The sequence below is a fragment of the Dermacentor variabilis genome, chromosome 10 (assembly GCF_050947875.1).
Source record: "Dermacentor variabilis isolate Ectoservices chromosome 10, ASM5094787v1, whole genome shotgun sequence".
In the NCBI taxonomy this organism is placed as follows: domain Eukaryota; kingdom Metazoa; phylum Arthropoda; class Arachnida; order Ixodida; family Ixodidae; genus Dermacentor; species Dermacentor variabilis.
This window is the reverse complement of record NC_134577.1, coordinates 61355874-61486263: the sequence shown is the minus strand read 5'-3', so window position 1 is coordinate 61486263 and position 130390 is coordinate 61355874. Positions and strand designations below refer to the sequence as shown.

Sequence of the window (130390 nt, the reverse complement as noted above, 5' to 3'; positions counted from 1 at the left end):
CAGTGCACACAACGCGTTGCCAAAAAACACCGACTACCGCTTAAGGAACCCCGGGTGGTCCAAATTTCAGGACTCCCCCACTACGGCGTGCCTCATAATCAGATAGCGGTTTTCGCACGTAAAACCCCATAATGTAATTGATTGATTTAAAGAAAACACTACACTTGGCGACAACTTTCTTTGGCACTGCTGTGAAAGCTACGAAACCAAATCGCAGCGCCTCCCTACGCGCTACGAGAGTTCCCGTAACTTATTAATATCGTTAACTACGCTAATAATGATATGCGATGTGGCATATAAAATTACTGGGCACACTGGAATATAACTTGTTCATTGTTTTCATTTACTGGACCCTACCCCGTTTTCTGCCTGCTTGTCCTGCACATTAAATATATCAGTACTCTACTGTACTGTACTACTGTAGGCGCCCTACCTCTGTACAGTACGGAGGTGGGACGCGATTGTCGACGAACGACTACAGTAAATATACCAGATGAAAAAGAGTCTTTCTCACAAATATATAAGACCTAGATACGGCACTTCCAGAAGTAAAATAAATATTTCGTCAAACCTTATAAAACCACCAGAGTACTCCGGAGGTCGTGAAGATGGGCAGTGGGAGTACACAGCGAGTAATGAAAACCGAAAGTTAGAACTGCAATCAGCCGCCAGCTGCCGTACTGCGCAAAAGCTCCCCCCCCCCCAACTCCACTCACCTCGCTTTGCTTCACGGATGGATGGATGGAAGGTAGGAGCGTCCCCTTTGAAACGGGGTGATGGCAGTTGCCATCAGCTTTTTATTTTGCCTTTTCTTTTTATTTACCTGTGCTGTGTGTTATTAAAATTCTCCATTTTCTTTAAATACGTCTTCCTACCCTTTTCACCTTATGTCACACCTCTCTGCTTTTGAGCCACCAATCCTCCAATCGCCTTTTGCTAATTTCCACCGCATATTTATTTACATGACTATTACTATCTCTGAACCACAGGGCCTCAGGAAGCGTGACTGTGGCCGCATCGACATCGGGATTGATACCATCATATTTTAGTATGAGGTGTTCTATTGTTTCTACAGATTTACCACACACAGTACATGTGTCTTCTTCTTCGTTAGATTTCTTTTTATAGCTCCGCGTTCTAAGACATCCTGACCTAGCTTCAAATAGAAGGGCCCCGCCTCTTGAGTTATCATAAAACGCTTCCTTCCTGATTTGCTGTTTCCAGTATCGATATAGTTCAACACTATGCTTCTTTTCCATTTAATTTATTCAATTTTTACCTTCCGCGTTTTTAACCTGTCGGTTAATGCTGTCTTTCTTCGTCCTCGTGTCTGGCATACTTACTGGTTAGCGTCCTAGTTCTTTTCCGCCATTGTGAGTCAACGCTCTTTCTGTATAGGTATTTAAATACCTTAGCTGCCCACCTGTTATCGTCCAATTTCCTCAGGCGTTTTTCGTATAGGATTTTACTCTGAGCTTCCCGTGCTTCGAACGATGCCCAGCCCATATCCCCCTGTACTGCTTCGTTTGTGGTTTTCCCGTGGGCACCTAGTGCTAATCTTCTCACAGCTCTCTGATTTACTTCTAGTCTCACTGTGCACACCGCCAGCGCCATCTCTCTATTTTTGCTGTTTAGCACCCGCCAAGGAGTGAGTGAGTGAGTGAGTGAGTGAGTGAGTGAGTGAGTGAGTGAGTGAGTGAAAACATTTATTGAGTCTTTCAAGAGTTCCGCGGTTACGAGGTCTCCGTCGTCTTCATTTTCTTGGCGCTGGCGACTTGAGACTTCACTTCAGCAAGGGTGGGCCCCTATTCCAAAGCTCCACTGAGTCGTGCTGCATCGCTCGCGTGCTGCACTAGGACCCTTTGGGCCGTGAGCTCGCTGCTGGTGAGCCGACTCTCCCATTGCTCCGCACTCGGGTGTTCGTGTTTGTGGAATGCTTTGTTGCGTTCGCACTCCCAGGTGATGTGGTAGAGTGTAGGTGTGGCACCGCACCAAGGGCAGGTGGCCCTGTATTGTGTCGGAAACATCTTATTGAGCACGTGTAAGTTGGGGAAGGAGTTTGTTTGTAGTCTGCGCCAGCTGGTCGCTTCCTCCTTCGTGAGGGCTTTGTGTGGTGGCGGATATCTAATTCTAGCTCCTCTATGTAAGTTCAGGGTCTCCGGGGCATTCGACCGCCCTGCTCGGAACGCTTCGCCTCGAGCTAGGCTGTCTGCCCTTTCGTTCCCCCCTATGCTTACGTGACCCGGGATCCAGATCAGGTTGTGCCTGGGCATTTCCTTCTCGGCAGAGGTGGCTCCGCTAAGTATTCTGAGGGCAATTTTGCTGATTCTGCCCCTCGTGTAGTTCCTGCACACCTCTTTTGAGTCCGTCAGTATGTTGAGAGATCGGCCTGTTCTATAACCTACCGCTGCCGCCAGCGCTACGGCAATCTCCTCGGCCTCCGCTGTGCCAGCGACCTTTGCCGTGGCATACGTGATCGGGTTTCCTTCCGTGTTAACCACTACGGTCGCGGCCACGCGTTCTCTTCCGTGTGGATATACGGCGGCGTCCGTGTATACTGTATTGTCTAGCTGGGCTAGCGTTCTCTCAACGTATTCGACCCTAGCTTTTCGCCTGCTTTCGTGTAGGTTGGGATCCATATTTTTTGGCAGTGGTCCCACATTAATGGTTTTCCTGAGGTGGTCCGGTACGTCCGCGTATCTGTCTGTCAGTCCGCTCGTATCCCGACCCAACCTCCTCAGGAGCGCTCGTCCCGTAGGGGTGCCTCTGAGTCTCGCGGTTTGCGTACCCAGCAGAGCCTCGGCGAGCTCGCTGAAGATGTTGCTGATGCCCAGCTGGAGCAACTTCTCGTTCGGCGTGTTTCTGGGTAGACGAAGAGCCGTCTTGTACGCCTTCCTGAGGATGGTGTCTGCTTGCTCTTTTTCTGCCTTGGTCGTCACGTGGTACGGCAGGGAGTACGTGACTCGGCTGACAATTAGGCTGTTGACTAGCTTGAGAGTGTCTTGTTCTTTCATCCCGTATCTCTTTTGGGAGACCCTATTGATCATGCGGCCCACCTGTTCCGCCGCCTTGCTCAGCAGGCTAATGGTGTGGCTGCACTTCCGGTTGCCTTGTAGCCACATGCTCAGGATCCTAATCATGTTCTTCTCCGGGATGTTGTCTCCCTCGAGGGTCACCTCCAGTGTCGCTTGCGTTGGGTGCTTGCCGACCCTGAGGAGCTCCGACTTCTCCGTGGAGCATCGCAGTCCCCCTTTCTCTGGTGTAGTTTTCCACGCAGGTCGCCGCTTCCTGCAGTTTTTCTTGCTTCTCTCCGAGCGATCCTTGGGTGACCCAGATCGTGACGTCGTCGGCGTATATCGCGTGCTGGATGCCTCGGATCTCCTTAAGTTTTCTTGCCAGGCCAATCATTGCCACGTTGAAGAGGACGGGCGATATGACGGATCCTTGGGGTGTGCCCTTGCACGGCGTGGGGAAGACGTTGCTTCTCAGCTCGCCCAGCCCCACCGTCGCCGTTCTGTTGCTCGGGAAGTCCCTGACGTAATCGTGCACTCTCTTCCCGCAGTTGGTGTTGTTGATGCCCTCCATGATGGCCGCGTGGCTCACGTTGTCGAAGGCCCCCTTTATGTCGAGGGCCATGACGACGTTTTCGCCCGTTTTCGGCATCGTCTCGAGCACTTCCTCCTTTAGTTGGAGCAGCACGTCTTGCGTTGAGAGGTTGGCTCTGAACCCGTATATGCTGTCCGGGTACCATTGCTCGTTTTCCAAGTGCGACTGGATTCTCTTCGTGATCACTTTCTCGTACAACTTGCCCAGGCACGACGTTAGGGATATCGGCCTGAGATTTTCTATTTGGAGTTTCTTCCCTGGCTTCTGAATCATTACGACGACGGCGTGTTTCCACTCCGCCGGAACTCTTCCGTCTTGCCAGAGCTTGTTGAGGTAGGCCGTCAGTTGGTCGATGGCCTCGTCGCCGACATTTCTGATTAGCGAGTTCCGGATTTTGTCCGCCCCCGCCGCCGTGTTCTTGGTGGCCGATCTTATCGCCTCGACGACCTCTTCTCTCATGATGGGTCGGTCCGTGGTAGGGTTTTCTTCGCCGCGGTATTCTTCCTTGTAGCTCTCGACCTGGTCTTTGCCGACCGCCGTCCCGGGAGCCAAGGAGGTTAAATGCCAACTGCAACGACGTTTTCGACCACGTGAAAAGCCCCGTTTCAGATAATTTAGACACTAATCATACACTTAAGATACAGGTCAATGCATCACAGAGCTCGCAAAAATCGACATTTTTCATACCGAAACTGACAAAAGAAAAACGAAGAGTGTGGAGAACCACTACCCATGCTGTCTGCCATGGAGGAAGGAGAACTCCATGCTGTCTGCTTCCCTTGCTTATATACCGTTCAGGTGTACCAGCGACCGCACCTCTACGGGGTTTTACGTGCCAAAACTTGTTAGCTCGTTGTTAATTCGTTAGCTGCTTCGTGCGCTGTGACAATGCCGTCACGCACCCGCGATGTTCTTTTAAAGGCGAAGTATTCCCCGAGTCCAGCGGGTTTTCTCTATCTGGTTGCCTACGTGCAACAGGGCCTCGATGCGTTCTGCCTCCCCTCGAAGCGCGCATCGGGAGGTGGATGGGGGGTGGCAAGCAAAAGGTGCGGTATAGGCCGGCTTAACGAGGACGCAATACGCGCGTGGCGCAGTTGGCTGAATCGGCAAAAGTTAGACGCTCTACAGCCTAGTGTGACTGGCGCTGGAACATCACATGTCCCATCTCACCCCGGAGCAACTGGAATAGGGTGCATCGCGCGCCCGCTTGGCTGACCAGCAGCATGCTGGTCGTGTTCACTCAAGCGAGCGTATTGTGTTTGCGCCTTCGACAAAGAAGCGCTAGTTCGCCGTTCACTCTATTACTAGCGCTGCGGCAACAACTGAATGCCGCGTTGCTGCGGGTCACGTTTAATCTCCGGCGTGTCGTGCCCGACTTCACCGGCCGCTTCCTGACACGCCGAAAGCGCCAGACACCGATCAGCCTGATCAGACAACTACTGCCATCTCTAGTAAAGAATGACAAGTAGCAGAGGCTTGGCACGGCCGGGCTAGAAGGGGCTCGGTGATGAGCGCGCGTAACCGCGTTCGAGCACCCGACGGCCATGCAGACAACTACCGCCATCTGCAGTAACGAATAACAAGTGGAGAAAGCTTGGCACGGCCGGGCTAAAAGGGCTCGGTGATGAGCGTGCGTAACCGTGTTCGGCCTTCTTCTACTCGGCGTTGTGTATTGTACAGCTATCGCTCGTGTTCGAGCACGTATTCGAGCACCCGACGGCCACGCAACGCATCGGCATTCTTGCAGCAGTTCAAATCACGAGCCCAACAGAAAAAAAGGAACGCCGGGAGAGACGCCCGTTAACTCGAAAGTGATGGATTAGCAATGCGCCTGGCTGCCTACGCAACACTAGAGAGCTCTAGCACGGCGCAGCTGAGAGATCGAGAGTTGCGTACGGTTCTGTCAATTGAGCCCAAGTGAAGTTTCGTTGCAGTTGGCCTTTAAAGAAACAACAGCTGGACTGGACTTCGCCTATTTACCGGCCTATGGGCCCGGTGAAGCTGACGGCGGCCATCTTGCGGGGGGCATGATGCGGCCTGCCAAGAGCTTCGCAGCGCTGTTCAACGACTTTTCCAGCGGTCTTTAATTGTTTAACGGATTTTCAAGTTTTAATGCAATACCGTGGACTATGAGGCGAGCCATATTGGAGGTCTCCGGATCGCAGATATCCAAGTACTGGAGCATTTTTTTTTCATTTTATCGGCACCAATATGCAGCTGCCGCGAATAGGAAAAAAATTCGCGCAATAATTAGCATTTATTCACCTCCTTTAACGCAGTGTAGGAACTGATCAATCATGCAAGCTGTCAGAACAAAAAGCAATTAGAAACTGAAACTGTAGCATGAGAAAAAGCAGTACATGCAACAAACCTAAGTATTCATTATTATCTTCATTATCGTCAGGTTTTGCCGGTGCTTTAGCATCCTCATTGCATGGAAGGTCTGGAACATTGGTGGCGGCCGTTTCCTTTCAGCCTGAAATATAAACTTTTCGTTTATATTTCAGGGAGCAAGTTAATGCTAATCTGCGACCTTAGTTAAACGGATAACGCTAACATGTCAACTACTTGTGCGTCAACTTTCCTAAAAACACCTGAGCACGCTATCACATTTTGGGATCCGCGCAGCACCGGGCACGGCAAGATACGACGACCCCAAACACATAATCTGCGCCGACTGGCGCGCTTTCGCCCCCCGCGAGATGGCGACGCGGCGGCTTCACTTCATTCATTTGACGGGCGCTCCCTCCATCCACTCCAGCAGAGTTTCTTTGACCTCCCGGGCACACCCGCTAACATTAAAACACAAATGCGTCACCTCGTCAAGCGGCTGAGAGCGTCGTTGCTCACACAGGCCAGTCACCGTTGAGGGGCCGACTAACTGCATGATGCGGCCACGAACACCAGATAGGCGGCCACCGCTGCAAGTTCGAACGGCGTTGTAAACATGGCGAGCAGCAGATCTCGCACTCACCTTTGGGTTTCGGCGGCATCGCGGCGGGAGAGGAACACCTCCTTGCGCCAGAAAGCCTGCCACTTGCGAAACGACTTCCTCGCTGGGCCCTCAGCGTTCAGCAGGGCAGTGATTTCTTCCCACAGCTCTCTCTTGCGTTCCACCGTAGCCTCTGGGCTGGGCACGCGGGGCGCTGTCACGAGGAACGCATGCTTCTCCATGAATGCGACCAGCAAGTCCCGTTGGTGTGGCGAGACGTGCGGGCCCAATCGCACGTCCTTGTGCGACGACATTACGCTGATACGCAAGATCGCGCGCGAGCAAAGGTTACGAAATTGCCAGGTCGCGATCGCGCAAGCAACAGCTTGATTTTGCGAACGTTCAGTTGCTCTGTCGTGATTCGTCGTCACCGCGCTTTCGTCAGCGGCCACCATTGCGGTGGGGCGGGACCACAGAATGCGCATACGTCACGCTCCTCTCAATCATTCGAAAACCGAACTCGTCGTCTGCTACGTGTGAAACGGGTGACGAGGTCGTTAGTTTTGCTGCTCCCTTTAGACAGCGCCTACTCTAATTAGATGCCTGGAACGTCGCTTGCTTTCCCATAGCAACCGCCTTACCGCGCGTTGCGACCGCCCTGTTTGGAGTCGAGTCACGTGACAACCGTCGGCGCAGTGGCAGGCATGGCCTTTGAGATTGCGGGCGCTGCATCGAGCGGCATCGGGGCGGTTGCTTACAAGCGGCCGCCGCGAGAGGCTCTCGCCCAACGTCGCTGAATTCCCACGATTCTTACGGCGATTTAGGCAACTCTGCCTCCATGAAACCATTGGGTTCAGCGACAGCAGGGCGAAAGCAAACATGCCTGCAGTAAAGATTAGTAAGAGGTGAATGTAAGATTGGTGGAAGTATGGAAACGACAAACAACACAGTCGTACAAAAGCAAAGTTCCCAATAGGGGTTCAGAAAGTTTGGCGATAAAAATTATTCACGTTTCTTTTCGTATAGTGAGAAACTCTATGCTTTTTGTTAAATATAGATAGGACATTAGTCAATACAATTACAAAGGCTTGGTGGCGCAGCCCGTCGCCCCGTTCCAAAGTGGACGCTTATAGCATAGGCGCACACGTTTCTTAGGGATTACAACGGTAAAAGCGTTGCTACAAAACACCCTAGCAGCTGCATAGCCTTACGATAAACACTTAACTATTAATAAATAAAAATTATATTTGCTTTGCAGGTGTGCTTTGCGCCGCACAATTTCGGAGGCCATAATTACAAGCTGTTCCTAAACAAAATATTAGTGAACATCTTAAGTACTTTTAGTTGTTTAATAACTACTAGTTTATTGTGTTCTGCATTTTCTTACCCTTTCGTGCCCTTAAAACTTCGTTTCCCCACCTCTCTTCTTTTGACGACAAAGTTGACCGACGGCACGAAAAATATCGCCAACACTGTGCATGATGGAGAGGATGGAGGAGGCTGCTGCGAAAGAAATCACCGATGAAGTCGACGATTTAATACGAATTGTCGAAGATCTGAAGATCAGATCCGTCGGTAAGGCGCACGCTTCTGTTCACTTATAACTAGCGCTCGCCCGCGCTAAGCATGTAGGTCACAAGCGCTTGCAAAAATGAAGGCTCACGCTCAAAACAAACCACCCAGTCTTGCGCCGTCTTGTCAACTTACTCCTACTTTCGTGTTTTACCTAATTTCTTGCTCACTAAATGCGATTTAACTGTAGCTTGCCGTTACGGTTTTGAGGGCTTAGCCTCTATAAATCGCATGGTCGTGTTTACGGTGACTGCAATACATCTCTTCCAGTGCCGAGTTTGCTGGAGTCGTCCTTCTCTAAACTGCTGGAACTGAAAAGCCGGCTGAGACGGGAAGAAGTATCGAGGGAGACCGCGAACAAAGAAGTTCTACAGGACTTGGCAAAGGTTTGGGTGCTCTCCCTATGGCTGCTTTGTACGTTTGCGTACATAGCTTCCCGCTCCTAAACTACGTGCTCGCACAGCAGTTTCGTTTCCGACGTGTATGCTGAAAATCTGATAATCGCATCTCGTGCGCAGCACAGAGCGTACGAAAAAGTGTTTGAAGCACTGGTAAACAGTGTTCGCCGAGCGCAGTGACATTGCTGCGACATGAACTAGAGGTTAACGCACGTAGTTGCTAGTTATGATCGTATTAATCGACAGTAGTGGCCTCTGCAGTTGTACGGTTTGTACTTCATGCTGTCTAGATAGTTGTGTTTTGTTTTCGTTTTTTGCTACACCAAACGTATCGGGCGATTCTTACGGGCACGTATATATTGGTTGAGACGCGAGAGTACTTAGCATGCGTTTAAGTTTTGCCTTACATATGTGCCTCTTTCTTTCGTCTAGATTGTTCTGGATGTCACATACTGCCGAGAAAACAGACTTGCTGACAACGATTTTTCAGACAGTGATTCTCTAGAACGAGTCCATGCCATAATCCGTAAGTCGATACAATTTATAACGTTGCATCAATTGGGAGGGTCGTCACCACTTGGCTGTGACAGCTGTCGGCAACGTTGCACCACACCTGCTGCGTTTTGTATGCAGGTAGCCTGGAACATGTTGAAAACATCACTAAGCACATGGGCTTCAGCACGGTTAGTGGTTCTTTGTTTTACTAAGCCGTGTTCATTGGTGTATCATGGTCAAGAGGACCACGATAAACTTAACAAACAGAATGTAACCAAATGTTGAGAACACTGATTGTTTGAAAAGTACAGTCGCGTTTAGTCTGAACTGCAACATAGTGCCTCTGACGGGACTTCGAGACTGCACATCGTCACTTACATAGGAAAAATTGTTTTAACAAAGACCAGTAATTGCAATGATCTTCAATTTTTTGCATGTTGGCATTGCCACACAGTCTTGGGGCCCCATCAAACATGGACAGAGTTGCAGCTTATATTAAACATGACTGTACGTGACAAAAGTAATTGCTACTACTAAATTTAATTTGTTAGTAGTTTCAGTGGCCTGCAGTGTAATCTCTTCTTTATGATCACGCCGTATGATTGTTCGTTAATTGTAATTGTGCTTCTCTTAAACTGGACCTGCCATGGGAGCTCGAGGGTACGGGATCAAATCCCGGCCACGGTGGCCACACTTCGATGGTTGTGAAATTAAAAAACGCCAGTGTGCCATTCATTGGGTGCACGTTAAAGAACCTCAGGTGGTAAAAATAAATCCACAGTCCCTCACTATGGCATGCCTCATAATCTTCGTGGTTTTGACTCGTAAAACCCCAGAATTAAATTCAAGCCAAGGGGAGCCTTCAGCATGAAGGCTCCCTTTGGCTTTCTCACACCTGCTTTTTTTTCCTCTGCTGTTAACTTCCTTTCCCACAGCTTCATGAAAAAAATGTGTCATCAGGTTTGTATTGCAGTCTACAGCACAAGCTCGATGATATGGTTTTACCACCTGTTTTCTTGGTTTGTTCCATGCTCAAGTTAAAATGGTAAAGTAACAAAGTGGATAGCTGGGCCATTTGGTACATGACTGAAGGTCAAACCAGCTAAAAGCCAGCGAAAGACACCATGTACAAGATGAGGTTGGAAATTACGTGGGCACGAGCAAGACTTCCTGCCATTAGCGCAAGTTTCAAAGTTTTGTCCCACTATTTATCAGGTCATGCTGTCATGCACTCCATCCGCCACGATGACTCATTGGCTATCGTGTTCATTGCGAAGACAGGAGGGGGGGGGGGGTCAATGCACAGAAGAAGAAGATTGTGGCTACGGTGCCATGCTGCTGAGGGCAAGGTCCTGGATTTGAGTCCCGGCCATCAAAGATGCAGAGCTGGAGTACCATTGCTTTCGGCACACGTGCAAGATTTCTGGGTCGTCAAAATTAACCTGCAGCCCCACTTTATAATGTCTCATAGCTAACAGTGCAGCATCAAAACCTAGGGGCCACTAAAGAGTAGACGTTTTAGCTCTTAGTAAATTGCCCTTCTGCAGTAACACCAAAAAAAAGGGGTAGGAGGCTTGATAAGCTAGAAAAGGCAGCAAACAACGAGTGGCAATGCCACCTGAACGTTCCTGCACCAGCCAACCATTGTGTCATGGATTTTGATGGCATCTGCTCAGGCGTAGTTGATGTTTTATTGCTAAAGATGAACTGCGTTGTATTCTGAAACGCCACTTTGGTTGGTGTTGTCAAAACTAAGGTGAAAGTTCCATTTTAGAAGTGAAAGTTTCTTTTCGAGTAATCAAGCTTCGCAAAGGCAGAGTTTTGAAACAATAATTTATCTGTGTAAATTGATTTAGTGTTTTTCTTTAATGTCCCTTTAAGCCCTATAAATGTACATTTCTTTATAGGTGGTAGAAGGCCTCGGCGAGGAGCTTGCAGAGTGCATAGAATGGCGGAAGGGAGGACTAGTCTACATGTTCTGCCAGAGCAAGGAGGGGGACGACGACCACAGTTGGCTAACGGCCAATCAGGAAACTTTTTTTGCTGTAAGTTGAGCTGCCTGCTGACTGGGCAAAAGGACGTGCTTGCCTCGAAGCTCATGTCGTGCAACAGGGAAGTAATTAGTACCTTCTAGCTTGTTGCGCCCACAGACATTGTCAAAGAAAGCCTTTTCGAAGTTCCCATAGGCCTCCGCATTTCAAAATCAAGACATGCTCATTAGCCAGAAGTGCTGGAGCACGCTTATCAGAAAGAAAAAAAGACCTTATGATGCATTTGTAACAAACGTGGACATTTTGTATATGACCACTGCAAAGAAAAATGAAAATGCACAGAAAGCAACAAAAAAAGAAGAAGACAGTAACTTGAGGATAGTTTAACTCTTACAGCAACCTTTGGGCACCGCATTAAAGAAGCAGTGCTTTTCCCTTTCCCTCGTGCAGAGTAGCCAACCAGGCTCAGTGCTCATTAACCTGCCTGCCTTTCATTTATCCTTGCCTCTCTCCCTCTGCAACAGCACAATTGATTTTTGAAAAGCTTGCCCATATGAAACATTCAGTTCCACTGCTAAAAGCGGAGTGCTGTGTAGTTGAACACAGACATTTTCTTGGTTCATGTTGCTTAGCTTGTGTAACATGTTGCAGTTGCTTTTTATATTGCTAGCCAAAGACTGCCTTAGCCATCCTTCAATAGCACTGGCAAAGTATTCAGTAGCCCTTCCAAGATTTTTTTTTTAATTTTTATTGTGTGAGCCACGATGTATGTTTACAGGCGTGCACTGCTACTTATCAAAAAACTGGCATAACAAAACCTGCCCTGAGCATGCGCCAGTTTCAGCAGCAAGAATGGCAAAGTCATGCTCCGTACAGCACAAGTCTGATGCGCATTTGTGGTGGCAGCACCATCTGTTTTGTCTGAAACAAAGACTGCTTATGACATACTTTTCCATCACAGGTGTTCTCGATGAGGTTATCATTTGGGGGCACATTTTCGAAAGCTATTTGGTGTAGTTTGTTCAATGTGGCAAAGATCTCAGAAAAGGGTTCATCGACGTTTCCATTTGCTCCTTTGCCAGCATATTGCGTCACTGTACACATTCGTTTGCAGCCCTTCGTTTAGAAGCATGGAGCTTGTCTGTTGGAAATTCATAAGTTGGTCATTCATATTCAAGCTTACAAAAGTGCTCTCCAGGGAGGATAGAAGAGAAGGCTACTAGTACGACAAACAAAGCGCTTCTTCGAACTTCCATTTACTTAATTATTGACAGAATACTATACCTGAAGTAAAAACAGAAAGCCATCAAGCAGACACAGCAGACAATCTTGTCTTATGTGGTTAGAGCACGTGTACAAGATACAAAATTTTTTTTAGATGAGAACCAAAAAGACAGAGTGCTGACAGTTTTCTGTTTTAGTGCTTCTTGTGTTACGTGTGCTTGCATGCTGTACAACTATCCCTCGCTTCTGTGACATCTGTATTGCACTTTTGCAAGTTTAGAATATTGTCTACTTGAGATCTCATTCAGCTAAGCACTAAACTAGGGACAAATTCAGCCATACAGCAACCGAGAGCCGTATTCAATGTCTCCCCATGAAAAGCGCCAGATCTGAAGCACAGTGTAGGGGATAACTAGGAGTAGTGAGGCAGGACTTCCAGTGAGCATTCTCTATTTTTGTGAATGCGCAGCTGCTGCAGCAAGGTGTGCACCACCTCACGGCAATGCTCAATGTTCGTCGCCCACTGAGCGCCGAAGATGTCACAGTGCTGTCTGGCCAGACGGACGTGCTGGAACTCCTGGAGAAAGGCAAGTACGGTGGTGGAATCCCAATCATTTTGTTTGGCAGTGCATGTGGCGTAGTGCCATTGGAAGCATACTGCACACCTTTAAGAGGTGATACTAACACAAACGTGCCACCGTTCTTTGCTGTGGTAGGTAGTGAGCGTCGTGTTTCACTCTAGTGGCATCGTACGCATTCTGTCATCGCCCACTTGCTCAATTTTGTTTTTCTTTCCTTTTGCTGCCTCAAAACACTACACAACAGGAAAACAAGAGTCTCATGTCGCAATGATTCTCACCGAGTGCGCACATCAGAACTTGCTACCGAAATGCCCCACCCGAAGAAGCTGCCGACCCAGGCTGAATTCAAGAGGGCAAACGTAAGCTTGCCGAAGATGCAAAGACAGCAGTGCATGCCTTGGGCTGCTCGGGCCCCACCGGCTGTCAGTGTGTCGTGCTCCAACAGTTCGCGCAGCGCTTCACCTTACATAGATACTTACTACTGTCAAGTCCGCCAAATTTTCTAGTGACCTTGAATCATACGTAGGTTTTCCTGGTTAGTACATCTATTTCTCACATATTTCTACAAAACGATCAGCGAGGTTGGCCCCTACTGGATAATTCAAACTTGACCAGTCAGCACGAACATGCTCAACTCAAATGATGGCAACAATAGCGGCGAGCGTGTGTCACGCACAATAAACTTCAGCGGAAAATGTCCATTTTTTGCCTACCCTAGGAAAATCTTCAAGTGAAAAATGGCAGCTCACAATAAGCATTTATTTGTTTCTAGCACACATCTTTTTCAGAGAAAATTAGGTATGGAAATTGCTTGCCTGGTGCGGTCTGACATGAACGTGTGTTTGTACTTAGCTAGCACTACTCAAGCCACTTTAGATGTTTTCAGCGTTTCCAAGAATTGCATGCATCGTTGGATGTAGTAGCAATGTGTTTAGTCTAGGTATGGGCCAACATTCCCCCTGTGATTGCTGCAGAGTTGTTTTGATAAATGTGAAATGTGAAACATGCAGTAGACCGTACAAGAGACATGTTGTGGTTCATGGGCAGCAATAAAGTGTGGTGAAAATAAATTTCCATTCTTATTTCTTATTTTTCTTATTGGCAGGACCGGGGTGCACGCTAGATTTCGCTTCTTAAGAAGCCCCTCACCAGGCCCGGTAGCAAATTTCAGTTATACACTGGAAGTTGTTACGTGTCCTCTAGGGAGTGTTCTGCTGCAAAAGTTTTTCAAATCAGCTAATTAATAGCCGGAATAGAAATATTTCGGTGCCGCGAACCCATGATTTCAGCAGGCAGGCTCCACTGCCAAGCAAGACGCTCTCTTCACTCACCCCGTCTAGCCTTCGAAACCGAAATTACTTCCCTGTGTTCTCCCATACCGGACCTCGAAAATCGCATGACGCATACGTCACAGGTCCTGCCTTCATTTTTTTTTTTTCTCACTTTTTTTTTTTTTTTTTTTCCTGCGCTGCTCATTTCTGCTGACTGTGCCGCGCACGAGCTGTTCTCTCGTTTGCGCAGCGAACGATTTTGCGCGCTGTGCACAAGGAAACGTGACTAGCGATATAATTCAATGATACCAATGCTGGGGCAGAACAAGCAGATTGCAGAGCATGATCACGTGCTGGAGCACGGTAGAAAATGGAAGTTTCCGTACCAACGCAAGTGACCGCACGACTGTGGGAACAACCAGAAGAAACGGAAGTACATCTCTCTTGCTTCGGTGTGAAGTAAAACAAAAAATACGCAGACATTCTATTTGTGTGTTTTATCATTTCTCTAAACTTCAATTCGTCAGTTCAAGCAACAGATCACACAGATAAGAGATGTTGTCTTGAATAACTCTCAAAGTCACGTGTCACCACGAGCGACGTCACAATGCGGACCTGATCACGTAGGCGCAGGAGCCCGACTACGTCACCGTCTCTCTCCGGGCAGATTTGCCGCGAGTGAAGAGGGAAACGGCGTTCGGATTGAAATTTCAAACCTTTCCGCAGCACGTAGCGATGTAATTCTTTGCAAACACAATCGTTCGCACGCATTGTATGCTCTGCGCTTGTCAGCTCAAGATGGCTGAACATGATGAGGGGTCCTTTAAAGAAAAATTCAGTGCGCTTTGGATTTCTATTTTCTTTGAGAGCTGTAGTATCATTATGTTGGGGTGCACTGAGGGGCATGTTACAGTCACATAAACATAATGCTAAAATAAAACAGCTATGTCATTGGGCGCATTATGCCTTTTAATCCACTGGTTAACTTGATCAATCTTGTTGGTCCTTACAGAAAATCGACTGTATTCTATAAAGAGCATTGCAGATTCAAAAACAACTGCACTGCGAAATGCATCATAGTTTCCACAGCGCCGCTCGCCGAGTATGAAAAGGAACCTGCTTACCTGTGTAGGCAAGAATGGCTGAATGATGGAGCCCAGGTTGTAGTTGCCATTCATCATGCTAACCCCTCTCTAGCAAATGTATGGCAGATGCCTGCTGCTGCTTTGTACATGCAGAACACTTGTTCTGTGCAACCAGAATCCAGCAGGGTTACCTTCTCTCTCAAACATCGCAGGCATCTACAGTGATGTACATGCGCTGTCGCTGATGTACGCCGGCGAGATGTGCTACTGGCTGGTGACGTACTCAAAGCGCTGGGACCGGCCGCTGGAGATGGCGCACGCATTGCCACTTGGCAAGCGGCTGCTGCAGGACTACATCAGTGCTGTCGAGGGTCCCCTGCAGGGCGCAGGCTGGAACTGCACCCGTGCCCGGCAGCTTCTGGCGCAACTGGGTGAGGTGGAGCAGTGCTGAAGTGCAGCCGGTTCCTGGTGAAGCCGACACAAAGCCAGACCAAAGACAAAGCCCGGACGGGGAGTGAGGTATTCGCTCATTGCACGATGCCTAGTTGTATTCACCTGAAGGGACTGACAACCTGATTTCATGCTACTTTTAATGGTTTAATGTTTTATGGTTGATGTTTAATCATACAGTGGTAATACAGAAAATGCCATGGAACCTTTTTAATCAGAATTTTTCGACCTGCAGTGAGGATGTAGTCATACGCTGGAAATAGTAATAGGTGAGCGCAATAATAATTGTAAGCCACTATTGGTGGGAAGTAGATGACAAGTGAGGTCCTAGCAGTAAGGGTGTGATACTTTGTTTATTGAGGCGGTGGCGTTCCTGCAGTTCGTGTTTTCCAACGTTTCACGCGCTCCTTTCGTCTCTTCTGCTTGTCTACATCTTTTTGTGCTGTGAACCGTGATCCTGTTCCGACTCACCCAATTTTCTATCCCTTTTCTGAAGTTTTGAATTATTTCTACAGTAATAACCACGTGCTTTCGTGGTTTCCTGTCTGACTGCTTTGGTCGCACACAAGTCGTGTATTATTTATTTTTTTTCCTAGCTAAGATCAGTGGTAGGATGTGCCAGTAGTGCTCTTATTAAGGTCTCTCCGATTTAGCCAAGTTGGTGGTACCTTTTGCACCTACTTACAGTGTGCTGCATATAGGCCCTCGATTGTCTGAGGGACGGAGGTGCACCCTGCACCTCTGTCTTCGTTTGCACGGGGTGCAAGGCAAGGTGCTATCGCAACCTTGCCTTGCGCCCATTCGCAACGCCCATTTACACCCATTCGCAACCTTGCAGCGAATGGGTGTAAAGCAGTGCACCACAACCCCGGCACTGCTTGCACCTTTTTGTTTGCAGTGCCGTATACTTTTTTCTGAATCGAACAAATCTATTGTAGTGCTGGTACACCCGTCTAAGGCACAGGGTGTCATTGGCATTTTAACGCAACAGCGTTAAAAAACACGTGTCGCGAAATATCTTATGTCGGCGGCGGCAGGCATCGTTTTGTGAAAAATCATTCCAAACCACAACCACACAGGCCCTCTGCGTTGTGCAGAGGTGTTACTCAATTGAATTCCTCAAAGTAAAGTGGGTCAGAAAAATCATAAAGTACGACTTAAACACAACCTCCAGATATGATAGCGCCGAGAGTTTAGATATACCAGAGAACATAATTTTGTTATGTGGAAACTCAAACACAAACCCCTTTCCTAGCATCTCTGCCATTTATAAGAATGGCACGGCCTCCGCGCATCCGCAAGAAAGCTGCATTTGCTGGGAAACATGACAAGCAGTCAGGGATCTTTGAATGCTAATGCATTCCAGGCAAAGCTTAGGCGTCCTCCCAATTTTGGATCTCACAGGGAGACCACATAACTTGGCCTACTTGTGAACTTGTGCACATACAAAAACACTTGTGTATGCCACCATGCAATGAGGGAGGTGACAGGTCTGCCACTCTACTTGTTGCTGCAAAGGCAGCACTGCTCATTAGATTGAACTTTGTTTACATTGCAATACGCCTAGAATGAAGTGCAAATGCGTAGTGATATTAGAACTGCAATTTTAAATAGTAAGTACATGGCACTTAATAGCAGGAAATTTGCTTACAGTAACCTCATATATTACATCCGAAGTACCAAAGTTTCGCCATCAGTTTGCGCCACTTACCGTTTCTTTTGCCAACTTTCTGTGTCAATTTTCCTTCTTAAATCGTGAACAGCATGCTCGATTCTATCATTATAAGTCATGGTCTTTTCTCACACACATCTTGCAACACATTCTAGGTGGTTTTCAGTCCCTTTAGAGGGCCCACAAACCACCTCCAATAATTAAAAAACAAATTGTACTATCGATAGTTGATAAGCGGTGTCCAAAACATGGTGTCCATGACGTGTTTCCGGCTCCTGCAACCGCTTCTGGGGAATGTATCCAGCGAAAGCATGGCCTTAAAGATCTGCTTCTGTCACTTGGAAGGAGCGACTACATGGGCACAGATTAGGATATCGCGTATTCTTTTGTCCAGCTATTGATACTACTGATGGTCAATTTATCAATAGTTTTGCATCACAGATCTGACACCTGCATTCTTTTGTGCAATACAAGCTTTTATGAAATAGGTGGTGTCCAAATCCAGGCCCCGCGATGGCCCTCTCTGGATAGCAAATACAGATAGAGAGCCAGAAACACGTTATGAATGTTTGGTTATGGACACCACCTATAACTGATGCAAAACTCGTTATACAGAGCATGAATTCTTACTTTTAAAATCAGTATTATAGTTATCTACTCAATAGTGCCCAGAAACCCTATAAACAAAACCCAAATTATACGCTGTTTCATTTGCGGTATGTTGTTGCTTCAATGGCAGAAATTTGCAGGATGCGCCCTGTGGAAGGTGGGGGGGGGGGGAGTGAATTGAGGGAAACCTGCATTAATTTGTGCAGCTACACATCTTCATCAACTTATTTATGTCCATTTTAGAACAAAGGCTTCTCCCAGCGATCTCCAATTATTTATCTCATGTGCCAGCTGACCCCCATCTTATGCTTACAAATTTCCCTACTTATGCCACCACCTAGGCCGTCCCCAACTGTACATTCTTTATTGGCCCTACACATTACACAGCCTCACCAACTACATTTCTTCCTCTTAATGTCAACAAGAATATTGGCTACAGCTACATATGGTATGAAGTAAATAACTGCCAGTATCGATAAAGTGAACCCTTGTTGCTGATTTGCAGCTTCCTTGTGTGCCGATATGAGAGACAAAGGATGTACAGCATTGCACTTATGAAGGCCATGCACACATATTTTGAGGCATCAACGGGATCTGCACCATATGCTGCGAAACGACTTGTGAAAACGACCGAGTTTTTGCATTGAGAGTCATGTTTCTATAATTGGTAACACTGTTCGTGAGCATTGGTGGAATGTTTCACTAACCACTTTGCTTTCCATGCTGCCACAACTGTTCCTATCTTTTTTTTTTTTTTTTCAGCTACAACATTCAGTTCACGCTGCTTATTTGTACTCTTTCAGATTGACGGACATTCTTGTCGGGCGGAAGGAGCGTCATCAAGTTAACCTTTTCTGTATAGTTCCCGAACTTCTTGCGAACTTTCGCACTGTCATCAGCGGGACCACGATGGAGAACGTGTTCCAATAGCTGGGAACATTTGCTGCTTTGGGCACTAGCTAGCAGGCCTGTTTCGGTAGTACTATCTAGCTAGCTAGCAAAGCTCCAGTGTTTTGTGTGAGCTAACCATCAAAAGGCAGCTGACTGCAATAGTTTAACCATGACTGTCGAACCCTTCAGACAGTTTAGTTGGATTCTTATTCTCTGCATTAGCCCTGTTCACTCACGCTCTGTTGTTTGTGTGTTAGATAGACTGGTTTCATGCCTTTTCAAGCGTGCCCTGTTATTTGTGCATATGATCAACCTGTCATGGGAATGTCCCTTTGCTCTGATGCATCCAAATCACCACCATGGGCCATGTTCGGATTGATTGCTTTTGGGGGATATCACTTTGAGCGCACGTTGGTTGGTTAGCTAGCTGCACTAGACTTATTATGCAAATGTGAAAGTACTCTCAAAAGTGAACAGTCATGAACATGGCACAGGATTTTATACATATTCATATGTACCGACTTAACAAGCTGGGCATTTACTGTCAGCACAAATTGAAACATGACAAGAAAGAACTTATCTGAATGCCAGCTGCGTGCAGAGCTATGCAGTACGGTGTAGAATCGCTCTTTAGCATGGTGTAGTTTTGAACATGTGTTTTGAACGAGTTGCCGTTCTGCATTCAGGCAAAGTTGGATACGCAACAACACATCCTAATTAACCAGTTTGAGTCTATGCTGATAGTACAGGCAGAAACCAGCCAAGTGAAGATTTGATTGTTTCTTTGGTAGTGTCCTAGCTTCCGAATTCCCACCACAGTCTGTTTATACTACAGTCGACGCTCGTTACAACGGACTGTAATAATCCAGCGAGAAACGTCTGTTGCATCCGAGGTCATTTCAATACAAAATTACAGCCGTGGCATGTTGAAATGGTGAAACTTTGCATATACCACTGTCCGAACCAAATACGATCGCAAGGACACTGGAAACATCCAAGTTAATGTAAACAATAGATCAGCAGGTTTCCACGGTAAAAGTACAACCACGTGCCAAGGCACCTTGCTGTGCACCATTTTTCAGTCTCTGGTTGCCGAAATATGGCAATTTTGCTCACCCTAGAGCATATTCAGACACCTGCACAACGGAAAGATTAACGGCCGCCACAATGGCGCAAAGCTGGCCGACCAGCCTCTCGCCGCGCCGCCGCCATGCCCAAGGACATCACTGCCGCCGCTGACACTAACATCGGCTACAGTTTGTTTTTCACACAAAACCCCCAGCTGTCGTTACAATGAGCTGATGTCTTAATTTTATCTTTCGCGACAAGCGACGACCACTGTCAAGCAGGTATCGAGAACTAGAGCTGCAATACGAGCCAAGTTTAACTTGCCACTGCACACTATGTGAGATGGCTCAATCGCAACACGCATTGTTGTTTCCTTTTTTAATTTTTGTGCAAACTGATGCGATGAGAAAGTGTTCTCAGTGCATTTTGCGATCGTCGGTGGTTGTTTATTAAGTGCTGTATGCTATGGCTTCACATAGTGGATTAGGCCTGGCAGCACTTTTGGCACTTTGGCAGTGTTGATCAGCTTGCGTGGTCGACCCGAAAGACTCTTTCTCGGCCGGTGGAGTGTTGTGTGGAGCACCCTGTTGCGGGAAGCTTGCCGCTAGTGTGTTTGTACTATGCGAAAAAGTGCATTTTCGCGCTTTCCGCAAGTGGCTGGAAATAGTTGCATGCAATGGACTGCCGCAGGCATCGCCGCAGCAGGGTGCATTGTATTCATGCCATCTAGACAAAATCTGCCCAAAAATTTGCCTGTTGTAGGCGATTTGTTGCGTGAATAATATAGGCACACGAAACTTAAGTGAGAGGAGTGGTCTGTTATATTCGTAAGAAAGTTTCATGCAGATACGTTGTAACAGGCGTGGACTGTACGAGATTCCACGATGTCTGGTGTTTTGGTAGCGATAAATGCATTAAGTCGGGGATTCCCAAACTACTTTGGCCTCAGAAAATCCCCATCCCATCATCATCCTTGCCTCAGAAAATTCATGCAGTCAAGAGTACAAATGCATCATGGACCCTCAATAGATGGTTACTTCGTTAGTGAATTCACTACACAGGGTTTATTAGGTAGAAATCATAATAATGGTGTGAATATAGCATAACAGGTGCATCTGTCTGCCGTTAAGCCTACCATGCCTTTATTTTTGGTAACTATTACGACAAAAAAAAAAAGAATTTCATTGTCTTTGAGAATTTTTGAAACCTGGCAGAATTAAAAATTCGCCGACGATTACGATACTCCCTAATGCAAAATTTGAGTGCAGCTGTACGCATGCTTTACATTTCGCGATATGTTGGCTGGCGTGGACAGTCTGTCTCATGCGGTACATTTCAAATGAAGCGAAGTGTGGCATGACTGCCGCACTAATCAGGCGATCACGAGAGGCAGCATGTGGGCACGATTCACAGCAGCCACCACAGACAGACCTCCGCTCATACAGTGCTTTGTTTCCATATATGCTATCGGTGGACGCGCTCGCCACGTGCCGTCGGTGAACAGACGACGGTGTGCTACTTTGGCGTCATCTCGTAGCTGTCAACACTGTAGAGCCCGTCTTGCGTGGTGCTACGCTTTTCTTCTCGCACTTTTGCCAAATCCTCCTCCTCCGCATTCCACCTCTTGCTCTCTTCGCTGTTGCAGTCTTTCATTTCCTGCTGCACTCGTTTGCTTGGTTACGCCGAGGGCCGATGCTATACGCAGGAACGGGCGCATAGAAGCTGCACTCTAAAATATAGTGAAGTATTAAAAATGCAATTGACTGGGCAAATACTATGGCACCAGCGTCTTGTATTTGTCTGGTCTGTTCATATACTGATCATGCCTTGCAATTAGAAAGAACATTCGAAATGTCTGCTAAAATATTGCTGTTTTTCACTAACTGAAACTGCCGCTCACTAATACTAGAACTTGAAAGGCAAGGGCCCACAGCTATTCTTTATTTTCATGGTCAATGTGCATGTTGCACCCACTTCCATTATCATGTTAGCAGCCCACAACATTAAGCAACTGTGCACAGCCGTAAGTTTCTTCCAAATTACTTTTACACATTATTGTAATGCCATCTACAATTAGTGCATCAAACTTATAATAAATTAATTAAATAATGGGGTTTTTAAGTGCCAAAACCACTTTATGATGATGAGGCACACCATAGTGGGGGACTGCGGAAATTTCGACCACCTGGGGTTCTTTAAACGTGCACCTAAATCAAAGCACACGGGTGCTTTTACATTTTGCCCCATCGTAATGCAGCTGCCGTGGCCGGGATTCAGTCCCGCGACCTCGTGCTCAGCAGCCCAACACCACAGCCACTGAGCAACCACGACGGATCAAACTTATAATAAATAAGGCAAGCTCTGTGTGTCTGAAAAACATGTTTTTTTTTCCCCCTAATAAGGCATGTGTAATTGTATTAGATGAGCTGTACTCGTTCGAAAGAGTTATCAGTGAGGTTGTCCAGATGAGCTGAGCTTGTTGAAACACTGACGAAATTCAAGATGGATAATAACAAACACTGCGATGGGTGTAAACCTTCTTTAGAGCGTGTGTAGCTTGCAGTAATTAAAGCTGTTTTAAAGTCTGCATCTGGTTATAGCAAGCTATGACAGTTTTTGCATAAGTCCGAACTGGTGGATTCCATTGCAGTGAAAAAAAATAAAAGGCAGCGAGCTCGGCCGTTTCGTTGAACAGTGGTGCATGTTCCGTGGTTGGTAGTGTTATGAATTGATGGAAGGCATAGCTGTACTCGTGTACCCCAAAAATACTGTGTTTGCACGATTACAAAATAACTTTTTTTTATGGATAATTGCTAGCCTGAGAGATCACTTCTCGCGACATTTCAGAACCATGTGCCAAATACGAAGCAAATTTACACTACTTTGGCCTTGAATTTGGAGGTCTAAATTGATGGCTCAGGCACCAGGCAACTGAACTGCGCAGAAAAGTTTACTTCTTGGCACAGCAGCAAATGCCAATCTGTGAACAGCAAGAGCACAACCTGGCACAATGTAGAAGAATGCTGTGATGGTGTAATAAGTAATTGCAGGAAGGCTTACAATGCTACATCTTGATCCAGTGGTCCAAACCATAGTTTCTCCCTATATTACCTACAGGGAAATCTGACACTGCTGCACTGTGATATGCATGGGAATGCCGGTATATTGTGATTTCTAATTGGCATCGTTCTCGGATAGCCAAGCAAGCACTGTTCTGACTGTCCCAGTGATTAACTTTCTACTAAAGCAGCACGTAAAAAGCTGTTTTAGCTTTATTATTACACAAAAACATGTTTTGTTTAACTATGAGAACTTGTTGTTGCATGTACAGTTATAAGAAACATAAACAGTATCAGTGGGTCGCTACAGTTGGAGGACAGATGACAAGATTCGTGCTCGCTTTGGAACAGTTTGTCGTCTGTTCTTACTTTTCTTCGCCTGGTTATGCATTGTAGGTGAGTAAACTTCACTGAAAGATGTAATATGCATGAATGGAAACATTATATGAAGATTTTACTTTAATAATGCACTATTTGCGTAGCCATATCCACATTTTAGACGAAGACTCTTACAACGCCAGCCAACACAAGCCTCGCAGACACATATACCGCCATTCCCATGACGGCATGGTGCCCCCTAAAGAAACTCCCATAGGCGGTGGCGCCAGATTTCCCTCTAGGTGTTATAGTGAGAAACTCTATGGTCCAAACAACTACAGCAATATGCAAATTTGCACAAATGCAGCTATCCTGGTGTGTATGCATCTGGTCCCTTGGTGCAGTAAATTGCACTCCTGTTGGAATGATTCAGCGAAACGCAGGAATGTTGGCATGCTATGCTAACATATTTGCCCGTTATGCTAAAACCTTATTTTAACCAAATGGTACAGCTGCATTACAAAACAATAAATTGCATTATAATCATAAGATATATTTTTCTGACTCATCACAGTTTCCTCCCCTTCTTTCATTACATTCACACGAACACGGTATACCACTATCTAGTTTGGGAATCCCTGATCTAGTCTGTAGGTTGTATTGTCCGTACTTTGCGTCCGTTGTGAAGTATCAAACAACGTGCGATTTGCATTGCATTTGTAGTGAAGTCCATCCAGTGAATAGTCTTTCGCGTTCTGTCCGTGCCAAAAAGAAAAGGAAAAACATTTTTTCGACTTCTCTATAGCAATGTTGAGCTGTTCTCTCCTGCTGAACGTCTACATCAGCCTTTTGGCGTGAAAATTTCCAAGTGAAACATTTTTTAGACAAGTTTCACAGCGAAATGGGCAACGGCACGTTCTGTGCCCACATTCTATTTCCGTGCTGTTTCCCTACCAGAACGACATCACCCAAGCTGGCTCTTGTGTGCGCTGTTCTGTCGGGGAATTTGAAGCTTGCATTCTGTAACTTTTCATGTGCTTGTTTAACGTTTACATTTTGGCCCTTACCAGGTAATGCTTTGTCACTCTTATAGACTACATTAAGTTGGATTCACATGACTGACTGATCCAAATCCAAGTTCTTCATGAATGACTTCTTAAACATCAGTAAAGCTCCTTAGTTTCTGCACAATGCTGTCATGAACATCTGAGCGTAATGTGTAATAGTATTTCTTTGCGAGCAACAACAAGCTTATTTTTTTATAAAGGATTGCCTGCTCTTTCCTTCAACTTTCTTAAATCTTTGCTATTCTTTGTGTACTGTAGTTGCTTGGACCACTAGTACGATGGCTAGTGGTTATCTTAAGACGTCGCCCAGCCATAACATTCAAGAAACTTCCAATACAGAAAGGCACGTCTTGTGCTGAGCGATAACCTTTAACATTTCTTAGCCAGTGAAAGACGGTCACCGGAAAAGGTACTTAAATGCGCGTGGCAATATTTTGGTGGACAGTCTACCAGTTTTTCACGATGCCTAAGTCACGAATTTGTCTGCAAGCTCAATCTGCCATGTGAATCCACATATTGAAATGCCTCTTTCATTATATAACCAGGTGCCAAAAACCAAGAATACTGTCTTGTATTCTTTTCCTTTTCTCACATTTGTCAAATATTGTTCCAGGAGTGACAGGTGTGACTTAAATTGGCCATTATAATTGTGCAAATCAGTGCAGTAATTAGAAGCGTTATGTGTGCATAAGAAAGAGACTGCATGAGTTGTGCCAATTGATTTGAACAGTTTCATCTTTAGGTCATGACCACAGTCATCAGCAGTCATAAAGATTTTTTAAACTTGAGCCAGTTGTGAATTGTTTGTTTTCAGAACACTGAATGAATAATATGCAACAGAATATTTAGTACAACAAGTCAACCCATTTAGCCTGGAACCATGGAACTTGTCGTGCAGACAAGGAAGGCTGCAGAGTAAAATTTTCTTTGCAAATGCGAAATACGTACAAAAAAAAAAAACTGGAAGCAAACATTTTAGTCCATCTCAAGCCATCCTGACAGCATTCTGTGTTGGGAATACTGTAAGAAGTATTTGCTGCTTTCTTTGATTAAAAAGAAATTCCAAAACTGAGGATGCGCTTTTTCTTGCCCATGCAGCACTGGTGCCCACAAAAAAAAAAAAAAGACCAACTGTCCCACCCAAGCTCTGATCAAAAGGTAAACTGAAAGGGGAAAATATAAAAAGAGAGATAGAGAAAGAATCACCTTGTGGTTCAAAAAAAATTAATAAAAAAAAGAAGCTTTATGCATCTATAAAGTAGATGCCAATTTTTTTTTAATGCTTCCTCCGCCATCTGGATTTCTGGAGAACTTGTTTGCCACAAGGTACAGTCTGCTTACGGAGCACGGGATCTCGGAAAATGTTGCATTTACGAGCAGCCTGTAAGACTATGCAGTAAAACCGTACATCGCAATGTTGTTCGCACGTGACATACTAGTAAAGATTGGAAACGTGAATACGAGGCTGCATTGTGAGGCTGCACATATATTCAGCTCTTTCTCAGATCACGTGGTCCATAACTTTTCTTGTCTACTGCATAGGCTATCACAGTGCTATCAAGGCCATTGCACGCATGTGACGAACTTTCACTGGATGCTTGTGCTGTGGCAAAGAACTGGAGAATAGAATGAACACTGGAACTCATGGCGTGGCTCTGAAACTTTCGGCAAACACTGTGCATAAGGAAAGAATGCACACTTCGGGAGAAGCTGTACACTAGAGGCGGCTTCTGGGAACCTGGTGGAGTCATTGGCTCTTGTGTGACTCGGGGTACCACCTTTCAACATATTGGCGAAGAGTGTACATTAAAAAAAGAAAAGCATTTTGTTTGGGAAAACCAGCCCCTGGGGAACTCGCAAATCTGGGACAGCAGACACTGACAAGCAACATATTGTCTTTTTGGTCACAATGGCTTTTTCAGCTACTTTGATATTGCCAATTTCGTCTGCTATAGGAACTTCTCGAAGCAGCTACTCGTCTTGTATTCATCATCAGAGGCTTCCAAGGGTGGGGCCAAGACCAGCGAGATAAACTTTTTCGCTAATGGAATGTTTTGTAAAACATTACGTAACACTCAAAATCGTAGAACTAGCCAAAATTCTGTGTATGGGAATTCAGGACTGTATGTCTTGAAGGAACTCTGCACTGCGATCTGTTACAAAAGTGAAAAGAAAAATTAAACTCTGGGCTTTTACGTGCCAAAACCACAGCATAGGCACGAGCATACCACAGTGGAGGACTCCAGATTAATTTTGACCACCACCTAAATGTAAGCATGCGAGCATTTTTTCATTTCACTTTCATGAAAATGCTGGCATTCGGGCCAGCATCGAGCCTGCGACCTCAACCTGAATAATGCAACACCACTGCCACTGGGCTACTGCTGTGGGTTACAAAAGTGAAGGCAGACTAATGGTGGACAATAGTTACTCATTAAGGAACGATGATTGATCTGATTTGTCATGCAAGGTCAGTTTTCTGTACATAGTTGCCATCGCATGATGCAGCACCTTTTGTGATTTGAGGTTGTGTTTGCCCATTAAGAAGTGCTGAAACTGCATGCTAATAGCAGACATGTGAGCAGCTCTCAAATGCACCAGCATCTCTACCCAAGTTGCAGACAAGTGGTCTCGAAAGGACACTTGCTCTTCTGCGTTGCATGACGCGGCTGTCTTTAGAAGATTCAGCACAAAATTTTTTCCTTCCATCTAGCATCGTCCAATAAACGAAGGATTTGAAATAAAGGGCAAGTGCATAAGCACTCCTTGTTTCATTCAATTTGCAAGCAAATCGTCAGTATAACACCAAACCAAAGCCTCCCACATTCTTCAATGCCTGTACAGTTGCTCTGATATTAATGGGAACCAATGGCTCACTGCTGCGATGCCATCTTCCCAGACAAGTTGTTTGTGCAGGTACTACTTACGCCTATGCATTACTCGGCAGAAATCTCCTGTGCATTGTTAGTTCCACATTACTTTGCTGAAGAGCAAGCCTCCGTTTGACCGCGCGAATAATGTTTGATTGGTTTCATTATGCTTGTTTTGCCTTATTTAGAGCTGAAAGGGATACAATCTTGGTAAGAAGTCAACAGCATAATGCACAACATTCCCTCTCCTATTAGCACTACGTGTAGATAGCTGCACTATCGCCTTGGTTATGTGCCAGCATGCACGCAGCAATGGTGAGTATTGTGCGTCCAAAGCCATAGGCACACGTTTCTGTTAAGATGTACGAGAACTAGGGGTGTGCAAATACCAAGTAGTAGATTTTGAATAGAATATCGAACCAAATCAAGAAATAAAAAGGCAAATATCAAATTGAATATCAGAAAATTCTTCGAAAAATTTTATGCTTACAGGTTTTGGGCAAAGAAATATGGTGCTCGGAAGTATTCTACCTTGCGTAACAAGAATATAACAAGCTATCTGCAACTTATATACGTGGAAATAAAGATATACATTACTGTCTACTCTTCTTTAAAGGGAACTCCAAATTAGTATGCCAGCATTGATTACAGGCCTCTTCTAGTTTATGCAAGTCTGGAAAATATTTTTTTTATAGATGGAATATCTGATTAATAAAATAAAAGCCCTTTTCCCTCTCAAGTTAAACAAATATTTATGTTGTACTGAATACCAATGAGGTTTGCATTCCAATAGTGGACCTTAATGTAATCTTTTATTGCACAGAATGCTTCGTTTTCCAGTCCTCCTCTGAAATGCAGAAGGGCTTTCTTATCTTCATGGCAGGTGGAATCTTGTAAGGCCAATCTGCGCAGACGGCGCATCGTCGAAGTCGACCACCACTCCCCGCGTACCTATCGTTGGCGCTGTGCGGGGCCACCGTGATAGTTGCTAATGGCAAAGAGCAGGCGCCGTTTTATTGTCAGGTTTGGTGAGATTTTCCGCCTGTCAAAGATGCTGAAATTGGGAGGGTCACGGCAAAATTTCATGAGCAACTTTGTTGCCATGCTGGACACTCACTTTCGTTTGCGAGGTTTGTCTCCCTTCCAAGTGTTGCACGACTGCTGCGAATAGATCTGCATCAAATTGGCACCAAACCCTAACTTTACTTGCCGACGACCGAAAAAGCAGCACCTAGGCAGTGTGGATGGAACAAAAATGCACCGCTGGCCCATGTGGTAACAGGCCGCGAATACCCGAAATCATGCATATGGGTTAGATTGACGGCTATTGAAGTGGCGTTACGTAGGTCGCCACGTATCCCACACGATCAGCGTGCCTTCTGGCAGCCAATCAGCCCGACCTTCACACATGCTTTCGCACTTGCCGAAACGTGCACTGCTTTTCTTGCTGTTCCCTTCGTCTGCATCAAATTATCGTTTCAATCAATCCTGTCAAATCAGACAAGCCTTGTACCGACAGAGGCGGCCCCCGCCGTAGCAGTGCCATTCTGCAAATTGCGCCGTTTGAGCATTGTGTGTGCGATCTCCGTATTGGCCTGACGTCGAATAGAAGCACTTGCAGAGACGAAGTCCATGACCGTGTAAGCCAAGGCAGCCCATCCATGGTGTGCTCATTTGCATGGCATCGACCAAAGGGGCTACGCAGTGCAAAATCGAACAGTATGTTTTTTATTGATAGATTGAATTATTTGAACGTTCTGTATTCAATTCAGTGTCATTTGAGTATTTGCACACGCCTAATGAGCACGCTTGAACGATCTCATATGTGAATGCTGCTCCATAGAGCAGTGTTTCCATTGCCTCTTTACTGGTTGTTCTGCTTGAAAATAATTGTTCACGAGTTATTCTAGCTATCCTGTGCATTGTGCAAGCATCAACCTGTCACATTGGGAAATGTCCGTATTAAAAATGTATTAAATGTCCGTGTTAAATGTCCGTATTAAATGTCCGTGTTACTTGTTTTGTTCTTGCCCCAGCACCCAGTTGTGACACTTAGACTTAGAAGTAATGTAAGACTTAGAAGTACCCAGATGGGTACTTCTAAGTCCTCAGCATAAGTAGCACATTAGAAATGAGTAACTTGCTAACTACGCACAGAGCTGCGCTCGGAGTAGTACCGTGCGCAGTCCCTTCGTGGCCTAGTGTGCACAAAAAATGGAGCCGATGATCTTGTATTCTGCCTGTACATTTTGGCACGTTCATACAATTTTATAATTTGAGTAAACATACCCGAGGGACAGCCAGCATGTGCTCTCTCAGTAATCAGCGTTGCAAGAAGTTTCCCAGTAAAAAAAGTGTAAGCACAGTCCCAATAGCATTGAAAATTTTCAAGCATGACCACAGACCACTTGAGGAGCTCCCTCTCCATGCTTCATCCCAAGAAGCCAAGTTGGCAAGCTATGATAGGGTGGCCTCGCGCCCCCAGGAGTTATCTACAGTAGACACTATTTAAACAGAACCTCAAGGAACCAGGGAAATTGGTTCTGTTTAACAGGAGTTCCATTCACTGAGAAACATTGCAGACAGCAGTGCATGAATACAAAACCAACCAACCATAAGGATGGTGTTCTGTTTAAGCAGCAGTTCCGTTTGAGAGATTTCCGTTTATCGAGATTCCACTGTAATTGTGACCCTTCAGTAATCATGGATGGAAGTGAAAAAGTAACACTTTCACATTCAAAATGAACAGCGCTTCTTACCTTGGATCTTTGAACAGAATATTTAATTTATTGGAACTTTTGCCTGTGTTTATATATGCTCACGGAGATCGCTACTTTGAGTTCCATGCTTAGAGTTCCATTACCAAGGAAGAGGCATAAACTCTAAACAAGGAATAGATGCATTTTCGCGCATCGTTGAGATACCCGTCTATTTTTCCACCATGCCTGTGGGTGACCGGTGGGTGCGTGGTTTTGAACCACGAGGCCGTAGCTGTGGTGAACTGGCATGAATGAATGAATGCATGAGGAATAAGTAGAGGTATGCGAATATCCGATTTGGAATCAATAGTGAACGATTGAAAGTAGAGGTGTGCGAATATTCGATTTCAAATAGATAGTGAACAATTTAATGATTCTATTCACAAATGTTGGTACCTTCGTTGAGTGATCCGGCTGTATTCAGTACCTTGATGCGCGCAGCAATCCCGTGGCGTGCAGTCTATTGGTACAAGGTTCGGCCAGACCAATCGAAACTATTAACATTACACGAACAGAGGGAACAACAAAAGCAGCGCATGTGGACATCACGCAAGCGTGTGTGAAGATAAGGCCGATTAGCCACCGGAAGGCACGCCGATCGTATCGAATACGTGAATTCAGTGTTCATGCATGCAGATTCGCGCAGTCAGGAGCTTTCTACCCACATGCAAGCAAACAGACGAACTTAGCACGCATGCCCACGGTATAGTCGACCATGGACCCAAACGCCGCTTCAACGGGTGTCGATCTAACCCACACGACCGATCAATAAGATGCCACTCGTAGGAACATATTAGCAACGAGCTTCCGGCGACAGTTTGCAGCCCATTATCACATTAGCTGGAGGCGAATGTTGGCGAATTGTCTAGCCCGTTAGGCCTAATCAGAGCTGCGTCATGGGTCTCGGCAACTAAAGTTATGGTTACCGAATCAACGCAGATCAGTTCACAGTGGTCGCATGACCCCCAGAAAGCCAACAAACCGGCCTTGCCACTGAAAGCGAGTGCATAGGATGACTGTTGCATGTTCACAGCCGCCATCTTAGAGAAATACCGTATGGTGGTTCCCATTCCGAACGCCGTTCGTAGGCACACAACAGTCTCTTTTCATAGCTCCGAGTGATTCGTCACAAGACTGGCTCTGGATTAACGTGGCGGGCTTGAAAATATGTGACGGTGTGCTGATGGCTGAGCAGAGACGAACTTGGGTGGGCAAACTTGCCGTGGGCCTCCCAATTTGAAAACTCTTTACCGTCGATGCCGATGACGGCACGTAGCGGGGACGAGTGACATGACGCGCATTCACCGCTTTTCTCTGTTGCACAGATGAGCCTTAACGAGCTGATAATCCACAGAAACCACCTACCATAAAAATGAAAAAACCTGGCTCAAAGCTTTCTAGGCAATAGAAGGTTGCCATTAAGCACAGTATGGCCCACTGTTAAACTAAGAACCCCATTGGTATTTAGGATAACTCTACTATTTCATCAGCTTCAGAGGGAAAGTAGTACTTAATTCCCTTTGACAGACATTCTATCAGTAAAAAAAGTTTTCCAGACCTTCATATACGATAACGATATAACCAGCATGAAAGCAGACACGGAACACAAAAGGAACTTCATAATAAGGACTGCATTGTTATCAGTGCTGACACACTAATTTGGTGTTCCCTTTAATAATAGTAAAGCATACTACACATCTCAATGGATAGGTACTTAAGGTCCCACTAGCAAGATTCTTGTTAAGTAACATCATTAGCCTCCTGAGGATGTGCAGCACTGTTTCTCGCACAAATTTTGCAAGCGTCAAGGCCTGTTTTAAATTCTCTGATATTCAATATTTGATTCGATAATCAGCTTTCCTTTCTTGATTCGATATTTGTTTGGAAATCTGTTTGGTATTCACATAGCCTTAGTAATAAGCAGTTATTCTACAGTTTGTTTTTCTCTCAGCACCAAAACGTGGTACTGTATCTGTGCGGGAAAAAAATAAATTTAGGAACTGAAAAGGCGTGGCACCTTTGCTTCTAAGCCAATGGACAAAAATGAAGGACAATTATAGAAAGGCTAAAAAATGTTTATTTAGCAGAACGAATTGACTGCCACAAAAATAAAAGCTTAAAAAGTGGCCCAATAAGAATCATTTCTTAAGCGATGTTAAAAGTGATGAATAATATACAAGGTATCGGAAGATGAAAACCATGTAAACCGAGCGGCCCTTGCGAGTACTAGGTCACTTATTGCCTTCGACGCTCTGCGTAGTGCGGGACACGGTGGACATGCCGTTGACGAACTTTGTTCGGAAGAGGACGTTGGCGTTGTTGAACATGCCCTCCTTCAGAGAGACGACGACAAACTGCAATGATCAATAAACGTTGAGAGTAAGTGACACGCTGTACAAGACAAACTGTCCCACTCATAAGTGGATATTGTGCTTGCTGCTTTTGAGTCACTCGTAAAATACTGCAGTTACATCTTTTCTTTGGGGAGGGAGGGGGGGGGGGGGCTTGTCGACTTTTGAATGTCTGAGCACACACAATCAGTCAATGTCACATCCATCTTCGCATTTGTAAGCTCTTTCTTGTGGCCAAATTTAGAGCTGCACTGGGCTGCATTCATTTAGACAAATACTCCATCAACGATAGAAATCCAACACAGTTTTCTGGTTTGGCACAGTAGAACACCGACAGTGCTTCCAACTAATACTGTAAGCATTGAGGCATAATTACTGCAGCACAAGTGAATACAATGTGCGGGAATCTAAAAATTCAATGCAGCCTTGACACCAGGAAAACATAGATGTTGCTGCTGCAGTGCCAGCATCTCTGCTGATGTCATTGGAATTCTGTCGTCCTCAGCAAGGGATGGCATGAACAGTGTGCGAGGAACATACACACAACTCCACTCAATTTGGGAGCATAAGTGGAAAAGACACGCTTCCACTGGCTCATTCTTGCTCAAACTTTATGCTGAGGGGGCATTCAATGGTGCATACATCTTTATGCCAAGCGAGATTCATTCTTGTTTTGAACTAACTTGCCCAGAGGGATGTTTCACCGATTTAATTTAAAGATCTTCCTGCTGCAGCGCAGTAATTTGTGTACGCATTGAAACACCTTACAGAAACATCCAGTGCAGAGAAAAGCAAGATCCGACGACACAAGTTTGAGAAATCAGTGACAGTGACCCTAATTGCGACACATTTTACGCAGATTTGGGCACCACAGATCAATGGCTCTTACTAGAGTTTGTCAAATGTCCACAAATTGCAGTGCGCTGACGTTATCCAGGCCTCTGCTCTGCACTCTTGGGGGCTCCTGTCTGCCGCAGCAGTGCGTGTAAATAATCTTTCAAGAATTTGTGGTTCACATTCAGACACTTCTAAATGCTAACTTAGAAGTAGGAAGTTTCATAAGACTCCTTAAAGAACTAAGTTACAGAAGGATATCTCCTGTTTCCTTTGTCGTTTCATGGAACAGAACGCAGACTTCCTAATTTCAAGGCGCATTTCTCAAAACGCTTTACTCACTTGTGACTGCTTGAAGTGGGCACGCAGCATCTGGCCAATGTTTTGTGTGTGCGAGAGGTCGAGCGCAGCGTCCACTTCGTCCAGGATGTAGATTGGTGCTGGCTTGAACAGCAGCAATGACAGGATCAAAGAGAGCGCCACCAGTGACCTGTTTCATTAAACAGGAGAAATAATAATATTTGGGGTTTTACGTGCCAAAACCACTTTCTGATTATGAGGCACGCCGTAGTGGAGGACTCCGGAAATTTTGACCACCTGGGGTTCTTTAACGTGCACCTAAATCTAAGCACACGGGTGTTTTCGCATTTCGCCCCCATCGAAATGCGGCCACCGTGGCCGGGATTCGATCCCGCGACCTCGTGCTCAGCAGCCCAACACCAATTAAACAGGAGAAAGAAGAATTCCACACTTAATTATACAGTCTAAAAAAAGAGACTAGGGGCATATAATAGGCTTGAGTGAATATTCAATATTTTTTATTACGTGATCGAACACTGCATTTAGTACTTGAGTAAGGCGTGCACCACCACTTCGAGGCATAAAAATTTGAAGAAAAGAAAGTTTCGAGAAGTGCCAAGCACATGTCCGCATACTGGCTGGTTAATTTTTGCAAACTACTACATGTCACTGGCGCTGTCATGCCGATGATGACATCATCACCACCGTATCCTGCAGCATCATGTAGCATAGATCCAGCGGGCTTCAACCGTATCACCTGTGCTGCAGCATACTTCTTGTCTGCTTTGTGTTTTCAGGCGAACTCCACTGGCAAAAATGGGGAAGAACTCAACCAATTATACTGCAATCTTGAAGCTCCATGTGACTGCGTTGCCATCAAGAGCTTCAAGGCGATGGGAATCTCGAACAGTATGGGTGGCACGGAGGACAAGAAGTTTTAGGAGGACACCAATGAGGCAAATTCGTCAAACGACAGGGGCGCTGAAAGCAACGAAGACGACTGAATAAATATGTTTACAGTCAGCCACCAGTGGTTGGGTTTTTCTGCATAGCAATTTGAGTGCAGATCATGGCTACCTTGTGTTGGGCCTGCAGCTTGCAAAAAAATCTGAATATATTTAGGGCTTATGCAAGTAAATGCAGTATTTGAAATGAATTAAAGAAATCTGAAAACACATACACTCGATGGTTTCAGTGGGCAAGTCGCATCGCATAGCAAAGAGAAGCCAAAGACGAATACAGTTAAACCTCGATATAACGAACTTCAATATAAGGAAATTCTCAATATAACGAAGTATTTAACTTTTCATAACCTCCTGTCCATAGAACACCATGTATTTAGAACCTCAATATGACAAAGTCTGTTTGTACACGATTTCAATATAACGAAATTTCGCTTGCGCTGCAAAGGAATGCCAAGACAATAAATGGAAACTTCGGCGGACGCAGATGGTCAAATGATTGAATTACAAGCACTTGCAAACGCATCTTTCAAATCACGCACAGCGTGACGAGCCACTGCTGAAGTGGAGCCGCAACATGTTCCATATAAAGTCCAGGCCCGATAAGATCTTATCGTCGCCCGCGCACTTTGTGCTTTAGGTGCGAGTGCAAGTGTGTGAGGGTGAGACAAGAAAGATGGTGGCTTCACGAGTGCTGCCTTCCAATGTGAGCAAAGGGAAAGAGGAGGAAGGGGAGCTCACTCGTGGTGATGCAATCAAGCGCGAGGGGCGATGGAGGGTAAGTTGGTGCTTCTAAATTCCTGGCGCGCATCTCAGCAGTGGCTGTAAGCGCAGCTGAGTGCATACGCAGCCGTGCAGCCTGCTTTTGAGGTAATGTGTCGCGTGTGAAAAGAGTGGGCATGCTGAGACGGCATGGCATCACGTAAGCTCTCTTATCATGTAACGTTCTGTGTGGAGGTCGCGTAATCTCAAGTTTCGGTGACTCGGAGCGAGGGGCAGATGAAGTATTCGCTCACCGCTGTCGGTGCTTTTCAAGATAGCGCCATCCCAGTGCGGGCGACGCTATCAGCCACGGGGGCAGAGTGCATGCGAAAGCGTGGCTGGCTTCGCTTAATTCGTACCGCCGATGAGGAGATCTCATTGACGTGGCACAAAACCGTATCGTTCATCGCCGACTCCCGAAGTCATCAAATAAATTGTTTTCTCATTCAAATTTGCTTTTTTCGATCGCCCGATAATTTGGAGAATTCTGCAGCCCCTTCCCTTGCAAGAAAAATCAGTCGGCGACTGTACTTATTTGCATAAAAGGTCAAATTTCAATACTGCAAAATTTCAATATAACAAAGCAAGTTGCCGATTTTACCTACTTCGTTATATCGAGGTTTAACTGTAATTTGTTTACAGTCACTGATATATCTTTGGGATCTGCTTGATTCTTCTCGCACTTTTACAGCACCGCCACAATCAATGAACTTGTTAACCAATGTATATCGGCAACCAAAGTTTTGGAGGCCATGTGGTGCCTTGCTCGATTTTTCAAATATGGTCTGCGTGCACCAAGTCGGAAAAAATGGCAGCTCTGAAACATAATGGCACCAATGAATTTCTTCGTACTCTCGCTTTCGTTATTGAAATGGTGTTCCAGCTTTGCAAGAGCCATAAGGCCGCTGCAAATAGTTGTGTTGAGTCTGCACCAAACCGTATGTTTGATTGCCGGCACCCGATGAACCAGTACTGGTTAGGCCTAACAGCAAAGCCAGTGTGTGGCTGCAACAAAAGCTTGATGCTGGCCGGCATGACTGAAGGTGGCAAACCACAAGTTTTCTAATCATCGAGTGGCTCATCGGTGACCGGACCTGAGATCATGTGCTTCAGTAAAGGACGTAGAAGCAACATTCAGGCTTACGGGTGACCAGCAAACAATTACAGCCCTTGTGCCTACTAAGTTTATTAGTGAATTTACTGGATGGAACGGGTTAGGCTCCATGTAGGCAGAAAGAACCATAAAAAACCCGCGTATAATACGACGTGTTTTTCCTATGATTAGCGTCCAAAATTTTCGCGCCGTACTATATGCGGATCCGAACAAAAATTTCAGTCAGAAATTTGGGCTAGAAGTTTTGGTCTCATTATTGCTGCATGGCTATGGCTTCACTTCGTTATTGCTGCGTGGCTACGGCTTGGCTTCCTTATTGCTGCATGACTACGGCTTGATTTCGTTCAAGCTGCGTGACTGCAGCCTCGTTTCTTTATTGTTGAGTGCACACGTTGGCAGCACACATGCAAACCACGCTTTGCGAAGTGCATCTTTTTTATTCCACACTGAAGGACCAAGATGTCCGGACCACGAAAACAGTACTAGGCTGCTTTCAAGAGAAAGGTTATTTAAGCTGCAGAGGACATAGGCAACAGTGCGGCGGGGAGGCAGTTTGGCTTCAATAAGGGAAGCATTCGCGGGCGGCGTTGACAGAAGGAAGCCCTTTTCACGTGCAGCGGAATGCGAAGAAGCTTTTGCAGCCCGAAGAGTGGCACATTCCCGGGAATCAAACTCACCCTGACGGAGTTCGTACGCCAACAGCGAGCCGCGCATTTAGCTGTGAGCGTGGAGCTTATGCAGGCAATAGCTAAGGAGCTTGCAAGAGAAAAATGGCTACCGAGCTCCGCCTTATCTGGACATGCCATCACCCCTCACCATGCATGAAAAGGGCTCTAAACAAGTTTATGTCCGGTCCACTGGCAACGAGAAAATGCGAGTTACCGTCATGTTGTCGTGCATGGCAGACGGACGCAAGCTCCCGCCCTATGTCGTCTTCAAGCACAAGACAGTGCCTAAAGGTGAGGAGCTGCCAAAAAATGTGGTCGTGAGATGCCATGAGAAAGGCTGTGTGAACAAGAATCTTGTGCTCCACTGGATAAAGTCCGTCTGGTGTAGGCGGCCTGGCGCACTATTGTCGTTCCCGTCCATCCTCGTGTTGGACACATTTCGTTGCCTTTTTGGCCAACTCGTAAAGAGGCTGTTGCGCGAATCCGGCACTGAACTCGTCGTTATCCTGGGTGAGATGTCGTCTCAGCTGCAGCCTTTAGATGTTTGCGTGAACAAGCCGTTCAAGGATGCGGTCAAACAGTGTTACGCAGATTGGATGCGCTCAGGTGAGCCTACAGTGACGCCGACTGGGCAGCTGAAGCGGGCTTCGCTAGCCACGCTATGTAAGTGGATCACGGACGCATGGGCCAGCATACCAGAGGACCTTGTGCGTCGCGCATTCAAGAAGTGCGACATCTCGAATGTGCTTGATGATCAGGCACAGAGGATGAGTACCTCTGGGAAGATGCGTCCGACAAGGAACTATTCAAAGAGAGTGCAGCTGAGGAAGACAGCGATTGAAGTGCGGAGTACAATTGAAATAAATGTTTTCCTCAAATTTTCCTAACTCGTACTATATGCGGATAAAACATTTTTTTTTCCATTCCGCGTCTCAAAAATTTCACCTCGTACTAGTATATGCAGGTTCGTATTATACGCGAGTTTTTACGGTACTAAGCTGAAATTGGTGCAACACAGCCTATACTGTTGGTGTTGCACAGTCAAGGGTGCACTTTGTGGCATTGGAATAACATGCAATGACACACATCGACCTGCCTGATGGGCAAGCACTAGACATTCCTGCAGTCACCTAATTCTAGCTAGGCTGAACTCCAACATTAAGCAAAAGTCTGCAACCTGTTTTTTGTACTGTCGGCGTTTCTGCATGAACATATCTGAGTAACAGCACTTTGAAAATAAACCGATTCCCCAGATTAAACTGTTTCCATCTTTGCAAGTGAAAGTGTTTCGGTTTGTTCTGGATGTTCTGTCAAAGTTTCATGTAAATGCCACAACTATTCAAACTATTCAAAAACTCAGGGCAGCATTGGCACCGTATTTTGATTTTGCATCTTTCCTGGCTTACCGTCTTCGTTGCCACATCAATGGCTCTTTTGCTCTTTTACATAATGCAGCTGTGCCCAATGTTCAATGTTACCGTATTTACACGATTGTAAGTCGACCTCTTTTTTAAAATTTGAGAATCTGAAGTGGGGGGGTCGACTTACAATCGAAACCAAAACATGGCACCACAAAAAAATGCGAGACCAACGGGATATCAGGGGAGCTACAACATAGTTCCAATTTTATGTTTGCTCTACGGCCCCCACCCGTAGCTTTCCGCTATCCCGCGGGTTTGTTCGCTTTCCGGTAGGATTTTTCAACATGTTTGAGAGTTTTACAGCGCACACAGCACTCATGTGGGGGTGTCGATAGTTCATGGAAGTGCCACTGTTCCATTTGCGGCGGCACCCTCAGAACAGCGGCGCTTGCGGGGAGTATCGATAGTTCATGGAAGAGCAGACACCGCTCCTGGCTCGCGCGCTTCTCTTTCCCTGTAGCTCTTTAGTTTCATGTGTTCGATTTGACTGCCGGCCACGTGCTACTTCCGTGCTTCCTCAGTCATCATGAGTGCTCTGAGTCCACTAAACATTCGCCACTCGTTCACAGTGGCGCTGAAGAGGGCTGGAATCCTTTACGCTGAAGAAACAAATAATTGCGCAGCGGGCCGCAAGTTTGATGTTTCTTAATGGGTGGTGCGAGAGTGGCGACGGCAGCGAAGCAAAATTTTCAGCAGTGACGGCAAGCAAAGAGGTTTCCGCGGGCCAATGTTGGGACGCTTTCCGGAGCTGAAGGCCAAGCTTGCGGCGTACGTCGCGGAAATGCGTGATCGGTCCTTGCCAGTGACGTGTGACATGGTCATGAGACAAGCCTGGGTCTTCGCCTTTTAAAGGGACACTAAAGGTTACTATTAAGTGAATGTGGACTGTTGAAATACCATCCCAGAAAACTCGAAACGCTTGTTTCGTGCCAAGGAGAGACTTATTTTAAGAGAAAATGCGCTCTGAAGCGTCCCCGTACCTCTAGCGCAGTTCAAATCGCCCGCCCTCCGATGGAGGAGTACTGACATCATGGTCTCATAGTGACGTTGCGCCATCGGTGAGTAGAACGGCGTCCGCAGACGGCGCTACGGCTTTTCTGCGCAAAACGCAAACGCGCGGCCAGAAACAGAGCCATGACAGAGCCGACAGCAGAGCGAAAGCGGGAGTATGGTAGGAGAATGGTAGCGGGAGTATGGTAGGAAGTAGGAGAAACGCGCGACCATAAGCTGGTACTTTATTCTATGACGCAAACTTCGACGCTCGTCACAATGGACCCTGACAATGACAGATTGGCTTGCAATGCTGGGCTCAACTTCAGCGATTTGAGCACTGACGAGCGTGACCTGCTGCTGAGGACTCGCGCTGCCGGCGTCGTTGCGTACTACGACGGCGGCCTCGACACCGGCTCTCCGGAGCGGGAAAGCAACGAGGGCTTCCCACGACATCACAAGGACGTGGCATTCTCACTGCTTGTTCGAAATGAAAGTTTCGCGAGCCAGCGGAACCCGCACAGCACGACGCGATAACGAAACTACTGAAACTCCAAAGCGTGCGCGGCACAGAGTCGAGCGAAAACGAAACCTTTCGACCACCCATACTACTGAAGGGTAACGTCAAAATGTTATTTTTTCTTAGAATCGAATAGACGTAGACAAGTAGCATTTTCTTCCGTCTTATAATCGAATAAAATGATATTTTAATATGAGTAGTTGAGTATTAGTAACACAAACTATGAGGAGTGCTTTCGTCATCGGGCTAGTACCGGAATGTCGCTGGGGGGTCTCAAATCGTGTCATGCATTTACCTCAATTTCTCGGTTACTAAAGCTCTGTTCGCGATTAGATTGACGCCTTAGACGTTCTAGAACATTGCTCTACCCCTTTAACTTGACTTTCTGGTAACCTTTAGTGTCCCTTTAAGGACCTGCTCCGCTGTGAGTACAAGTGGCTGGCGGCAGAAGACCGCGAACATACGCCAACCGGACATCTCAAAATAGCCTCCCCGACGGCTCTGTGTGGTTGGGTGCTTTTGCTATGGACTTATGTATGTATGCAAATGCAGAATTTCGCTAAACGGCGACGTGCTTCAGGACCGTAGCAACAATGACGATGGCAGTACTAAAGGAGGAATAGTCCAGTGACCATGCAAGCTACTAATAAATTTTCGTTAAGAAATGTGCCCGTGGGTATGCTTTTTTTTTTTTCCCTGTCATACGTGATATTGGGGGGTCAACTTATATTCGAGTCGACTTACAGTCGTGTAAATACGGTACTGCCTCAGTGCAGTGCAGTCAATGCTTTCATATGTCCACTGTCCTAGCTACATTGCAGTGCTTGTGCATCACATGCTGCATTGAACGTAATGTATTTTTGCACGTATAGCCCGCACCAAAAATTTACGTAATAAATTTCACAGTAAAGTCAGGGTGCAGGCTATACGTGGATTTCACCTTGAAATGTGGCTTCATGGCAGCGTAGTGCATGATGCTGTGAAGCCACACTTCAAGGCTAAGTTCTCCACTGTTCAAAGTTTACTTATCTCATAGGCAGCCCCACCCTGTCCCCACCCCTGCATGATGAAGCTGCCTTCTCCTTTCCATCATGGTCACCCATTCTCCTCCTCTTTGTGGGTTGCCATATTATGTTTAGTACTCTGCGAACAGTCCACACGGCGCCGGCAAACTTATAGGTCACCCACTTTCGCAGCGCTCCCTCGGTCCGTGCAAAGCACTTCGCGATATGATGGAGAGCTGAATCACCATTGGGATTTTCGGCTTGGTTGCATTTGATCCACCAGAATGGACTTCACATCCTGCAGTTAGCATAAACATTGAGCTAGTACTTTCTGTGCTTTTGAAAGAAGTCATGAAATCTGCATATTGTTCGACAGACTCGTATTACCGTAGCCGTCCCAAGTGTTAGTTCCCGTTTTCTGGAAAAACTACGCTCAGATAAATTACAATGCCTGTTTACACGTGTAGATCCCTCTCCACTTTATCACCCCTACCACTTGGAAGAACCAACAGCAATACTCCTACGTGTTCCCTCGTTACGAAGACTAACCCCCCAAAATTTTAAAACTTCAATTTCGCTTACCCTACATTATACATCAGTTTACTCTCCCCCTCCCCTATTGAAGCTGGGAGAGCAAGCTATGCACACAAACTCTGCTAAGAAAAGCAGTTGCTTTCCTTGCAAAGACAAATTCCTTTGCTGCAATGTTGGCTTCGATGACACTTGTTCGACCACTACTGGTCGCCTCAAACCTCCATCTCCCTGTGAACTGTGCTTTGACAAATCACAAAGTGACAAACCAGCTCTGCAAAAGCCTGCAATAGGCTTCCTTTGTAGCCTTTCACTATAATCATGTGGATGACATCTATCCCTTTCACGAACCTTCCTCCACCTTGCGGGCTTTCACAGAGCTGGTCCATCATATTCCATGTCCCTGTGCATCGAACGGTCAATTGATGCAGCCTTGATCTCCTATCTGCCAGCCTCCTGGTTAGTTTAGACAACAGAGTGACTGCCCCGGCAAGGCATTAGTCCCGGGTTCGATCCCCAGATCAGGAAAAATTCTTAAACTGCAAAGCTCTCTTTCTCAGAAACCTGCACGGATTTTCTTTGTAGCCTTGTGCTACGATTGTGTGGATGGCGATTGTCCCTTTCATGCTTTAGAAATACAGCAGAACCTCGTTGACACGATCCCATTAGGTACGATTTCTCGGCGCCAACGTTCGCGATGAAGAACACAAGAAATGAGCCACCAGAGTTGTTTCTTTTCCCCCATTTCATACGTTGCTGGAAAACACGCTGTTTCGACACCAGCATTCAGTACATCGCCAAAGTGCAATCATATAATACGTTTTCCGGTATGTGGCATGTGCAATTGAGAGCAGTAAGTGACCACCATGGCAGCTTCCCCGAAGTACTCGCCCACCTATGTGACGCAAAAATGTTGGCACGCACTGTTCCTCTTCCGGTAACGGGTCGTTGCACATCCCTTTCACAGCTCTGTGAAAAATAAGCGCCTTTACCTATGTGTCACAAAGTGTGTGTGGCGTGGTGCCGTTGGAGGCGTACCGCATGCTTTCAATAGGAGATGACCCAAACACGCTGCCACTCCCTGCTGCAGGTGGTGTAAGGTGAAAGCTAAAGTGTTATCTTTCACTCTAGTGGCATCTCTGGGGTCACTCACCAGCTCAATTTCCTTTCGGTTTCCCGTCGCAGTCTCAAAGCACTACACAATAGAAAAACGACGTGTGTCTCGGGCCGTTAGGGCCTCATCTGCTCAATGTGTCAGAGTTTTGTGCCACAACAATTTTCGCCGAATGACTACATCTAAATTTCCTGCTAGAACACCCCACCCGAAGAAGCTGCTGACCCAGGCCAAATTCAAGGAGCGCAAACGTAAGTTTGCCAAAGCCATAAGAAAAATTTGCATTTCTGGCTGCTTGGGCCCCACAAGCTCCACGCGCGTCGCCACTTCGTGCTGCAATGATTCATGCAACTTTGCATTACGAAGATGTCAACTGCAGTTGAGTCTGCCAAATTCTTTAGTGAGTTAGGATTGCACAGTGTCTCGGTTATTATGTTTCTTTCTCGCTTTTCTTTCCTGCAACATATATGCAGGGTTCTCCTGTATAAGGCACAAAGAGGTCATCTCACCTCTGTCCTCCGCTGAGCTCCTGGAGAGATTCTTTCCACACGCCACCAAAGGCCACTTTGACCTCGAGGCCCTGAAGTGCATCCATGCCTTCTGGAGGCACTAGCTTGGCGTCTGTGCCAGGAAGCAACGTTGAGAAGATAGAGCCAAAGTCCTGCACACAAACACGTACAAATACACAATCACTAAGTTGAGTTTACAGGCAAGCCACACATCTGTGAAAACAAAAGGAGCAACACAAAGCAAGCAGCGCTTGATGTAAGTGAAGTCAAACAAGAAGGATAAAGACAAGGACAAGCTGAAACTGGACAACACAGGCTACGTGAACACCCATATTGTCCAGTATTATGGCTATTCTGAGTCCTAATTAATGCTCGGTTTTAACTGCTTCAAATGCCTAGCCCAATGTATGCTGAACTGGAGGGCATAAATTAGGGAATAAGCAAAACGAGCATGTGCAAGCACCAAACACTTTTGTACTCTTCTATCTGTTACTTTTAATGGCAATAATTTAATCCGAGTCTGAGCGCTTGATACAAAATTGCTGCATTATCTTGTCGTACAATCCCATACCATGGCTCCATTTTACCCCATGCTTGTATCAAGTGGAACTGCTTTCCCAACTTTATCATATTTATTGAAGATACATCATGCATCACAGGCTTATTGACGTCAGTGACTCACAGAGGTCGTGCAATTATGTTGGTTGCAAAGCAACTGGTCACAAACAGTCGCTTTGGTCAAAAATGGACTATTTTAGGTCAGTTGCTTGCTGTCCGATTTTTAGTCGCTTCACTGCAATTACAAAACTCCAGAACCAACCAGCAATGCAGGAGCAAGATATGTGCTTACACTGACACCTATTTCATGTGGCGATGGCATTGCTTGCAGAAGTGAAAGGCATTAAGTGCAAGACGCTTCGACATGGCAATTGACAGGTCGTGCTAACCAGTGTGAACATTGGTCACCTCGAGTTGCTTCTGGTCGCCAGTTACAGTCGGCTGCGTGACCTCTGTCAATCTCTGGTGTGAATGCACCCTAAGACTATCATTTGCAATCGTGCCACCCAGTAACCTTACATTCATTGTTTAATGCTTTTTAACAGCGGAGCTGTTTTAAGTCAAGCCTTTGCTGCCCAGCGTCGAGTGTCACGCAGGGGGGGGGGACAAGTTAATGGCACAAACCCACTATGGGGTATAGGCTATAGGAGGGGGGAGAGGGGTATAAGAGCAGGTGTTTCGCCGGCGCGCGCACTTTCGCCCCATGGATACCGTTCGGCCCGCGCAGCCCAGAAGTCGTGGCTGCCCAGACGTCACGACTGCCCAGACATCACGACTGCCCAGACATCACGACTGCCCAGAGGTCGCAACTGCCCAGAGGTCACAACTGCCCAGAGGTCACAACTGCCCAGATGTCACAACTGCCCAGACGTCACGACTGCCCACACGTCATGACTGCCCAGAGGTCACGACTGCCCAGACGTCACGACTGCCCAGACGTCACGACTGCCCAGACATCACGACTGCCCAGAGGTCACAACTGCCCAGACATCACAACAGCCCAGGCGTCACGACTGCCCAGGCGTCACGACTGCCCAGACATCACAACTGCCCAGACATCGCGCAAATCCTGAGCTTCGAGAGCGAGAAGCGCAAGCAAAGCACCAGCAGAGGGAAGCCGGTACTGCCGAGGATCAAGAATGGGAAGCGCAAGCCAAGTGCCGGTGGAGACAAGCCAACCCCCACTTTCAAGAGAAGGCAAACCAAACCAGGCGCCAGCAGAGGCAAGCTAGCCCCCGCCTCTGAGGAGAGGAGGCCGACCAGAGACGACGCAGAGCGATTCCTCTCACGGAGGGTGCCGATGGACGGTTCAAGAGAAAATTCCTAGACCGTGAGTGCGGCCACAGCTGCAGGGTCTGTGACCTCACGCAACTGAAGGGTGTGCGCAATCGGGAACCGAAGCTCGAATCTAGCAAAACAAAGTCAACGAGACAAAAGACTCATGAAAATTGCGCTCAACATGAATTCAAACTTCAGAAAACGACCACCAGCTTAGCTTGCTGTTTTGACAGCATTCACTGCATGAAACTGGCTTTACCTTTTTTGTTCCATCTACCACTGTGAACAACAGCTGAACACAGAAAAGCTCACACACAAGATGGAACACCTTTCAGACTAAAGATTTTTTTATTGTTATTTTAAGTTGGGCAGTTTTGCTCAAAGGCCACTGAAAGCGATAGCAAGGTTTACGGTCTCACTAAACCTCCTCAGATGGCATTCTAAATACACGAGCAAGTGACAGGTTCATGCAACGAAGCCTGCAAGGCAACCTCTGAAGCATAACATAAAGCGGCCTGGCAGCTCCTAGGCATCTCGAAACACATGACGAGAAGTGCTGCCAGCAGCATCGCAGGCATGATGCCTGAGTGGTGCGCAGGATGAGACCGAACCCCCCTCAGAACATTGGCACTATAGCCAGAATTTCACTGCAGAACTTTACTGTTTGTTTTACAGCACAGAGCTGCACAGCAGAAACTCTTGGTGGATTTGTGTGCACAACACTTGTGCCAACAGTAGAAGGCGTAACACTGTCCTAGCTCCCCTGTAGAGTACACTGTGCAGAATGCTCAGACTGAGCAAACGCACTGCACATCTGTCACGTCTCCGGACCTTCCTAACACTCCACCCAGAAGCTGCACATCGACCGTGACTGAACAGTGATGATGATGGCGACAGCAAAAATGCGCCTTCAGCATATAAATTATTGCCGTTGAAATCCTGACATGTGCCCTTATATTCAAATAAATAGGGCACATTTAAATTCGTGGCATGCTGGCCAAAGTATGTGAGATCACCATGGAGCTTACATCGTCACCAATGACAAATACAGCTCTGTTAAAGAACTGTGCTATGCCTGTCAGAAATAGGTCTACATATGCGTCACTCGTCCAACTCTCCAGAGGAACTGAAGGCGCACCTTGTCGACCTTCTTCCAAGCTTCCTTGAGGGCCATGTTCTTTTTCTCGTCAAGCTCCCGGATGACATCAATGATCTTGGCCCTGTCGTGGATTACAGTCCGCTTCTTGTTCAGCAGGTCTTGGTACTGGAATGAAGCAAGACACAAGATTATGTCCCTGAAGTTCCTTTCTTACCCCAATAGTGCAATGCAAAGTTCTCCCACCGTCAAACAGTGACTCTGACTCGGATGATGATGTGCTGTGTGTTCCAGACCCTTCCACATGCGGATCTTACTCAAGCCTTTGCAGTCCTTACATCAGAGTACAACGAAACTTAAAACTGGCTGAAATACAGGCAGCCTTGGTTGCACGTAAGCGGAAGTGCATGCAGCAATGCATCAACCACCTGTTCCATGCACAGGGACCTTAAAACATAAATAAAGTGATCTTTTTTTGGATACATTCGGTTCTTTTTTTTTTTTTGACATTCGATAGTTTGTACTTATTTACATCCCCTGTGGAGTCTGAAATATTGGTAGTCGACTGCATATACTTTCTATTTTCTTTACAGACAGGTAGCGAAAACCTTTAAAGTGCCACCAACACATCCTAATCATTGGCGCTGTATTTTCTTATGGAAGCTGTTTCTGTCTGCAACGTCTTTCTTAATGTGGTCCAACACCGTTGGCAATGAAGTACATGGTCGAGCTAACGTGCTCCAGCTATACAGATGGCTGAAAATGATGTCGCAAGAACAGACGCCAACTAGTATGCACTTTGCTTACGGCCAATAGCATAAAAATCTGTCCTCAGTCTTAGCAGTAATTCTGCGCTTCCTCCAGTCTACTTTTTAAACATATCTTTTGCTGTGCATTATCTATCATGATGGAGAAATGACCACAGTTCTGTATTTTGTCGCTCTGCGCCTGAAAGTTAGGAAGGACACGGCGGCCAACAATGGCTGCAAGGGTGATGATGTGCAGGGGTGGAAGAAGATGTCACTACTTAGCAAAGAAAGAAAGCATATCCAAGGCCTTTAGCCATGGTGGGAGTGTGCATACGTGTGGGGAGGTCGTTCAACCAACCGTGCCCATCAGAGATGCCAAAAGCTTGGTGACCGAGTCGTCACAGCAACCAGACAAGGGCACGTCTCTCACCTTTTCCTCGGCCTTCAGCAGCATGTTCTGGGCGCGCGAGTTGACATTCTGGCCTAGCTTCTCCTTGGTCTCGGACAGCTTGCTGATGCGCCGGCCGGCATCGGTCGGGTTGTTGGCCTCGAAGTCGTACTCAGTGTTGCTCTTGCCAAAGTAGGGCCGCTCTGAAGGAATCCACTCGTAGTGGTGGACCATGTCCTCCAGCTGCACACAATTGCACCCACTGACACAAAGCTTTAAGCAAAATTATAGCGCCTAGAATATATTGATTATAGTGTGTTGAGCACAGGCGTCACGGTGGCACCAAGAGTAATGCCTTTCGCTGGAGGTCGCATGGTGTGCTGCAGTACAGAACTGCGCACGTCTTCCTCTCGCTGTGCGCTTCGAAATGATGTGCTCTGTGCAGAGCACAGCTTCATTTCTCTTTTCTTTTTTTTTCACATAACGTCAGCACACTACCAAACTATCCCACATTTTGTTGCCATGGTACCGTGGAAAGTGTTGCCAGACAGCATTGCTAGTAGGGATTGTGCTGAACATGCGGCCTCCAGGCATCACTGGTGGTGCCACCATCTCCCGTTAAACAGGCCCAGCACTCAGCACACTAGTCTGCATATTTAGTTATTTATTTCTTTATCTAATACATACTGCGGACATGAAGTCCATGCAGGGTGACATACAATATTAGGTCACAAGAAGTAAAACAATGTCAATACAACAAAATGCGGAAATACGACAATAATGCTGATACAAAAGGTAAACAATCGTGATACAAGTTTTAGAAAGGCAAGTCATTCAAGTCATTAATGGTGTGTGCAAAGAAAGAGCATTTAAATAGGTTGGTTCGGGCAAAATAGGGGGTTAGTGCGTTTTAATGATGCTGGCGAGTAGGTCGTGACCGTGCCCTAGAAACTAGAGCACGATCTGGCCCAGCAATCAATCGGCCACTATCGGACTGATGGAAATGAGAATGACACAACGGATACAAAGTCGTCTTGGGCAACTAGGACCAAACATAGCCAGACCTGGGACATTCGTGGGCCTAGACGTGCTGTGAAACAGATAAGTGAAGTTGCTTATTGTAATAGGGTTGGTAGCGATAGCTGTGAATGCGACGACCCGGGAGGAAATTTGCTGGTACGTACGGGGATAAGAAACTTAGTCCACACCAGCGTTTTCACGTGAGGCAGGTGAGCAAGTATTGCAGAGAAGTTGCTGCGGCGGGTGGTCACTATTCTCGATCACGCATGCCTTGCGCCTCTTCTTTTTTACACTAGATCTAGGGGCTGGAAAACGTATCACACTGACACGTGTACTTGTTTATCTTTTCTGGGCGATCGCTTGTCACCACCTAACAAATGTTATCGCACAGCGCAGGACGCACCTGCATGTATCGGAAGATTCTGGAATGTTATCGATGGTTCCATTTGCTGTCTGTCACCAAACCTAATGTAATCTGATTGCACGTGTGCGCGACGCAAATAATGTAGAACTCTGTGGAAGGCACGCGGGTCCCAGCAATTACTCTGGAATATTCGACGACTGATGTATAAAAGCCGACGCGCTCGACCCGCTGATCAGATTTTCGCCGATCGGTGACTGTGCTTGCCGCTGTCGTTGTGCTTTAAGTGTAGCCTGTTTTTGTAGGCACAGGTTCGCCCAATAAAAGTTAGTTTTGTCTTTCACAGTATTGCTACTGTGTTCTTTAACGTCGCTACCACGTGACAATACAGCAGTTTGGATATCTACTGGATGCTGGTGCCGAAAGAGTGTTTTCTGGAACTGTATGAACCAATAAAAAATAAGTGTACAGTGAAACCTCGTTAATTCAGACTTAACAAGACGAAAAAAAATTGTGCTGCTCCGCATTAACTGAATGTCGAATGATCGAGAATATCAAGAATACAATAAACAAATGCTTCCTACATCAACCCGCTTTTATTTACTGGATGAATTGGCAAATCCTGCTTCTATTTTGCACAAAAGCAATGCGCAAGCTGAAATTCTCATCATCTCGTGACTGATTAGCGTTCGCAGCGGCGAAGGCCTCGCGACTTCCTCCACAGCGCGGCCACGGCGCATGTCTTTATCGAAGACACGCTCTTCACTACCACTCGCACATCCTGATTATTTTTTCACCAGGTCGCTACCCGTCGCGATGTAGACAGTGCTTTTCATCGTCGACAGCTTTGCACTGAGTGAAATTGAGACTACTGTTTGCCACAACGACTGCGGACGAAACCGTGGCCACTATCGACGCGATCACGGATAGCAACCTTGTGGTTCTGAAGGTGCACGGCCGAAGCACGCACTGAGTGAAAGCAAAGACACCGTTTGCTGCAACTACGGATGAAATCGCAGTCGCTATCGACGCGATCACGGACGGCAACTACACAGCTATGAAGGCACGTGGCCAAAGCACTGCTGTGCTTGGCAGTAAAAGCAAGAATAAAGGCTTTAAAGGCGCAAATAGGCACGAAGTGTTCCAGCACTGCTGTCATTCACGTACCATTTTCACTGATGACTACGGCAATGCAAACTCCTCCGCTTCGTTTCTCTAGGAACTAATGCCGTTTTCGCTCTGTTGTATCGCAACTTTGCGGTGCTCTGCGCTCGACGAGCTCCGAACGCTGTCCGAATTAACTGATGTGCGGCCAAATGCGTCTGAATTAACGAGAGTTTCATTGCATTAAATAATGCATACGCCTTCCAGGACCAAAGGACGAGTTTGAATTATCTGGTTTTCTGAATTAACGAGTGTTGAATTAACTAGGTTTTACTGTAGCTGTATTGGATCATCTTTTTGTGTTCTCGATCGCAAATGCTGGCACTGGGAAATTGTAGGTAACAGGACCGTAACGAACAAGGTTCTACTGCACTAAACCACACCATGGCCTCTTTTATGTAGGTTTGAATGTTCCATTTTATAGTGACTGGCATTTTTCCATTTAAGAACTTTTTATGATTTTGCACTAACCACCACTTTATTCACACTGCCTTATTCTTGCACAACATTGCACAAGATCGCGCTTTATGGTCTCAATTGTTCACTGCAATACTAGGCAATGTTGCTTGCCTAGTTTGTCAAAAAAGAAGAAATATGCGAATTTACTTTTTTCTGTGCCCCTCCAAATCACAACACTCATGGAATAATGCAAGCCGATTTTGAAAGCCATGCTTTGCTCTACTGCAGGTGCCGGAAAGTGACCCTCCATTTTTATAAACTATTATACATGGTGAGAACCTCAGACCAAGGCAATCTTCTTTTTCTTTCTCTTAACAAACCAGGCAGGCAGCAGTACCAAATATTATATTCGATGATCCGGACTATAAAATGCAACCATGCTGCAAAATCTGAGCAAAAATCGAAGCAATGGTAAGCGCAAGATTTCCTTAAAAGGGAAACACGCAAGTTACTACATCGTTCGCGGAGTTAGTGCAAGTGTGGTGAAATCGTTCCATCAGTAGTTAACCCTCAGGCAGGCATTCATTATTTTGAATCATCATCATCATCAGTCTGATTAAGCCCACTGCAGGGCAAAGGCCTCTCCCATACTTCTCCATCTACCCCGGTCATGTACTAATTGTGGCCATGTTGCCCCTGAAAAATTCTTAATCTCATCTGCACACCTAACTTACTGCCGCCCCCTGCTACGCTTCCCTTCCCTTGGAATCCAGCCCATAACCCTTAATGACCATCGGTTATCTTCCCTCCTCATTACATGTCCTGCCCATGCCCCCCCCCCATTTCTTTTTCTTGATTTCAACTAAGATGTCATTAACTCGCGTTTGTTCCCTCACCCAATCTGATCTTTCCTTATCCCTTAACGTCACACCCATCATTCTTCTTTCTATAGCTCATTGCGTCGTCCTCAATTTAAGTAGAACCCTTTTCTTAAGCCTCCAGGTTTCTGCCCCGTACGTGAGTACTGGTAAGATACAGCTGTTATACACTTTTCTCTTGAGGGATAAGGGCAACCTGCTGTTCATGATCTGAGAATGCCAGCCAAACACACCCCAGCCCATTCTTATTCTTCTGATTATTTCAGTCTCATGATCCGGATGCGCGGTCACAACCTGCCCCAAGTAGATGTATTCCCTTACCACTTCCAGTGCCTCGCTACCTATCGTAAACTGCTGTTCTCTTCTGAGACTGTTAAACATTACTTTGGTTTTCTAAAGATTGATTTTTAGACTAATTTGAAGCCCCACTGTTTTTCCCTGCTCGTTTAACTAATACGCGATGCACCCACAACCACCAGAACAGCACGCCCACCTTCTTCACAGCATCTCCAGCCTCACGGTCGATCTTGTTGACGTCGTGCTCCCACTGCTGGATCTTGAGCTTGAGCTGGTCAGCCTGCTTTTCGATCTCAGCCCGCTCGGCATATTTCTCAGCAATCTCGCGGCTTGCAGCCTTGAGCTTCTCCTTCTGTGCCTTGACCTCCTCTCCCGCCTCTTTCACTTTCTCCTGCGTGGCATCCACACAACAGACAAGTCCTTGTAACCAGAGGTATTTCGTACTACAATTACTAGAGGGAATTAACATAGGAATAATTGTTAGTACATGAATTTGTTTGTCTGATCCTCGTGCTTGTGGCTTCAGAAGTTCTGGTGCCTTTATTTGCCATGCTTCTTCTGCCTTTATTGGCCTAAATTTCGAAGCATTTGCATTTTGATAACACAAAAGGCAATAAGATTGCATGCACGCATAATCATTACGCATTGCAGCATTTATAATGCAGTATACCTTGTTAAAAATGATCAATTTGCACAGTCACAAAAATCATGGTGCAGTTAAACCTCAATATAGCAAAGCCAATAAAATTAGCACTATACTTTGTGATATAGAATTTTGAGCTTTTACGCAATTCAGTACAGTCGCAGACAAATTTTTCTTACACAGACGGGGCCATAAAAATTTTGAGATTGTTGGGCGATCAGACAAATAAAAAAAAAAGAATAAAGCGCACACTTCAATGGCAAATTTCTTCTCATTTCGTTAAATTTGAGAGTTGGCGACCAAATAAATATATATGGTTTCATGCCTTGTTGATTACACCTTCACATTGGCAGTTCAAAGCAAGGCCTGTGTAAGTTTTCAGATTCACTCCGCCACTGCTGCTGGCACTGTGCTGCTGCTGGCACTGTGCTGCTGTCCGTGAACACTTGATCACTGCCACGACGCTGGTGTGATGAAGAGCGCAGGCAGGGGGAAGCGAACGCTCCGTCTGCCTCTTGCTTCAACACGTCTCCGAAACTTAGCCCCGGCACTACAGTCAAACCCCGTTACAATGAACACCACATTAACGAAAATTTCAGATTAACGCACTTTTAAGAAATTCCATGCCGACTGCTTATAGTTTCAATGGAAAAATATTTCACAACTACGAACTTCAGGATAACGAACATTTCAGAATAAGGATCGTTATATAATTTCCATGTCATCTTAACAACACCTCAGTACTACGAACTCATATCCCGAAATGCGAGGATTCTTAGATTTCAGTGTATCCGTCACAGCAGTCGGAGCTCCAAGCTAGCAGACGACGCAACGCAAAGAGCGGCCGCCTTGCAACTTGCTTCCCGCAAAAATCTGAGATGGCGCGAAAGGAGAAAGATGCGGGCGGGGACTTTTTTTTTTTTCCCTTCTCCGTTGCGGAGGCAACGACGCACCAGGTTTTGTGAGTGGAGAGGCGGGGAGCATGGGCTCGTAAAACATGAGACGGTGCGGCAGAAGGAAGAAAAAAGGTAGTTAACGCTGAAGTGGGCCTTTTCTATTTTTCCTGTTGCGGAGGCGACGACGCATCACGTTTTTCTTGCTTGTTTTCTCAGTTGTTCGCATGCTGTCACCCGTATCAGGCCTGTCGATCTTGTTTCTCTTCTCGTTATATTATTGTGTTAGAAGTGCGTGCTGGCATTCGCGTTGCCATGAGCTCAACAACTCTAACCACGACGAAGAAGCGAAAGCAGTTTTCTTTGAGCGAGAAAGTAGACATTCTTCGCGAGATAGAAGACAGGAAGAAACAATCCGTCGTGGCTAAAGAACGTGGAGTGGCGCGGTCGACGATCGCCACGATTCTCAAAGATGGACGATGATGGACAATGACGTTACGGCAGCACCCGAAGACCGCGACGAGTCCGTGTCTGCCACAGATGCGTTGGACTGCTTGCGACAACTCCGCATATTTATAGCCAAAAGCGGCACAGCGACCGAAGGCGTGCATAAGAATGCGGACAGTCTGGAATCGTTCGTGCTGCAGAGTCTGTGCTGCACGCGTCAGAAGACGATCACGGACTATTTCAAATAAATGTGCCTTGTCTGACGATCACGTGTGCATTCTGTGAGAAACGAGTTCAAGGACGTACTGTTTCAAAGGTAGGATGTTTGCGTTGCTGAAATGCTATTGTTATCGCTAGTTTTTGGGCTTTCACTATAACGACCTTTCAGAATAACGAATATTTTTCCGCGGTCCCCTGAAGTTCGTTATACCGAGATTTCACTGTAGTTGCGCCGGAAGCCAGTGCACACGAAGCCACCAGCAATCTCGGATCACACAGTTTTTGCACCCACTGCAGATTATCTTCAAGATAGGCTGTGCGGAGCACATATGCTCTCAGCCATGCTCACAGCCATGCGCAGACCAAGCAAAACTAGAATGGGAGACACCCACACGCGTGCTCTTACTCACCTTGGCAGCGGCCAGCTTTTGCTCATTCTGCTTGAGCTTTTCTTCGAGTTCGGCCAGCATGGCATCACTCGCCTTCATCTGTTCGTCGTAGCCCAGGATGGACTTCTCCAGTTCCTGGATCTCCAGGTTCAGCCCTTCCACTTCCTACATTGCAGAGAGGCAGTCAGTGAGCGAGATGAACAGTGATTTAATCAAGACAAGTTACACATTCGCTACGCTGGTGGTGCCCAAGCGACCCGAGACTCACATTGTCACACTTTACTACTGTGAAGTATTTTAAGACGGCAACAAGCTGAAACAAAATCAAGGTGGCAGGCGACACCAAAATACGATGCTGCCGGAGCTAAACATGACACTCACTTCGCGACGCTTGTAGCAGCAAACAGCAGCAGATTTCGGTTATCACCTATTAAAAGTATGCAGTACGGTTCCAACAGCACTACGCTACCCACGCTGTGAAACAAATAAATGAACGTGCTTATCGCAATAGGATTGGTAGCGATATCTGTGAATGCGGTGTGCGACGATCCAGGAGGTGATTTGCTGGTACCGGGGGCGAAAACTAATAAGTGAGAGTTGGTGTTCTCACGTGAGACGGGTGGGGGAGTATTGCGGGCATGCTGCTGCAGCAAGCAACCACTGTTCTCAATCGCGCGCGCCTCACGCCTTTTCTTGTTTACATGGGGTCCAGTGGCCAGGAAACATATTATACAATCACAGTTTGACGATGTACCGTATTTATTCGCGTATAACCCGCACCAAAATGTGAAAAAACGCGTTTAAAAAGTGGGGGTGCGGGTTATCTGCGAATTTTTTCCTTGGGAGGGGGGGGGTCGGCTTCACCGCAATGTGCGGCGGCCTCCCCGTGTAGTCCGCCATCCCCATCGTCATCGACGCTTGTCAAGCCGATGAAGGGCCAACGAAAGGCCAGCATTGTTGAGCCTCGCGTTAGGCGCTGTTTAGTGTACTTACCCCAGTTTGCACTGTTTGCCTGCTTTGTTTTGGCATCATGAGTGCGACTCGACGGCAGTGTTTCACAGCGAAAGAGAAGCTAAAGATTACAGCCGCTGCCGAAGAAATCGGCAACAGAGCTGCTGCAAGACAGCATGACGTCGACGAGTCGTGCATTCGCGACTGGAGGAAGAAAAAAGAGAGTCTCGAAGCAACGAACCGGAACAGGCGAGCGTTTCGGGGTCCGAAGACTGGCGCGTACCCCCACCTCGAGACGCAGCTTGCGAAGTTCATTGAGGAGCAGAGAAGTCGTGGCCACGCTGTTTCGACTGAGATGGCGCAAATGGAAGCCCTGAAGTTGGCCCGGGAATTGAACATTCCACGTGAGTTTCGTGCAAGCCGTGGATGGCTTCAGCGCTTCATGCGAAGACATGGATTTTCTATGCGGCGGCGAACAACCATGTGCCAGCGGCTTCCTGAAGCCTACGAGGAAAAGTTGTTGAACTTTCAACGATATGTGATCGCACTTCGGAAGGAGCACAGCTATTTGCTGTCTCAGGTGGGAAATGCTGATCAAACACCTGTGTACTTTGAGATGCCGATGGACACGACCATGGAAAAAAAGGGCTCCAAATCAGTCAGCGTGCTGACCGGCGGAAATGCCAAGCTGCGCTGCACAGTCATGCTATGCGCTTTGGCTGACGGCACGAAACTGCGCCCGTATGTGATTTTCAAACGCAAGACGCTACCTAGCATTCCACTGCCCCCAGGAATCGTTGTGCGTGCGGAAGAAAATTCGTGGATGAACAGTGGCCTAGTCGGTGACTGGCTTCGAGTAATCTGGGAGCGAAGACCAGGTGCCTTGCTGGCACGCCGGTCGATGCTCGTACTAGATTCCTTCAGAGGCCACTGCACTGATGCGGTGAAGGCTCGCCTTGCCGAGACCAGCACCGACCTCGTCATAATACCTGGCGGCATGACGTCCATGCTACAGCCACTCGACGTGTGCCTGAACAAGCCGTTCAAGGCACACGTGAAGCGGCTGTATGCCCAGTGGATGGCCGACGGCATGTACGCCCTCACACCGACGGGACGCGTGCGAAGGCCTGATATTCCATTGCTGTGCCAGTGGATCGTGGATGCGTGGAAAGCGATACCGGCCGATTTGGTGCGCAAAAGCTTTAAAAAATGTGCGATCAGTAATAGTCTGGATGGTTCCGAGGACGACTACGTCTGTGAGAGTGGCGATGAAGCCTCGGATGGCAGTAGTGAGAGCGGCGTCGATTAAGAATCGGATAACCAGTGACGTGGTGGCGGTCGTTTGAATAAATGTTCTGAAAACGAAATGATCACTGAGTGTGAGTTGCATCTTTCTAGCGCTCATTTTTTTTTTTTTCAGGTAAACGTGCGGGTTATACGCGAGTTTTTTTTTTTTTTTTTTCCGCCGAGTTCAAAGTTAGGGGTGCGGGTTATACGCAGGGGCGGGTTATACGCGGGTAAATACGGTACATTGGTGAACATTGGTGGCAAACGATAATGTTTTCTGGGGACATATGAACCAGTAAAAGAGAAGCGTAACTGTATTGGGTATATTTTTTTTTGTTCTCGATCGTGAACATTAGCACAGGCAAATCATATGTAATGGGATCGTATCAATGAGGCGCTCCTGTACACTCAAAGGTTCATGGTGCTGCGACTGCTCACTGTTACATCCAATACACTCGACTTCCGTTAATTTGATCCTGATGGTGCCAACGAAACTGGTCAAATTAAACAAACTGAAAAAAGAAAGCTAATGCCAAAACACACTGTTGATTCACTTGACAGTATATGCACTTAATGTTATCTTCGCCACAATACAGCCATGTTATGCGGTGAAGCAAGTCAAGCAAAAAAAGGAGCCACTGTTACGAGACATAGCACCTGTTCCTTAAATTACACACGCACATTCTCAGTCTCCAGTAACAATACAAGCACCAAAACACCCAAGTTTACTGGCAGGCCGTTGGAGTTTTAGGTAGACCCCCGCTCTTTTGTTGGCTTTAAATGCCGTCTCGATTTTCAGTGTTTTTTCATCTCACTGCCTTTTGTTTCGCTAGCTTTCCCAAACACACGTGGAATTCTCTACTTCCCAGTGCACGGCACCTGCGCATGCATATAATTAAGGAATACACACTAGGCCCCATTAACTGTCTCATATACAAGACACGCATCATCATGGCAATGTCAGAAACAGCTTGTTTCTCGTACTGTGACCGGAGCTCGTACTGTGACCGGAGACGGCGCATGCGTGCCTGTATTATTAAGCAACGTCTACTATGTCTCATAAAAGTGGCCCCCTTTCTTCGTTAATATGCTTCACTGCAATAATTTGCTTATGCTTCACCATATGGCATTATGGCAAAACTGACCAGCCAAGCTTGAATGTCCGGCAAAGGTCAAGTTTCAGATCGAAATAATGGAGATTTGGGCCCATAGAAATGTATGGGCACTGGCGGGGTCCTTCGGTTAGGATAGAATTAACGGGAGTCGAATTAATGCAAGTCTACTGTACATTATTAAAGACCGATATTGTTGTAAGTGGGTTTGATTGTATATGAAAAATAGTAGTCAGAGCCAAAATATAAAATATGGTGAAAAATACTAAAAATATTTGCTGCTCAGTACGCCGACTGTTTATGAAAGATTCACAGCCTTTGTTCCGTGAATGACAACGACCTGCGCCACTGGCAAATGTAAACATTTATTAAGTTTAGAATGCAATATGGACGTAACAGTGGTCGAAATTTCGGCTGCCGTATAAAATGGCTGTATAAGTTGTCACCTCTGCTGCGCAGGCAGGTCCGTATAAAATCCACGGATCTAAGAAATCGAGCTCAGAAAACCAGTCGCATACAAAGCATGCAGGGTGAGGTCAGAGCTATTTCTTTAAGTACGAGAGGCATTTACACTTGCTTGCGAACGCTATTCTAAAACTGTCTAGCAACTGTCTAAAACTGTCTGGTACTGGCACAATACTGCTATAGTGCAGTAAAAAAAAAGTTACACCTGGCCAGCCACTGTTCTCTCCCCCTTTTGTCTCACCTGCTTCTTGGCAGTGGCCTTCTTGGCCGACTCGTCAGCCTTCTTTTTGCACTTGGAGATCTGCTGCTCGGCTGCCTTCAACTCTCGATCTCGGATGTTCTTGGCATCTTTCACTTTCTCCTCGAGGTCCTTCACACGAGCCGAGGCCTTCTTCTGTGTCTCCTTGCACGCCTGCAGCTTCGCCTTCGACTCCTCTGCAACCAACAAGAGCAGGTGGGCAGACAAAGCTTGGTTTTTGAAACTCAAGAGACATGGCAAGCAAACGACCCGATCTCTGAGCTTTCGTCTGATGATCAATTACTAACTACGGGCAGCGCAGCGCAGCAACAGCTATGCATAGCATCACCAACCAGAAAAGAGTATCAGAGGTAGGGCTCCTCCATTGTTCGCCCATTGTGCAAAACCAATTGAATACAAGCTACACAGAAGGATTAGTAAGGCACTATGAGCAAGCCTTGCTTCCTTTTACGGGACACACAGCCAGTTCTCGTAACCAACTGACTGATATTACCCTAGCCTGTGCTCTATGCTGCACTGAATGGAGTTGAGATGGTGTCCATCGAATTACCAGTCTATTCGAAATCTGCCCTAGTCCTGACACAAACTCATCCATTTTAAACTGGACTGCTTGAAGCATACCGATAAGCTGCTCCGCTTAGAGCAAACTGTGAAGGGGCACGTGCACATTCACAGCAGCACTCAGCACCTCTTGCGCCAAGCAAAGCGTTCCACGCCGGGCAAGCTAGCAAACCTTTCCGTCACCAGCTACGCCATTGCACTGCCTGTGCGCCCTTTTTCTTCGTGCTGTATTCATGTGTTATTAGTGGTAAGCAGGAGCACACTCACGACGGCACTCAGCACCATTCGCCCCTAAGTCACGTGAATAAACTCAAGGTAGCAACATTCCTTCTCTCCTTCTCGCCACACACGCCTTCCCTCAGCACTAGCCCTCTCAGTTTGTTGTTTTGATTGTAACAATCGCGCTGCACAGCCCACCGATTTTCGCAATCGTTGGATTCACAATCACCACCACTGTCGTGGTGCCGACGCAAGTCAGAACAAGAAATCAAGAAAACAAAAGGCATGGCTGGCAGCACACGGATGTTCTTGCGCTTATTTCCATGGAAACGGACCAAGTACAACTACGTGACTCCACTCTGCCAACAAGGAGATACAGATAAGCCTTGGACTGCCTCACCTGCCCTCGCTCCCTGGCTGGCTCGGGTGGCAAGATAAAAGAATGTCGCCACCTTTAGTTATATTCAGGTGGCTTATTCACGTCGAGCAAGCAAGCAACCCTCTTCATCAGTGCGTCTTTTTTCTCCATGCTGTGCCTACATGTTATCAGGGGATAGTGCAGTGCCGTGGAAGTACAGTAGTTTGCAACAGAACAGAGAAATATTACTCTACGCTGCCTTCTACATGCCCTGCATGCCCAAAGCCACTCGAACCAAGATTGGCTCCCTCCCGCAGCATCCGCAAAGGAGCCAATCGCGACCGAAGAATTCTGTCCCGATCTGCTCAATCGCAATCGAAAATGTGCCGCATAATACCAGTATTCGACTTTCATAGAGTTGTGCTATTTCAGCTCAGCTCTTTAAGCTTTTATGTAGTAGTCACTTTTATTGAACTACCACTTATACAGTTTTTTTTTGTCGTTACGTTAATTTCGTTATTCAGCTAACCAGTGGTTTCAGTCGCTGATGCATCTGCCTAGCCTACGAAACGCCGTTTGGCTGCAGGACCTCGCTTCAGTCCCTATTGGGTTTACAAAGCAACACAGGAATTACAACACAGGAATTATGAGAGCCACCACTAATGAAGGGCTTTTTTAAACCGAGGGTTCATTAATGTGCACCTAAAGCACATAGGTGTTTTTGAATTTTGCCCCCACTGAAATGTGTAAGCTGCGGCTGGGAATCAAACCCGCGACCTCATGTTCAGCAGCACGCTTTATCCACAAACCGCGACAACTATAAGCTATACAGACAGCTACTGCTGTCATCAATGTTGCAAGACCCACCAATAGTCTGTTGAAGGGCCTGGTACTCCTGCAGAAGCTGGTGGTGCGTGCTCTGCTGGAGTCGACTTTTGAGCTGCTCCAACTCGGTCTCCTTCAAGTCAGACTCTTCTTTTAGGCGGTTGTACCTGCACAGGCAACATACAGTAAAACCTCGTTAATTCGAATTTCACGGGATCGAAAGAAATGTCTGAATTAACTAAATGTCGTAACATCGAGGGTACCAAGAAAACAATAAACAAATGCTTACAACATCAACACGCTTTTATTTACTGAATGAATGAGCCAATCCTGTTTCTAGCAGTGAGCAGTGAGGAAGCTCCAGTTCTCATCATCTCGGGGCTAATTAGCGCTCGCATCTGCGAAGGCCTCGCGACTTCCTTCACAGCTGCACTGTGAAAGAAGTTGCGAGACCTGCGAAAAAGCTTTTTACTACCGCGCACACATCCCGACTACTCTTTCGCCAGTGAGCTGGTCGCCGCCCATCGCGATGTAGCCAGTGCTCTTCATTTTTCCACAGTTTGCCAGAACGAAACTACTGTTTGCCACAAATGCTGCGGACGAAACAATGGCCATTGTTGACACGATCATAGATGGCAACCTTACGGTTCTGAAGGCGCGCAGCCGACTCACGCACTGAGTTAAACCGAAACTACCGTTTCCTGCAACTGCGGACGAAATTGTGGTCACTATCGAAGTGATCATGGATGGTGACTACACATTTATGAAGGCATGCGGCCAATGTGGTGCTATACGTGGTGGTAAACACAAGAATAAAGGCTTTAAGAGCACAATTAGGTACGAAGCGTTCTGGCATTCCTGTCATTCACATACGATTTCCACTGATGACTATGGCGATGCAGACTCCGCTGTTTCGTTTGGGTTGGGCGCTAGCACCATTTTTGCTCTCTTGTGTCACTTACTTGCAGCATTCCGGCTCTAGCCGAGCCCTGAGAGTTGTCCGAATTTACCACGCGCTGTGAAACATATAGCCGAAGATGCTTATCGCAATGGGATTGACAGTGATAGCTGTGAATGCCGCATGCGATGACCCCGGAGAAGATTTGCTGGTACCGAAATGAGAAACTGAGTGCATGCCGCCATTTTCATGTGAGACGGGAGGCCGAGCATTGCAGTAATGCTGTTGTGACAGGTGACTATATACCATTCTCAATCGCACGCGCCTCGAGCATTTTCTTATTTATATGGGATCTAGCGGCCGGAAAACGTATTATATGGTCCCAGTTTGGTGACGTACTGAACCGTTGGTGCCAAAAGATGTTGTTTTCCGGGTATGTAAAAACCGGCAAGAAATGAGCGTAACGCTATTGGGTCTTTTTTTGCGTTCTCGATTGCGAACGTTGGCACTGAGAAAATGTACGTAACAGGAACGTATCAACGAGGTTGTACTGCAATCTCACTAACACTCCTAGGGCTAGGTCTAGTAAACATAAATACCCAAGTTAGTGGACGGATTGGTAGCCGTCAGCGTAACACAATCGGTAGAGCAACACACGCATAATGCAGAGGTTACGGGTTCAGCTTCCACTGGAGACAAGTTATTGTCTCGTCCATTCCCTTTGCTTCATTATGTTCTACATTTCAATTTCAACTACAGTTAATTTCCCCAATGCTTTCCTTGTCTTCATTGTCTGTTGGCTTTATGTCTTCCGCAAGCTAGTATTACACACTGATAGCGCAGGCAAAACTGTAGTTAGTGTGCAGTTTGGCCTCCAAGACTCGAAACATGTGCATAGTCTCAGAGGCCACGTTTGATGTCAACTCTTTCCGTTGTCTACCACAACACGGCCCATACAACAAATCTTGGTGAGTGGTCGCAGGAAGTTGCATGCAGTACCGAAGTTCTAAAAGAAAAGCAACAGACGCTAATCTAGAAACACTGAACCAAACAGCAAGCGATTGTACCACGCAACAATAGCATTGAAAACGAAGAAAAGAAAATAGTAAGATGCAGCAAACAGTCATGAGGGTTTACTTTTGTGCCACTGCCTGGATTCCTGCGAGCTCCTTGGAGATGTTTGCGTAAGCCTGCTCCCGAGATGCCAATTCCGTGCGGTCTTTCTGGATCTGGGCGACCATTTCCAGCGTGCTGGGACCCTTGGGCTGTGCACCTGTGCCACATCACAACAACACTTCGAGTTAACAGACAGTACCGCACCCAACATAGGGCACGCAGCTTGGTGGATGAGTAATGATGCTGGCAGCTGTAGACTTCCTCAAAAAGCCCTTTAATATGAAAAGGGGAGGGGGGGTGAAGTGCAGAGAACATTGGAAGGCAATTGCCAAAGCTGACCGATAGCTCCCCCATAGGCCTGCTTAGTGTAGACAGCGAGTGGCGTATGAGAGTAACACGAAATGGGCGCCAAGAGAAGAAAGGCACAGCTGCAGATGGCAGAAAACTACTATGTGATGCGATAAAATTAGAAAATCAGCAGGCATAACCTGGGTTCAGCTGGCACAAGACAGGGGTAATTGGAGATTGCTGGGAGAGGCCATCGTCCTGTAGTGGACATAGATGTAGGCTGATGATGATGAGAGCTGCCATGAGGTCTATTACAGTAACACCTCGTTAAACCGTACCCGCTTAAACATTAGTTTCGTTTTAAAAGTAGTAAAGTCAAATCTCCGATTCGGCGGCCATTGAACATAATGTGTTTTGTATCCGCATAAACCGTACCAGCTTATTCCGCACATATTGATAAACAGGTAGTGTTTCCACTTTTCGTCGCACAATCACGGCGGTAGGTCGGCCTAAAGCCCCTCCATCCACGCGCCATCGCCGCTTTCTTAAGTAGCGACCAACCTTTGTTGTGCGCCGCCTTTTCTCTTGACACCAAATCCGGTTCCGGCATTTCTGGTTCCGGCATTTCCGTTTTCAAAATTTCCGGTTCCGGCGTTTCCGCTTCCTGGAGTTGCGCTGCGGGAATTTCCGCTTTGACTGCTGTTAGACGATGGTGAGATGCCCACGCGTGCTTAGCAGAGCTGTGGCAGTCACCATGAGAAGAATGCAAAGGGTACAAGCTGTTGTATTCCGCTGAAGTAGTGGTTCGCGGTCGCTGTTTTCCTAATGCACGAAAAACGGCAGTGGTCTCCAAGCGCTCAGGCACTACATTCCACTGTACGTTGTCTCTCGTGGCACAACCCGTCGCAGGTTGACGCAAAGCAGCAAACACGATCAGATCGCTGATTACAATAGGCGGTGGTTCTTGGATGGAATCGCATTCACAGTTTAAACCGCAGCTGGTGCAATTAAAGCCTCTCCATCGACACGAAAGTAAACAACGCTAAAGAAACCACCAAAAAAAAAAAAAAAAAACTTAGCGTCACTTCCACTCGGAACAGGAAGCTGCAGCTACGTAAGTTCCACTTGACGCCAGAATCTAAGGGGGTGAGTGGGAGAGGCGCGTAGAGGAGGAGGGTAGGTTGGCTGTACTTAACCTGGTCGGTGGAAACGTGTATGGAGTGTATGGAGGGGCTTTAGGTCGGCCCAGCAGAACGAGCCTCAGAGATCAGAACAGCCTCCAAGCGCAAATGCAGAGGGCATTTGAAAGGGTGAAGTCACATCAACATCATTTTGGCGTTGTGCCAGAGAGCATCGTGGCCTGTGTTGTGGTGTTGTGCAAGCTAGGACTTGCGTCATGCCTAAGCTCGGACAAAACTGGGTGCTCAGCATAAAAGAAAAATTGGACATTGTTCGTATCAAACAAGGCACGAAAACGTCGGCGCTGGCATGGGAGAGGGACCTACCACTGACTACGGTGTGCGGCATTTGGAATGAAAAAGAGAATTTGCTTGGCAGTGCAGCTGCAACCGCGAAAAGATGTGAGCTAAAAGGTTGGACTTTTCGCCATAATTGCCTTTGTTATTGTCAAAGTGTCGTTGCATTGAGCAGGCATTGATCTATGAAAGGTGCAATAAATGCCCTTGCGATTGTTTGCACTACTGTGTTTAAACAGTTTTAACAGTTTTGCTTCATTCAAGACATTTGTGTGAATCGAAGCATAGGGCTAGCGTGTTTGCACTACTGTGTTGTCGTTCCTTTGCCCCAAGAGCACGGGTGAGAACCCCACATTTGGCTGCCCAACGTGGACTTCTTGGGGCATCGGACGATAGTTTTAACAGTTTTGCTTCATTCGAGACCTTTGTTTGAACCGAAGCGTAGGGGTAGCGTGGATTTTGATTGCTAGCGTTGGCGGCGTGCTTTCTTGAGCGAGGCGACGGTGGCTGTAGTGTGTTTGAACGTGTCAACATACGAAGCCTTTTCGCAAGTTTTTTTTAATGACATTTGTCGGTAGGAAAGCCACATGGTCTACATTCCGGGAGAGCGAGGCTTAGCGCCCGCGGAGCATTGGCAAGCCTGAAGCAAGTACGGAAAGCCTTGTGGGTGGTCCGAATTTCTTATGTAAATAACTTCTATCTCTGATGAAATCGCGGCTCTAGGAGCCAGGTGGTCGTGGGCCACGGGTGCCACTACGGGCTGACTGATACTGCGGCCTGGCACCGGGCGCTCCAACACTGTCTGGGACGGTGGGCACCGTTAACTCGGATGCTGTGTGCACTGAACAGGGTAGGACCACCTAACAGGGCTAACGTCTCCTCGCGGCTGGCTGTTTTGCGCCCATTTTGAGTGTTATTTTTTGGATGCCGGTTGTTGTCAGGGTAGCGATGCTTTAGGCCTAAGGCTGTACAAAGCTGCCTGTCGCACGTGGAGAAACACAACCTGGTGGACCGTGGCGTTGAGGTGTTGCACTTTGCTCCCCTCATTATAGTTAGCCTCGCACGAATTGAGATTACTCGTTCGACTCAAGGAAGCGTGCTTCGTTCACGTGAACTCAGCATCTGAGTAGCCGCCCAATCTTTTGCTAGCCGAGTTAAACGTCATACCTGGGCGCAGAAAGGAGAAGGCTCTTCCTCTGTGGTTTGGAGTCGGCAAGCGATGCGGACATTCCGCACGTGCCCCGATCCATGCCTCTCCGAGACCGTCTCGCGAGGCCTCGTTCGAACGTTCGAACTGTACGCGTGAACGGCCAGGCTTTGGTGCCCAGCATGGGGCGAACATATTCGCTCGTTATCCGCTCGTGGTGAGTCGGACTTCCTAGATTCATCGCCTGCCCATTGGCAGTTTTGTGGATAGCAACTCGGCTAGCAGGCATTGATCTACGAAAGGTGCAATAAATGCCCTTGTGATTGTTTGCACTGCTGTGTTGTTGTTCCTTTGTCCCAATAGCATGGGTGAGAACCCTACAATAGTATTTAGTAAAGCAATGAAGGGGGCTAGTTGGTGAACGTTCATGGTTATATTGCGCTCAGTTTTACAAACACGATACTAAGGAAGGACAGGACGTGGACGGACGAAGCGCTTCGTCCGTCCACGTCCTGTCCTTCCTTAGTATCGTGTTTGTAAAACTGAGCGCAATATAACCATGAACCTACAATAGTAAAACTTGTTCATATGTTTTGGATAAGAACGCAAGGAAAAAAAACGTACTACTTGGAAAACATGGCCTCCAAAGTCTTAACAAATTTGGAAGACATAACTGTAGTTGCAGCACGAGACATCAATGCGCGCCAAACTGGTAGGGTCTGAGCAGCTTCATAAGGGTGTCTACCAAATTGACATTTCCAAATTCCCGGAGTTTTCCAGGTTTTCCCTGAGTGCCTTTGCAAAATTCCTTGAGTGACGCAGAACTATGTTTTATGTCAAGACGGGCTGAAACCACTTTGCCCGATGCTGTCCCTCTCTAGTAAGCATATGAAACAAATAAAAAAAAAACGACTTAATCTAGTTTGAATACTAAGGAGTAGTGTTTATGTTATTCAAAAAGAGAACAGAAAGGAGGGGTTAGTACCTAATATGCACAGCAAATAAAATGTCTTCAAAAAAATGCAAATCGAGTCGGACATTCTAAACACGAATAAAAAGGAGATGCATACAGAAGCAAATATTTTCTAATATGAGCTATTTCTATCAACTGATAGCAAGCTCAGTGGTATGAGGCACGAACTTTTTCACAATTGAGATTCTCTCTCAACTCATAAGTCAATCTCAACTGCCCTGGCATACTCTCAGCCCGCGCACGACGCCTCAGTGTTGTGTTTCACTGCTTTAAAGAGTTTATTTTGGTTTGGATGACGGACACCTGCATCGCGGCTTCAGCCAACACTTTTTTTTTTAGCTCAAGCTCCTTCCAAATGGCGCCAGCACGCTTCCTTTCCCGTTCATTCCTCAATGCATATGTTCTTTCTGTTCTTGTGCTCCTTCCGCCACTCGTTCACCCCACGAACCATTTGAAGCATCTTCTTGGTCACTTGCACAGTCCACGTCCGATTTTTCGTACTCCCTAGGGGCCACGAAAACGTCCGAAAAATCGGCCAGTTGGAAAAAATAAATGCATGTCATTTACTGCCCTTAACCCTTTGACGGTTTTAGCCGTACATGTATGGCGGCGGTTTTCTGTCCCGCAAGGTCTTTGCCGTACGGGTACGGTTTCGACCTTCCGTTTGAAATTTTGCGCCATAATGACGATGCATGCTCACTGGGAAGTGCTGCCACCTCTTAGGACTTATAAGAAGCGTTTGAAATTTGTGCTACCTTCCTGGGGAGATAAACAGAACTGACTTCTAGCTTCAGCGCGTCGAGCAGACTGCGGCAACACACCTTTTGCGGTTTCGGTTTCGCCGCGTTATCGCAACGGAGGCACGCGAAACGTCATTTTCTCTTTGTCGGCACTCTCTTGCAGATATGGTGGAAGTTGATTTCTATCTTGATTGGCGCTGCTCTTAGCTTGTTTATAACCGCCGCTCGCGAGGTATTCTCGCTCTCAGCGGCAACGCGCTTTCGCGGTTTCGGTTCCGCCGCAACGGAGGCGCGCGAAACAAGATTTTATCTTTGTCGGCACGCTATCGCAGGGGCGGCGGAAATTGATTTCTATCTTGATTGGCACTGCTCTTAGCTCGTTTATCACCGCCGCTCATGAGATATTCTCGCTCTCTGCGGAGACTTGTGTTTCAAGGAGTACCACACTCTGAAATACTATTGAACATTTTGCAGTTCTGAGTGATGCCGACACCAAAATACTGTTCCTAATTTTTTTTTACTATTTATTCCCGACTTTATACATCTTGTACATTCAAGATCCGCAATAAAGTAATTTGACCACCTGGGAAAGTTTTCAAAATAATTCGACCCTCAAAGGTTTAAGGGCTGAAACCACCACAGGCACATTCGAAAACGCTCTGAAGGCCTGCCGGTACACGTATTAGGCATATCGGTGCTCGTACTGTAACAGGAGATCCCGGATGCACGCGTGTATAATTAAGGAATACATATTGTGACCCATGACAATACCCCTTCCGACGCTTGTAATGCTTCACCGCAATACTTTTACGTGTGCTTCACCACATAACGTTCCTGTACTGAGGCAAAGCTGACTTTCAGGAACCGGCGTTGCCCAACGCACCGTGCTTTCTGAGCTTCGAAGCTAATTGCGAAGACCACAAAGGCGCAGTCAGTGCCATTGCTGACAGCAGCGAATTCTTTCAATGAAAAACACGGCACCCAATGGCAAGAAGCTTAATAGCTAACGTCGAAGCAGCTAGGTCTAACGTTGCCGCAGGGCTGGCTACGGCTGCCAGCGGAACTGCGTGCAAGAGCGCCAGTTCGAAGCGGCGAGGTAATCAAAACGGCAGTGGTGGTGGCTTTGATTAATGCCGTTTCGGACCTGCAGTCACGGCAAAAAGTCTCGAAAATTGGACGGTGAAGGGTTCTTGCATCCGAAATTTTAGACGTCCCAATACACTGACTACATGGGGTACGTGGTGGTGCCGCGAAGCCGTCCAATTTATCGGGCATCCGGAAAGTCGGTCATTGACTGTACACTGGAAACTCCTCCAGCCGACGACAGGGCGCCAAAGACGATTTATTACGATTCCTATCTATTACTCAAGCCAGCATTACCGCAACTTTCGACCCTTTCAACAAAATTAACACTAATTGTCCCTCATAGAGGCACAAATTCCCCAAGTTTTCCCCGAGTTTTTCCATACTCAAAATCCCTGAGAATTCCCGGTTTTACCGGTTGGTAGACACCCTGTTCATACAGGCTTCATCATTTTTGTGGCTTCGGCAAGCTTACATTTGCGCTCCTAGAATACAGCCTGGGTCAGCAGCTTCTTCTAGCGGGGAATTTCGGTGAGAACTTTTCACGTGAAACAGGCAAGCGAGTAGTATTGCAAGGAAGCTGCTGCAACGGGCGGTTACTGTTCTCAACCATGCGCACCCCACACCTTTTCTTGTCTACGTGGGATCTAGCGGCTGGAAAAAGTCCCGTACGATCACAGTTTGACGATGTACTGAATGTTGGTGTTGAAAAATCATGTTTTCCGGGAACATATATACCGGTAAAAGAAGTATTGGGTCATTTTGTGTGTTCTTGATCACGAGCGTTGGTGCTAGCAAATCGTACTTAACGGGATCATATCAATGAGGTTCTACTGTATATTGCAATGCATCATTGTTTCACTTATTGCCAGTGTCACTTTTCATCAGATTATCACTGTTATAAAGCTGACGCAAGACGTGGCACTGTATCAGATATCTTTTAAATGTTGTTGCCAGTTCTACAGAGCGAAAGACATGCATAATGAAATTGCAGTCATTGAACCTGAACAAGATTTGATGACCGCCGACTATGCTTGCCATTATCATTAGCAGCACTTGCACAAATGCGACAAGTGGCGCTGCTCTCACATTTCTAGCACATTGAATTCATGTAAACGGCGGTAATGCACTAGGAAGGCAGATCCCAATAATGTGACAGGAGAAGGTAGTTCGAGATGGGGTAAATCGTCTCACGTGGTGCATGTAAATGCTGGCATGTTGCGTTCAGGGAAAGAGGAAGAGTGTGATGGCTGCCGCCATGTGCTTTCCTCCACTCACTACCAGAACGGAAATTGCCGGAAACTGGTTCCGGCTTATTTCGAGCAAAGGGGGATGCACCAAATGTTAACGCCAACGCATAGTAGACACCGTAATGTGCTAAAGATGCAACACACTACTGGTGCATTCAAGTAAACGCAGCTACTGCTATTTGAGAGTTCCTCTGCCTGTTTGGCACAAGTGTAACATTATTTGTCCCCTATTTCTGGAAGTGTTGCCTGCCCCTTTACCATCACTACACCACAACAATATGGATTAGAAGTTCCCATTTAGTGTCCCGTAACATAACTTAACAAGAAAAATTACGTCTCACAAACAACGAAGAAAACCATCTTTAAGAAACAGAGAAACCATTTTTCTAAGCGTTCCTTAGCGTAATTCCTTATTATTAAGAGGGCCCCAACAAATGCAGAAGTTGCCAATGGCACAAAGGAAAGAAAACGAAGTCAACTTGATTCAAACCTCCAGAGATGACACCAGAGGGGTCGAAGGAAGCCCCATCAAACGAGACGGTCCGCTTCTGCACACCATTGTCGAACGCCACAATACGGGCATCGTCAATCTTGGTTGTGACCAGCGTGGTGCCAAACACAAACTTCATGGCAGGCGCCAGGTGCGGTGGGTAGTCGACGAGGGACTGCGCTGAGAACACGTTGTCTCGGCCAACCTAGAAAACAGAACATCTGTGTTGTATTCATTCGAGTCGAATGCTTGAGTGCACAGTTGATGTAAAAAAAAATTCACCAATGATTACGGTCCTTTTCACAGCTCAAAAGTTCCCGCTATCATCTTCTCGGACTCACGCACGGCGGTTAGATCCTTCTCGTCCACTCTTGTATCTGAACAGGCGAACAGTATTTTTGATTAAAGCACTTCAAAGGACTAGGGAGAGCAGCGAAGGAGGATACCACATCTCGTGGTTCCCAGCCTATCTAGATAGCTCAATTAACCCGTTTGGATGTAATCCTAACGAGCAGGCCCACCGGAGAGGGCGTGATTTCACATACCGCGCTGTCGCGGGTAGCCAGGCTTGGAACGAGGTCAACATCCACAAAGATCCATTATGTGCTTTCCACGAAATTGTTTCCCACTATCGACTGGGCAGGAGGACATTTCCACCCCTTCACCCTAAATTGAACAAAACTCAGGCTAGCACACTCAGACTTCTGCAAACCCATTCGTATCCCACTCCTCGGTCTCTTAACAGGATAGATCCTGCCCACTCACAGTCGTGCCCCAAATGTGGTAATGACTCATGCTCTTTTGAGCACATGCTCTGGCTGTGCCCAGCCCTTAACGCCTCTCCACCCATCACGAAAGAACAATGGCAGGAATCTCTCAGGAGCAGCAATCTCCACATTCAACTCCAGGCTGTCCAGAGGGCCCACGACATTGCGACATCGCGACATTGCGACAATCAAATGAGCACCCACTTTGTATGTGTCGAAGGCAGAAAGCTTTATTAGAAATGACCATTAAAGCTCTTAAAAAAATAGAAATCTAATGTACACCTGATTTCTTACAGAAATAAAATGGACAAAGGTCTACTACGACTTGCACAGCGACAAACAGTTTCCTAAAGTCAGCTTGGCCGCAATACATCTGTGCTAAGCGGCAAAACATACGACCCTTGCAAAAGCAGTTTTGGTTTCATGCCCAACTGCACTGGGCAGGCAATTTTCAGGTAAATTTTCTTTTTTTAAGAAGCCACGCGTTAGAATCAGGTACTGTAATCAGACATTGTGAGCTACAGTAATTGCTTGAAAATCTTCCTAGAGTAGGCTGAAAATAGGTGTTTTTGACGGGGGATGAGATGACGTATGTTCAACACATTCACTGTACCTAAGCTCCACCAGGACAGTCGCTGCCACTAAGAATGTTGCTATCGGAGTCGCCACAGGGGTCAGGCGTGTGCATGATGACTGGCCAAGTTTGAATTGTTCAGCGAAGGCCAATTTTGGGATCGAAAAAAATGAAAGTTTTGGGCCCATAAGAATGCATGGTCACTGAACCATGCATTCCGGTGAGGTTAAAAACACCGAAAAATCGAATTACCCAGAGTCGAATTAACGGAAGTCTACTGTATAAGCGTGCATTGTATATTGAGCGTCTACTCTATTGCAAGTAAAATTTATCATGATTACACATCTCACAGGCCCATATGGCACACAAAAGGCTTCACGAACCACTGCAAGCACTAAGTACAACGTCCTAATGCCTATTAATAAAACTGATCCATACATTACCACTATCAACACTGTTTAAGTAACACAGGCAAGCACATTAAATGAGAATGATAGGTTGTCTATACACGAGAAAGCCGAAACGTTGGCTGAGAAAAGGAGGTAACGGAGAGAAGCATGATTATGGCATTGGAGCAGATGATTGCAAGGCAGGCTGTGTGCGCTATCATGCGTTTCTTTGCAATTACAGTCGAATCTCGTTAATTCAAACTCGGAGGGGCCCAAAAATATGTTCGAATTAAAAGAAGGACTTGTTCTTGAAGTATTTGTGCACCGTAGCATGATGTACGAACGGTGCGACTCGTGAAATATCGCGATACCCAAGCACACGTCGAGCAAGGACCACGAAACTGCCCACACATGCAACTGGCCAACGCACGTTTCCCCGATAATGGCAGAAAACGAAACTCAAGGAGCAAGCTGACGCCGGGCCGGCGCGAAAGTGGGCGCGCATGCAGGCCGTCGAAGGTGAAGTTACGAGTGAGTTGAGAGGGAGGGTGTGGGGAACAAAGTTGGGAGGAAGGGCAGGAGGGAAGCGGATTTGCTTTTCTGCCAGCTTGATGTATGGCGCTAATTACCTCTGCCACCTAAAGCACTGCCACCTAAGACTGTCACAGAAGCACCAGAGTTGCCGAGGCTGGAGTGGTCCTCCGCTGCAACGCTACGTGCTCATGTACTTTTTCCTTAGTCTGCTGACAGAGCAGCGCTGCATTTACGTTCTTCGTCCTGTGTTCTTGACGCGAGTCACGTCTTATCAAGATGACAAAGTCATTTCCACTGATCATAATCAAGTTGGTGCACTCCGTTCTGTTGCGGCAGCACCGCGTTCAAAAGCACGGAGAATGAGGTACTACTGGGTGTTGCCTTCGCATCCTTGTATTCAGGGTCTGTTTTGTTGTACAGAATCGGATATAACGCACTGTTTCCAACAACCTTTTCATCAGGATGTTTCGGTTTAGACTTGTCACAGTAAAAAAAAACAAGAGCGAACGAGACCAAGCCAACCAAAACAAGCACAAGCTAGAGCTGATGCGAGCGGACGATAGTGTGAACCAAGCTGTCCATTTGAACCAGTACAAATAAAGCAGTCGGGCGGGTTCACATGACACCAGTTTCCTGCGCGTATGTCACTGTAGGGACCATTCTTATTGGCCTTCTCCGGTTTCGCCTCGTCTTGCTTACCGCCACAGCGAGCCATGAAAAATCGGCCCAGGACCAATCACTCCCACGGCGCACGTTTCGCTGCTATACTCGCGGACAACTTTCTGCGACTATGAAGGAAAAGCTACGGAGCAAAGCGCACACAAGTGAGAGCGCTTCTGAAAAGACTCCCTATTTTCATCCACATTAGTTTAAGGTGGGGAAGAGAAAACACCTTATTAGCAACCGTTAAACAAGACAAAACACGCCACTGAATGTAAAAGTTTACTTATTTTGCGGATTTTTTCTTCCACATCTGAGCAAACACAAAACCATCGCATTCGCCGAGCAAGCAAAAGCACTGTCAAATGCTGGCAAACTACTTGGCACAGTAACACGTGCAGAAGCTCCGCCTCCGTAGTTTTCTCTCCATAGCCACAGAAAGTTGTCCGCGAGTATAGTGTGGCTGGGGCATTACAGTGCGACGCAGAAATGGCGACCTTGCCATTTGAGAGAGGGTGAAATTTCCATTACCGTTCCTTTTTTTTCTTCGCGCGCAGCATTGAGGGGTCCCTCCCAAGCTTTTCCTCTATGGTGGCGTAAGAACAACACTGGTCGGAGGCGCCGCCGCATGATTTGGCGCTCTTGAGAACATTGCCGGGGGGCGGTCTGTTGAAATTAACCTTCACAAATGCTTGTGCGTTAGAATTACAGGGCGCTTTCGGCCATTGAAATACACATGACTTTGACCGGACCAGAGCATCAATTCGAACAAACCGAAAGTTCCAATTAAGCGGGTGTTCAAATTAACAAGGTTCGACTGTAGTTGTATCGTGCTTCCCTCCCTTAATTGCTGCATTCGTAAACATGAACATAGAGAATGGAGTTGGCAGCACATGAAACTGCTCGAAAAAGCTGCCCAGGGGGATGTCACTATTTAACACATAAATGAACAAATGCTGGACGTGCACGCATCTCGCACGACTAAACCCGAATACAACCTTTACAAATTAGCGGCTTTGCTTGGCTTGTCAAGCGGTTTAGGTTCGGTTGGTGACCACTGAATCAAACAGTCGTCACTAGTTTTGGTCTCAATGAGGCACCCGTGACATTGCTGACAACCGTGCTAAGTATGTATAAAAAGCAAAATAATCATTACTTTTGCTTGATGCAGTGTTGAAATTAGCATGCAGTCGTGCAGGCAGAGTGCATAAATAGGACACCGTAAGTTGTCCGAAATTTCGGGGTCTCTATACATTAAGTCTATCAGTCTTGTCGGGGAGCCATGAAGATATTTACACTATCGGTTGGCAACATCACTTCATTACTTCACTATTACTCAGTTATGTAACTTTGAATGCCTGAATAAGTCTTGATATTCCTGATTATGCTTGCTTGCTGGATTGAATGGCTTTTGTGCAAGGACACTCCCCATGGGCTGCTGTCTCAAATATTTTAAAGAGCTCTTTTTATTTGTAACGTTCTGAAAACACAGAAAGGTGGAAATTCGAGGCAAGATGAGGCTTACTATTTATATACAGCAATGTTTAAAATAGAAATATGTTAAAAGAAGATGTTCAAAGAGAAAAGGATGAAGCTTACAAATTCACACAATACCTACTATTATCCCTACACTGGATGATGTGCTGCAAAGGGTGGCACTTGTTGACACAAGTTCCACACTTCCATCTTAAATTTTATACGCAACCCCATGCCCCTAGTTTAGTACATGACAATGAACACTAAAATCAGCATGCTTCGGCTGCAAGTATTGCTCAGAGTCTGAATCGCATACCAGGTTCTGGGCACGCTTGATCACATGAGGTTCAACGTCGCGTCCTGTGATCTTGTTCAACGGGATGATGGTCACACGGCGCTTTAGCCTACCATTCTTCAGTAGCAGCTTGCCAGTTTCCTCGTTGTCGACCACAATGTTGAAGAGCTGCACCGCATGCGAAATTGCAGTTTAAGCCTTCATTTAATGAAATCGATGGCACCGAAGAACAATTTCATTAAACAGAAACTTGTTAAATCAGAAACACTTAAGGCCAACTTACGTTCAAACAGCATGGCCTTCCGCACGCATTCGGACATGTGTAAAACTAAACACATCGCACACAGGTGCTTAAATTTTTGTTTTTACTGGCTCCGCATGAGCAGCGTAAATTGAAATTTGTGCAGCTGTGTGCAACATGCGCAGTTTTCTGCACTCTGCACTCATGTGGAAGACTGTGCGAATTGAGCGTAAGTTAGCCCTAAAGATACACATGCAAATAAGATTACATAAATTCCACAGCAAAAAAAAATATGCAATTTTTGCACTCATGGAGAAACAGGAGCTGCAGCTAAAGTCTACAATGAAAAGGAAATGTGTTTCAAGTCAGCTACAACAGCGTAGCTGGCACCACCTAGTAAAACCGATGCTAAGATTGCAAAGCAAACACCCTGCAACAGGCAGTTTTGAAGGGGAAAAGACAAGCGGGAAGCACGGCCAGGCGTGACATCTGGCTCGGCGTCTGGCTCGACTAGTGAGCTCGGCTGTTGAGCTCGGCTAGTGAGTTCAGTGCCAACACAATCACTCGATGCCACAGGATGAAAAATGAATGCACGCAACGCTGCCTTGTTTCCTTTTCCCTGGTATTTTTGAAATCGAGATTTCGAAGTATCCAGAGGGTTCAGCACAAATACTCTTCGAGCTAAGGGGTGAAGATACACAGTGGTTGACATCGCGGCAGGAAAAAAGATTTCGACATAACTAAAATTTCAGGATATCCGAGTTCGAGCTAAAGTGCTTTTACTGTAATGAACGTTCATTTCATTTGAGTTGGAGCTTTCGAGCACAGCCAAAGCAACTGAAGAAATGAATTAAAAATTAACTTCAATGGACTCAAACTTGAGCTAGTTGTTCTTGGTCTTGGTCGGCAGGCACGTTGAGCACAATATGCTGACACAGAAAAGGCAAATAAGACAACATGGGCACTTGCATTAGATGCCTCTGTCTTTAGTATTTGTAATAAAGACGACAAGAGAAGTACCAGTGCTGTCCCTATTGTCTCTCCTCTGTGTCTGTGTAATTTGCGCTCAACATGTCTGTCAGAAAGCCATCTGTAACAATTCCAAATTCTTCAACTCAGAGTCACAAATAAGGCAAAGTTGAGTAGGACTCAAACGGAGTCAATTTCAATCGGCATGCAGTCAGCTCATCCATTTCACTTATGTGGTAAAGAGGAATGCGGCCACACACCTTGCCTCCGGCAGCCATCTCGAGAGCGCGCGTAGCACGTTGGTCCTTAACTGTGAACAGGTCACAGACGAGACCATACACTTTTCGCCGGTCAAAGTTGCGCACGGGGTCCGTGTAATTGAATGACAGGTGCTGGTTCCTGCAAAAAGCATTATTTAAATTGTGGCGTTTAATATCCCAAAAATTGCCCTGTGGGTTATGAGGGACGTTGTAGTGGAAGGCCTTGGACAAATGTAGCCCACCTGGAGGTTTTTTGAGAACCCAATGCTTGGTGCATGAGCGTCGGCTGACGCTCATACTGAATGGTACCTGAAGAAGTGCAGCGCCAGAGTTCTTTCTAGAACCGCATTTTAGTGGATGAAATGCATTATTCTTCCTAAATTTTTATCGGTGTGTTTTATACAATGATGCAACTTGTGCATAGAACCATGCGTGCTGATGTGACCAATATCTGATTTTTTTTTTTCATGAGTACAAAGAATCTTGCATGGCAGCATTTTTAAAGAAATTGAACCTTATTTTAACAGTAGAGTGACTGTAAGGAGAGACAGGCGTCAGCTCCTATAGGCAGCTCCTATAGCCTGCCCCGTAGGCAGCATGGCAAAATTAGTAAATTAGTAAAGGCAAGGCGCAGAAGACCAGGACTCAAGAAGAACACAAACGACAGGACTGGCGCCAAGCATGAACCAACTAGCCTAAGCAAGAGTTTTACTTGAGCAAAAGTAGCAAAAGCCACTAATGTGGCTTCTATGGTACAGGTGCCTCCAAGATTGAGTCACACATACTAGCTTGCTGTTATAGTTTAGTTTTTCTTGAACAAAAGGTAAAACCCATGAAAAATGACACAATAAATAAGAAAAATTCACATTTTTTCGTCGTTACATTGTGAGACCTAACATTTACCCCTAAAAACAATAACACTTGTTTATTATCATCATCAGACATGGCTACATTGTGAAACCCTAGATTTACGCACTAAAGAAATAACACTGCTTGTTTATCATCATCCTCAGCATCAGCATCATCAGTAGCGGCAGTCCAGCAGTAACCACAGCGTTTCTGGCTTCTGGTCGCTATTTCACTTTTGTATGCGTGGGTTCAGGCATGACGCAATCATTGTTTGCATGTTTGTCTCGAGCACGCAGCACCACAGGGGCAATGCCAGCAACGCGCTTCAAGATGCTTACAATGTTGCGTAAAAGTTATTCAGAGGCCAACAACGCTTACCCAGCGATGCGGCTGGCTGAAGTGGCTGAACCTTTTGATAGTGTGCCGGAGGACGAGGCCTTGAATGGCTTAGAGTCAAGAGCAACAAACGTGTTCTTTTTTGTGTATGCTTAAGAGAAGCGCTGGTTGAAGTGTTACTCTGTCCGAATTTGTAGATTGCACAATTTTGTTTGTGGGAATTTAATGCCTTAAAATATGCGAGCATACAGCATGCAGCTACAAGTTTACAAGCGTGCATGATAACGTTTCGCCATGCCAACCGAGTTAAAGTAGGTACGTCTTTTTTTGTAGGAAACTCTATGCATGCAGACTCTGCGTTTTTTCATTGCTGCTTCACTTTTCCACTGTGTGTCTGTGTCCTTAAAGGTAAAATAAAAGCAAGCAAGATGGCTGACCTGGCTTCAAAGATGTCGATGTTCTGTCGCAAACCATGAATCTCCCGCTGCAGCTGCTGCTTCTGGCTCAGGAGGTTTTCCTCACGTCCTTCTTCATAGTTCAGCTTGCTCAACTGGGCCTACACAAACAGAATTAAACAAATCTGCATAACGTTGAAAACTTTGTAAACAAGCAAACAAACGAAACCAAGCAATATGTTTAAAAAATGTTGAAACTATTCGCTCCAAGAGTTTTAACTGACAGTAGAGAGTAATGACTGGTAACAACTGCCTAAGTACAAGGGGTTATAAATTTTCACTATTTGTTTAGAAATTTCTCGACAGTAGAGCACCTCTACAACGGATGCCTCTACACTGAAATGACCTGTACAACGCAGGAATAATTGTGTCCCAGTTCTATTGTAAGCTGTGCAGTGCAGGGCCTTTACAGTAAGGTTACTTGCACAACGAATATAACGAAGAGTCGATGCATGCCGTGACTCTCCCAATTTAAGAATCTTTGACAGGTGGCAAAGCACGACAAACCTCACAATGAAAAGGTGCCTCCTCATCTGCTCTTTACCGTCGGCACCAACCACAGTCAACCTACACAGCAGCAATGATGGCTACACATCGAGTGGTGTTCGAGACAAGTAATGCACAGTCTGCAATTTCGTCTGTTGTGCAGACTCGTCTTCAATAAACCAGCCGCCATAAAGATGGGAAAGCCCTTTTGTAACGCGATCAAAGCAAAACCAGTTGGTAGTTTGTGCTTTTTCATGTCAGTTTGTATCTTCGTTCCCAGTCAGTCTCCATCTTGTCCTCGTTAGTGTGTACTAACAGAAAAGAATAACTACTCGGAACACTTAGCACCAGCAAAAATACATATGAAGTTACTGTATATGCTTGTGTAACTGCCGCAGGATTTTTCCGAGATTTGAGATGAAAACCGGAAGTGCATCCTCTACATGGAGAAGAAGACAGCAATTTTTTTTTTCGCGAATATTTTCGGTAGTACTTGCCTTTATTGAACTACAGTAGTTGCTTGTACTGGTTCTGGCTATTCTTTGGCTATTCCCGTAGCACGTCACCTGCCGGGTGTAATAAATGGTGACGCTTCACAGACCAGTGATGCAGCGTCTCGAAGGCAGCCGCTAAATCTCGGAGGCTGCACTATTCGCTACCTGGCAGCGACGAATATTCGGCAAGGCTACCTTCTTATGCCACCAATAAAAAAATATATGTAAAGAAAAATTTTGTTTAAAGAGAGAAAGGAGAAAAACACGCTTCGGAATTCTCGCATCACACAATAGATAACACTGTCAACCATCTCGAAAATCAAGGGTGTGGCTTATACACGGGTAATTATTAAATATATTTTCTGGGGGATTTTTTTCCACACAGTTCAACGTGTGGCGTTTACACGGGTGCAGCCATTAGATGAGTATACAGTCTAAGCCATTTATAACTGATATATTGTTAAAACCGGTACCGTTATAACAATAAGAAGCTGCTGCACCATGAACTTTTGCATGTTTTCCATGGTGTAATAACCCGCTTACAACAATGCCCTAATGTTGCATTATCAGTTATAACGATGAAGTCTGGCTGCTGGGTGTTCATGCCGAAACGTAGTGAAATGTGAAATCCTTGAAAAGAAAACGAGAAATTCGAGCCGCTGAATAATGGCCTGCTGCCCGAGCAGCCGCTGCGCGCTCATTTCTCCGTACACCTCTCTCCCTTCCTTTCCACCACTCCAAACACGAATGGGCTGCGACAATAGCTCAACACCGCACCACCCTCTGAAACAGGAATGAACAGCATCAACTGTGCTGCTCCCAGATTGCTCGCTGGCTCCGCATTACTGCAAACAGCTTAATCGCTCAAGTTTGTGTGTCGCGGTTGTCTCGAAATCGTTGCTAGCCATGTGATTTCTCAGCCTCGATTGACTCGCCGCCAAAACGGAAGGTGGCTGATCCGCCCACTGATCATCGGCAATGGATAACGTTGCGATGAAAAGAAAGCGCAAGCGCACGGCTATAGATTTGGAAACTAAGTGCTTCTAACCGATGAAGCGATCGTCATGAACGTGCTTGCATCAGATAGTGGCGGCGACGACGGCAGCGATGATGCTGTAGGGCAGGCTGCCTCAACATTGTCCTCACAGTAGGCCAAGTAGATGATTCAGCCCCTCCGGGGCTTCGTTTTCGTGAGGAACTTTCCACTACAACTACGTGGAGCAGCTGGATGCCTTGGAGAAGGATGTCAGCAAGCTTCGCGTAAAGCATGCAACACTGACAGACACAGGGTTTCCTCGTGCAAGCCAGTGAGAACTACGTGGCGAGATGCTTATAGAGATCTCACTCCAGCGTAATTATTCTGGATTTTTCAAACTGACAGGCTGCTGCGGCTACCTTCTCACATTTTTTAAAAGGCCCCCTTTGAGGCCACCAAACCGATGCCTCGGCGGAGCTCGCATATCACTTGGCACACGTGACCCCTCTTTGCAGTTGTTACAGCAGTGCCATTCTTTAATGCCGACAGCCGCGGCTCGTTATACCCGATCGGAGCGCCCAGGAAGTAAAACGAGTCAACACAATCAGCAGCCGGATGGAGGAAGGTGGTGGGCAGGGGCACTGGCCTCCCCGCCATTACAATTTTCTCACAACAGCTCTGCCAGTCCCCTATTTTGATTTTTTTCATGCAACTGGGTTAGAACCATTATCGGTTATAACAATGGAATTTTCATGGCACTTCAATATTGTTATTAGTGGGCTCAACTGTATACGGTATGTGTGAATCCAGGCTCTTTCCCGTCTGGTGCCATGGAACACGTATGTGGTGCATCCCAACATTTTGCCGAGCTGCTGGCAAGGCTAGAGGCAATGGGACTCTTGACCTTACTCACTAAATAGCAGCATAGCACCCAATGCTAACTCAAAGCAAAACCTGCTCCTGTGACAATCACGCTCATAATTGCCGTGTCCCAATATAGTAGTGGGAAAACTTTCTGTTGTGCTAGCATAAAATCGAGTTGCCATCATACCCTTATCGCATTGAGCTCTTTCTCAATGCCACGGTTGGCAGCCTCGTCCTTCTGGTAGCTGGCCTCGGTCTTTTTGCACTCGGCCTGCTTCTTCTTCGCCTCTTCCTGCGAGTGCTTGAGCCGCATCTCCGTCTGGCGGCTCTCCGTCTCGGCCTCCGCAATGTCGCTCTTGGCCGCTGCATGGCGAGGGTGACAACACGCAAAAAGTGAGCAATGCAAGCTTTTGTTCCTTTTGGTTTGCACGGCCAGAGAAACAGCGTTTTAAAATAAGACAAAAGGAGACGGCTCATGTCGTTTGCGCTCGTTTTGTTCTAAAGCGCCATTTTTTCGCCCGAGTATGTGCCAAACCAGCCTAAATTTAGCACTCTGCCAGCCAACAACAGGTTCACGACTATTGATAGTTGGAGCATGCAATACTTTTCTTAAAGGGACACTAAAGGTTAATATTAAGTCAACGTGGACTGTTCAAATACAATCCCAGAAGCCTCGAAACGCTTGTTTCGTGCGAAGAAGATACTTATTTTAAGAGAAAATGCGTTCTGAAGAAAGGCGTCAGGCAGGGAGATACGATCTCTCCAATGCTATTCACAGCGTGTTTACAGGAGGTTTTCAGAGACCTGGATTGGGAAGAATTAGGGATAAAAGTTAATGGAGAATACCTTAGTAACTTGCGATTCGCTGATGATATTGCCTTGCTTAGTAACTCAGGGGACCAATTGCAATGCATGCTCACTGACCTGGAGAGGCAAAGCAGAAGAGTGGGTCTAAAAATGAATCTGAAGAAAACTAAAGCAATGTTTAACAGTCTCGGAAGAGAACAGCAATTTATAATAGGCAGCGAGGCACTGGAAGTCGTAAGGGAATACATCTACTTAGGGCAAGTAGTGACGGCGGATCCGGATCATGAGACGGAAATAATCAGAAGAATAAGAATGGGCTGGGGTGCGTTTGGCAGGCATTCTCAGATCATGAACAGCAGGTTGCCATTATCCCTCAAGAGAAAAGTATATAATAGCTGTGTATTACCAGTACTCACCTACGGGGCAGAAACCTGGAGGCTTACGAAAAGGGTTCTACTCAAATTGAGGACGACGCAACGAGCTATGGAAAGAAGAATGATGGGTGTAACGTTAAGGGATAAGAAAAGAGCAGATTGGGTGAGGGAACAAACGCGAGTTAATGACATCTTAGTTGAAATCAAGAAAAAGAAATGGGCATGGGCAGGACATGTAATGAGGAGGGAAGATAACCGATGGTCATTAAGGGTTACGGAGTGGATCCCAAGGGAAGGGAAGCGTAGCAGGGGGCGGCAAAAAGTTAGGTGGGCGGATGAGATTAAGAAGTTTGCAGGGACGGCATGGCCACAATTAGTACATGACCGGGGTTGTTGGAGAAGTATGGGAGAGGCCTTTGCCCTGCAGTGGGCGTAACCAGGATGATGATGATGATGATTATGATGATGAACGTGACCTGCTGTTGAGGGCTCACGCTGCCGGCGTCGTTGCGTACTACTACGACGACGGCCTGCTTTGAAAGGCACTTCACGCGACTTCAGTAAGTCGGCGTTGAACTCGTAATACTCTGTAGGAAAGTGCAGCGAGCACACTACGTGATTTCTCGGCTCTTTGTCAGCGCGCTGTGGCAGAGGTACAGCACTTAACCACTTCGAACGGAGAGGTTCAGTCATTGGCACAAAGTGATAAGTAACATTGGATTCGCCGCTGCAACTGCCCTTGGCCAAGTTCCGCGGACCATTCGCGCATCCCAGGACATCACATGGACGTGGCATCCTCGCTGCTTGTTCCAAATACAAGTTTCGCGAGCTAGCAGGACAACCGCAGCATGACGCAATAAAGAAACAGCTGAAACTCCAAAGTGCGCACGGCGCAAAGTCGAGCGAGTAGAGTCGAGCGAAAACGAAACCTTTCGATCAACCATACTTCTCAAGGGTAACGTCAAAATGTTATTTTTTCTTAGAATCGAATAGAAGTAGACAAGTAGCATTTTCTTCCATCTTATAATCTAATGAAATTATCTTTTTAATACGAGTAGTTGAGTACTAGTGACATAAATTATGATGAGGAGTGCTTTCGTCATCGGGCTAGTACCGGAATGTAGCTGGGGCGTCTCAAATCGTGTCATGCATTTACCTCAATTTCTCGGTTACTAAAGCTCTGTTTGCGATTATATTGATGCCTTAGACGTTCTAGAGCATTGCTTTATCACTTTAACTTGACTTTCTGGTAACCTTTAGTGTCCCTTTAAGCAAATTTTGTGGCAGGCAAACTGCCGATTTGGAAGTCGACAAACGAGTTACAGAAACTGGCATAGGTGAGTGGGAGACCAAGGATTCAGACGCCATGTACTGTCACGAATATTGCTACTCTCAATAACAGAGTTGCCATCATTACTGTTGGCAGTGTGATTTGTCCGCTTCTCAACAGCGTTGGCAAGTTTCTTTAAACAGTCACCAGGAAAAAAGTTGCTAAGTGATGATACTGATGACTTCAGTAACGTCCAACTTTGGGCAGATTGGTTCCCCATCATTATACAGATTGTGGCGCATACTTGCAAACTAAACCATGTGCTGTTTCCTCCGAGATTACTGTCACATCTGTTAACATCATAGAAGCAACAAGCGGCTGATGCCGGCGATGTTTGGCCACGCATACGACTGATGCTATGTTTCTTGCACATCCCAGCTAAAGAAATAAAACTGCACTTTTAAACAAAATGTTGCCTTACAGAAAAAGTTTCATATCATGAGCGCACCATAAATACGGTTGGCTGTGAGTGCCATCTCCTGGCGACTCCATTAACTACAAGAACCATTGCTTTAAATGAGAAAGCAAACAACGTTGCAGGAATCTAGTAAAAGAGGCATTGGTATAAGGTGTATGCATAGCTGCCAACCTGTGAACTTTAAATTAAATAAAAATCCTCAGTACATGACAAATGGGAAGTGGGGAGAGGGCGATAGCACATTTAGCCTGTGCACAAACATTTTGTCAGATATACATACACACTTTACAAGCAACGATTATTTTTAGACTCGGCACACAATTAGCGACAATCTTGAAAGAGCAGAGGCTGATTTTTAGATCACTTCGTTGCTGCCGATTTCACCTACTTCAGAAACTTGGATAAATGAGAAACAGCACGCACACAAATACTTACATGGACATAGCCAAAAACAACAGAAGGTGCATCAACAAGCCAGAGTCTCCACTCTACAGGAAATCGCCTGGATAAGCTTGTTCGAAGCCAGTACCCCTCTAGTGTATTGCGTCCTATGCGGCCACAAAATAGTGGCATTGGTAGCGTCCCAATTTCTTTTCTGCATGCATTTTGTTGCAATCTAGCAGCACCCCAGCCTTCAACACCTTTAAAGCTTTTTTTGCAGACAGGATGTATTTTTCATGGAACAATGCAACATTTGTAAAGTCGCAGAACAAGCCCAAGTTCGTGAACTTTATGACAAATTCAGCAGTCAGTAGGTATGTGGCACTCAAGAGGCTAGCAGTCTGTAACAGCGCAGTGCCAGCTGCCTCAGCAGTATGCCAAAAAATGTAATATACGATATCCTTCTGTTCACCACTGCGGCCGACACACGCAACGTCACGTACCCCTCAACTGCTCGGCAAGAGTGGCCTCCTCTCCTTCGGCGTTGCTCGCAAGGCCAGCGCTGACCGCCTGGAAATGCTTGTGAGCCGCGGCCATGGCCTCGGCGTCCTTCTCGCTCTCCTCAGCCAGCTCGACGAGCGTCGCCTGCAACTTCTCCACCTGCTTCTCCTTGCTCGCTATGGCGGTCTTGTCCTGGTGGTAAAGGAGCAGAGCTTTTGTTTGAGCTGGTTGACCAGACATTCTGGCGTAAGTACTAAAGCACCAAAAAAGGAAAGACGCAGTAGCACACATAGATGAGACAGGCATCAACTACCAGCTGATTTCATTCTTTGACGGAGACAAGCATTTAGGCCACAATCACTATCAATACAGCAGGCACCTTAATATCGCCAGCAAAACAACAGATACAGTAGAATGCTCATCTCCTTCAAGCGATAAAATCGGTTGGTAGTTGGCGCCCGTCCTGTCGATCCGTGCTTCCTTGTGCTTTTTTTTTTTCACCATAATACTTATACCGGTTGGTACAGTCCTCCAGAAACTGCACAGCTAACACAGGAAACAGCTTTTAGTTGACAACTTCCTTTCCAACTTGACACCGTTTCTTACTCTTCCTTCATTTGCACTGAACTGCTTTATTTTGGAAGAAGCTGCAGAGTTCGACGTGAAGATTAACCGGCACCACCAACACATTGCACGCAAGAAAAAAAAAATTTCTGCAAGCTTACTGGCACAAAATTTTCTCGGAGGGAAACCTTGGTGGAGAGCTTCGGATTAATTTTGGCACACAAGGTTTCTAAATGTGCACACAATGCACGCAACATGAATGTCTTTGTATTCTGCCTCCATCGGAATGCGGCTGCTGCAGCTGGGAATTGAGTCCACAACCTTACACTCAGCAGCACAACACTATAGTCGCTAGCCACCATTTTCTCATGTTACTCGGCAAAGATTATTCTTGTGCTCTCTTTGCTTGCAAGCATGTAGCTTGTTTACTCAACTCTGGCTTGTCATTTACATAGAATACAATAACATTATTCATGTTCTTTGCAACTTCTGACAACTGTAATTACCTTACAGTAATTATACTGTAATTATACTGTACAGTAATTATACTGTATTAAGCTGTACACTTATTTAATGCTCCCATTACACTGCATCTAACTTACAATAACATAAGCTCTTGAAATTTCGACATTTTTCATCATCTCTCCAGTCTTTCCTATACCACTTATTCACCAGTGGCACAGAATTATATTGTGCCATCGTCATGCAGTTCGTGTTTTCCTATTACCACTTGGCAGGTGCACACTAAATTTACGCCTGCACCAGTTGCAATGAAGACACGGGCAGATTTAGAGCACCAAACCGAGACAGCGTACCTCGTCGAGGCTCTTCTGAAGGCTCGTGCGCGTCTTGTGCTCCTCCTTGATGCGCCCCTTGCTGAACTGCAGGTCCGAGTTGGCCTTGGTCTCCTCCAGCTGGCACTCCTTCAGGCGACGCTCCAGTGACTCCAGCTTGTCACCGGTCTCCTGTGAACCAGCGGGCGGTCCGCAATGTCATGACCCCAACAACCCGACTGACACCAGCTCAATTGGCGCCACTGCGAGACAACGACCACTGCAGTCCCTTTTCCAATTACGGCTACTGCTTTCCAGTTGGCAATGCTGTGGAGGCTACGCAAAGTAGTGCGGTCATAGAAGTCTTGCTCCGTGTTTTTCGCAGTGCCGTTTTTTCTGGTATGCAACACTTTCTGTGGCGCAACTACAGCCGCCGACCGATTTTCCGGACTCCAAAAATTCGGACATGCCCGATTATTCGGTCAGCTTCGCGGCACCGCCATTCTCCCCATAGACCATAATGTATAACAACTGCCGAAAGTTCGGACGCCTTGCAACCTCTCGTCTGATTTTTCGGACACTCCTTTAGCTAACTCGGTCGAGAGCACCATGCACCGACTCTGACCGGTGCATGGTTCGACTTGCTGAACGCCATTTTTATTTTGAACGGAGCTTCCTTGCTGCCCCACGAAGTGGCGCTACTAGAAATCCCCGCTCATCGTCATATGTCGTCATCGTTTCTGCCTGGTTAGATAGAGCGGCTCTGCAGCAGTTCCGGTTTCAGCTTAGTAAGCCATGTCAAGACAATCCAGCAGCTGATTTGTTTCCTGGCGCAAGACGCTGCGAGCAGGCCGCGTTTTTCGTTTGTGCGACTGGTGTCGGCACGGTGGTGTTTGCTTAGTGTGCTGTGTCGAGGTTTCGGTGATCCAACGCGGCATACGTAAACATCGCGTCAAGGGTCTAATGGCGCCGACAGTGCCCGCGCAGACTGCGCTGGGGAATGCCGGCAAGCGGGTGCCGGGAGGCCCAAGATTTGTCGCCTTCCGATGTGCTCCCTACTGACGCGGAAAATGTTCTGCCGAGACCTGCGCAGTGGTGGCATTGCGATTCCGGACACCGTCTCATTTGACAGTTTCATAGGTGCTGACACTGCTGTATTGACATGCGCAGAACTCGACGACGGCAAGATCATTCGTTAGGTTTCTGCTGCACCGCCGGACGATGACTCCGAGTCGGAAGATGACGCACCATGTGCTACGCTGCCGTCGCATGCGGAGCGTGTACAAGCAGTGACTGTGCTTTCAGCCGCCAATAGTGACCGTACGACCCTCTCCGAGATTCAGGCTTATCTGATTACGCGTAAACTGAACAGCGTGCAACGGCGCATTCACGATTTCTTCCAAGGCTACTGCCGAGCCCGAATAAGTGCGTGGAAATAAAGGATTTCATTTTTTTTTCTTAATCTGTTTTTTCGGACACCTGTTTATTCGGACATTTTCGCAGTCCCCGTGAGGTCCGAATAAACGGTCGGCGACTGTATAGTTAAACCTCAATATAATGAAGTGTGTTCATGTGCAATTTCAATACAAAAAATTTCGCTGCCACCGCAAAGGAATACCGAGGCAATAACTGGAAAATCCAGCGGACACTGCTGGTCAAATGGTTGATTTACATGCGACTGCTTGCAAACACACCTCTTAAATCACGTGCAGCGTGCCAGAGAGCGGAGACAGAAGTGGAGCAGCGTCTTTGCTGATAGTGATTCGCTGGTGAATTCGGCTAATTTCAAAATCATGCGGCGTGCACTGCCCAATTTCAGAGGTCACAACTGACAACCGCGGTGTCAGCACAGCATATCGTAGATTTGTATACCAACGCATTTTAAGTTGCATGTACTTCTGTATCTCAAGCATACATTACGTCAATGCCCAATTTGGTGTTTCTTGTTGCCAACTGTCCCTGCCTCATGTGGCAATACAGTTGAATTTCGTTAATGCGACTCCAGTTGTGTCTATTTTTCAGCTAATTCGGTTAACAGATTAAGAACCCTGTATCCCAGAGTGCTGTGCAAATCAAAACTGGCAAAAACCCCACGATCAGGTGCTGCAGTGATGAAAGGGGTCTATTGCTGGAAAAGCTTAGCCTCAGAGATATGCTTTCGCTACTATGAGGGAGCCATTTCTAGGGGTGCGATTTCATTTTGCCACCACACAGTGTTGCTTGACTGCTGTACAGTTCAACAGCTATACAAAAAATTTAAATACCAGTTTCTAATCATGCCAATGCACTAAAATTTTGCCAGCTTGCTGTGGGATGAGCATGATTTAATATGCAATGCATTATTCAAGCTTGAAAATTTGGCGTAACAGCCCCTTTATGGGCCGTGTGCAGCGAAATTGACTTCTATAGTTTACAACTTCCAGCAAAGGTTCTTACTGTGCTGCCACCTCTCGGCTTCCGTCAAAACTATTACATATATATATACATATATATTGCTTTCCTTGTGATGTCTGCAGTGACAGTAGTTTGGGAGTATTTCCGCTTCACCTAGCTTACTGTCGCATGCTCACGCCCACACACTTTATAATTGGCTTTCCCATGCGAGTCATTTTCAGTTAAGCGCATCCGGAAATCTGATCTCTATGTCACTTCTACTCAACCAAACCAACGCCGCGAGATGCTTGCCCACGTGGCTCTCCACAAACGATGCCACAGCAGACAAACGATACCGCCATGCCTGCGTTTCTTTTCTCGACACTCGGCTCGGGAAAACTGCTTGCCCCTTGTTGGCGACGGAACGAATTAAAAATCAATTAAATTCTGGAGTTTTAAGTGCCAAAACCTCGATCTGATTAAGAGGCACGCTGTAGCTCCAGAATAATTTGGACCACCTGAGGTTCTTTAACCTGCCCCTAAATCTAAGTACACAGGTGTTTTCACATTTCGCCCCCATTGAAATGCAGCCACCATGGCTGAGATTCGATCCCGTGACTTCGTGCTTAGCAGCCCAACACCATAGCCACTAAGCAACCACGGCAAGTGGCGACGGAACGAAGGATTACTGCAAGTTTCTGACTCGTTTGTTTTTTCTGACATACTCAAAAACAAAGTGTTTTCTTGCGTGCGCTCACATACAAGGTTCGATTATGCTATGAGTGTGCACGCTGGTTGCTCCGTTGCAAGTTAAGTGAGCAGTGATTCCTCTGATGTGGACTACAATCGCCAAACCAGAATATATCTGTCTCAGCATATCTACTTTTTTTATTCTTATAAGTATTTATGTAAGTCCATCTGTATTCACAAATAAACAATGCATGTTTACCTACGGAAATGTTTTTTTTTTTTCATTTTATTGTCACTAAAGAAACAGCAGTAAATTTCATTTGAAATAGGTCAGTCTGAAGATTTTAAATCTGCAAATAAAAAAATTTGACCCTCGAAGGGTTAACAATCTATCTAACATTTGATTACAGCAAGTTTCTTGCTCGCTTCATTTTTTTCTAACAGGTGGGCACCACTAAGGTTGCTTGCAGAGGCTCACATGGCATGCCTCACTTTTGCTGAGGCTGCGCATCTCTGGGACCATGTTCTCTAACGATACCCGTAATGTTTATTATTATTATATCTTAGACTTCCAAACCTTCTAATTGGTTTGGAAGTTTGCCACACCGCTGTCTTTGCTGAATAGCACCCTTGACGCAACACACGATAAATATGAAAAAATGAAACTGAACATTTCAAAATAAGAGCCCCAGTTGTGTCAAACCATAAACGTAAGTTGCGTAATTAATACATTTGTTTAAAGACTAATTATGGCATTTTATCGCTGTATTCAACAATAAGCCATGTATAAAACTGTACAGATTTTTAAAAAATTTCACTTTGTTTAACCTAAAATATTATTTACTTATTTTCTCTCGAAATAAGTTGCTCTCAAGAATTTAAATCAGCAATGAAAAAATTTGGCTCTCGGGGGATGCATATTGTCGCCCTGGTGATTTAGTCTGGCTGTGGACTCCAGTACGGAAACGCGGGTTATGCCAAAAGCTTTCGGCCACCTACGATGGATCGTATGTTATTATTAACAGACTCACGGAAGTCACGTATAACATAGCTCGCCTCACGGCGAGTGGTAGAAGAGCTGCCAAGACACAAGTGGTCCATGTCACCCGCTTGAAATTGTTCACGTCACGACAAATGAATTGACTCGGGTTCGATTCCCGGCATCAGAGCCACAAAGCCTGCTTAACGGACGGTGGGAGCTTCCCCCAAGCATTGATTTACCTTCGGCATTTGTGTCTCGAAAGAATTTTTGTGTCTTCAAACAAAGGTTTACAAGCGCAATTTAAACAATGTGACGCTAGATGCGAAGCATTAGGGTTGTAAAGTGAATGTTTGTGTTCTTTTAGTCTAATATTAATGCACCTGCCGCTCTGTCCAATGTAAGTCTTCCCGCACTTGAGAGGAATCTGATAAACTATACGAGTGTTACAAGGCGCAAAAAGGGACACATGTCTAACGCCGCAATCATCTTTTGTTTTGCCACCCAGTTCAAGTTTACTATTTATCATAGGGCACATGATAGACAACTTGCAGGCCGAGAAAACTTTATTCACGTCATATCTATTGGCCACGTTCCATAAACAATGGGATAATCTATGTACATAGGGCACCACAGCAAACCTTTTTTTTTCTGTTTTTCTTGTTTCTGAGCGGGCCTTTTACGCATTTTAAAAGCTTTTCGCAGGTTAGTGATAATAAATGCACAGGATAACTAGCCTTCTCGAGCCTATCTATTTGTTGTGAAAAACTGTTTCATATTGTTACGCGCGAAGGAGACCGTTTATAACCCTTACGGATGAAGGGGACCGTTTACTTTAGGCCGCGAAGGTGAGCGCAAGAGCGGTCAGTTGGTTGGTCAACTCAGCGTCGTTTTCTTCTTCCTTCCCCTCTTCCTTCCCCCACTCGGGACTACAAGCATGCTTACCGGTCTTCGTTTTCTTCATGCGTAACAATATTTTGAAAAAAATGTGACCCTCACAGGCCAACCCTGTGACAAATTGATGACAAATGCAGACTTTTCTCTTTAAAGACCTGCATTTATGCGGCCTTTTCGTTTTCTTAAATGATATCATACCAGGAATGCCTATAGCACTTTTACTGCTATTGTTGAAACAAAAAGTAGCAAAAGACATTGCATACTATTTATGTGGCAAATTACAAGGTACTGCTACCTCTGTCATAACGAACTACTGTATAAGCCAGAATATAGGTTGATATTTTTTCCTGGAAAAAAAAGCAGCTAAAGTCACCCTTCGTCTTATATAGTGATCTTTAGCCCATTGTGAGTTGTCTTCCGGCCAAGTCAACATCAGGGGTCGACCTATATTTTGGATCAACCTAATTCTGGTTTATATGGTAAGTCATCGTGGACACTGAAGGGGTTAAAGCAGACCCACCATGGCGACTGTCATGTTAAATGACGAGATAGTGCACATCCTGTTTACAGAAAGACTAAGAACAATTGTGGAGTGAAACACCAGAAAGCGTGGAGAGTGTTGAAAAATCAGCCCCGACGGTGCACTTCACGAAGTGCAGAACTTTCTAGGCCATACCTCATCCTTTTTACGCTCCATCGTGGTGATGAGCTTGCTCATGTCCTTGGTCTTGGCCTGCAGCTCCTCGACCGAGGCCTTGGACTGCTGAACGGTTGCCTTCATCTTCTCCAGCTTTTCCTTCGAGGTCCGGCTGAGCTCCTGCACATAAAATGCAGAACATTATATGAATACAGAAATGTGAATGCTGCGTGAACTTAGCTATAACTATAATGAGACAGGAATGCAAGTGAGTGGTTAGCAGTGTACGCCCTTAAACTAAATTGCTGGTTGTTTTGCTTGGGGCTGGGATAGAACTTGAGTACTGGACCAACAGCAAGAAGCATGGCTGATTACTTACGGCAACGCTTATATTGGCCCCAAATTAAAAAAAAGAAAACTGCTAGTGGCATGTGCTCAACTTGACTACCCTGAGCAGCTGCTGTTCACTTACGTTACAAATAGGGTTCCGACTTTTCCATATGAGAAATTTGAAAGCCAGAAAAGATGCAATAACTAAAGACGTGTGGTGGCGCCACTATGAATTTCTCGAACCAGCTGGCGGTGATGCCATGATTCCGGCGGCATCTGCCCGAGCCTAGTTAATTTCTTGTAGCAAAAGATGGACTACATTGTATTCTAAAAGAGCCGACGACTGAATTTATTGAGCCAGAATGGTCAAAGTACTAAAAGTACTTTGAAAACCATGTCCTCATATTGAGAAACCAACACTAAGGCTCTGGCTTGGAATCTTAAAAAAACATGTAACGATTTTCTCTTCTAATAACCAACCTAGTACCACATAATTAATGAAAAACCAGATTTGGGAAAATACTTTATCAGTCTCGATTGATTCAGTGTTACTCTCTGGTGTTCCTTTAACCCTTTAAGTGTCACTGACGTCCCGGTACACTTCTGCGTTTCTGTCCAGCCATGTCACTGACATACCCATATATTATCCAGTCTTTCCACTCGGATTTATGTAGTAAGACAAAGTTGGTGAGCTTCAAGGTAGGACTGCCATCTGTAGTACATTTTTAGAAGAATTTTTTTCTCCTCTCTGTGGGTTTGCTCAGTATGGGCTTTTGCTAACGCGCTGCGAAATGCGCCCCTTTGTAGGCACTGGCGTGCTTTCTACAGCACAGCTCTGCCCTCTGTCGCAACCCTTTCGCCTGTTGCTCTGTTTCTTCTGTTGCTTTCCTTGCTTTGTCTGGTTGAGTACAAATAAACGAAAGCGCTTTTTCATTGACATGGCTGAGTGATCGCTTTGAGATGGCTGCTCGCGTGAGGCCTTCACTGTTATATAGAGCAGTGACTCTACGAATACAAGCCAAGTTTGGACTCGGAAGATGAAAGCTTGTTATCCGAAGAAGAAGCAACTTCAACTGCATCGGATTCTGACTTTGACACGCCAGCAGCATCACGGAAGCATTTGCATCAAAATGAAACGAGGTTGCAGACAGGAAACAAAGGTATGAATGTGAGGAACCATACCAATAGTGCATTTGCCATTATTTGGATATTATTTTTTCCCGATTGTGCATAACCAAAAATAAACAAAATGTGTTCGGTTTCTAATGTCCAAGAAGAAAATAGAATGCTGGGGGTGCGTCACCTCTGAAAATAAAAACACTGAAAGGATTAAGTGTAAAAGAAAGCCTCATTATGCGTTCTTGTGCACAGACGAACTTTCAACCGAGCTTCTTGACAGGCTGCCAACTGTCATCTTGTTTGGACAGTGCAAAAGCCTGCATTGTTTCGTTTTTTCAGTTCTATGTTGCCTGTACGAGGCTGTCTTCTTTGTCTGATTTGTCAGAAATGGAACTACACTTACGATGGCTGCTGTGCATCTTGCTATCTATCTAGCCGTCTATGGCGAGTACATAAATTTAAATTTTCTTTCCTTTCATTTTAACCCTTTGTGGTCACGGGCATTTATCCAATTTGTGGTCGTTCAAGTCAGGCACCAATTCACGCATTTACACGGAATGCAGAAAAAGCGCTCGGGGAACAAACACATTTTTTGTGATTTATTTTGGAAAATTCCTGAGGCTCTGAACAGTACTTCGGCGCTCTGTGGTAGCACTCTAAGTAGTACTCCTGGGTGAAGTTCAGGATTTGTACTGCAGGTCAGCAGGGTCCTAATTGTCGCTTGCTTTTAAATCATTTGAGGATGTTTGCTGACCATCCAACCGAGAACAATATTCATCTACACCACTAAAATAATCCAATTCACTTTACTCAAGTGAATTTTGTCCATAAAACGAACATGCAGAAAACGCTGTCATCCTGTCGCCGCTTCACACCCCAAATCACACTAAAAATCTCTTCGAGCATGCAGGAAGAAAAAGAAAATGCTGCCATTGTCAGTAGACATTGCGAAGCGCACTTATTAGTTTAAAAAATTCCAGAAAGCTGGCACTATCAACCCATATAACCAGCGAACGCAAGCATGCACACGTGTCGGGCACTTTCCGACATCTGACCAGAAGAGATATTTTTTCCATGTCAAGAGGGACCCGACAGTGATTGCAAAGGGTTAAAAGAAATTACTGAAACAAACCCAAAGTTCGACATGCCTTTCATCACTTCTTACAGTGTTGTTCACGCAAGTCCCTTTGGCCTGCTTACTTAAGCCCAAAGTCTAAATCAAAGTGCTTTTCCTTTCAACCACACTCTGCGACTTTTGAAATGTTTAATTCTATGTTGAGAAACATTCCTCGGTGCAGTGACATGCGTGACCACGTCAACCCCGCAACAAAATGCGATGGCTGGTGTAACCACGTGACTTCCACAACACCGGCTAGCAGCCACCTATGGGCCACCTATGAAGCATTTGCAAATACTTCAGTGGTGGAACAGCCATTTCACCTTTAGGCGCAGGTCCTGGTACAAGCAAAATGCCGATTTGGCGCAGCAGCAAGCCCTTTCGGCACAGGGTCCAATGCACATGTGCTTATCACATACCATGCAAATTTTAACTGATTTAGTCAATATGTTATGGATACGAGTTTCCGCGAGGCTTATGCTGCGAACGCAGTCAAAAAAGAATGCGACGCTTCTCGACACAATGCACAGCGGGCGCTATGGCCAGGTTCGTCTATACGGCACAGAGAAGGCACTACAGACAGATCGTCAACAAATGCATGTTTATCAACCCAGGATGCAACACAGTGCGACAGTCACGGCTTGTGAAGCAAAGGCTCACCGCAAGGCCCATCAGTACGCACGCCAGCACTGAACATGACATCCCACAATATACTCGTGTCATGCCGTGTACATTAGGCAGTTTTCAAAAATAGGGGCTGCACAGGTTTCGCAGCCGCAAGAAAACAGAACAGTATCAGTGCCACTGCGCATGAGCGAGACACACACAGGGTTTTCAATTTGCGTTGTTGACTATTTCACCGAAATAGCCCCACGACCCAGGCTCGATGCAATACTTTTGCGTTGACAAGCATGCCGTCACCCATTGAAGTGGCAGCTCTCGCCGTGTATCACATTCGACCCCATTCGCTAATACAATTTTTTAACTATGCACCACGTGCAATTCTGACTGCAGTGACTCCTTCACAAAGCCCCGCTATCACCCATAAACACCGAAAAAGCTTTAACTTCAATCCTAGAAAGAGACATCCTCCTTCAGCAAACTCCGTGGTACCACGTATATAGTTTCTCACTATATAGTGAGAGACTATGGGTGGGCCTCTGCTTCTTTTTATGATGATGATGATAGTGTGCTGTTGATTTTGATTTCAGTTTTGCTAGCTGTTAAGCGTCGACAGAAGGGGGGATTCACTCTTATGCATGCTTTTGTGCAGGTTCTGCGCAATTTTCCACTAAAATACCGTTTTGACACAGGATGGCGCAAAGCCCCGCTCTCGGCACAGTTTGGCACAATTGGCGCAACTGTTCCACCACTTATGCAATGCAAAATTAAGCAGCTTCGTGCAAAAGGAAACTATTGTAAATTAAAGAACACCGATATTGTAGGCTAATAATGCGATTCACATGCAAGTAAGTACGACGATACACAACAATTTGCAAGCACAAATGCTTGTTCACATAGAAGCACGAATAAAAATAAACACAGAACAAGCAGCCAGGAATGTGTGTGTAGTCATGGTTAGGTAATTTACAGCAGACACTGACCTCAGTCTGGACATACTGCCACGCGACATACAACTTCGTCAGGTGATCCAACTCTCGCGACACCTTGGTGTAGTCCAGGTACGCCTGCCTCTCCTCCTTCAGCTTGTTGAGCGTAGGCGTGATCTCTTCATTCAGCACCTGAAATGCCCTCACACAAATCAGACGTGTGGTCCAACACAAAACTTTAAAGAGGCAACAAAACATGTTCCTTTGAAACTGAGGTTATTCTGAAATCTGCAAGCTTCCCTCTCCTCTGAGATGCTAGTCTAGACACTGCCGAATTCGCCATCTGAACAGCTCTGATCACAGTGCTGTTGCGGCCTCCCTGATTGGCTCAAAACACCAGCATGGTGGAATTAAACCACATGGCCACCCATGGTCATTGCAAGCATGCTGGCTAATACAGTTACCACAAATGAAAGATCAGCACCTGTGACTGGAAAATGATCTGGCGTTTGCAACACTTAGCACTAGAGGCCATGAATAGAACTGCAACAAAAATGTCAGGCTGTTCATGCTTTCCCATTATAGGCTAACAGCTGTCAGAGAATAGTAGAGAGAAAAGCTTTTGCACCACCTAAAATGCAGCAGCTGCCCCAGAGACGATGATGATGAGACAATCTTAACTACAACAACAATGTCACAATGTTGACTAAAACACCAAAGACAGTATGACAGCTAACACCTTTTTCTCTTTCAGGTGGTTTCTAAACTCCATTTCATACTTAGCAAGAAACGCTGCCGAAGCTACGCAAGTAGTGCAGTCATAAAAGTCTCCGCGCCATTCACAGTACAGTTGGTTTTGATCTGCAATGATTTCTACACAATTATTAATTCGACATACAGTTAGGTCAGATGTCGTCATTTGTGCACCTTCGTGTTCCCAATATGTGACATACCTACTATGTTCTCGTCATGAGTGCAAGGAGTGTGCTGCGGCAGATGCAGAAACGTGCCACTCAGCTCATTTGGTGGTAAATAGGTGCATATCTGCGATGTTTTCCATGTTACAAATCACTTTCCTATTTCGCAACACAAGAGCACAGGACTTGATGTTACACCTACCTGCATGACGTGTGCCTATATCTTTCTTTCATGTGTGATGCACAAATCTTCGGTGAAATAAGTCGCTCTAGCTATTACAGCATTGCCTTCTAGCATGAAATGAAGTATACCCAGGAAACGTGATGATACGACAGCAGCAACAAATGATATGACAGCGACGGGAAGTACTACGACTTACACTGAAAATAGTTTGGCAGATGTTAATGAAAACTGCAGAGTTGTATGAAATGGAAACGCCCATTCTGCAGCTCAGGAATGTAAACAGGCATCACAGTTTTGTGGAGCGCCATTGATAGCTAGCTGATAAAGAGGTCAAGAAATAGTGCAAGGGTTTAGAAAAGAGCATAGAAGGATCGTGGAAGACAGGCCAATGTTGTCGACAAGCAGACCTCAAGACCAGCTAACCAGAGTAAAGGAGTGACAAGGGCAGAGCAACAGCGTCCAAAACTAGCATACAACCAGAGCCAGTCGTTGGTTCACCCCTGGCAACAAGGGCACTAGTCAGCCAACCACTAACACCATCAAACAGCAGCCATAAGCCTCTTCCAAAGATCTTGAACCAAATGAGAAATTTTCTTCTTTTGCAATTTTATTGCAAAGGACTTGGGGATTCCAGCAACAAATGGCGATGGACTTTAAAACAACCACGGGAGTGAGCCGATAACAATTATCGCTGGCTGTCCTATATTAATAGCCTTATGAACTCACGAAGTAGGTGCAAACTTAACTGCAATTCATGCAGCTGCACCAGCGTGTGGAAATTGGTGAACTACAGAAATTTTCTAAAGCCAATGATGACAGCTTGCCATTATTGTAGATTTAGTTTCACATTGGTAAATTTTTTCAGAAAACAAGAAAGATTCATTAGAATCGAGTACTTGTGGCAATTCTTAAGCTGTCTCCCTGTGTGTGCTATGACTTCTGTGTGTCCGGGGTGAACTCAGACACATTGTAAATGGCAGTAACGTTACAACACATTACACATGGTCCCTCGAGGGATGAACATTGAAGCAGTAAACAAGAGTGAACACGCCAAGCTCAAGACAGTACACTACAGCAGCAAACAAAGGGAGCGTGGTAAAGGCTGGCCTTACACTGTCCAGTTCGGCTAGCTTGGCTTCCTTCTTCTCGATGGTGCGCTGTGCCACCTGCTTCTTGCTTTCATACATACGTGTGCCAGCTGCTTCTTCAATCATGGCCAAGATCTGGAATGGAACATGTGAACATGTGACCTGCCATGTGCTTTCCTCTGACATTTGCTATTTGGCAAACAAGTTCTGCAGAGATCCGCAAGGTCGAAGAAGTTTTGTGAAAGGAAAAATTGTCAGCCGCTCAAAAGTAGCAGGAAGCTATATAGGTGTCTCGGGAAGAAAGCTTCAGAGTTGAAGTATTCGTCCTCGTGCGAGAAACGAACAAGGGACCAACAGCCTTTCTGGGGTGGCTGCTCTACCATCGGTGTTACCCAGGAGGCTAGCAAATCACAGAGCGAGGCTGAATTAATCAGCTCGAAGCACAAGAACATTGAATATAGCAAATCAGTTCTGCAGAAATCCACACAGAAACCCGTATTGGTTCATTTCTTTAAAGACCCTACAGGTTTCCTTCGTAGCTTCATGCTACTATTGGCTGGATGACAATGTTTCCTTTCAATCACTATTTGAGTCAGTTTCTGACAAGATTCCTTCAGTTTTTTGGAGTGACAACCCACACATCAATAAGTGACAATACATTGTATAACACTGTCGATGAGTTTATAAAAGGAATGCTGCATTGCTGAAATTTAACTCTGAAGGACACAACAAGAGCAGGGATCGCATTGTGTCTAAAGCATTACAAGTGTGCTTTCAATCATGTGGCATTCACAAAAGGTTAAATTTGAAAGTTGAGAAACATATTCCTCTTCGTCATCATTGGCAGCCTATTTACAGCCACTGCAGGATGAAGGCCTCTCCCAGCTATCTCCAATTAGTACCATTGTCTCGCACTAACCAATTCCAAGTTCTGCCTGAAAATTTCCCAATTTCACAACTCCACGTAATTTTCTGCCATCCTTGACTGTGCTTCCCTTCGCTTGGCACCCATTCTGTGACTGTAATGGTGCACTGGTTATCTTCCCTATGCATTACGTGGCCTGCCCAGCTACACTTATTTCTCTTAATGTCAACCAGAATATCGGCTACGCCCACTTGCTCTCTGATCCGCACTGTTCTCTTCCTGTCTGTTAACGTTATGCCTAACATTTTTCATACCATCGCTCGCTGCGCAGTCCCGGACTTCTCAAGCCACTTTGTGAACCTCAAAGTTTCTGCCCCATACATTAGTATTGGTAAAATGCAACACTAAATGTATACTTTTCAAGGATAGCAGTATGGTGCCAGTCATCACTTTGTAATGCCTAAACAAACATACTCATGTACAAATTCTAGAAGCTGACTGCTAATCACGAATTCTTCATCTCCTGCCAGGCTGTTGGACATTACCTTTGTCTTCTGCAATTTAATCATCAACCCTACTCCAACACTTTCTTGGCTAAGGTCTTCAGTCATTTGTTGCAAACCATGTTCAGCGTTGCTGAACAGGACAATGTCACCTCAAAGTTGAGATACTTGCCATTGATCCTCAATCCTAATCCTTTCCTGTCTACTAGCTTGAATACTTCTTATAAGTATGCAGTGAACAGCATTGCAGAGATTGTGTCTTCTTGCTTGACGTCTTTCTTGATTTGTATTTTTCCAGTTTTCTACAACGTATTTTGCATATTGTATTGTATACACATTGTAGAGGATAAAAAAGTGGGACTTGGCCTGCCACTATCCGCTTAAGTCATTTATACATTAAACGAGAAGTGTTTGTCTTCATTACCCACTTCGACTTCATTACTGCTGCCTATGAAATGACCAGAAGAGCTGGCGTACACTATTACACTATACATACAACCAATGCATCAAGCACCCTTTGAAACAGCTGGCTGCCCCTATCACAAAACTTCTTAGGAAAACAGATGCTCCTTGGAAAGGCACAAAGGCTTCATGTATTCCTCATAGTGTTACTATCATGTGTGGCCAAAGCTAATAAGTGGACAATCTATTCTTAGTATGAATTGGTACACAAATTGCAACGTCTGAGAACATTAAAATCAGAAAAGCACATACGTGCTATGAACACGTGTCCTGAAGTGTTTTCAAATAACAGTGAAAGAAATAACACACCATTGTGGAGAAGGAAGAGAAAATAAGCAGCTTGTGCGAGCGTTCTACCTTATTTATGAATATGAAATTTAGCACAAATAAAATGTTCAACTGCAGTGCATAAACACACAAACATGTCCCAGGTTACGTTATTGCCTTGAATAATGTACAACAAACGTGCAAACTGATTGTTGCAGTACCTGCATCAAATAGGGCTGCATGCATTTATTTGCCGCCCTTTTGCTTACTTTTACTACATATTCCTTACAACACATCCCTCGAAGTGACAACTTTCAACCGTAATGCTAATACTTCGTAGCTACAGCACAGTGTAGTTGCCCTGTGACATGGGCTGACATGTTCCACTGCTGAGCACGAGGTCGCGGGATCGAATCTCGGCTACGGCGGCCGCATTTCGATGGGGGCGAAATGCGAAAACACCCGTGTGCTTAGATTTAGGTGCACGTTAAAGAACCCCAGGTGGTCAAAATTTCCGGAGTCCTCCACTACGGCGTGCCTCATGATCAGAAAGTGGTTTTGGCACGTAAAACCCCAAATATTATTATTATTGACATGTTCCACTGTCCATCCAGCAGTTAGGCATCTTCAACGTTCTCCACCGTCGTAGGCACATCGTCTGGAAGATCACATGCAACAGAGCGATATTAACTGGGTTATGATGTGTCGTGTTTTGCGGCGCATGGGTAAGACCCAGTCCCGACGCAGACGACCATAATTCACAAGCCAGTCCAACAAACCTCAGGTGGCTTCATGTTGAGCACTTTGGTGATACGGCCCTGCATAATGAGGAAGTGAGGGTTGTTGACGTTGAGTTGCACTGATCCAAACAAGTCCTGCACCCGGTTGCTGGTTGCCGTCACGCCATTGATGAGGTACTTGTTCCTGCCACCTACCACCACCTGCATCCACCAAACAAAGGTGTTCACAACAGGACATGACTCAACCTGCATTTGTTCATGCAGCTGCACTTTTTGGCACTGGATAAGCATTGCATACTATGTGAACTTGTACAAGTGAATGCATTACCCTCCGAGGATCTGCTGTACTTGAATAAACATAACGTGACCAAGGATGTAACACAAAGAATTACTGGAAACTTGGACGCAAAAGAAGGATTATAACAGGAACTAGCAATCCTTAATGCAACTGTGGTGATGAGTTCAATGATGATGTTTTAGCATAATGTGATGCGCAGTGCCAGAGTTCTTTCATAACTACGTTGTTTTTCTTCAAACGAAACTTCTGTAAAAATGTTTGATATGGCCACCCAAAGAACCTGTGACACAAAACAGCGAAGTAAGTGGACAAACAGTGTATTTTTACCACAAATATTATGGCACATATCTCTACACTGATATCATCCACAGAATTTATTCCATATGGATATGCCTCACAAACTCGTAGGGTACGATTCAGAACTTGCAATACGCGCCATAATTAAGAACTCAGTGAAATTGGCAGGAAATAAAATTATGATTAATTCATTGTTTAATATTATGGCATGGGTACACACAAACGGCACCATCTCCATTTGCAAGGACAAAGCAACTATGTCATGTTCATTAAGACAAAAAGCTTTACGTTTAACCTTAACACATGGCCAGACATGTCAGCCTCATGATTTAAAGAATGCTACAGCCGAAGCCAGAAAATACTGAAATTCGGTGAAAAATATTAAATATTGTTTGATTACTCCTCCCGTTTCCAATTTTTTGAAGGTTTGAAGGTTTTGTTCAGTACAGATGCTGTGAACAGGCACTTTGCTTTTAGATGCAGCATGAATGGTCTGTGTCACAGTCCTGGATTGATGAAATATTCACATAACAATAACCGAAACTTTCATTGCCGGTAAGTTGATGGTGCTGCTACACAAGTAGCTCTGTATAATTGACGTGTCCAGAAAAACAGCTGTAGTGAGGTTTATTGGCTGCGGAGGTAGGGTGGCTAACACGGCGGTCGAGCAGCAGCAAGAGTCTCAGCACGAGCAGCAAACCCCGTGCCCAGGTGATGATGAGCGGCCAGCGTTCATTACTTCACCACAATTTTACATCCGTGAATGAAAAGGAGCCGTCCTATGAGCGGGTCATAGTACATCTTAAGGCACTGCACGTGGACAATATCTCGTGAAAGCGAACAAACTTTCAAACATAGTTTTACATCCCTCACCAGTAGTACTGCTGTCAAAGACGGTAAGTTTTAAACTCCCGAGTGACCACACTGCAGATCAGCCTGGAAGGATGTGCAGATTTTGGAGAGCAGGCTTCGAGGTATTACCAATAACCACTGGCAGCCGTCTGAGAAATAATTACATTGGTGAAGCTGGTCACTGTGAATGGCAAAATGGTGAGCTTGACAACGCAGCATGTGAGTTGTCGGTCGTGTTGACGAATCGGAGAGAGTCTATTAAGGAGGCAATCCAGTGGTCCTTGCACTGCTCGGAAGTGATGGTTCCAATGTCAATGAACGAAATGGTAGACTGAGATGCTGAGGAACAGGGAATGTTGTCGGGTAACAGAGAGCGTGACAGGGTGTCCGCGTCAGAATGCTGGTGTCCATTTTGGTACACGACGTGGATGTTAAAGTCTTGTAGCCGAAGTGCCTGGCAAGCAAGGTGGCCTGAAGATCTTTTGAAGAGAGCCAACAAAGTGCATGATGGTCTGTGACAACATCGAATGGGCGACCATACAAATAAGGACGGAACTTAACAATGGCCCAGATGATGGCTAAACATTCTTTCTCAGTCCCACTGTAGTTGCCCTCGACTTTTGTCAGTGTTTGACTTGCGTATGCAACGACAAATTCACCAAATGCAGGTTTACATTGCACAAGGACAGCGCTGAGGCCGACACCGCTGGAATTCATGTGCACTTTCATAGGGGCTGTGGGGTCGTAATAGCGCAAAATTGGGGGTGAAGTAAGAAGATAGCGCAGACTCATGAAAGCGTCCTCGCACTCCGGTGACCATGAGGAGAGAGTGCCACTGCTTCCGAGCAGCTTTGTCAGGGGTGATATGATGGTGGCAAAACTTCTAATGAACCACCTGAAGCAGGAAGAGAGTCCAACGAAACTACGTACTAGTTCTTTTATCGACGTTGGTTTACGGAATTCTGCAACGGCCGAAGTTTGGTCAGATCGGGGAGGACGCTGTCCTTTAATACGACATGACTGAGTATTGTAAGCTGTCTTGCTGAAAAGCAGCCCTTTCTTAAGTTCAGATGCAGGCCAGTATTCGTCAAGCATGTCAAGACACATTTAGGCTGCTGAAGATGCGCGGTGAAGCCCGGAGCAAACAGAACATCATCGAGATAGCACAGGCGTGTGTGCCACTTCAAGCCACGCAAAACTGTGTCAATCATGTGCTCAGATGTTGCAGGTGCATTACAAACTTCAAAAGGCATGTTCAATTCATATAAGCCATCAGGCATAACAAATGCTGTCTTCAGCTGGTCAACTTCTGCCACTGACACTTGCCAATATCCCTGAGGCAAATCTAATGAAGAATTTCGCACCTTGCAGGCAGTCAGTGGCATCATCTATGTGCGGTAAGGGATAAGCATCCTTGCAAGTGAATTTGTTGAGGTGTCGGTAGTCTATACAGAAGCGAACAGAGCCATCGTTTTTTGTAACAGGAGACACCCACGGACTATATGAAGGTCGAATCACCTGACAGCGAAGAATGTCGTCGACTTGCTCATTGATGACATGACGCTCAGAAGCAGATACACCATATGGATGTTGTTGCAATAGCGGGTGGGAGCTGGTGCCAATGGTATGCATAACTGTGGACGTGCAGTCCAAAGAAGTTTGTGTGACATCGAAAAAAGAACAAAATTCATTTAGCACACATAGAAGCTGTGAATGCTAGACTGGTGTAAGATCATCAGCGATGGAGGTACCAAACACGTCTGTGGACAATGCTGTAGACATAGATAATGCACGCAGGTTAGGGTGGCTGGCAGAGGCTGCATCATCCGATATGTCAATGACTTGCTTGTCTTCTATGGCTTCCACACTGCCTAGGCATTCTCCTCGAAGCAGTGTCACAGGATACGAAAGCGGGTTCGAAACAAAGAGGTTGCTGCTGCCTTGCATAATGTCAGCAGCAGCAAAAGGTAGCACAACAGCTTTTGGTTTAAGGAACAGGCCAGATGGAGAAAATAGTGCAACTGCATCAGAGAAGCTGCTGCAGCACACGGGCAGAAGCGCTGAGGCATTGGGGAGAATGTTCATATCTTCCTTCACAAGCAGTTTACAGGGAATGGGCAGAATGTTGGCTAAGGTCACATTTACCAATGGTGATAATTCAGCTTCAGCACGTGCACAATCAATGACGACGTTACGATGTGAAAGAAAGTCCCAACCGAGGACAACGTCATGACAGCACGAAGAAATAACAATAAATTCAATGATATACAGGACATCCTCAATAACCACACGTGTCGCACGTGCCGCCAGAGGGTGAACATGCTGAGCACCTGCTAGGCAAAGAGAGAACCCTAAAAGTGGCGTCGTAGCTTTCCGAAGTGACCGACAGAGTTTTGCATGTACTATAACAGAGATGGCGGCTTCAGTGTCCACAAGAGCTAATGCACATACACCTTCAACACAAACTTCTATAAAATTTGATGGGCGACTGTGAGGACTTGTGTAGTCTGACGGCACCGCAGTCCTTGCCTCGTGGACTGTGACAATCAGTTTTCCTCTTCTCAAGTCATATAACGAGGTCACATAGGCAATAGTGAGCAGCGACGCAGAGAAGGTGGACGGCGGGTAACGGGCATCGGTCGAACAGCTGATGGGGCCGAAGACGAGTCCCAAGAGCTGCAAAATGGCTTTAGCACGCCTGTATCAGGGGCGTCATGAGTGATGCAGCATCAGTTGATTGAGCACGTCGACAAAAGTGGGTTATGTGACTGGTGCAGCCACAAACAAAGCATACTGGCCAATCATTGGACATACGCCACGAGTTTGCGACGGCAGGTACAGTCCAGGTCACATGGCACGGTGTACGCGCCGCTTGGTGAAACAACCGGACAGCGACGTACCACGTCAGCGTAACTGAGGGGCAGAGCTGCAGCTACAGGGGATGGTTGGGGCCTGGTGACGACTTCAGCATAACTGAAAGGCACCGCTGCAGGGATCTATTGGCGGTGAAGAGACAAGGCCCCGGCAATTTTTTGCTCAATCGCGTGGCAGAGCGAGGGCCCAAAATCTGGAGCAGGCTGTTGAATATGCCGTGGCTGAACGAAGGGCACTAAGGAAAACTGGCAGGCAACTTCCTCACGCACAAATGCCTTTTATCAGTGAGCAGCATTGACTGGTCAGAAATGGCAGCCAATCCAGCCAAATGTTGGTCGTGCGAAGGTCTGCTACAAAGCGCAGATTCTTCGCAAGCTGCATGCTGAAAACGTCATCCACTATTCCTTTCATAACATTCTTGATTCGGTCTGACACTGACGTGGTCACATCGACTCTCTTGCACAAATCTAGAATGTCTTTGATGTAGCTTGTGAATGATTCACCCAGACGCTGGCATCGTTTCCACAAACGCTGCTGCGCACACAACTTGCGAAACACGTCTTGGCTGTAGACGTGTAGACTGCAGACGCGTCTTGGCCGTAGAGCTGTAAACACGTCTACGAAAGAGGTCTTAAATGCAGACCATGTCTGGAAATCCCTTTCATGGTTCTTGTACCAGAGTCTGGCCACACCCATGAGGTAGAACATTACGTTGTTCATGTTTTGCGGCATCGTCCCATTTGTTGTGCATGCCTACCTCTCATACAAGAGCCAATCCTCCATGTTGTTCTCATCCGTGCCACTGAAAATAGCGGGGTCCCTCTGGCGGAGAACACGACCGACGGAGGAGGAGGCTCCTGCGGGGATGCGTCGTCGGGCATGGTAGACGGTAGCATGCGGGATCATAGTTCAAGCGTGGTCATTTTCAAAATACCTAGCACCTTCTACCAATTGTGACGGGGTTCATTGGCTGTGGATTGAGAGCAGCTAATGCGGCAGTCAAGCTACAGCAAGAGTCCCAGCACGAGCGACGAACCCCATGTCGAGCGCTGGTTATGATGATTGGCGAGTGTTCGTCATCTTCCCCACACAGCCTATGAAAAATTGGTCAGTGACTGTGTTTGTATTCTTTTGGTATAAGCTGTGACCCTAAAACAGTCAAAAGCTAAAAATAATAAAATAATTGGTTTCAACACAGCCACACAAAACAAGCTTCCAAAAATCAAGAATTTTACTATAAAGTTTGGACAGCTATATAGTTATACATATAGGTGTACTTCGCCTTTACTCAATTCTCCCTTGTGGAGCCTGTAATGCAGCAAAAGTTCGCAGTTCCACCCGAAAGGCGAAGCACCGATTGCGATAGCAAATTAGTAGATAGCTGTACAAAGTAAGGATAGTAGTTTTATCAGCCATATAAACTCGTAAACATTTGCTCACTAACTAAATTAAGAATGATAGAATGCACGCCAGTGACTTCGACAGTGCTCATCGCCCAACGCAAGTGGACACTAATAAACAATTAAAGAAAGAAAGTATTCTTTGAGCTTGGGTCCAGTGGTACCGAATTGGAAGCTCTCGGCACTCCCCAGGTACACTCAAGAAATGTTCGAGTGATAGCCGAGAACATCAGCAGTGGTCGTAATTGTATTGACCCAGTTGAAACAGCTAATTCAGGCAAGTTGCAAGCAGCATTACGTGCCACCAGATTTCAGACTAATTTGCAAATCTTCATTCTCAACTAAGAATGGCTTTTTAGGTCCGCTCCAAGGAAATATTTGTTACCTGATACAATATCTTAAATGCATGGGGTCTTATGGGAAACTTGAGTAGAATTACAATTACTTAATTATAACCAATTTCTTTTTAACGATATCTGACTGCTCTGAACCTTAAGTCCATCGACTTTGTATGCATTTAAATAAATAAATGAAATAAATAAATGAAAGAAGAAAATAAAAAATTGGCGCACATTGACAGGCAGTTAGATAGAGGTTTATGTATGTAACAAAGATAACGCAGTGAATACATATTAGCTGTTTACAGAGAGAGATAGAGGAGAAACACCAACTGGCCCTCGGAAGGCAAATCACATTCCTGTGTTACCAGAATGACGAGAGCGCCGGATCGACAAAAGCTACGTCTAGTTCCAATATATATATCATCATCATCATCATAATTTATTGTCCCTTAAGGACCCCTTTCAGGGTATTACATAAGGGGGGGGGGGGGCAAAAGCATCAAGAAACACTATGGTCATTATTATACAATGGTTAACTCATTTGTACAACAGTAAACAAAACTTAGTATACATGCTAGTAGACGATGGGCAAGAAAAATTTTTAACAAAAGAAAGTAAGGTACGAACGACAGTAGAAATGGCAACACAAACGGCAATATAACAGAGCAGTAAAAAAAAAAGTTAGACGTTAGGGTAACAGCATAGTAGTGGTAGGTTAAGGGTTTAAAAAACATGACAATAGGTGTCTAAATTTATCTGGATCACTTTCATTTACTATACTGTTGGGCAGCGCGTTCCACAATTCAATAGCAATTGGTAAGAAAGAGTTGTTGAAGGCATCAGAGGAACCATGAAGACGTTGTAGACTCCAAGTTGTTAAAGAGACGCTTAGAAGAGCGGTTGGGCGGAAGTAAAAGAGCATTCCTGAGATGTGGGAAATTATAATAGAACTCGGGAAAAGGGAAAGTTGTGAAATCTTTGTACGAAGTGTTAGGCTACGGATGCTGAGGGATGATTTAATGCCGCTTATACCTGTATGCCAGTCATAGTTTAAAGCGATAAAGCGTGCCGCGCGATTCTGCACTGCTTCGAGCGAGTTAATAAGATAATACTGGTGAGGGTTCCGAATTGCTGAGGCATACTCAAGTTTAGTCCGAAGGAACGTTTCACAGGCGAGCTTGCGCATGGGAACAGGAGACAGAAAAATCAATCTTTTGAGTAGGCCAAGTGATTTAGAACAGTCGTTTATAAGTTGAGTTATGTTTGCAGACCACGTAAGCTGATTAGTGATAGTAACGCCTAGATAACGGTAGGAGTCAACTTGAGTGAGGGCTGTGGAATTAAGAGAGTACTGGTGGTTAATGATTTCCCGCTTGCGAGTTACACACACGTACTTTCACTTGGAAACGTTGAGGGACATGAGCCAAACAGAGCACCAATGTGCTATTTTGCTTAGGTCTTCCTGTAGTATTACTTGGTCATTATGGGACGATATGTGCTGATACAGGATGCAGTCATCGGCGAATAACTAAATTGATGAAAGAATGCTGTTAGGGAGGTCACTTATAAAAATTAGAAACAAAAGACGCCCGAGCACAGAGCCCTGTGGTACACCTCACAAGACTGGACTACTTGAGGTTACCGATGACAGTGTGTTGTGAGCAGTTTGTGAGAAAACATTCAATCCAGGACAATACAAGTGGGTCGAGATTAAGACAAGCAAGTTTCGTGGTAAGACGTAGATGGGCGACACAATCAAACGCCTTTGCAAAATCAAGATAGATAACATCGGTTTGGAAATGGGAGTCAAGGTGGAGGTGAAGGTCTGTGGTGAATTCGAACAGCTACCTTTCACATGAGTGGCCTCGTCTAAATCCATGTTGATTAGGAAAGAAAAAAAGAGTGCTTGTCTAAATGAGATGCAATGCTGGAGTACAATATATGCTCTAGAATTTTACAAGGTATGCAAGTTACGGAAATAGGGCGGTAATTACATGGACTGGAATGACTACCCGATTTGTGCACAGGTACAACACTGCTAATTTTCCAATCATTCAGAATAGTGGAAGAGGCAATAGATTGAGTGAAAATCAACTTCAAGAAGCGGCTAGATTGCGATTTGGTGCCCTTTAAAGCTTTGGCCGTTATGCCATCTGGGCCTGGCGCACTGGAAAGTTTAAGGTTATCGATTAAATTGGAGATTCCTTGAGTAGTTATAATAACAGCCGGCATTTCTGAATAGTGAGTAGATGGCAACATAGGAATATCAGTGGGAGGTTCATTAGTGAAAACCGAGCAAAAATAAGAGTTCATGACATCGGGACGCTAATTTACTGAAACAAGAGACCCATCCGAGTTGATTAATGTGATACTATGACATGAAGTATGTTTAAGTGATAATGAGTTCCAGAACTTGCGAGGGTTGTCACGCAGAATACTCAGCAGGTCCTGGTGGAAATATCTGTGTTTAGATTGTCTCAGCAAACTTGCATATTCCCGCAATACAGTGGAGTATTTTTCCCATTTTTGCGGATTGTTGCGTCACTTGAGTTCACGGAAAATGGGCTTTTTTTCCCTAGTTTTTTAAGGTTGTTCAAATACCAGGGTCTGCCGGCATGGGGATGCCGGCAGACCCCGGACATATGCTTTCACATTTTGGAAACTACAATTGAACGATTTCTCTTTCCATTCCAAGTGTTGTTGCATTTGAAGTCGCCTGTACTCCTATTTTGTTTTGCTGCATTACTAAACCTGCATTATTTCAATTCATTCTTGATGTAACATCTTTGACTTATGTATGTCTATGACTCCACCCCCTTCTGTAATACCCTGTAAAGGGTCCTTAAGGGTCCAATAAATGATGATGAATATGTACAAGAGGAACATGAGCATCAAGAAGAGACAAAAGTTTATGTTTATAAGGTAACCAGTTTCGCTCAACTGTTCTGAAAGGGGCTGATTGATGGAAGTCTACAAAAAACGATTCTAGCTGATTGTGAATTTCCGCAAAGTTTGCTTTATTGTAATTTCGGATGTATTTAGTAGACGGCTGTCGGGTAGGAAGTTCTATAGCTATGTACTGTTATATATATATATAAAGGACGCGACCGAGTTCCTGGCGGCGCGAAGCGGACGAACGACATGCGTCCTTGATGACGTCACAACGAACTACCGACGAATCGCAAGAGCGATCAAAAAAGAAAAAAAAAAAAGAACGTTCGAACTGCGTGGATCGCTTCGAAACGGCGATTGCTCTCCGACGCTGCTCAAAATGCGGGACGTAGGAAGCGGTCCGAGCTTCCACGACAGTCACCAACGAGATTATTTTCGCGCACAATGAATGGGAGCAAACGGTGAAGTGTACGGGACCATGTGGATCCGGAATTTCTTGAAGTCTGGGCAAGTTTCAGTACATACGACATAAATGTCGCAGCAAGCACTGAAATATAACAGGTACCATGGCCAGCTTGAACGGAAGATCAAACCAGCTTTTTTTGTGTGTGTGTTCCAATCAGAAGTAAGATGCAGCAACGACGAACGACACCAGCAAGTTTCTACAGACGACCCTGGCCGAACCGTACGGATAAGGTAGCCCAGAACAACGAAGGGAAATGTACGGAAAACTACCGCCTGGCGGTAGCCCCAAACTACGCCACAGCTACCATACCTGTCTCGTGATGGTGAACTCGTCGTAATGTTCATAGCCGACGGGCTTCTGACGTGGGTCGCGGTTGTCGAACGTGATTGAAACCGTCGCCTTGGTGATGCCCGCCTGGCCGTTCTTGTACACAAGGTCCTGCAAGTTGACGGCACGCACCTGCGACAGGTTGCTGATGCCCAGCACGAAACATATTGAGTCGAGGATATTGCTTTTGCCACTGCCGTTGAGGCCCGTGATCGCGTTGAAGAGTGGGTCGAACCCCTTGATGTCGACCCGCTGTCCGTACGACTTGAAGCCGTCGATGGTTATACTCTTAATGTGCATCGCGGTGTATCAGTCATTAACGCGTCCGCGGGCACAATTCAAACGTACCAGGAACGACGCGAGTGCGAGAACTCACGCGCTGTCGTAACCGCCATATTCCGCGCACTTTTGAACGAGCCGCAGAACACGATCCCGCAAAATCTGGCGCCAGATTCGTTGCGCCTTTTGTTAACATTTCTTCGAGCAACCCGCTATTACATGGCGCTGCAATCTAGTTATTAATTTTTGTTGTTTTTTTTAAGTTTATACTATAGCGTATAAACAAGTGCATAGTCAAACAGTATGACAAAATATTTGAAAATGTCATATACAAGTTTAATAGGCTGCCAAATTTTTGTTAGCAGCGTCTTAGGTAGTAGCGTCTTATTTTTTTGTGCTATCCACAAAGCGTCAAATCCACAGCCAACATAAGTCAATTAAATATGGCGTCAAACGCAAGGACGCGCGCTGGCTGCTGCGCGTGCCCGTAGTTTCGGCAGCTTTCTCAGTGCCTTGAGCGCGGTGCGGGGTTCCATCGTAGACAAATAGCGCCCAAGGTGAAGCGACCACGCAACGGAGCCGCGGACCGGCGCCGCCGGGTCCGGTCGGGCGCGGGCGGGCGGCCATGTTCCAGTCGAAGGTTAGTCCTAGTCCGACTCGGAGCAGCATCAAGGAGGCCAACGACCACCTGCAGCTGCTTCACGTCAAGGTGGCCGAACTCGAGCGCACCGTGCAAGAGCAGGCTGAGGCCCTTATCAAGAAGGACGAGGCAATGCAGATGCGCATCCGTGACGTCGGCGACGCCAAGGACGCGCGCATAGCCGAGTTGGAAGTGCAACTGGCGGCGACGGAAGAGAGGCTACGCAAGCACGAAGAGCTGCTCCGCGAACGCGACATGCAGCTAGAGCTGCTGTCGCACCGCTACGCGCTCGTCGACGAAGTGGCCGCGTACACGCCCGTCGTGGAGAAGCTGCTGGCGGCCATGCGCAGGCTGCCAGCGAAAACGCCAAGCCGGCAAGCGCCGCGATCGCGAGCAAACTCGAGGGGAAACTTGACAGCCGCCTCGGCGTCGTCGGTGGCGACGCGCAAGAGTTCGACGCCCGGGACGCCCAACCACGACGGCGTCGGCGGCAACAGCGTACTCGTGGATGGCCACGCGTTGTCTGAACTGCGCATCGGTCGCAGTTTCAGCATCAACAGTAACTTTTCCGCATCTGACGACGAAGCCGACGTGGTTGGCGCCATGCTGTGACGAAGGACGGGTCAAGCGCGGGCGCGCTTGTTGTCGTCTGCTACGGGGGAGGAACTTAGCTTCGCGCGTTCTTCGTCTGCTTCGAGGTAGTGTCGAGTCAATGGTCGAGTTCAGACATGATAGTTTGTTGAGAAAGAGTCGGTTTGAGCGCTTTCTGGGCGCTCTTCTTCGGGAGCGCCGATTTTAGCCTAATACGTTGCGCCTGTTTCGAAACTCGGGGAAACCTGGACTATGCCTTTATCAATGCTTTAACATAAGGTAGGAAAGGGGGTTGGGGTATGACGATGATGGAATGGGGTACAGGAAATGGTGTTCCAAGGAGTAATATACGCACGGCAGAACTTGTGGCCTGAATGCGCGCAGCAAACAAATGTCTTCTGTGAATACCATTGCCTTCTTCTAAAGCAATGCTGCCTTAAAAGCTTGTGAAACAGCTTCCTGCAGTGTAGCCAATTTTATTCTTCCGCGCGCTTGCTCTTATTCGATTTGTTCGCTATATATTTACTACTATTAGGAGCACATAAGCATCGAATATGACCAGAAATACAAGAAAGTGTACTTGCCGGAATGCTGCGAAGACAGCTGCTGCAGAATGCTTGCCCAAGAAGCAGCGATTCGGCCTCTCAATGCTTAGTCACTTTGGCTGAGCGTGCTCTTTTTTTATTGTGGGAGTGTAACTTCATTTTTTATGACATCCCGTTCGCAACATGGCGTTCATCCTGAAGAAGGGCTTCAGCATCGAATGTGACTGCAGTCTTGTGCAACCGACCGTTCTACAAGGGCCTTGTGGAAGCATTCCAATGGTGATAACTTGACGATATTGTCTTGTTGTATGTGCAATGCAAGCTACTGCAACTTCAGCACCGTGGTTGTCTTCTCCACCACTCTTGTGTCTCATGGCTGTGCTGTTCTCTTGTACCTAATAGGAATCTCAACTTGTTCTCCTTAGCCCAAGATAGTGGCACACGTAGTGCATCCCCTCTGTGCTTCAAAGTCCCAACCCTTAATTTATTTGCCTAACTTATAATTTTGTTAATATATATTTGAAATGTTTGACACTTTTTGTCACATGCAGATGTTACCAGTTTTACAGTATTATTCAGTAAGCCACACTTGTAGTACCTCCACAAATGCCTGTATGCTGTGTGTGTTGTGCGTATGAAGAATGTTGGTCGGGTACCATAACTTCTTTTTTTTCTTCTGGTCTTTAGAGTTAAAGCAAGCCTTAGCACGAGCTTCCAGCTGACAAATATGTAGATAATGACAAAAATGCACTTCAGCGACTATGGTAGTGGAAAGCTAGGCTATGCTTTCTGCGCTCACTGCAATTCTAAAGTATCTATGAGTGTTGCTTCAATGAGAAAGTCCGCTATAAATGTACATAATATAGGCTATAGGATCGTTCACATTGACAATGCCACCTTTAAGAATTGGCAATGCTTGCGAGTGCACTGGCATGCTTTTAAAGGCTGCAAATACAATTTGTGGCTGCGGTGTACCGTTTCGATTGATATGACATTTAAGAAATGTTCACGAATCTACAGCTCTCTGCAATGATGTCTGTCAAAGAGCAGTCAATGTAAAACTTTGCAATGGAAAATGCCACACGTGCAAGAAAATAATTCTTAAAGCTGACCTGTCTCATGTACTGTGCAATTTCATAACTTCTGCTGATTTCTCCCCAGTGTAAACGTTTCTACTGTTGCCTACGCATTGAAAGTCTTTTGAACATTTTATTTAATCGTGCCACTTGTATTAACTCGCTGGACACTGCTGGTGGCATGTGTACATCCGTAAGGTAAAGTGATCATTATTCACAGCCACCAGTGCCAAAAAAGGAAATGTAGTGCATTACCCGTTGTAAGAGCGTATATATAGCCTGCAGCAAAAATGAGTGATTCATCTTGGAAAGAAAGCACCAAAGGTGAGAAAGGGACTCAAACTGGCACTACGCTGAACAAGCAGTTGTAATGAAGAACGCATATGCAAGTACTCAAACTTTGTTCCTTTCGATTCAGTGCATCTGCATACCTGCCATCTCATCCGAGTTTTCTGTATAGTGTACAAATTTAGGCACCCGCCGTGGTTGCTCAGTGGCTATGGTGTTAGGCTGCTGAGCACGAGGTCGCGGGATCGAATCCCGGCCACGGCGGCCGCATTTCGATGGGGGCGAAATGCGAAAACACCTGTGTACTTAGATTTAGGTGCACGTTAAAGAACCCCAGGTGGTCGAAATTTCCAGAGTCCTCCACTACGGCGTGCCTTATAATCAGAAAGTGGTTTTGGCACGTAAAACCCCATAAATTTTTAATTACAAATTTAGGCCCATCTTACAATTTTACAAATGTGTCGTATCTTACGGAAAATAAGCTCTGTTCGTGAAACAGTTTATCTCATTGGTTTTTGAACCTTCCATTGGAGATCATCTGATAGTGAAAGGAAGCCTCCAAAAGTGCTCCTCTGTGCATGCTTCAAGCAAGTTTATGTAATTAAGTTCTATAAACAGGCAAAGTAGCCAATAGCAGTGTAACTGAAAAAGTAACTACCATCTAAAAACAGTATGTTGCTTGTCAAGTCTCTATGGCTCCAAGTTAGCTGCTGTTTCTGCGCTGTGTTAATGGTAAATAATGTATAATAATTAGTTTTAATGTATCCCATAAAAGGTGCATGCTCAGGGCTAACTTAAGAATAAGTGCCTAATCTGCCCTCCCCACCTCTTTGTGGTGTCCACAGGATATTTACTAATTTTAAGGTTTCCAGGTTGGCATGGTATGCATGTGCATTTTATTTATAGTAAAGTATGCTTTCTTCATTAAAAGCTTGTTAGTTTTGAGGGATGGCTCTTTCTTTTAATTGCTTTCTTTCTGACATGAATGTTTACCTGCTTGCCAATTTTCAGTTAATTAAGGAGTTCGTGGTGTGAGACGCCATCAGTAAAGTGTGCCATAATGACTTCAAAGTTCAGACATGATCAAATTGTTTCTGTGTGCACGCAATATTTGGCTGCCACCATTTAAGGGCTTTACCTTGTCATATGCATGTTACTGCACCAAGTTAACATGGCGCTAAAATAATATCGGAATGGCAGTACTAAAGGCAATTCTGAGAATCTTGTGATGACTTAAAATGCAGTAAATATCTTGGTGTTCCACAGTTCTTGATGGAATACATTCAAAAGTCTGCATTAAGATTGCATCTGTGCCTAGGTGTTTTGTAATAGATAAATATAGCACAAGTGCATTCTGAAATGTGCTCATTTGAACTAAGACCAGATGGACCAGGTGTTGCTATAAACTCTTGTGATCATCTCGGAATCGCTTGTACGGGAAAACCTATTTGTGCATGTCAGGATAAATTAATATTTGTTGCAATTAGTTCTGTAAGTGAGTGACATTATGTTTCATTCCATTTCAGTGGCAACGTTCCCGCATCAAATATTTATTGGCATTGGAGAGTTATAGGCCAGATTTTAGTTCATTCATTCTGAGAACATGAACCCTTTAAAATATAGTACAGTAGTTTACCGCACATTGATCATGATGCAAGCCCTTGTGATTTCGTATGGCCCATCACAGTCGGGAAAAGGGGCTGTCGGTAGATTATCATCGACATGTGGCAGTTCTACTGTTGCTTGTTCTAAATTTTGGCTCTCTGCTCTACCATAATTGCAGTGTAGCTTTCTTGAAGCTTAGTCACTGCTTTTCACTTCCCTTCAGGAAAATAAAAGTAACTATTGCGAGAATGTGAACCTCCCACTTTCAAGAAGTGCTGACACAAAAAAAGAAAAAATGGTTTCTTCATGATTTCGCCCCTGATGTGTTGGTGACATCATCCAGGGCATTGCAGTGTAGCCATCCATGAATGGCATGAATCATAATAAGGTAATCAGATGCAAAGTTAACTCATCCTTGATGTTCTTCAGGCTGTCAGTGGCAGCCCTGATAACCCCAGTACTGACTGCACGTCATTTGGTACCAGGGTTGCCAGATTTAACAATCTCGCACCCAAGTGGCTTCTGTTGGCACCTTTTAGCTGTGACAGTTCCTTCTCTATTTCTTGGCTACATTTAAGACCAACATACAACATTAAATATCACAGTAGTATACCCTAAAAATTGGGCATAGGATTTTGCATAAACAGTGATGTTTGATACTTCAGTAGTAGCGTGCATTCAGCTACAAACCATAATTGTGTCTTCCGTGATGTTTAAACATAATGCCGAATTGCCATTTGAACCTGTGTCTCTTAACTATGTTGAGCAGCAGGGAGTATGGGTTGCTTTGGCAACCATTTAGGCAGTGTTTGGCTTGACTGTTTTTCTTACCTGTGGCCTACATTGGCTATCTTTTTAGTGCTTTTGAAATTTGGCATCTGAGGAACATGTACATGGTGGCCAGTCACTCACATTTGTATATTGTCTGTGCAACTGTCCCGCGAATAGTCAGTTCTTCTGTCATGGATGGTTTCTGAAAGTTTTAACAGAAGTCAACTGTACTTGTGTGTACTTGATTTTAAAGGTTGCGTAGCCCACTAGATAAAAATAGCCATGCATAAGATGTTTTTCACTCATGCCAGCTTTTAAAGCTGTTTAGCGTTATGCCGGCTTCCATGACATCTCTCATGTGCACATGGGGCAGACGAGAATTATGTGTCGCACTGCATCAGCAAATGTGCTAGCAAACACATTTGGTGTGGCATTGTTAGCGGTGGCAGAAGACTGATGTATCGCATGCATGGTTCAGCATCGTTTTTCGAGTGAGCGCAGCTCATTCACAATGCTTATCACTGAACAAACTAAATGGCCTGGCTATTGCGATAATAGGCACAAACAAATAAAAAGCACCCAAGATGCTGATGTCAGGGATTGTTCAACATAAAAATAAGGGAGTGCTGGTTGCACTTAGGTGAAATTCAATATATATATTTTTTGTTGCTTTGTTTCCTTCTGCGCGTGAAAACTTCTTGAGGCAGCTCATTGATATGCAGCTCTTCTGACCACTGTACAAAAATTGCTGTTTTCAGCCAAACCTGTTCATACAACTTTCTTGGTGTCAAGCTTTCTGCACAAAGTCGTCTAGTCTCGAAGCCGTAACGAGATATGTTGCGTGTCTTGCATCGCTTTGTGTTGTATGCTCCCTTCAGTGCCCAAACGCATGATACAACAATTGAAATGGCCTTTGCTTTCTTTTGACATGTCTTGTGAGCGTCATGTGGGTTAGTGTGTCAAGAGATGTATGTGATATGGCTCTGGATATGCCCGGTGTTTGGATTGAGGATCACCTATGCTCTGATTACATTGCAAGAACATATGGTATGATCTCTGGCGAGTGTGCTCATACCTCTTTTGAGAGTAATAATAAAGGTGTAACAAAGGTACTGGTTGAAACTATAACTTCCTGTTCAGTTTTGTTTCCACACCTAGCGTGCAAGACGAGTTTGTGATCTTGGCTTCTTCTTGAGTAGCAACTGATGTGTACGCCGTATTTCCTGCGACGGAAACAAGCTCGTGCATGTCATGCTGTACTTTTGACAAGATTGGCACATGTATCAGGATGGCTGCAATCGGTTGTGGTGTTCCCGTGAGAACTGCAGGTTTGTCAGGAATGTGCGATGTCGCAATATTCATTCAGTCATTCATTCAATCATCCATTTTATTTTCCTTCGTCAACGAAGATGGGACAGGACTATAAGCCTAAATTAGATATTATAGAGAATAGAAGTCGACCACGTCATTCAGTTCGATAATAGCTGACTGTGCTTATCCAACACCACTATAGGCCCGCAGACATGTAGTCATAGCGTCGCACAAGTGTGATGGTCGACGTATCCCCATTATCAAGCGTAATGGCATTGCGAAAGAAATTATATGTGATAACTCTCCTTGCTATTTAGCCGTCGTCCTGGTTAGATTTATGAGTTATCCGCCACGGCGCCTCCGAGTGGGTATGGCGTTGCAGTGCCGAGCGTGAGGTCCCCAGTTCGACTCCTGGCTGCGGTGGCCACATTTAGATGGGGACGAAATGCAAGATTGCTCATGCACATCAAAGAACCTCAAATGCTTGGAATTAATCTGGAGCCTGCCACTATGGGCACAGTAAGTCCCTGTGCAGTTTCCAGTCATGAAACCACACACTTTAGAAATTTACGAAATACCATTCCATTTTGCTGCAAACAGCAGTTAAGAGTTGGGAATTAAATGGGCTGCACAGTTCCTCATGACGCTTACATGATCGCCTCCATCGCCCTGGACTTCATCTTCGCTGCATCAAGACAGGCTGTATAGCAAAGACGAATTGAAGCTAGGGCAGGAACGCAAATGTACTTTCAGTGTGAACAGCAGTTATGAGCAAAAAAATTTGCCAGACGCACTCCAGACTGCTTATGTGTGGGAATGTGAAAGCATTATACTGTTTGTAGACCTTGGAACGTCATGAACGTGCTCTTTTTATACACTTGTGACATGGCGCCGCCTCCTCGCCATTGGCTGCGCCGTCACGTGCCCAGTGAGGCATGCACTAGGCCACACATTTAGTCGTGACGTGCAATGACGTCGTGACATGTGCAATGACACACGCACTGCGCATACCTTTGGTCAGCTAGAACGGTGGAGCCGGCCTCCATTCCATGACTACAACTGGTGAGTGTTTTATCGGGTTGCTTGCTGCAGTAATAAATACCATGAAAGAAAAAAAAAGGGAGGAAAGCTGCCGTGGTGTCGGGGAAGCGTGCTCGTCTCGCACCCCAGACGCGCAGGCCGAAATGCACCAAATTTTCTTTTCAATTTCGTTAACTGACTTTGCTTACAGGAACCTCCCCGAGAAATTTGGCATCAATCTGAGCATTTTTTGACATAGTTTTACTCTTTGCGCTGTGAGCCATTTTTGGTATCATTTTCGGCAACGCTGACTGAGATGGATTTTCACTCAATGGGGCATATAATGCTTTTGCATTTATATGTTGGGAAAGTAGTGGCAAGCATTTTTTTTTTCTGTCCTTCCATATCATTTTGTCCAATTTTGTCTGTGCGATATCCTGTGACGCCATTTGTAAAAAAAAATATTTAGGATTATTTGATTTCTTAACCAATATAGGTTACCACAGTAACGACGGCCGCACTTAAGTAGTGACAAAAATTTCGGCAGATCCCATCTCACCATGACTGTCTACGGTAATGCGATAAGCATTCAAGCAATGCATCGACACAACTGGTTGCTCAAGACACGTTTATGAATATCCGTGTAAGGGCCGCACATTTTTTTGCTAGAATCTCGGCTGGGTGCGGCCCTTACACGAATCGGGCCGATGACGGCCCGCTAAATGTCCCTGCTGTTTCCGCAACTGTAGCAGAGGGTAAGAGATGCGCAAATGACAACGCTGCAGTAAACGACCTCACATGCTGGCCCAGACCCTGGCCAGCGTTGACCCAAACAGTACTCCCTTCTCCAGAGGCGAAATGTCACCGATCTGAACGGGAAGACTGCCAACAAAACCGAGACGACGCGTCACCATAGAATAAAGAACAACTTTCACGCAGTGGCGCCGGCGTGAGTGGCGTGAGCATCGTCGACGGCAAAGCAGCTAGCGTCATCTAGCGGTAACGGAACTAACCTCGCTTTCCGGCGGGCCATTTTTTGTTTTCTTTGTCAAAATTTTGCCCTCCAAAGTTGGGGTGCGGCCCTTACACGAGTGCATACGGTATTTAAGATTTGTGGCTGTTATTCTGAGGCGCGTCGGTTTCGGCCCACGTTGCTGTGGCACTGGCTTGCCAATGTCGGCCATAAGCACGACGGCATGACGACGACTGCATAACGACAACGCAGTCACGACAGTACAATGACGAAGTTCTTTAGGAAATGCATGACGAAAGCGTCGAAGGCGGTATGACGATGATGGCTTGACGGCGACTTTATCGCGAAGACTGGCGATGAAGGAGTCACGACGACAGCATTACGACTATGGTATGATAACACTGTGATCACAATGGCGTGTGGACCACGGCATGACGAGTCTGATGACGAAGTCAGAATGACGGTGATGGAACTACCACGACGGTAGCAATAACGGCAATGGCGGGACGAGAATCACTTGACAAAGCTGGAGTGACGACGATGGAACGGCGACGACGGTATGACAACGAATGCATGACGACAATGGCGTATGACAAGAATTGGATGACGATCTAGAGTGACGACGAAGGTATGACGAGAGCCAGATGGTGAAGCTGGAATGTCCAGGGCAGCGTCACAACTACCCAAGCCCGAACTATATTAGACAAGTTGGTTCGCTGGGCCGGCGGGAAAGAGGTGATGACGACCGCACGACGAAAGCAAAATGACGAAGCTGCAATGAAGACAATATGATGACTACGAAGGCATCACATCACGACGAGGTGCGACAACGAATGGATCACGGCTGTACGACGACAATGGCGTACGTGTGACGAGAGTAGGATGACGAAGCTGGAATGATGCAATGCAATGACCACGATGGCATCACAACCACGAGTATATATCGAGAGGCTGGAGCTATAGTAGACAATTTGGGTCACTGGGTCAGTGTATGAGGGTAGATAGATTCAGGCAAAAAAAATGCTAATCTCATTAAATCAGGTTTGTGACGGCCTCCGCGCCGCTTTCGGTCTAAAATTGCATTCACGTGAAACAGGCTTTATGCAAGGAAGTTGGCAGTTGTCCAAGAACGTGTTCGTTGTTTAAGGAGAGCCGTCAGGCATTGCAGCGTACAGTATGGAGCCCAGAGTGAGCGCCGCGGGACTTTAGCTGTCAACAGAAACGCAGAAAAGTACCGGTACGTCAGTGACCCTGAAAGGGTGAAATAGTTCGCGTAGTTCTACATTGAATGCCAGCAGTTCCCGCCCTCAATTTCTATTCCTTCTACCATCCGCTTCTCGGCCGGTGGAAGCACTGTTGTGGGTGTGGGCCAATGCTTGACGTCATCATCAGTAGCAGCGAACACGAGCACACGCAGCACGGATAGCCGCGAGGTCCTGGTGCCCAGCTCCTGCCTTCTTCCCACTTCTACGCTCGAAAGAACCGAAGAAATGGCCGGTAAGCGTACTATATGCTTGAAAACTGTAGCATTTGAGTTCGCAGTTGGAAGGCTATGCCGCTCCACTGTTAAGGTAAACAGTAGGCTTGGTGTAACTGAGGAACGGGTTGGAACGGTAAATAAGTTAGTGTCGGATCAAGGAAATGCAATAAGATCACTTGAACAACAAGTATCTGCCGTGCGAAAGAAAAACGTCGATATTGAAAACAGAAGTCGCAGGCTTAATCTCGTCTTCTATGGAATAGATGACGGAAACCATTCTGAAACGTGGTGGATTCAATCAGAAAACTTGGTTAAAGATATTTGCAAAACTAACCTGGGGATCGAACTGAATTCGATACAAAGGGCACACCGAGTAGGTCGTTACAGCGATAGGTTCAAAAGGCCAGTCCTAGTAAATTTTTCTTCATATAAGGAAAAACAGGACGTCTTGTCAAATGCCAATAAGTTCAAGGGGTCGCCCTACAGTGTGGATCAGGATTATTCATCCGATACCCGAGAAATACGGAAGCATCTGTGGGAATACGCAAAAGTTAAAAAAGCGGACAGCAATAACAAGGTAAAGCTAAACTTCGACAAACTTATTATTAACGGAAAGACCTTCACGTGGGACAAAGAAAAAAAAGAAGTTGTTCCATTCAGGGAACGATGACGCAATAGAAAGGAAATGAAACAAGTGTGTCGTAACCTCGTTGCCGTTGTAGTAAACTGTAGGAGTATAATAAACAAAGTCGATGAATTCGCTGGTCTGATAGAGTCTGTCAAGGCTGATATCGTTTTTGGCACAGAATCGTGGCTGAACCCGTCTATCACGGATAGTGAAGTATTCCCTAAAGAATTCATTGCTTATCGGAAGGACAGGCCCCGCCTCGGTGGAGGGGTGTTTTTGTTAATTCACTCTTCTCTTAAATCATTTATGCTAGATCTTGATACCTACGATGTTGAATCAATTTGGTGCTCAGTCACCCTACCTGATAACTCCTCATACGCTGTTGGATCATTCTACAGACCACCGAACTCAAATTTAAAACTGTTGCAATCTTTGTTTGACATCGTTTCGGAGGCATCCCGGCAGCCTATTTTGCTTGCGGGTGATTTTAACTTACCTGACTTGGAATGGCTAGAAGGTGATTGTGTATGCAAAGTTGACAGCCGTATTAACCTAGAAATGAAAAACATTGTAAACACCTTCGGACTGTTACAGTATGTCAATGCTCCAACTCGGAATAATAACATTCTGGACCTTTTGTTCTGCAGTTCACCTACCCTTATTAGCTCGGTTTATATAATACCAGGAATAAGTGACCATCACGCCGTCATTGCAAACATTAAAACAGATATTAACCGATCAACGTCACCCGCTTCAAGGAGAGTTTTTTTCTTCGAAAAAGGTGATTATCCTAGTATCTCCTAGGAGCTCCTCGATTACTTGCCGGTTTTTGAATGTCTTGCTGAGGATTACGACATCCATGATTTATGGCGGGTATTTAAAGATAAACTGCTTGAGCTTACGGACAAATATGTTCCAAGCATAGACTCCACCAGACTCGAGAAACGTAAGAAACCCTGGGTGAATTCGCGTATTCTCAGAATAATTAAAAAAAGAAAGAGAGCATTTAATAGATACAAAAAAACTAAAAGTATGAATCACATAAAAAAGTTATCTGAAGTAACACAGGAGTATAAGTTTGCTATAAAAAATACGAAGGAAGAGTACTTTAAGACATTCAACGACAGAATGAAAACTAATCCTAAACATTTTTGGAGGTTTTTAAAAGGATGCGGATCAGATTTTGTAGGAATAAATGAAAATGTTTGTAATCAACAAATAATTACAGACGATATTGAAAAGGTAACGTGTTTGAATACATATTTTCAACCTGTCTTCCTACCTAAATGCAATCATAGCTCTACACCACAAGCAAGCAGATTTCCTTTAATGGAACAAGTTGAATTAAGCGTTAGAGGCATCGAGGCACTCCTAAAGGTCATAGATGAAACCAAAGCAAACGGTCCGGATGGTATATCTCCACGTATACTAAAGCGGTGTGCTGCACCTATCTCGATGTACCTTTATTTAATCTATGTGAAATCGCTATCCACAGGACTCTTACCTAATGATTGGAAAACCGCTCAAGTTGTACCTATTCATAAAGGGGGTTCGAAAAGAGATGTCGCAAATTACAGGCCTATCTCACTAACATCCATCTCGTGCAAGATCATTGAGCATATTATATATGCTGAGATAATGCGTCATATAACAAATAATAATATACTGATCAAAGAACAACATGGGTTTCGGAAAGGTCTATCTTGCACAACACAATTAATTGAATTTTACCATGAATTGGCACTTGATGTTGACGAGGGAGGACAAACAGATTGTGTCTTTTTAGACTTTCGCAAGGCTTTCGACACAGTGTCACATCCACTTCTTCTTATTAAACTTAAGATGTTAAATATTCACTCAAGCGTACTCGCTTGGATTGAAAATTATTTGTCTCAGCGCCGACAATGTGTTGTTTTGAACGGCAAAAGCTCGGCATACGCTGATGTGACGTCAGGAGTCCCACAGGGCTCAGTCTTAGGGCCACTTTTGTTTTTACTTTATATAAATGATATCTCTGTTGGTATTTCTTCATGTATACGGTTGTTTGCCGACGATTGTGTTGTTTATAGGAAAATTAAGAGTGAACAAGATGCTGCCATGTTACAATCTGACTTAGAATGTATTAATACTTGGTGTTCCACTTGGAAGATGAATTTGAATTTAAAAAAGTGTGTTCATGTATCTTTTACAAGAAAGAAGAAACGGATTGTAAATCTTTACCAGATAAATAATACCCTGATAAAAAACGAACCTATATACAAGTATCTAGGTGTGACGCTATCATCCGACTGCTCATGGTCTGCTCATGTGGATGACGTCATTGTAAAAGCTGGTAGGGCACTCAATTTTATTCAGAGGAACTTGAAATGTTCACAGCCGAACCTGAAGAAAACTGCTTACCTAACATGTGTTAGACCAATCTTGGAATACGCCTGTGCCGTCTGGGACCCCGCGCAAAAGAACTTGATTGATAAGCTGGAAAGAATTCAAAACCGAGCTGCTAGGTTCGTCCTGGGGCGGTATGGGCGGAGAGAAAGTTGTACTAAAATGAAACTTGAATTGAATTGGGAACTGCTTTCTTCTAGACGGAAAAAGTTGAGACTGAAGTTTTTATACCTCATATTTAATAATAAGACTGGAATTAGTAGTAAAAGCTACTTGAAAGAACCACATTATATTTCTAGGCGTAATGACCATTCACTTAAAATCCGCGAATACCGTGCCAGGACGTTCTTGTTTGCGGATTCCTTTTTTGTCAGAACTATTGTGGAGTGGAATCAGCTGTGTGAAGAGCAAGTGTGCTGTACGAATGAAGATTTGTTTTTTTCCCTGCTGTAACCCCCCTGCTATAACGCCTTCGGGCAATGCGGGGTAATTCTTGAATAAAGAATAAAGAATAAAGCACGAGGTAGCGGGCTCGACTCCCGGTCGCATTGCAGTGAGCTAGACCTGCAATGGAGTGCGAAAAACGATGATCGTATCGCTAGATATTTTCAGTGCACGCTACGTGTGGACTAACGAGAAAAAATAAATTAGTTTAGACTAATAAAGTACTCGTTGAAAACTATAGATTTTCGGTAATTACGTGGTAAGAGGTCCAACTTCGCGCCAGAACCCCGGCGCCGGTACGAAAGTGCGAAAAAAAAAAAAAAAGCACGAGAAAGTGCCTTTGGTAAGTCTGACCTGTTTGAGCTCACACACACACGCGCACACACCATCAATTGGCAACATCAGTCGTTCGTCAGCAACACTTTGCGCTGTTTGAGCTCAAGGTCTACAAAGGAGTGTCTGTCAATGCGCAAAAAAAAAGGGGGGGGAAAACGCATACGTATAAGCGCTGCTACGCCTCACGCCACCTCACCCAGAATGAGCCGGTCGGGCTCCGAAAGCTTTCTTTTTTAAGAAATTTTTGTTGGAGTTTTCCCTCTATAATTCAACATCGGATATATACGCGTATTACAGTTTGCGGAATATCGGGCACATAAGAGGTGCGTGGCAGCAACTCTGGTGCTTTGATTGCTGATATTTGTTTCCAGTTGTTAGAGGTGTCTAACGTTCATTTAACGCAAAAAAAAAAACGCAGTCGAAAACATCATGTCTGTACTCCTTTATCTGTTGGTGTAACCCATATATGTATATAGGGCATTTGTATTGCATCTACTTCTGTTTACATATACCAGTGGGACCAAAATCGACTGCCCATAAAAAGCAAACGCATAAGGTACCAAGATGAAAAAAAAGTTTCAAGGTATAACGTGCCATTTGTTTATCTAGCCGACGTCTTCCTAATTCTCGCGCTCTCCTGCCATCGCTGGTGCGTGATTGGCTTGTAGTGCAGTCACATGACATTTCGGCAAGATAGCGTTTTTTTTTCTTGCTTTTTGCTTTGTTTTTTAACTGGCCCCAAAGCGTGGTTTGCACCAACATACGTATGAACGAGGATTGACTGTACGCAATACAGCTTCAAGACGAGTATTGATAATAAATGTAGTATGACGCAAATTATAGAGCGACAAGAAACGGGATTAACCGGGGCGCCCGATGTTTATTAATCATATCATAAGAAGCCAACAAAAAAGACATTAAGGACAACACAGGGGAAATTACAATTGTACTTAGACAAGTAATTTCCGCTCTTGTCTTTGGTGTCTTTGTTTGTTGGCAAATTGTAGATGTTATTTGCTTTTGCACGTGTGCTGAGAGGTCTGGAATGTTTTCGGGGTGGGGGTTTAGCGGCGTTCTATGTGTCGGAGGAGGATTAGAAGAGGGGAGCGGGAAAGGGAGAATGGCGATTTCTCGAAACTTATCTATGGACACCAACGTGTGGGGGTGCCTCTTTTTCTCTAGTGCTCCGCTTTTCTTCTTCTTTTCTTTCTTTTTCTTTTGCGCTATAGTTAAAGATAGTCATACCACATCGCCAATTTTTTTTTTTGAATTTTGCCCTCTCTAATGACCTCGCACCGAATCTCCACTTATTTCCCATGCAGCAGTAAACCGACGTTGGCAGGGTACCTGCCTGTCCTCTCCGCCCTCTTCGTCGGGCGAGAGCTCGGCGGCTTCCCAGGAGGGCAGCCCCGTCGACTCGAGGGCCGCTTCACCGCGAGGCTCCCATTCTTACGACAGTGAGTCGGCGAAATTTCTCAACGCCACCGCGAGGGACGTTCGGATGACGACCTTAGTAAAGCACAACTGCAACGAAATTTCACTTTGGCCAAGTTGGTTATAAATGAGCACGCGTACACCACTGAAGCGTTCGTGGCAAAGCCGAGGAGCTGGTAATAGCGTAATATTCGTGTCAGCAGCCTTTGAAAAAGAAAGCATTGAGCAGATGTCTCGTGCATCTAATAGCTGGCGACTATGACGCAAGAGCAAGCACGTCGCCTCCGAGATCTTTATTAACGGGCGCACGCCAATCTCGGAGCCCATGTGGAGGAGCCGCGCATTCTAGGTCATGCATCACTTGCGGCGTGCGGTATGAAGGCCGGCGGTCCTTCTTTTCTCTTGCTTTTCAGTTTCGGTGTAGAAAATGGCTATTTTTCCCGGGCTTCCACTCGTGCTTCAAACGCACATTTTGCGCAGGGGCCCCTCTGTACCTAAAGCTTCTTAAACGGTAGGCTTCTTACGCGGTTTGAAATTTCGTTGCATTTGGCCTATAAAGGAACATTAAAGAAAAAAAAATAAAAATTGGGCCACGATACCGAGTGTTGTATCAATAGGGACGGCAGGTTTACTCGCCAGAACAATTGCATTTGGACCAGGAGTTCCTGCGATTACGTAGATTTTATTATCCGCCTATTGTTGGCGGAACTGGTATAAAGTAATGTCCGAAAATGTGGTGCACATGTATTAAACTATACTTCGAGCAAAGTGGTACGCCTGTACGATATCCTACCTTCGATATATGCGAGCTGCTTAGTATTACTACTGAACTCTTTCTTTCTTCTTTTGTGAGGACGAATATGTATTCTCGGTTAATGAACGTTTGCTGCCTATAGCGTACGCTATACTATAGCGCATACGCTATAGTTGCGTACGCTAAACTAAAATTGTGAAATAACTTCCCGTTCCGCCCACCATCTCAGCACTGAACACGAGCCCGGCACGAAACCCGAGCCCTCCGCCGGGATGGTGCAGCAGCCCCGGAGTCGTGTCTCCCACCCACAGTGCCCCCGAGTTCCTCCGCGCCGGAGGCACCGGTAGGTGACCGCGCTAACCTGTCTGTGGCGGTGCTTGGAAAAAAGAGAACACATTAGGAAGGGAGTATTGCGTCTCGCATGCATAGTCTTCGCAAGCCGACTCTCCATGATGCCATCCTCCCCGCCTTCTCTCTCTCCCTCTCTCCAAAGAAAGAAGTTGGCCCAACACGTGACCCTGCGTGAGCCGCACGTTGCGGTCGCCACCGCTGTCTCTGCGGCAGAGCGCGCCCAGCGCGGCTATGGCAGCGGCGATGGAAGGCACTTGAAGTTCACCGTGACATGATCACGTGTTGAGCCGATTTGTCCTGGCTTCAATTTTGTTACGTAACGCTGCCTCGTAGTTCTTTCCTTCCTCTACGGAGGCGGTATTCCCGGGCGATCGCATTTTGGGGGATGCCATATCACATTATCGAGATTTTCGCTCGACTATGGCGCCGTATACACATCGTGCTTTCATACTATTGGAAAGAGTACTAGCACTCTGTTATGAAGAAGTACAAGCACTCTGTTTGGGGGAGTAGAAACACTCGGCTTGGGGGAGTAGAAGTGCTCGGTTTCGAGGAGTAGAAGCACGCGGTCTGGGGGAGTACTATTACCCTTGTGGGGAGAGTGTTAGCACTCTGCGGAAGAGTACTATCACGCCCTTGCGGTGGAGTAATAACGCCCTGTCAGGAGAACTTATTCTACTCTTTCTCGAAGAAGGTCGATCTACTCTCGAAAAGAGTGAAATATGGGACAAGCAGATACTCCCTCCAAGAGAGTGCCCGGAACTCTCTTTGTTTTTAGAGGCGTACTTTTTACGAAAATTGCCGGAATTTGGTAATGTTTTTTAAATAAAAGATGGAAGCATGAAGTTTACAAATATGTGAATCTGCACAAAAAACACGTCGCAGTTCTGTGAACTGCATCTATTATAGAGCGTCTCGTGTGAACAAACGTCCGGGTCTTGAAGCCTTACCCTTATTATTCTTCAAGAATTCCTAAGATGAACTTCACCAAGGGTTTCTAGAGCTGTGGCTCAGAACCACGTCGGGGAGCGATACACTTTTCCTCTGGAATTTGGTTTGAGGGATATGGGTACCGTGTTTAAATATTTTCTATTTATTGCTTGCGTGGCTGGGCATTCCCAAAGAAAGCGTTTGTTATTGGGATATGCTCCACATTGTGAGCACTTGCATGTACCTTGTAGTCTAGGAAAATAGTGTTTGTAGCCTTCTATTAGGAGTGCACCGGTTTGTGGTTTCCTTGTGATCACTGCTTGACGTCTAGTCGGTATTGTGAACAAACTTGGGAAGATGTCGCGATTGTCTCGCAGTTCCCGAAGAAGCGCCCTTTCTTTCGAGGTGCAATTCTTATCCATCTAAGTACGGGTCGTAAGTGGTTGGCCAGGGGATCAAAGGGAGCCAGGCAAGTGTATTCGCGGGACATAGCGCGTTTGCTTGGACATTTTCCTGTTTAGATATAGCATGCTCTCGAGCGAAAGCTCCTTCTTAACAGGCAGCTCTGTGTCCCCTTTCGTGTGGCCAAAGTGTTCGACGCATCAGCGGTGACTCGGCAAAGGCTATATACGAATGCCGCTGCGGTCTCAGGTGGCGAGGCTCCGCCGGTGTCCCGCTGGGCGCTCGCGTCGGCTGCCACGCCGGCCACCGGACCTGCGCGTGCCAAGAGCCCATTCTGGGTGACCTCGGTCGACAGCGCGTGCGGGCAGCAGCAGCAACAGCAGTCCAAGCAGCACATCCAGCTGGCCGCCGCAGGAGCTGGCGAGGCGCAGCAGATGGAGCGTGAGTCTCTGCTCGCATGCAAACTACATTTGGATGCGCGTCGTCATCGTTGTGGTCGTCGTCAATAGAAGGTGTTGCTAGCCTATGCGCGGGGCCCATGGCAGTATCGTGCTAAAGCTGAACCTGACTGTAGTACGCTTCTTAAGTACAGAAAGGCAATATACGCCATAGTGATATGGTAAGTAGAAACATCTTTAAGAATTGTTATCATTCTCCCATACGTGTGCCACACGCAATTGCGACACTTAATTTAACCGGTTTCTGTTCCTGGGCGATGAGTACTTGAGGGTTAGCTGCGAAAGGTGTGCATCTTCTTTCTAAAACAGGTGACCGGGATAGCGTCACCACAGATGATCATGACGTCACAGGTGAGTGTTGATCCGGCATTTTATGACTTAATGATGACCAAACAGATATTGAAGCCAGCCTACACTGGTTTATAGAGCTCTCAGTGACGTCAGCATTTTCTCGGCCGAAAAGATCGCTTACTGCTCGAGAAACTGAAAAGACACTTATATCCGCTTTCGCGCCAAAAGTGCGTCGTCCGTGACGTCAACATGAGGTCCGGGATTCCGAAATTTGGGCTACTTTTGGTACTTTGCTATGCAAGAAATACACGCCAAGATCTCCAGGCTGAGTTTTTGTTTCCTCTAGGCAGCAATGTAATCTTCATCGTTAGTGAATTAATCATTCCACGTGGCATACGCTGCCAAATTCTATGACGTCACTAGGAGGTGGCCCGTCAATTTTAGGGTTGACAACCCGCCAACTTATTGTTTTTACTACATTACCGGTATGCCGAACTCCGCTCGCCCGCTTAGCCATTCAATTATCGTAATCTACATAACTAACGTTAGTTGCTTTCATTATACTGTTAACGTTGCAGTTTCTTTGAACTCTCTTGAGTCATTTTAATATGTCCATCCTCGCTATCTACTGTTACTTGCCTTACATGAGAATAAACTTGCGCTAACGCAACTCTCGGCTCAGAGAATTCAAGGCAATTGACTGATATTTCGACTAAAAATATTCTCTATTCTTACGCTGTGTCAAGAAGTCCTTAGCCGGACCACTGCAAGCTTTGGTAATAGGCAATTTGCGCGCATCTAGACTCCTTCTTCAATTGGCAAATGTGAGGAGTCCGCGCAGGTGTCACGATGTCTGTGATTTGTTCCCATCTCATGATACTAACAAAAGTCACTTGAAGGAATTACTAAACAGAACTCCTTGCCTGAGTCTGCTGGCTTCTTTACACAACAAATATTGATAACAGAAAAGCATGCTTTACAGGAGCACATAAAAAAGTTTTGTTTCATTACATTTGCATGCCTTTTTTGCAAGGCAAGTAATCATAACAGACAGAGCACGCTTTACAGGAGCACATTAAACTTTTTTTATTATTGTTTTGTTAAGCCCCGCCGAATTGACTAAGAGGTTACAAAGACCGGTATATAGTTTTGTCTAGTATACCTCGAGTGCCGCACTATAGGTATGGTGCCCTATGGTAAACTCTGCAGCCTTGATTGACAGCCCGTTGTTTGCAGGGAAGGTTTTCGTACACATGACATCAGTTATAGGCCGACTACATTAATAGGTTTTTTTTTGCGTTAGGTGACGGCACTTTGTGGCTTCATTAAAGCAGATAAAGTGCTACAGTAATCTCGTAAACTAAGATGGCAATGTGAATCCTCGTTTTAGCCCCGTTGTGGCCCCGTACTGATAAGTCGTGGTTGCGCTAAACAAGGCAGAAAAAAAAAAAAACACGAGAAAGAGGTGAGGACAAGCGCTTCTCGCCCTTTCGTCCTGCTTCGCGCTGCACCAGTTATCTGTATGAAAAACCAGCTAGCCCAATCCGCCACCCTTCTAAGTTGCTCGTTCTCCTCGGAACGATTTGCCCCTCATCCGAAATGCTATCGCCGCTACGCCCTACACGCCAGAATGGGCGGTATGCGGAATTATGCTAGGCTTTTTGATACGTCTGACGTTTAGAGACACTAAAGAAATACAGATGATTTCATCTATACTAGTAAATCGCCCTCCTGCAATACCAAAAAAAAAAGTCAACATTACCATTAGACGAGACTTGGTAAGCGAGAAAAGATGCAAGAGACGAAATTCACGTGGCGACGCCGCCTCAAAGTTCCTGCACCAGGTAGCCGTGACGTCATGGACTTTGACGGCATCTGCTACGACC

At 45.9% G+C, this 130390-nt stretch overlaps 2 protein-coding genes across 2 annotated transcripts; one reads left to right on the top strand and one right to left on the bottom strand.

Annotated features, from left to right (window-relative positions):
• The first annotated feature begins 8021 nt into the window (after nucleotides 1–8021).
• Nucleotides 8022–25361, top strand: LOC142560625 (RAB7A-interacting MON1-CCZ1 complex subunit 1-like). The gene is made up of 8 exons (XM_075672850.1): nucleotides 8022–8113; nucleotides 8381–8496; nucleotides 8941–9034; nucleotides 9142–9191; nucleotides 10911–11048; nucleotides 12688–12805; nucleotides 15368–15674; nucleotides 18690–25361. Exons 1-7 carry the CDS (start codon nucleotides 8029–8031, stop codon nucleotides 15604–15606), a joined length of 840 nt encoding a protein of 279 aa, XP_075528965.1. The 5' UTR covers nucleotides 8022–8028; the 3' UTR covers nucleotides 15607–15674; nucleotides 18690–25361.
• A 6611-nt stretch (nucleotides 25362–31972) lies between these two features.
• On the bottom strand, nucleotides 31973–109968 carry SMC2 (structural maintenance of chromosomes 2). Its single transcript, XM_075672849.1, has 22 exons — nucleotides 109495–109968; nucleotides 99805–99966; nucleotides 96953–97063; nucleotides 94794–94931; nucleotides 90663–90803; nucleotides 85090–85239; nucleotides 83713–83902; nucleotides 80087–80262; nucleotides 77062–77180; nucleotides 75440–75578; nucleotides 73991–74137; nucleotides 69275–69479; nucleotides 61850–61985; nucleotides 59857–59981; nucleotides 57834–58027; nucleotides 53799–53942; nucleotides 51383–51577; nucleotides 47110–47310; nucleotides 45973–46098; nucleotides 42999–43150; nucleotides 33446–33593; nucleotides 31973–32272 (listed from the first exon to the last, which is right to left on the bottom strand). The coding sequence occupies exons 1-22, from the start codon at nucleotides 109810–109812 to the stop codon at nucleotides 32150–32152; spliced, it is 3540 nt and encodes a 1179-aa protein (XP_075528964.1). The 5' UTR covers nucleotides 109813–109968; the 3' UTR covers nucleotides 31973–32149.
• Nucleotides 109969–130390: the final 20422 nt, after the last annotated feature.

Bases quoted from the DNA above. Each gene is read 5' to 3' on its own strand.
- LOC142560625 (XM_075672850.1), top strand. From the start codon at position 8,029: ATGGAGGAGGCTGCTGCGAAAGAAATCACCGATGAAGTCGACGATTTA. The intron at 11,049-12,687 runs GTAAGTTGAGCT...GTGAATGCGCAG, and splicing joins ATCAGGAAACTTTTTTTGCT to CTGCTGCAGCAAGGTGTGCA. The intron at 12,806-15,367 runs GCAAGTACGGTG...CAAACATCGCAG, and splicing joins GCTGGAACTCCTGGAGAAAG to GCATCTACAGTGATGTACAT.
- SMC2 (XM_075672849.1), bottom strand. From the start codon at position 109,812: ATGCACATTAAGAGTATAACCATCGACGGCTTCAAGTCGTACGGACAG. The intron at 58,028-59,856 runs GTGGGTCTTGCA...TGTTGGTTGCAG, and splicing joins GGCCCTTCAACAGACTATTG to AGGAGTCGAAGGCGAAGCTG. The intron at 43,151-45,972 runs GTGCGCCTTCAG...GTTTGTGTGCAG, and splicing joins CTTGGAAGAAGGTCGACAAG to GACTTTGGCTCTATCTTCTC.